At 39.3% G+C, this 144,179-nt stretch overlaps 2 protein-coding genes across 2 annotated transcripts; both read right to left on the bottom strand.

Moving 5' to 3' along the window:
• Nucleotides 1–10,676: 10,676 nt before the first annotated feature.
• Nucleotides 10,677–61,214, bottom strand: LOC145772605 (neuronal membrane glycoprotein M6-b-like). Its single transcript, XM_082584465.1, has 8 exons — nucleotides 60,976–61,214; nucleotides 27,301–27,490; nucleotides 26,174–26,333; nucleotides 24,825–24,917; nucleotides 23,937–24,099; nucleotides 17,680–17,765; nucleotides 16,622–16,687; nucleotides 10,677–10,832 (listed from the first exon to the last, which is right to left on the bottom strand). Exons 1-8 carry the CDS (start codon nucleotides 60,977–60,979, stop codon nucleotides 10,677–10,679), a joined length of 918 nt encoding a protein of 305 aa, XP_082440591.1. The 5' UTR covers nucleotides 60,980–61,214.
• Nucleotides 61,215–132,559: 71,345 nt separating this feature from the next.
• LOC145771707 (uncharacterized) lies at nucleotides 132,560–137,548 on the bottom strand. Its single transcript, XM_082583434.1, has 3 exons — nucleotides 137,415–137,548; nucleotides 133,451–133,579; nucleotides 132,560–132,934 (listed from the first exon to the last, which is right to left on the bottom strand). Exons 1-3 carry the CDS (start codon nucleotides 137,436–137,438, stop codon nucleotides 132,560–132,562), a joined length of 528 nt encoding a protein of 175 aa, XP_082439560.1. The 5' UTR covers nucleotides 137,439–137,548.
• Nucleotides 137,549–144,179: the final 6,631 nt, after the last annotated feature.

A 144,179-nucleotide genomic window follows, 5' to 3' on the forward strand; every position in this document is an offset into this window, starting at 1 on the left:
TTGTTCAACTCTATGGGCTAGGCTATCTCTTTTTTCTCCTTGTCAGTAACGTCTTCACAATCATTTGGGACTGATGAAAAACTTCAGGATACTAGGCGTATTCATACTGACTCAGTCTGACTGTGTACTGTGTCGTAATGGCCCGTTTCGGTGAGTCCGATCCCTTAACAGGGGATTTTTTCAATTTTTTTTTTAAATTGTCGGGTACCGTAGCCTAATTATCATTGCCGTTTTAGGGTTAGGGGTTAGAGGTTAGGAACTCACCGAATCGGACTCACCGAATAGTAGCAGACCCGTACTGTGTAGCCTACACTATACATGTCGTATACACAGCCTAGCTAGCTCTATTATTATGACCATAATAGGTTCGCATAGACTATAACTAACTTTTCTAAACCGGAAGGATACGACTAGCCTAAGCTTATTATACCCAACACTGCCAACAGTACGTCGAAGCTAAGTGAACTTTGTCATTGCTACTCAAGTTCAACCGTAAATCACGGATTACCTAATTTCAACTAAAAGAATTGAGAACTAACTGACTCACGTCCATTTCCCAAAATGGCGAGAATAGAAATCAAGCGACGGCAAGGCGAGAATGGGAAAGAGAGTGAGGGGGGTTCCGGATGGCGAGTGGCGACGGAAACCAGCTGATCATCGTTGTTCCAATCGTTTTTAGAACTTTTGAAGGGAAATATTAATAAAAGTTTCTTTACAATTGCTAAAAACAACAATTCCCTTTTTAAGATAAAATTTCCGAGTAAAATTGTTAAAAATCCTTAAAAAATCCTTCCGATCTTCATTTCCTTTTTTTATCCTTCAAAGCGTTGAAAAATTCCTATTTCGGGATAAAATCCTTCAAAGTGGAAGCATTGAGTACAACAACACATTCTAGGTAGCCACTTTAACAAGTCGAAATTCTACCACTGAAATTGATTAGAATGAAACCGCCAACCAATCACAAGCTACGGTTTAAGTGACGTAAAAAATGGCGAAAAGAAGATGATAGAAAGCAAATTAAGTGATGGATTTTTTGTCAACTGGTTGGCTTAGGGGTTAGGGTTAGGGCTGGAAAGCAGTCATTTCATTGACGCGGGTTCGATTCTCACTACTGCTATTGCTCTTTTTCTTCTGTATTTACCAAATAAAGTTTAAAACAAGCATTAACTCTCTGGATGAGTACGAGAAGGATCACAATTGGACGGTAGCCTCTTATAACATGTTCTGATTGGTTGGCGGTTGCATTTTAATCAATTTCAGTGGCAGAATTTCGACTTGTTAAAGTGGCTACCCACATTCTACAAGAACAATTCCAAATCTTCTTTTTCTACAGTGTTTCCATTCGAATCTTTGGCATTGGCATAAACATTGTCAGCTAAACACTGTCTAAAAAATCGTAATAACACTTTTTAGTCTCAATTTCCGAAAGACATTTATTTAAATAGCTAGTTTGATAGTATGTGCCAACTGCTTCCAAAAAGATCCAAATATTGAAAACAAAGGGCCAAGGGGCCAAACAATTTTTTTTGGGGCCAACTACCTCTAAAAAGGGCCAAATTTCACAAATTTGGCCCCAAAAGGGCCAATCTGGCAAGCCTGCCGCAGTGTTAACCTGTAATAACCGTAGCGATTATATTGTCATTGCGTAGCATTTAGATTGTGTTTCTCATTGTTAATAATTGTAACGTTCCACATTTTTTGGGTTAATTTAGAAATCATCGTGGCCGGATGTCCGCTGCACGAGACCTCTGCTTCGGCCGACCGTAAGAGCCGACCAGCCGCTCCTCAGGACAGAGGGACTGTTAGCGCTCGCGCCGTGCGGAGGGGATCCGACCCCGTTCTTGTTTTCAGTGCATACCGTGTTATCGATTTAATTTAGACATTACTTTGTTATATATATGCATACTGCGGCTTGTAGCCTACTTGCACGTTTCTTCCGCCTCACATTTTTGCTTCAGGCACCTTCATCAGAAGCCAAACGGTTTGCCCTGGTTGCCTTCTTGCGGGGGTGTCTGTGGCTCTCGAGAGGTATTTTCTCTGACGTAACGCACGTCACATCAATGACGTCAAGTCGGATTCTAGAACCTTCCTTTCCAATTAACAAATACCGCGTGCTCTCGGAATGCAGTCTTGTAATCAATTTTTGCAATATGCCTGAATCGCATTTCTACTGTACTTCATCGACACGTAGATCTACCGTTGTGTTGCGCTATATGGTCGCGTGTAGAGCTTACTATCCTCGTGGCTGTGCCTTTCCAATAAAAACTAGATTTCTTTTTAAGAAACTGAAACTATGATTCCTAATGTAACTTGTGAAATGTGACTTGTAGAATGTAACTATGAAACTAGGATTCCAGATGTAATATGTAAAATTCTATTCTTTGAAAGATGCAAGTGTAAATGAAAGTGAAAATGAAGTTCTTCCATTCCGAAGTTAAAGTTCTTTCCTTTGTAATTGGTCACAACGGTAAACCATAATCTCTTCGTGGGAAAATTGTAACATAAGATATTACCGGATCCGTTCGTCTGTATGCAATGACCGAAAGAAACACTCTTTTGAAAACGTCTATTCAAAAAGTGTATTTCTGTAAAAACAGCCCAAGGCTGTCGAAATTGGGGTGCAACGCGATACACCACAAAACTTGTCACTACAATGCAAATTACTTGGATAAAGACGGAAATTTCGTTCAGCTGGCAAGCACTAAGCAAAACAGTTAAATATGCGACCAACTTTTGAAGCAACAATTTTAAGAATGACGAGAATAGATTTCAATATTTCATACGCACGTAGGCAGCTACTGTGACGTAATAATAATAAGCAATGATAAGCTATTCAGACACCTGTTCAAGTTTGGCTTACACCTGTTCAAGTAATTAAAGATTTAACGATGATGTAATGTTTCAGCAGGTGTTCAAACGGTTGTGCAATTCAAGATTTAACGATGATGTAATCTTTGCTATTTTCTAGCAACAGTCCATGACGTAAGACGTCAGGTTTAGTAGACAACGGTTCTATGTGACGTTTGATATGAAAATTGTCCGTAACAGTAATCAAGCTAACAATGTAGTACGCCAGTATGCTGAACTAAGTTGTGGTAGTGGAGTTATTAGTCAATCGGTGTTTTCATTTGTGGTGTGTTTGGATTCTTTTCTTCGGAAGTTAGACTTCTGTTACTTCGAGTTAATAAATAACGCAGCCTTGAAGAACTCTACTTGTGATCAAGGATTATTCTGTTAAGTTCAGTCGATAAACAAGGCAGTAGAGAAGACGACTTCGTGTCCCGGTCATTTCTCGCCAGTTATGGCCAGGAATGTCGCCGTCCTCATTGACGGCTGCATATTGTTGACGGCGCGTGTTGACTGCCGCGTCCGCTACATAGATCATAATTACATATTATTTTTAATTTTAAAGTGGCATGATTAAAAGGGAAATTCACCCCTGGTAGCTGCTCTTCTGGTTATTCCCTTGATGACGTCGTTATTGCGTCATACTGTACTGGAATTATTGTTATTGCTGGCAATTGTAAAATTTTAAGCATTTACAAAACTTATAATTGATCTCTTTTTTCGGAATAAACTTACTTTTGGTTCCTGAATTTCAAGTTGTCTAGTCTCAATAATGACGTCATAAAAGATGCAATCATGACGAAACTACTTTTAGGAATTGTGAAATGGTTTTAGTAACCGGTACTCCAACTAAAACCAACAGCAAACGACCAAAATAGGTTAAAAAGCAAAATAAATGTGACGAGGTCATCAATCAAATTGTTTTGTGTTTATTTTGTCTCACTTATGTGTATGTGCTTTTTAAGTTAAAATGTGCAAAAATCAAATATGTAAGGGAACGTTCAAATATTACGTAACGCCTTCGAGGGGGTGGGGGGTTTATGCAAAGCGTTACGTTAGCGTCACATCGGGGGGAAGGGGGTTCAGGCAAAACGTTACGTAACGCTTTCGAGTACGGAATGGTAGTTTTTTGTGCTGAACTCGTAGTGAAAAAGCGTTACATGGGGGAGAGGGGTCAAAAATTCGGAAAAAAAGCGTTACGTAATATTTGAACGTTCCCTAATTGCACAAAAAATACCGTAAAAAGAGCTGAAATGTGATTTCTGGGGAAATCCCCGATTTAGGGGTGATCATGTGACCCAAAAAGTTGCGACACCCACTAAAATCAAAGTTGGGTTGACCAACTGCAAAAATATGCAAAAAAAACAACGTGTAACACGTTTAGCCTAAAGATTCCCCTAAGAGCCTGCACTAATACAGGTTATGGCAGAAAGATTCCCCTAAGGGCCTGCACTAATACAGGTTATGGCAGAAATCTTGAGATTTTGTAAAAAAAAAAACTATCCAATTTTGCTTATTGAAGTGTTGCCAGGGGCGTTGACAGGAGGGTCTAGGTGGTACTTTTAGACCCGGAATATTTAAGGGACCCGGATTTAAAAAATTCCCCGCGACTTTAAACATTATCAAGATCTTAATACTGTATGTTCAGATCTAAAGCAGTGTTGTACGCGTCATTGAAATAATTTGACGGCGTCATTGAAATAATTTGACGGCGTCAGCGCGAATTGCCTAAAAACTTTACGGCGTAAAGGACTGCGTAAGCTCTTAAAGAAATTGACGGCGTCAGCGTCAGCGCTAATTTCTAGCGCTATTTTTTGCCAGCGTCTCATAAAACAGAAATATTTCAACTTAGTTTAGGCTAACAATAGCTATAAATAAAGAGCAGGTATTATGTTTTGAGACTGTATTGTAATTAGCTGCTCAGCCTATTAGTTATTTCCTTGCAGAAAAACAAGCATTTAAAAAACGTTTGTCTGACAATCTGCTGCGTTTGGGACGCATATTCAGGGGCGCCGGAGCGATTTTTGACTGGATTGGCAGGAGTATGAAAAAAGGGCACTTTTGTTGCTGAAAGGCCAATCTTTTTGTAAGTTTTAAGATAAGATATAGCGATAATGCTCATCTATCAGCTCATTATCGAGTAATGATACAAGTGTCCGCTATACAAACAACAATGGCACGGAAGGGCATCATGCTATTTTATAATGATGTAATATAACTTACTGTGATGGAGAATTTTGTGTCGTGAATATTATTTTGAGGCAAAAATAGAACATTATAATTAGGCTAAAAGCAAATAGCATAAATTGTTATATTGCAAAGTGTGCAGTAGCTTACATGACCTTAAAAGGGCACCATTGCCCCCTCTTCCTTCCCCATCCACAGAAATTTGAGGGCAGGGGGCCTCTGCTCCCCCTGCTCCCCCCGCTTCCGGCGCCCCTGCGCATATTGTCCTTTCCAAGTGAAAACATGCGTTCCACAGCAGCGCTGGTTGGTATTGGTGTGTTGTAGGCCTATTTCAAAAACAAGTTGAAAACGTTTAGTCGGAAAGGTATCACTGTTCCAAGCGTGCTGTGATAGTTTAGCATGTATAAATCGTTTAACGAGGTCCACTGCACCAACATCGCTCTTTTCAGGGCATAGAGCTCTTGAAATAAAGTATATTCAACGTCCGCGATGCCATTCATGGATTTTTCGCTTTCTGTCTCTGATCCCTCGTTTTCAATACATGGGTGATCACCATTTAGCGAACTTCTTCCGCATGTATTCCAGGGAGCCATTCCAACCAACGCAAAAGCCGGTAATTCGGATGAGTCTCGCTGGCCCGAATACATTGTGAAACTCTTATTGTGAAACGAGATTTTCCATGAAAAAAAAAATGACGCTTAGCGCTTGACGCTTAAAATCGGCAAAATAGTTGACGGCGCTATCACTTCCGTCAACTGAAAAATAAATTGACGGCGCTAGCCTCAGCGTCAACAAAAAGTTGACGCCGTCAAATTGACGGCGTCAACGTACAACACTGATCTAAAGGAATTGCCATCAGAGGTTAAAACAGCCATTTCAGCCGTCAGATGGTAAAGTACCAGGCCCCCTTCTGGGTACCAGGCCCACTTCAGCTTTCTGGTGGTAAACTAGCCACTTCAGCCACCAAACAGTAAAATAAGAATTTAGTCTAGTAGGCTACAGTAGAACTTGAATAACTCGTCTTCGGAAAACTCGTCAGTTTGCCCAAGTCGTCAATGATTGCCAGGTCCCGGCAGAAAGCCTATCTTTTGTACACAATCAAGTTCGGTTTTGTGGTCATCGCATAATTCGTCAATTCGATTATGTCGTCACTGTTTTTCTTCCCCTGGGACGTAAACTTCGTTTAAGTTGTCATCCACCCAAATGCTGACGTGGCATTTACAGACTCTTTCGAGAAGAAATTACTGCGCTAAGACGTGTGCACGCACACACTCTATCGGGCCAGACGCACATGCGTGGAGTATGTTAGTCTGATCGATTGCGGGTGTGCGCGCACGTGCTCTGTTGCCGATAAGAGAAGCGCTTGGTCAAGAGGAAGAAGAGCCTGTGCCACCTCCATAGGAAGCTTTGCAGATGGTTGGAAAGCTCCAACACGTAATGCCAAGAAGACAGTGTTGAATTCGCAAGCTCACTATCAAAAATGCATGACTACTTGGTTGACACGACACTTGCAAGCAAAACGCAGTCAAAAACATCTGTGTTCTTCAGTTAAGCTGTTAAGGGAACGTTCAAATATTACGTAACGCTTTTTTTCCGAATTTTTGACCCCCCTCCCCCATGTAACGCCAACGTAACGCCTTTTTCAATCCCCCCCTCCCCCATGTAACGCTTTTTCACTACAAATTCAGCACAAAAAACTACCATTCCGTACTCGAAAGCGTTACGTAACGTTTTGCTTGAACCCCCTCCCCCCCGATGTAACGCTAACGTAACGCTTTGCATAAACCCCCCTCCCCCTCGAAGGCGTTACGTAATATTTGAACGTTCCCTAAGTGCGTTATTACTGTAGGCTACTGTACATTATTGTGTACCGTAATTAAATTCTTTTCTCGTTTTCCTCTTAGTCTCACTTTACCACTATCGCATTTAATTAGGTCGCGGAGCACCATGAAATTAATGCGACGCAAAACAATCGTAAAATTTAGCTGTAAGCATTGGTCGTCAGTTCGCGTAAGTCGTCACTTTTTCTGTTCCCCTGGGGTGACGAGTTATCCAAGTTCTACTGTATAGTGATTTCCCTAACCACGAATATTACCCGAAACACGAATTTCAAAATAAACAGGCTAATATTTGTTCAAACTCAAAAACTGAAATGGCACAGGTAAGAAAATTGCTATCCCTATTTCTGCACTAAAAATTAGTCCAAAACCGCTTTTCAGATTGCAGCAATTAGCAAATGTTTGACCTAGGCCTAAACAACTTTCCCAAATCAAATTGAAAACTTTCTGACTGTCTGCAGTGCTGTAAATTCTCTTCTGGTGAACCTAGAATGACTATTGAAACATCAATGGAATCGGGAAGTAATACTCTAGCGTCATGTGACAAATAAAAGTTTAAACAAGAAGCCGCTAGATAGAAATAGTAAGTTTTGAGGTTCAAGAAATGTTAAGACTGTGCAAGATTTGTTAAATGACCATGCTTAAACGACATCAATAAAAGTTTGTACCCAACCTTTATATTCATAACATTGTCGATGAAGGGGGCCTGAAAATAAATTGGTACCGGGCCCGAGAAATCCTGTCAACGGCCCTGAGTGTTGCCCTCTCTGTGAGCTGCGCTACGCAAAACTAATATAATAAGCTGGCTAAACGTTCGACATTCGAAATCGCAAAGCACAAATCGCGACTAAGCTAACTGACTGCAAATAAGACACTGTACTTATTCAATGGTGAAAATCATAGTCGAGTAACCTACACTAGTAAAAGTGTAAAACCATAGCCTAATAGGTGGTCTGCGATGTGGGGTAGGCTGAAACTGTAAGAAACAGGCGTGCCTAATAAAGACTGACAGTCTGCTCACAAAATACTAGAAATGTAATTATTGACAACTGAAATGTTGGGGGGGCCATGCCATTATGCATCAACTTGCTTTTGCAGGAAGGTAAGTTTATACACTAAGATGCCTTATTTTAACAGTAATTATTAAAAAAAATAAAAACTGTAAAAGCCGAAAATAGTGAATCAAATTTCATTTATAAAGCCATCAGTGATTTCTGTAGATTCTGCTTGTAATTGTGAAAACTTCTAAAACGTAATTTTCAGGATAAGGGGGGTGTTACCACCGCTGCTCGCCTACTTAATTTTAGTGGATAGTCTGGTAGATCAGTCGTCAACCTATACCTAATTATTCCTGACTTGACACACACACTGTCTAAAATACCACACTCAGTTAAATCACCAAAGAAGATGGGTAACACAGTATAATTGTGGCTCTTCAAGCCTATGATGTAAACACTTAAAGGAATAACAATGACCAACTTAATATACTCAATTTGAGTGATGAGGTTGATGAATAGATTACCAATTATTGAAACAACCACTGTCTAGTAATTAAGAGACAGCAAAATACGTCCTGACTCTAGCGATGTCAGTATCTAAAAGACAGTTCTAAAGCGACCGCGAGATGACGTCACGAGATTAATTGATTGACAATCGATAAAGAATTTAACGGTTGGAAAGAACGCTCAGATCTGAAGGGGATCCGTAACAGGGGGGGAGGTGTTGGATCAAAATTTCAATAAATTATTCCAGAGGTTTTAAAATATAGCCTACTGTTGTACCACAAATTCACGGCTAAAGTTAAAATTACTCCTCCCCTATTTAAAGGTTGACGCAACTGGATTGAAAACATAGCCAAACCATATGGGAGTAATAAGAAATATATTGAAAACAGTTCATAAAGCAATTGCGCAGCGAAAATACTACATCATGCAGATGACAAAGAGTAGGTTAATAATAGGTAGGGAGTTAGATTAGTGCAGCGGTTCTCAACCTTTTCGGTGCCGTGACCCCTTGATAACATTTGCCAAGTTGCGGTGACCCCAAAGATAAAATTAGTTGGATTGGTCCTTCTTCACTGCATTTTGGAGCCAACTAGTAGCCCACTAACTAGGCTAACTAATATATTAAATTTGACTTCTAAATAAACAAAGAAACTAAATACTTGAAAATTTATAGACACAATGCTATAGGCACAATGCTATATTATTTACAAATTTTCAATAATTGAATCATAATAATTTTACCAACACAATAATTTGTTATATTTAACTACAGTAGAACTCGCCTATAACGGCTTTGTTTATAACGTCAATTCGCCTATTACGTCACATTTCGCTCGGTCCCGGCAGAATTCCTATCTTTTACGTACATTGTAGTTCGGCTACAACAGCATCGCCTATAACGTCAATTCGCATGTAACAGCACCCTTTACTGGTCCCCAGACGTCTTTTGTTCGTTTATAACGTTACTTTAAGCCATCACCTTCACCACGAACGGTCAGTCTTTCAATCCAGTTAGCGCTGCTGCTTGCGAAATGTCTTCCCTTTATTTCGCTACGTCGTTCTCAGCAGGGACTTTAATTAACTGAATTAACTTTTTTCCCGCGTGAAAAACTATCACGTGTAAAAAGCAGCTCTACAGCTGTGTCAAAACCGAAACAGCTCAAGATCAATGCCTTTTTTGCTAATAAACAATGAACTTCTCCACTACTGTATGTAACGAGTTGCATTGCGCAAATTTCCTGTACCTTTCGCTGTAGGTTTTTTTTTTTTAAACAATTTCTTTGTTTACTGTATTTTCTGCGTTCCTTATGTCAGTTTGGTGGTAGGCTACACAGTAACCCTGATTTGATTAAAGAAAGAGGTGTATAATCCAAAGACAGTTGTGGAATAGTTTGCGGTAGTTCGTCTATAACATCAATTCGGCTATAACGTCAGTTTTTGCAAATCCCCTAGAGGTGCCGTTATAGGCGAATTCTAGTGTATAAAAAAGTTCGAATTGCGAAAACCAAAAAGCATCAGTGAAAAGGCTGTGCTTGCTTCTTTTTCGCTAGATTTGAGATCCTTGAAACCTCGTTGCAAAAGCACAACGAAGATCATCTTCTGTAACAAGTCTGCTCCTGTATTTACATTTAACAATCAATTTGAAAATCCTGTTTCACAAAGGTATGTTGTTGCAAAAGGAAAAATCGAGCGCAATGCAATCTCAGACTGAATAGGATATGACCGCAATCTCTTCATGCAAAATTTAGTAACTGACATTGAAGAAAAATCAGTTTTTGCTGCATCGCTGGTAGGCTAATGAGTTCAATGAACTCCTCCTGTGTATTCTCAGAAACATCTTCAACTCTGATGGTGAATGGGGCTTCTAGCAAGGGCAAATGGTGTGTCAGGTAATTAGAAAAATATCTTGAAATTTTTTTGTCAAAAACTTCAAAACGCAAATTTGTTTACCAAAATTGCAAGGTATTCTGGTTTGTTCAGCATGCGGTGACCCGGTGACATGCACAATGCACATGTTATGCATGCGGTGACATGCACATGTTATGCATGCGGTGACATGCACTGAAGTGCGCTGCCCATGTCTACGCTAGAATCGCGATCCGCTCTGTGGTGAGCCGCCCGTTGTTAAGAGTTAATATTCTAAACTAATAAAACTCCAAACTTTTCAGAAGACCTTAGGCGACCCCAGGCAAATTGTCAAACGACTCCAGTTGGGGTCGCGACCCACAGGTTGGGAACCGCTGGGTGAGTGATACCAACACTGCGGTTGAAAAATGAAACATAAGAAAATATTTCTTGACTAGTACTTGTAGGTGAAGTGTTCGTTTGACCGGGTGGTATTGATGATGTCATTCAGTTCCGCATCCTCACGGTACTTAGTGTCCTCATAGACAGCAAGTTTCTTACCCATCTTCAAGTATGCAAAGTTGGCCGCCAAGCACATTAAGTAGTGTTTCTACAACGTAAATTTATATTGATTACTGGTGAATCATGCAATGTCATGCACTTCTCAGTTTAGGCTGCAGTCAACTAGTAGGCTACACCGCTACAATGCACAATAGGGTGATTCATAAATTGATTTTTTTTTAATTCAATGGGGCACCCTCTTGTATCGTGTCAATACCTGAAAAAATAATCCTGTCAAATTTTTAGGGCAATCGAAAGCATTTTTAAGGTTGCTACCGACTTTGAAAGCTGCACATAATACACAAATGGGTCATTCCCTGTCAACTTAACAGGGTGTGCAAGCTCGACCCTCTTAGATTTTCTTGAAATTTACACTTAAGTTTCATATTGATGTATATTGATATTGACCATATATTGATGTATATTGATATAGAATCATATTGACCAAACAAATGTGAAATTATTGAAGTTTGGAGGGTGTAAAGATGGTTCGGGCTTCATCTTTGCACCCTCCAAACTTCAATAATTTTACATTTGTTTGGTGTCAGTCTCATGGGGGTTAATTATCAACTAGTATAGATTAATGATATGCAAAATGGTAGTTCTGTGATTATTGGTTTGGGAGATAGCGGACATCAAAAATTAATAACAAATTTTCAAATGTAAAAAATTTCAATTTTTGAAAAGTTCTATATCTAAAACTAATTGGAAATTAGCAATTTTGGTAGTAGATATGAAAACTAGGGCTGCTTCTCAATCAGAATACCAAATTTCAGCTTTGGAAATGCTTTAGATTAAAAGTTATGAAGACCCAAACATGGAGGAAAATGTACAATTGTACATGCGAACACATTTTGAGAGACCTTGGTGACTTTTGAAGGGCTGTAATTTCTAAACGTCTTGAGATAATGAGCTGAATTTTTTTTTGTGTTCATTATACATCAATATGAAACTTTAGTGTAAATTTCAAGAAAATCTAAGAGGGTCGAGCTTGCACACCCTGTTGAGTTGACAGGGAATGACCCATTTGTGTATTATGTGCAGCTTTCAAAGTCGGTAGCAACCTTAAAAATGCTTTCGATTGCCCTAAAAATTTGAGAGGATTATTTTTTCAGGTATTGACACGATACAAGAGGGTGCCCCATTGAATTAAAAAAAAAAAATCAATTTATGAATCACCCTAATGCACAACCCGTGTAACTCCAACAAGTTCATCACTGATTAGTCATGTATACAGCAAGTCCGCCGTCAGCTCAGTGGTTAAGCTCCAGACTCAAGCGGTGCTGGTTCAGCTCTCGGGGTGTGTGCTTGAGCAACGCATTTCAGGACTGCTCTCCATTCACCGTCACATTTACCGTCAATTATAGTGGATGGAATAATTCCGCGCCAACAACATGGAAAACTTCACTCTGTCAATAACCGGACTGAGTCAAGAGCCTCTACAAATATGCGAAACTACCAGGAATAACCTATCAAGGCTTTGTCAGTCCGAGGATAAAGATTCATTAACCAACCAACAAACTAAATGAATAAAATTCAATGCCATGTCCATTGTCCATATACAATTATACCGTACATCAGTAGTTCGTAGCCATTTTTTTGACATTCTTTCCTTTCGCAGTGTTTGGTGTTTACATGCTTTGTGGCCCCTCAATTTTGAACAAGTACAGTAAACTAAAATCAATTTTGCTTTTGTGTATTATTAATCACGTTCGTTTGTGAGATACCGTCACAGGCCTACTTGAAATTTTTTTGCAACAATTAGATTTTTAATGCGAGGCTTATTACCAAATTAACCGAAACTGTCGTTCAAGAACTTTGTATGCGGATGACTGTGCCCTGAATGCCTGCTCTCAAAGTGAAATTTCAACAATAAATGACTAAGAGTTCTCCTCTGCTTACTACAATTTTGGACAAACAATTGGCAATAAAAATTCAACATTTCAACAAATTTTTTTAATATTTTGATGTTTATTTTGAACTTTTTAATGCCGCACTAAAGTTTACCAGATTTGGTTGAAAACATGCCAGTTAGTTTTATCGTAGCTGAGATTTTGAGTAACATGAGCAGCTGCTACTCTGATGAATCTAAGCCTGGTCAGGTTGTTGTAATGACAGCAGAGGGGACATGCCTAGCAGCAGAGAGGAGAGGACATGCCTAGCATAACCAATGACCAAGACTCTGAGATGGACATAGATGAGGAGAGCTCTTGTAATGACATCGATAAAATGTTCGCCATGTCTGCTGATGACAAAGACCGTGAAAAGATGATGATCGTCGTGGTGACGGAGAAATGAATGAAGTCCATTTACAGCACCCAGATGTATCAAGGCCAATGTAAGTAGAGCAAAACTGCAATTATGAAGTCCGTAGTAGATTGATCACTTTGATTACGAAGTTATTTTGCCAAAAATGCGATTGTAACTTATAGAAACAGGTTAGACAAAATATTTTCAGCATATAGGTTTTGTATTAGAGTATGTGAACTTTCAAGACTTAAGTATCGCCCTGAGGGGAAGGGTCAACAATTGTGAAAAAAAGCGTTACGTTGGATTGTAGGCTAATATTTGAAGTTTGTGAACGTTCCTATATGAATGCTCAACTGCTCTTTTATTTTTTATGCCAGGAAAAGACGCCACCGAATCGAAGATCAGCATATAACAAACACAAGTACCCACTCATCATTGGGTGTAAGGAAACATGCAGAAAAAGGTGCCAGACTAAGTTTTCAAATAAACAGAGAACCCGTAGCCTATCAACGAAAATTTGCAATTCTAGCTCGCGCAAGACCTGAATGACACCATCCATAGGCCGCAAGACCTGAATGACACCATCCACAGACCGTAAGACACGAATGACGCAAGACCTGAATGACACCATCCATAGACCGCAAGACACGAATGACGCAAGACCTGAATGACACCATCGCTAGGCCGTAAGACACGAATGACGCAAGACCTGAATGACACCATCCACAGACCGTAAGACACGAATGACGCAAGACCTGAATGACACCATCCATAGGCCGCAAGACACGAATGACGCAAGACCTGAATGACACCATCGCTAGGCCGCAAGACACGAATGACGCAAGACCTGAATGACACCATCGCTAGGCCGCAAGACACGAATGACGCAAGACCTGAATGACACCATCGCTAGGCCGCAAGACACGAATGACGCAAGACCTGAATGACACCATCCATAGGCCGTAAGACACGAATGACGCAAGACCTGAATGACACCATCCACAGACCGTAAGACACGAATGACGCAAGACCTGAATGACACTATCCATAGGCCGCAAGACACGAATGACGCAAGACCTGAATGACACCATCGCTAGGCCGTAAGACACGAATGACGCAAGACCTGAATGACACCATCCATAGACCGCAAGACACGAATGACGCAAGACCTGAATGACACCATCGCTAGGCCACAAGACACGAATGACGCAAGACCTGAATGACACCATCCATAGGCCGCAAGACACGAATGACGCAAGACCTGAATGACACCATCCCTAGACCGCAAAACACGAATGACGCAAGACCTGAATGACACCATCCATAGACCGCAAAACACGAATGACGCAAGACCTGAATGACACCATCGCTAGGCCGTAAGACACGAATGACTCAAGACCTGAATGACACCATCCATAGGCCGCAAGACACGAATGACGCAAGACCTGAATGACACCATCCATAGGCCGCAAGACACAAATGACGCAAGACCTGAATGACACCATCGCTAGGCCGTAAGACACGAATGACGCAAGACCTGAATGACACCATCCAGAGACCGTAAGAAACGAATGACGCAAGACCTGAATGACACCATGCATAGACCGCAAGACACGAATGACGCAAGACCTGAATGACACCATCGCTAGGCCGCAAGACACGAATGACGCAAGACCTGAATGACACCATCCATAGGCCGCAAGACCCGAATGACGCAAGACCTGAATGACACCATCCCTAGACCGCAAAACACGAATGACGCAAGACCTGAATGACACCATCCCTAGACCGCAAAACACGAATGATGCAAGACCTGAATGACACCATCCATAGACCGCAAAACACGAATGACGCAAGACCTGAATGACACCATCCATAGACCGCAAGACACGAATGACGCAAGACCTGAATGACACCATCCATAGGCCGCAAGACACGAATGACGCAAGACCTGAATGACACCATCCCTAGACCGCAAAACACAAATGAGGCGAGACCTGAATGACACCATCCATAGACCGCAGAACACGAATGACGCAAGACCTGAATGACACCATCCATAGACCGCAAGACACGAATGACGCAAGACCTGAATGACACCATCCATAGGCCGCAAGACACGAATGACGCAAGACCTGAATGACACCATCCCTAGACCGCAAAACACGAATGACGCAAGACCTGAATGACACCATCCATAGGCCGCAAGACACGAATGACGCAAGACCTGAATGACACCATCCTTAACCCGCAAAGCACGAATAACGCAAGGTCCGAATGCCACGTTACATAAATGATGCGAGACTGGGTTACTTCTTACCAAATTTAATTGCTTTCTTTAGTATGGTAGCAAATTCCATTTTCATTTGTGATACACAAAAAAATTTAAAAATTGATTTTTGCACTTTGCACAGTTTCAAATTAGAGATAAAGGTGCCACTAATTCATTTGTTGCTGCATCTTAATGGATTTGTCTGCAGAAAAATTTTACTAATCAGTAATGTCTGGCAAACTCAAAGTGTAAGTCTGGTTTCCTGCAGTTAATCTCGTTCTTCCCTGCTTCAAGAACAACAACAGGTCAGCGAAACTCTTCATGTTATGTTATGTATTAAAAACTGGCCATTTTCACTCTGTGCTCAAAATGAAAAAACTCATAGCAGACAAAATTAAAACAAATGCACAATTTGTCCAGGGACTCTTGATTTTCCAGAATTCAGCAAAAGGGTTTTAAAAAGCTAATTATTGAAAGTAGACTGCAGTTCCTGTAGTATAGTCAAAAAAATGAAATACTGTGCAGTGTGCATTTAACTCGCCAGTAGCCAATCTAATTTTGCTTTTATTGCACAGCCTCACTATTCTAATAAACATAAAGTAGAATTTGAAGCCTGTTGTCCATGATAGTTGTAAACGTTGCCATGTGATTGAGTGGTACTTGGTTGGTGCAAACCTCAAGGCAATCTACTAGGCTTGTATTGATACTGTAGTCTCAAAGCAGTCATTCGCAGATTGAATTTTGAGCATTTGCCATTTAAAAAAAACAATTAACTTTAGTAAGAACTAAGAAGTAAGCAGGTCTCGCATAATTTGTGTATTGCAGCATTCCGGTCTCGCGTCATTCGTGCCTTACGACCAAAGGATGGCGTCATTCGTATTTGCATCCTTCGGACTGTGGCATAAAGTCGTGTATCCACCCCCTTTCCCTGAACGTTACTAGTATGATCTACCACTTAAGCCACAAGATAACAGCCAATTCATGTGTCCTGCAATGAATTATCGCAGACCCTTTAAAAAACGAATGCTTTCAACCATACCAGTGGTGACGTCGTGTCAAACCAACAAAATCTTAGCAATACATAAAAAGACTGTTCACCACGGTATTTGATTAAAAATGACTTGCTTTCTGGTAGCTGTGCTAGGCTACCACCTGGTGTTAAGAAAACATACTCAGCTTTTATTTACGACGTTTTGTCAGTCAGCACGACTGACTTCATCAAGGGGGTTGAAACAGGTAAACACAACCTGTTCAGTAACAATTGGCACAACACAAAAACATACTGTATCGACAAAATAAAAAATCTTGGTACCTACCATACTCAGAACGACAAGCGCAGCTCCAACCAAAGCGATTATAAAAAGTTGGTAAGCAACATTCAACTGTAAAAACATTATGTAAATAATAAGTATATGTACATTTGTACAACAATAAAAGAAAACCATGCAATACCACATCACTCACTTACAGAAATAAATCAACAAACGAGCGTTTAACTACTCCCTTGAAATTTACTTTTTGCATAAAATTACCTTACATTAAAACGGTTATCAAAACAACTTTAACAACAAAATGTCTAACCATTTATATGCAAAATCAATGATAAACCTATTGAGAAATGTGTTGCTGTTACGTTGTCAGTAGGATGTGGTGCATCAAAGAAGTTTCTGAAATACAGAGCTCTGCTGGCAACCAGCCGATTTCTTTGCTTCTTTTATTAGTTAGAAATGAAAAAGATTTCTTGCATGCGTAGCTGGTAGAAATAAGTTGAGAAAAAAATGGCACAAAAATAGCCTAATTGCACAGAAAAAATTGCCACAGGAAAATATGGCACAATGGCATTTTCTTGCTGAATTTGGAGTTCAAGAAGACGCCTCATTATTTTGTGGCTTCAATCATAAAAAGAAAAGGAATTTATCAGAAAGCAAAAAAAAAATCCAATAAAAAAAACTGCTCAACTTTATGACAAAATTTAGCACAAAACATGATTGATGATACATTGATACAACATCATGATGATGCAACAACATGATGATGCACAAAATTTAGGTCATCAGAATGTTTCCTTTAATAATTATATATATCAAACAATTTTTCTGCAATAATATAGGCTAGATAGGTCAGTTTTACAGTTGTGAATCAATCAAGCGTTGAATGAGCTTTACAGCATGGTGGCAACTTTGCAATGCTTATGATTCCATATTAAAATTAGCTAGGCAGAAAGTGAGATCTTTTGCAGACCAGTAAAAGTTTTATGCGGGCTGGCGATTGGGAACTACTGGTCCAAAGCACTTCATTTTGCTCGGCGCCGACTGCTTCTCATACTCAAATAAGATAAAAAAGCAACCACACAACTTAAGTATGACAGACTTACATTGGGTGATCTACAAAATGCCTTTAGTTCACTTCCGCATATTCTCCCATATCCAGCCTTGTCGGTTTGCGGGGGTGGCATCAAACCTAGATCAGAGCATTAACTGTTCAATAGTGTTCAAGCTGAATGATCGAGCTACGCTTGCTGGTAGCAGTATGATATGACAAGTCAAGACTATGGTATAAAGCAGGGCAGTCCTTAAACACTTTTTTTAATTTTGTTTGTGCTGGGTTAGTGTTCCATTTGGTAAAAAAATATCGCATGCAAAATAATTTTAAAAAACGTTCATGCTTGGAGGCAGGCGCGGATTTATGGGGGGGGCCCGGGCCCCCCCCCGAAATTTTGTGAAAAATTGTATGTTTCCGCATCAAATGGTTTGATATGCTTCTAAACAGCTGATATTAGTCTCTCGGCATCACAATTGATGAAAATGGTTGTTTTAATGTCTATTTTCTAGCATATCGTATACGAGGTGTGGCTAAAAAGAAACGAGACTGACGCCACAGATTGCGTAATACAAAAATCTCACTCGAATCAATGCTTTCACAGAGTTTCATAACATCTGTTGAGTGTTCGGCAGATGTGTTGTCACAATGACATTGTTGCGTTTGTTTTTAGGGAGAGTTAAGTGAAGGTGGTAAAGTATCTGTTAACAATTTCTTTAAACTTTTTTATTGAATAAAGTGATTTTGTCTTCAATTTTGCAAAATGACAACTGAACAAACAATCAACATCAAATTTTGTGTTAAACTTGGAAAAACAACAACAGAGACTTTGAAAATGCTGCGTGAGGCTTATGGTGATTCTTGCATGTCGAGAGCAAGAGTCTTTGAATGGCACAAGCGATTTGTGGAGGACAGGGAGGATGTGGATGATGATCCCAAATCAGGAAAGCCTTAACGCTTAGACCACTATGAGTTTGTACCACAAGGACAAACGGTTAATCAGCACTTTTATAAAGAAATTCTAACTCGCCTTATCAATAAAATTCGTCTGAAGCGAAGAGCCTTGTGGGCAAGCAAAACCTGGATTTTGCACCATGGCAATGCACCTGCTCACACATCCCTCATGGTGAAGCAATTTTTGGTCAAGCAAATCACTACATTGCACCATCCACCTTACTCTCCAGACCTTACTCCTTGTGATTTTTTTCTGTTTCCAAAATTGAAGGGGATAATCAAGGGAACACGCTTTTGAAGGGGTTGATGATATCAAAACTAACGTGATGGCACACATCAAATCCATAGAAAAAAGGGAATTTGAAGAATGCTTCAGGGCATGGTCAAGAAGAATGACAAAGTGCGTGGAAGCCGATGGCGAATATTTTGAAGGTGACCATTAGAGGTCACATTAGAGTTGTACTTCGTATTCAAAGTGAACTTCACTTGCTATGGGTTTTAATAAACTTTAAAATTCACCAGTCTCGTTTCTTTTTAGCCGGACCTCGTATGTCGTAGTATCATTGTTCATATCTGTTTAGCTTTTTCTTTCTTTTTAATTGATTTTCAAATTTTCTGCCCCCCCCCGAAAAAAACTCTTAGATTCGCGCCTGCTTAGAGGTAGCTCAAGCCCCTTTATTTTTCAGCAGAGGGCCAAATGGTGCCAACGTCCATTATCTCGTCTACAAATGCTAAATACTTTATTTGAGCACCAGAAGATGCAGAATGTGTGGCTTCTTATCCAACTTTAAAGCATCATGTAGCTTTAGCTAATCTAAATTTTAAGTTATTTGAAAAAACAAACTGCATTTGAAGCAAAATACTCATATTTGCGATACAATATTATTATTATTGATGTCAACATAAATTCATTGCACTAAGGCAGTGGTTTCCACCTATTTATCCTAACGGCTTCCTACCAAAGAGAGAAATATTTTGTGGCACCCCAAAGTAAAGTTTACATATTTTGAAGTCAGTATGAAACTTTAATAAACAGATAATTGATAGCAACTTGATAGGATTGAATTGCATAATTCAAAAACAATACATAAAATAAAAGATAACTACATAAATTCGAACGTTTTCGACAAAACTTTTTGCCCTCGTTAGGAAAATAACTTAGAAAAAAATTTAGATGAATTAAATTATTTTCCTGATGAGGGCAGAAAGTTTTGCCGAAAACGTTCGGATTAATGAAATTATGATATCTTATGTATTGTTTTTGAATTATGCAATTCAATCAAACAAGTTGCTATCAATTATCTGTCTTTGGTATTCAAAAATTATTTCTCCAGCAAAGCTATACAAAACTTTAATAAAGGCCTAATGGTCTTCCCTTGGAATACAAAATGAGCAAAAACCTTTCCATGCACATTGCACAGCATTTACCAACTGAACTATCGACCATCAGCAGAACTTGCACAAATATTGGCTGGGACATCACAAAGCTGCAATAGAAGGGTGCCACACTAAGTTTTTGTGACCACAAAACATCATATAGGCCTAATGGTATGACAAAAACTGACCTCCCAATGATGCAACAAAAACAATCGTGCATGAAAATTTTATTAGCAACAACGATCCTCGCTAATCATTTGAAGAAGATGATAAATGAATATGAAAAAATACCTTGCAGCACCCCAGAGTATTGTAAATGGCACCCCAAGGTGCCGTGATACCCCAATTGGGTACCACTGCACTAAGGTAGCTGAGGGAAGGGTCAATATTAGAGTGGCCAGTTTGATTTGGCTTTGTTTGAAAATTTACAAACTCTTTAAGATTTTGAGAAAATGTAGGCTAATGGTAAAGCAACCAAAACTAACAAACAGTGGTTTTAACTAGTTTTAAACATATGCAAGTTTTGAAAATCAAGCTTGTTTTGCGAAAATGTTTCTATAACAACGTCGTATTGCGTCCGGCAATATTTTGAATGAACTACCAAAATTCAGCTATTTCTCAGCCCGCAAATCAGTTCTTGTTTGCACTGATTCAGTCTCTGCAGGATTAATTTGTTGGTCATGTTGCTTCTCAGTTAAAATTTTATAAACAAATTTTCGAATAGACATTGGGAAAACAATGTTAAGTAAATGATTGAACATGAAGACATAATGTAACCCAAATTGTATATGGCAGTACTTCGGAACGAAGAGAGCAGTTTAAAATCACGTCATTTGCAAGCCTTAAAGTCCAATGTCCAATTTGTGACTGGCAGACATGACCGCAACGACAACATATATAAAGCCTGTCACCGGTGATGACGGAAAATTTTGACGGTTTTGTCTATTGTGACGCTTTTCCTCTTGGTTGGTGATACGCGTTTCTTCATACTTCGAGACGATCTCATGCACAGTGAGCCTCCAATCATCTCTCTCTTCTGCAAGGTTAATCCACTGTCAAGTGTCTAAGTTGCATAATTTCAGTGATTTTTTTAGGGTGTGTTTAAAGTACTTCCTGGGGGCACCAACATTGCAGTGGCCTGTGGAAAGCTCTCCAAATAAGGTGATCTTGGGGAGTCTGTGATTGTCCATCCTGGAAACATGGCCGACCCAACGTAGTTGTCTTTTTTACAGACATGATTCAATGGTGAAGATAGATGCCTGTTGAAGGACCTCATTGTTGTCTGGGACATGTTTGCTCCAGTGAATGTTCAGAATAATTGTTCTGAACATGTAGACTATGAAGCCTTCCGAAGGCAGAGTTTGTTTTGGCCAGTCTGCACTCTATTGATCTGGCCAGCTCAATACAAAATTTGAAAATAAAACTTTATAAATGAACTTTTCAATCTTTTGAATTTATCAATGATCCAAATGGATGCGTGTTGCGATCAATAGCCTACTAATCAAACAAGCAAAGAGCAGGCAACCGCATTAAATTGATAAATTCAAATGTATTGTGAAGCCTTCGCCACACAAATGTAGCTTTGTCAGTGACTAGATATCTATCACATCAAAGAAGGTTCAAAGTTACACATTAGTAAGAATGAATGATATGTGTAGTGTAGGCCAGCTGTTCTCAACCTGTGGTCCGCGGACCACTAGTGGTCCGCGGACATTTGCTTGGTGGTCCGCGTGCAAAGTCTGAAATCATTGTTTTTTAACCCTTGAAATCTATTTTTGATCAGGTCATCAAAGTTGTTAATTTTATCAAGGCTCATCCACTAAATTGTCGTTTCTTTGGTTTATTATGTTCAAATATGGATCTTAATCATGAACAGCAATACTGATGCATACTCAAGTTCAAAAGTGTTTAGCAGACTGTTTGAGTTACGTGATGCTGTGAGAGAGTTTCTTAGAGAAAAAAATCCAAGCTTGTTTCTCAATTCAACGATAGCTTTTGGGTTGCTGTTCTGGCTAATACTTGGCTGACATTTTTAAACAACTGAATAAACTTAATTCATCGCTGCAAGGAAAGCAAACAAATTTAATTGCCCTCAGTGATAAAGTGTCTGCTTTTACGAAAAAACTTGATCTTTGAAAGACAAGATTAAATTGCAAGGTAACTTGGACATGTTTGATCAATTGAATTTGTACGAATTCACTGAGAAACCAGAAAATGCTGAAATCAATAAACAACTGTCGATGAATTTTATTTCTGACCATAGTCAGTCAGTGCAGGATCAATTTACTTTGGTGATTTGAACGTTCAGAGTTTTTCGTGAGTTTCCGGTCCGTTTCCTGCACACATTGATTCATTAAAGTTACCAACATTGGAATTGAACCAATTCATTAAAATGACCTGTGACACTACTTTGAATATGTTGCATCCGAAAGTGAGCTTGATGAAATTACGGATACAAGCTTCACATGAGCATCCGCAACTGTCTCAGAAAGCTATGGAAATAATTTGACTTTTTGCGACATCTTATCTTTGTGAATGTGGATTTTCTGCACTGGTTACAATAAAAACAAAGTATTGTTCACGACTTAAAGTCGAAGATGAACTCCGATTGAGTCTTTACGTATTACACCTCGTTTGGATACGCTGTGCTCAAATGTGCATTGTGCAAGCTCAAGGCTAGCTCTAAATGTAGCATTCTTTCTAATACTAGCTACTGTTTATGACTTAGCAAGCAATAAGTGACATTTGTTCGTTACAAGGGGAGGAGGAAGGGGAGGGGAGTAGTGGTCTGTGACTGAGACACAATTTTTTTTAGTGGTCCTTGAATCTCAAAAGGTTGAGAACTTCTGGTGTAGGCTACTTAATCAAGGTGTATCATAATTCAAAAGCTCTAAATTACAATTGGATCAATTTAATGTGGTAGCCTATTCTCTATTTCTTCAATAGGCCTACAGAATGTATATATTTCCAGTAGGCTAGATGCTTTTGCACACGTGGTCATGCACATTGCACACACATTGAAATGACCATTTTCCTGTATTTTACAATGATCCAAGACCAGAAAAACTGTTTGCGGCTGTCTTGCAGCATTATTAACGTGTTTTGGTACAGTACCAAATACTATTTGAACTTTAAATATCATAAACAAAAAATGACGTCAGTCAATGCAATACAAGGTAATTTTACGTGAAAAGTAATTTTCAGGGTAGGGAGTGGTTTTGGACGCAAATTTAAAAAAAAATGTTGGAGGTTTTAGAATGTACTGTTGTATCCTAAAATCTGGGCTAAAGTTGAAATTAAAATTAACTTTCCCCCTATACGGATCATACAAGAAAAATAAGACAAGAAAAAACATTCTTTCAACATCATGAGACGTTGAAGTGATATGAAATAAAGCGAGAAGTTTTTATAAGAGAAAGTGGGAGAAAAAATTTTGTTCTTTTTTGGAGAAAATTTCTTTTTTTTGCTCAAATTCTCTCGATTTTGTGTCTATCCACCTATAATTTACAAATTTGCAAACAGTAAACTTCTCTAGAGAGAAATTACTTCGGCCTTTCTTAAGGTTATGGCCTGCTGAATTGAAGATAATCAGCTTTTCTTTAAAACACATACACTCTATAAAATCAATTTGATTTTCCATAATAAGAAAGCAGACTTAAAGGCTAAATTTATATCAGATGTGCTTTCAGCAGAATCAGGTCACTAGCATCACTGATGCTGCATCAGTCATCCATACTGGTAGGCGGTAGCGTTTTTCAAACAAGTTTCATAAAGTTTAAGTGGAAGTACAAAAAAAAAACGTTTGAATATGCCAGTGGCATAGGAGACAGAAAGCTGATTTATTGTATTTTAGGCTATTTTACCAAAAAAAAATTAAAAGTTTTAAACCATGGACAAATTTTGTGTTACACAACAGTGTAAGTAGAAGTCTTCGTTGGACCACAAGACATCTTTAAAAATACAAAAAATGTATATATGCACCCATTTGTACAAAGTCTATACAAACAGCTTCTGGTGCATTCGCCTGGTCACTCCTGAGGAAAGCACATTGCGAAAATCCAATGCTGTAGAAGTAGACAGGAATAGTAGCCATCCCTGTGAGAATGATCCACCCAATGCCAATCATGTAAGACAGTGCTGACAGCTGTAACGTAAAGTGGATATCAGTGATTTATATCCGAAACATCTCTTGTGTACAGATTTTTATCGCTCTCAACACCAACTTTTCCAACTGCCCATGGATCAAACTACTGACAATCTTTATTTGCAGGCTTTATTGCAATTGTTAACCACCTTGAAACCTTTGCTTTCTAATGCATTTTACCATCCAAGATATTTATTTACCTTTTCCAACTGTCTACTATATTCACATCAGTTCAATATACCTAAGCCCTCAATAGGTGTTTCTCTCTAGAGCAGCATACTGTTCATAATAATGAGATAAATCAAGGGCTATAGTCAAAGGGGAGCAACTCCGCAATTAACAGCAATTGACAATTGAGCAACTAACAATTGCTCAACATTAAGCAATTAACAATTGACTTAACAAGGGGAGCAACTCCGCAACTGACAGCATGACTTTACGGGTTTTAACAATAACAAAACCACAAGCTCTTGAGCGGTGTTGAACCAGTAATCTCACCACTCGGCTATGCACTGCAGCCAGCCACATCACCATACCAAAATTCTTTCATTGCCTTTTTCACATTTGATAAGATGATTTGGACAATGTAATGCGCCAACTTGGCGTGAGATATTTATGGTAGCTGATCTTATGCAGCAGGCCTAGCCAACCCGTGGCTTTTTTCCAGATTTTAAGCAGCTCCTATGCTCAGCATAAGGTGCTTCCGTCAACTTTCTTTAAGTTACCAAGTCAAGTGATGATGATGGCGTATGAGCGATCATCATCACTTGACTTGGTAACTTATCATCATCCAAGTCAAGTGAAAAACTAACATGAGCCTGTCACATGTGATAGATTTTTAAGGGTTTTTTGAACTAACTGATGCTAGCAAGTCTGAGCAGTAGCCCGTTTCCACAAAAAACATATCCAGAAGATAATCAATAAAGATGGCTCAGGTTTTCTGTTTGGGCTCGTAACTTCGTAACCTGTTTTTTAATGTGAGTAGTTACTGTCAATACTGGTTTGGTTGTGTTATGATATGGTTGAAAGCTGGCTTGTTTTGGGGGTATCAATTCTTTGAGCAGGCAACTCATTGCATCATGCAAGCCACACTGTAGATAGCTGATTTGCTACAATTTTGGTAGAGAAGTGATTTTCTTTAACCATAGACAGATAAAACCAAGCAACCACACGGCATTTAACATCATATATTAGAGTGAACATAAAACTATAAACTACAAACGTTTTCGGCCATACTCAAGTTAGCCCTTCTCAAGTAACGAAAATAACTGATTTTGCAGCTACATTTAAAATAAACAACTGATCTATACAATGAATTGAAACACGAAATGCACAAGAATGAAACTGCAAAGCAGAGGAGAAAGGCATTCATTCTTGTGCATTTCGTTTTTCAATTCATTGTATAGATCAGTTATTTTCAATGTAGATGTTATTGTAAAATCAGTTATTTTCGTTGCTTGAGAAAAGCTAACTTGAGTATGGCCCAAAACGTTTGTAGTTTATAGTTTTATGTTCACTCTAATATATGATGTTAAATGCCGTGTGGTTGCTTGGTTTTATCTGTCTATGATTTGCTACATCCAACAAAATACCTATAAGAAGGGTTGCCATATCATCTTTATTTCCATTGGTCGTTGTTTTGAAGTCTTAGAAAAGTTCATTGCATTTAATTCTAAAAAAGTGATTATTTTTTATGTATATTGTATATACATCCTTATTTTTTCTCTAGAGCCATGGTCAGTTCAGTTTGATTTTATTTCTGACCATCACAACGAAAAAACAATTATGACAAACATAGCAGAGGTCTAGAAAAAGGTAGAAGCGACAAAACACAGACATTATAATGTGCATGATACCAAAGCAGGACAATCAGTTTAAAATATGGCACGGTTGCAACACCTTAAATGGTGTAAAGCCTGACAGAAATAGCAATTGACAGAACAAACCTGTGACTATGGTTGACATGACCTGGATAATTTGACAAAAAGAGTCCCTGTAATGAGACTGAAGGACCGACAAAAAATGGTCAGTGACAAAAACAATATCGCAAAAGTTTCAACTGATGAAAACTCACCAAAATGCTTGCAACCACACCAAAAGTTGAAGTCTTGCAGCCTTCATCAAAATCTGTTTTCACAGCTCTGGTTGCCAAAACTCCGTCAACAAATATTAGAATAGAAATAAGAAACATGCCTGTGGCAAGCCCATATATTGCAGATTTGAATGAAACAAATCTATAATTTAAACATATGTCTTTGATTGAACTATTTTTAGTCAAATATGCCACAGAAACGAGTTTATGTGATTACAACATAGACCAAGGGTCTCAAATTCAACTTGCTATGAAGGTCAAGTAAACACTTATCCCGAGGCCAGTAATACACAGTAAGAAGTCAATAAACAAAACAACACAGTTAAAACGCAATAAAAAAGTAAGAATACAGTATGTAGATTGTAGAATGCACTAAAACATAAGTAAAAGTAGTAAGAAGAGATGAAAAAACGCTATACAATTGCAAAAAATGCAAACAAAAAAGTAAAAAACGCCAACGAAACGGCGGACCTGGAGAGTAAAAATCGTGCAATCAAATTTCAGAAAGCGCGGAAAAATCAGAAAATACCAAAGTTACTATTGCAATAACGATACAATTAGTGAATAGGAAATGAGATTGCAATGTAACAATACGAGTTCCTCGTATGCAATAAAATGTCGCACGCGACAATAGTGCTAAAAATCGTATGAAGTTTGGGCATTTTCAGATTTTTTGAGCAATTTTGGAGTGAATTTGACCATTCTAAATCTCGTGCGCGAACATTTTGCCGACAGGACTAATTGCCGAATTCTATAATTTCGCCAATTTGTCCAATCGGCATTTAGTCCTTTCGGCAATTAGTCTTTCGGCAAAATGAGTTTCGGAAAAATGTCTATTCGGCAAAATGTCCTTTTGGCAAAATGTCCGGGTACCCTAAATCTATAGAAAAAATTTGTACTGTAATTGTTAATTATTTTAAAGTGTGAAAATGCATCAAGGGCCACACCAAAACCTCTCGTTGGCCATATGCGGCCCACAAGTCATGTTTGAGACCCTTGATATAGACAAATGCAGTAAATAATTTGTAATATTTTGTTTGTAATTCAGCTAACGGACCAGATATTTCCAATAAGATTAATTTTAAACTATTCAATTGTCAAAAACTTACATTTCATCTATCTTAGTTTCAGGCCAGCTAAATCCAGTGATTCTTGCATTTCCCAAAATTTCATGAGTATTTGAGATGGCTTCATGACCTGTTCCACAGAAAAGTGCAACACCAGCACAGCACATTATGGCAGCAATCAATGACCCCCATGGCACCAATCCCAAACAATGCAAGCACTTGTTGAACGAACCTAACAATGATAAGATCATTTTCACTTGATAATTATGCTCCATTAACATGACAAACTTTTATTTCTCTATGATTTATAATCCCCAAGGCCAAACACATAACACTGATTGCTTGGATATAAATTTACACTTTTATTGCGTAACCTAGTGAATGACAATTAACTGCAAAGCCACTACACAAGTATGTCGTCTGTCCGAAAAGCTATTAACAAACTCATTCTTTGCAAAAATATTAGACACTTACTAACTATTTTGCAGCAACATCATTTTAGAAAAAGCTTAAAATACTAATTACTTAATCAGTGCTGTTACTGCCAAATTTCTTATTTAAGCCCTCTGCATTCATTTGTGACTCGTTTGTTTATATTTGGCCTTTTTCTCCTCTGCAAGTCTACTGTACTAAAAAAGCCACCTGTTTTTTATAATGTTTTGGCCTCTGTCGCATTTGTGTTTTGCACCTGAGTTTGCTCCTGTGGTTTGTTTTCGTTAAATCAATAACTTATTAGTCAACGATATAACGTCAGTTTTTCATTGAATTATACAACCATTATGACCTATTCGTTTTTCAATAATTGCCAATCCTTGAAAAAGGGAATTTGTAAACTGTACCGTACTGTAAATCGATTTGTTTCATTCTACAAATTGCTTTTCTCTAGACCAGTGGTTCCCAACCTGGGGTTCGCGGACCCCTTGGGGGTCCGTGAGAAAGCATTTGGGGGTCCGTGATTACCTTGATGAATTTTGGGAAAAAACTTTGTTCTATATGCACGGATGGAGCACCAGCTATGCTCGGGAACAAATCCGGATTTGCTGCTTTAGTAAAAAACTAAGCTCCTCGCGTGGTTGTTATCCATTGCTTCTTGCACAGGTACGCCTTAGCAGTAAAAACTTTACCAGCAAGTCTTAAAGAAATTCTGACAAATTGCGTGAAAGTCGTTAATTTCATCAAAAGCAGAGCTGTAAACCACCGTATTTAGCGCTCTGTCAAGAAGTAGGGTCAGATGACGGAGAACTTTTGTATCATTCTGAGGTACGTTGGTTATCTAGAGAAGTTTTAAAACGACTGCAGCAGCTAAAAAATGAGGTATCAACTCTTTTGAAAGCAAAAGGAAGTCCCCTTTCAAAATTATTCGAGAGTAAAAGTTTTCTATACGGCATGGCCTACTTAGCCGATATTTTCGGTCATATTAACAATGTTAATCGTGGCATTCAAGGACCAGGTGTGACAATAATTGATGCAGCTGAAAAACTGAAAGCGTTTTTAGCCAAGTTGCCGGTTAGAAACGCAGATTGGAAGCAGGTAATTACGCCAACTTTCCAATGTTAGAAGATCTTGATGGATGAAACTCAAAGAGAATGTACTCTTTTGATATCTATGAGAGAAAAATTTTGCGCACACTTGAAACCCTGCAAATCTCATTTCAATGTTATTTTAATTTAGAACACCTGCCGAACGAAGTTGAAACATGGATTCGAAATTCTTTTCTTTTTGACTTGAAGAACATTGGCGATGACGATCTCAGTAAAGATGACCTAATCGATTTGAGATCAAAAGAGTTATTACGCATTGAGTTTCATTCAAAAGCTGTGGAAGAATTTTGGTGCTCACAACTGCAAACCTACCCATTCTTGGCAAAGCAAGCGATTATTGTTTTGTTACCATTCATAACCACTTAACCTTTGCGAGGCAGGATTCTCAGATCTTGTTACAATAAAAACAACATCGAAATCGCCTGGCCAGTGGACGTTGAAGATGACATGCGTGTTGCATTGTCAAAAACTCAACCACAGTTCAGTTGTTTAGTTCAGGAAAGGCAACAACAACCATCTCATTAAATTTGCTTACGTGGAAAAAGTTTCGGCATGGCACTTTGGGTCACCTTAGTCCTTAATATTCAAATAGTGCTGACATTTCTTGAACAATCCATTCATTAGATTATTTGAGCAACTGTTTAAGCTGATGATTGCCGCAGGAGTCACAGCGGCAATGCAATATGACACCGTACAGTAGTTGAGTAGCATAATTATTACAATAGTCAATAGTACTGTGATTGAACTGACTCATGTGAAAATAAATTGCTTTGCAATAGTCAATTAGTAGGTTAATTGAGTTTCAGGCAAAATTTAGGTAGGGGTCCGCTAGGGTGCGTCGTGTGCCCCAATGTTCATATTTTTTGTATTATTTTTTTTAATGGTGAGGTTTCACTGAAACAACAATAATATGAAGTTTCAGCAAAAAATATTAATGTTTAGGTGCTCCACATTGCAGTTAAAAATACAGGAATTTCGACTCCCATACTCCATAAATACCTTGTTTTAACATAACACTGGTCTATACGATTTTTGCTCTATGAACTTTGAAAACTGATTTAGAGTAATTTTGGGGTGCTGAATCCGAATCTGCCCTCAGATTTATCCTATCACTTCAGGTATGTGAGATATGATGACAGCAAATTGTTACTTTTGTCAAAAGTGGAAAATTTGACGTTGCATTTATTGCACATACATATTTTGCTATATGCAGAAATCCAGGCCATGTCGTGCATAAGTAGCTGAAATACACCAAATATAATTTTGATACCAATTTGTTTTCTAAGCAACATTATTAACCATGCAGTAATAACAATCTAAAAGGGAGGCTAAAAGTATAACTGACCCCCCCCCCCCCCGTCAAAGGTTTGCATGAAACCACGAAGGATTAAGTAGGCCTGTGGCAATGCTTGTACAGTAACCTTACTTAGGCTGTTTTGGTCTGTCTAACACTAACCATTCGTTATAGCACTGCATATGTTGGTGGTGAACGCAATGCCAAATCTTCCACTTTTGACAAAAGTAACCATTTGTTGTTATCATATCTCACAAACCTGACGTGATCTGAGGTTAGATTCGAATTCAGCACCGCAAAATTACTCTAAATCAGTCTTCAAAGTTCATGGAGCAAAAAATAATTCTTTTTTTGTTTACCAGTGTAATATATGGATTATGCCTGCATTGTGCTTGGGCATGTTGAATGTTGATGAAGACTTGCAGTTTTTGTCAATCGGGAAATTATGTCATTCAAGGTGGCTTACACTTGCTTGTAGGCTACTTCGTAAATACACTCATGCAATCAACCCTTCCAAAAGTTTCATGAACTTGTCTGAGTACTGCATCAAGGTTTGCTTCCCACCTTGGTTTGAAATAAAACACCACAATTCATTATCTGATGGGTCAAAAAACTTCTTCAACATGTTGCAAAGAAACCTTCCCAAACCAAGAAGTAAAAGATTTCCAAGAAGGTTTTGGAATGCAATGCATTATTCGCTCACTCTGAAAATGTCATTGTTGGAATGCTAGGTGATGAAGACTGCCAAGTTAGAAGAGCAGCAGGCCAACAAATCTATTCCTTAGGTGCACAAGCACAGGAAAAGCAAAGCAAGAATCATGTTGGCTCCTCACAAAAAGCAGAAGATGAAAATCGAAAGCTGAGAAAGGAAATTTCACCAGCAGTGCCACCTGCAATATGCAGATTTCTTGTGCCACAGCTTAATACTAAAGCAAAATCATACCACCAACTTGTGAAGCTTGGCACAGTTCATAAGTCTGAGCCACCTATCATGAGATCGCTAGCAGATCAACAGCTTGACAATGTCATCGACGAACCTCTGCGGCTGGATTATCCTTGCCACAACCAAGCAGTGGAGTGTCACGTTAAGCTAGTGACTGTTAAAGCAAGCTTATATGCTGTAGGTTTTGAAAGAAGGGATGGACTGATTCGTCAGAAGGTGCAATCTCGTCAACTTATGAAAGAATTCAACAGCAAGAAGGAATTCCCACTAGATTGACATGTTCACCTTTCTGTGCTGGTTGCTAAAGTCTCAATGTAGTACAGGTAGTCTAGCACATGCAGCAGTATGGAGTATATCAATCTGTGTGCTGGTATTTCCTTGACAATGATTTCATGGCAGATCACAGTCTACCCATCACCAATTATGTCTACTAATTACAGTATTTGTTTCATGCACCTACACTTTGAACAGTCCAGTTAGTAACCTCCAGGTCGTGCAGTAAAGTTGTTACTTGCTACTGTGTGTGTACATGACACGAGCACTATATTGTATTTCCAGTCACACTACTGTACCGTTAGACCACTGCCTACATGCTCTCGATTAACCCTTGTATTCTCTACATCATGTGTAGTGTGTACCGTATATTATGCATACCATGCTGTATATTTATTGCAAATGCAATAAGCAAAAGTATCCAAGTCATCTGTGACCTGCATCAACATATGCAGTACAGCATGTGCATTTACCCATTACCTTGTGCCTGCGCTACCGTTTTGTCCAAAACATTGTCAAATATACGCTTTTTGTCGTAACTTTTTTTCTAGTGAAATTAAGGCAAAAAATCCTCATAGAGCAGATAGAAACATTATGATTCTGCATCAATTGATACCAAACTCATGTTCGTAGCACCAGCAGTTCCAAAGTTACATCCGATTTGAGAATTTTGGGGGTATTCCCCCATAAAATGGGGGGGGTAGAACGGCCAATATGTGGTACAACTCCCTGAAACCAGTTTTGTTATTGTTTTTAGCCAATTTGTCAGTGGTCTAGACCTCCTTTTTTTTAAATAAAAAAAATTTTTTTTTAATCCACCCTATTGTCAAGCCAACAAGGGGATACAGGCAATTGGGATGTGGAGCACCTAAACCTTGACCAAATTTTTTGAAATTTTGTAATTTTGCTTTTTTAGTCAAGCCTCAACCACAAAAAAAAATAATTTTGTTTTCAACCATTTTTTAAATTTTTGGGGGCACACGACACACCCTAGGGTCCGCAGAATTAATAATTTGTCTAAAGGGGTCTGTGACAACAAAAAGGTTGGGAACCACTGCTCTAGACGGTCACAAATGAAGAAATCTCAAATTTACCTGTGTTTAAAAGATTGTCTAAAAACGCACAATAAGAACACGTGAAACTCAATTAAAACTCATGTGTTGTGTTGTTGTTAGCAATCCAGACAGTTCAAATAGAGCAAAGGTCAACAACAGTAAACAAATACGTCACTGTAACGTCGCAATAAAATAGACAAAGCGGACGTTACATTCAGTTTTTAGACAATCAAATCAAGAAAGTCGTCGTTGTTGACAGTGAGCGAAGTTGAATGTCAAGAAAATGGCAACAAATTTTGTAAAAGAGTAAGACGTGGCAGATAAATCAAATGCCGAAGAATCAACAAATCCAGAACCCCAAACATCAAAGGTGACAACAAGATCACAATCAAAAATGCTCCACCAAGCAGAAAATGGCAGTCTGCACCCAAGCGACAGCACCAGCAAAGTTTCCATCAAAAGCCGCTCCTCTACAATGAGCGCTAAAGTTAAGAAGGCGGTAATATTAGCTCGATTGGAATCACAAAAAAGGATTTGCGAATTGGAACAAGAGCAAGCGAAAGCAAGGGCAGAATTTGAAACAATGGTCCTAAAACAAAGTCAGCTACGTGAAGAACAAGAAAGAAAATTCCTGCAACAAGTCCAGGAAGCTAAACTAAAGGCAGAGCTCCAAGAGACAATTGCCCAACTTTCGGAAGAATCGGAAGAAGAAGATGCTGGTGAGCGCTATAAAATGTCTAAAGACAATGTTGATATAAACGGACAATTTCAATCGAATTTAGCAACTAATGTAAACAATAATTCTGTGTTTCCTATGTTATCCCAATTAACGTTGAGTGGCGTAGAAGCCAGGTCTAACAATCACGAATCTATTGTCGTTTCAAACAAAATTAATCCTTCACAAACAGTAACAAATAAATCGTTTGTGAGACATGAGCCGAGTACGTCGTATGCCCAGGCCCCTGTACTAAATCAAATAAACAATAATCAATCAGTAAACTCGAAACAGATTCCAAATATTACAGTACTATCAACCCGTCCCCACTGTTGTCTGTAGAACCCCCAATCTTTGATGGAAATTCTGCTGAATACTGTGGTTTTATAGACGCATTTGATACGTTAATTGATTGTAATTTCACAGAGCCTAAACGTAAACTTTTTTATCTGTTGAAATACACCAAAGGCTCTGCGCACACTTTGGTAAAAGGGTGTCAATACATACTTCCCCACGAAGGTTACACAAAAGCAAGAGCTTTGCTACAACAAACCTTCGGTCAAAAATTTCAACTAGCTTGCGCATGTGTTGATTCCGTCATAAACAGACCATCTCTTCAAAATTCTAACAAAGATTTTCTGATCAAGTTCTCTTCGGAACTTACTTCCTGCATATGTACTTTGTCTGGCATGAATTTAGGGGTGTTACGGTAACTGCACAAAACAGGCTAATGACAACAAACAGAAACACATCAGGGCGTCTCTGGGATGGTAAAAGGATAAACCCTCGGCCCCAGAGTTCGAAGAAAGAAGCCAGAAGTCCCAACATCCTACAGCTTAACGTTGAAGGCCTTACGACTGCTAAAATCGACGTCGTACAAAGAATAGCTCAACGACAAAAGGCCCTTATCATCATCCTCCAGGAGACCCACTGCCACAGCGCAGATAGGCTAGTGATCCCAAATTACTCACTAGCTGGGTCAATCCTAAGCAGGACACACGGCTTAGCCACATTTGTCCACGAGAAGCTGAACTGGAGACTGGTTGAACAATCCCCTTCAGACTCAGAGATTGAATGGCTAAGTGTGGACGTCAACGGCTACAAAATCGTAAACATCTACAAGCCACCTTCCTCGCTATTCACTCCGACGGCTATCCCAGTGTACCCCCACCCCTGCCTCTATGCTGGCGATTTTAATTGCCAGCACGTCGACTGGGGATACCGCATCACCAGCCCTTCTGGTGCATGTCTGGCTAACTGGGCATCAAATAACAACTATGCCCCACTGTACAACCCCAAAGACGAAGCCAGCTTTACATCCGGGCGATGGGGCACTGGAACAAATCCAGACATGGCCTTTGCTAGCACTGGCAACGACAATCAGCTTCCGGACAGACGTGTGCTACAGAAGTTCCCTCGGTCCCAACACCGACCTTCTCTCATTACCGCAATACCGCTCAAGACACCAATTCCGAGTGAACCAGTCAAGCGGTGGAACTTCCGTAAAGCCGACTGGAATCGCTTTAGCCTCCTTACCAACAAGTTCACAAATGAGTTACCTCCACCTAACTGTCACAATGTGGACGAGGCCTACCAGGACTTTTGCAACACCATCTTAACATGCGCCAAACAAGCCATCCCTCGAGGTCGTAGAAGTAACTACACTCCATGCTGGGATGCAGAGTGCGAGCGCCTCTACCAATCTTTTGTTAGCTCTTCAGATGGTCAAACAACACCCTCAGCCGCCAAGGCTCTTCTGGAAAGACTCGATGCAAAAAGAAAAGAACGCTGGACAGAGACTATCCAATCTATCGATCTCTCGCACTCAAGCCGTACAGCGTGGAGCACACTCAATAACCTTACGGGACGATCAAGACAATCACCCCGACAATGTCCCATTCCTGCTAATAAAATCGCATCGCAGGTAATAAAAAATGGGATATATAAGCCGTGTGATCGTACCTCCGATCGGTTTGTTACCAAAGAAGTGAAAAAGCTATGGAAGATCAACACACCCGACCAGGAGAGCATTTCTAGCTCCTTCTCACGGAGCGAATGTAATGCTGCCCTCAAGCACCTAAAACCTGGTAAGGCCCCTGGTCCAGATAAGATATGTCCAGAGCTTATCATGCACGCTGGTTATGTTCTAAAGTCCTGGTTATGCGATTTCCTGTCGTCTTGCCTGCGCCGCCTCAAGATTCCTAAAGTATGGAGAAGATCTCTGGTCGTCGTGATCCCTAAGCCAAACAAACCACTAGACGATGCAAAAAGCTATCGCCCCATCTCCTTGCTCTGCATCCCTTTCAAGATCCTTGAGAGACTGATCTACGCTCGTGTTGAACCAATAATTGACCCACTGCTTCTCAAAGAACAAGCTGGATTCCGACACGGGAGGTCAACTGTAGACCAAGTCACACTACTAACTCAGGATATTGAGGAGAGTTTCTCGGCAAAAAAGAAAGCGGGGGCTGTCTTTATCGACCTAACAGCAGCCTATGACACTGTTTGGCATCGTGGTCTAGTCTACAAACTACTCCGCCTACTCCCTGACAGGCACATGGTCAAAATGATCATGGAACTCATCCACAACAGGAGTTTTACCCTTACCACCGGAAGCGGAAAACCAAGTAGACTGCGGTGACTCAAAAACGGTGTCCCACAGGGATCAGTCTTGGCTCCCCTCCTTTTCAATGTCTATATGCATGACCTACCATCAACAACATCTCACAAATATGCATATGTTGATGACTTGGCCATCTTGCACTCTGCGAAAGACTGGCAATCATTAGAAATGACGTTGAGCCAAGACATGACGACCATATCTGGATACCTTCACCAATGGAAACTGAAGCTCAGCGAAAGTAAAACTGTGACGGCAGCCTTCCATCTTGGTCACAGCGGTAAACCATAATCTCTTCGTGGGAAAATTGTAACATAAAGTTCCCGGATCCGTTTGTCTGCATGTAGTGACCGAAAAAGAAACACTCCTTGAAACGTCTATTCAAAAAGTGTATTCCTGTAAAATTAGCCTGCGGCTATCGAAAATTTGATGCAACGCCGTACACCACTAAAACTTGTCACTACAGAACAGATTACTTGGATAAAAGACGGAGAATTTCTCCAGCTAGCAAGCACCAAGCAAACAGTTAAACTTGCGACTGACTTCCAACAAACAATTTTACGAATGAATCAGAAAAATTTGTGATAACTCAAAGGCACGTCAGCAGTTTGTGTGACGCAATATTTCATGTTTAAACAGGTTTCAAACTGAAACAGGTTTAAACAGGTTTGACACAAGTCTTACGAACGATGGTGCAATTTTGGCTCATGTTTTAGGAATTTCCATGACGTAAGATTCAGTAGACTTGAACGGTTTTTATATGACGTTTGATTAGGTGAACAATTGTCTGGAACATAGCGGCCCCTAGTTATGACAGTCTGACATGGCATAACTAAAAAAGAATTGACGACAATTGTGAGCCAATGAATAAAAACACATGATACACAAATTCTTTGAATCACTCACGTTTAAGTTAATACGCAAATACAAAGGGCATGCAAAGAATGAACAGCAATAAGAATAAACACGACGATACATGAAATTGGTACCATAGGTAGTAGGTACACGCAAAAAATGACGCTATATACAATGGTTGCGATAATAACCGACTGTTCTGGGCTCAGACAAGTGTCGGCCACCGCAGACAAAACCAGGCTCAAACCCTAACACTTAGGTGTTCTTTACGGGGGCGAGGCACGAAATATCCCTCAACACATAGTCTACTTTCACTTTCCCCGTACTCTCATCATAGTTGCAGACGGCAACTTTAGCTCTACGAACCACAGGCTTCCCTTTCCTAATTTGTGGAACTACCTCATGCACCCTCCCAAGTTGATACTTCCCACGTTTACCAATGTCCTGGAGAGAACCTACCACTGCAAGTTGACCAGGCTCCAAATTCTCGGCCATTTTTAGCCATTTTTTCCGGCCCTGAAGACCTGGCAAGTAAAAATCGATCCATTTACTCCAAAACTGCTGAGAAAGTGACAAATTGAACCGATAATCCCTTCTTAATCGGTCACGATCATGTGGTTGCCCAACAGCACAGTATGGGTCTAAGTATGGGGTCAAAAGTGAGGCAGGGGTGATGACAGTAAAATCCCTAGGGTCGTCACTCAAAGGTACCAAAGGGCGTTCGTTCACGATCCGAACGGCACTGCCTGTGTACGTAAGCAGTTCAATAAATTTGGGCTTACGAATTGAAGAGTCCAAAATGTGAAAAAATGCAATTTTAAATTGTTTAACCATTGCCTCCCAGGCGCCACCTTGCGCCGGAGCATAAGGAGGTATAAATTCCCAGTTTATCTCTCTCTGTCTCAGGGCGTTGTGAAATTCAGCTGATTCTATCAACTCGGGTAACTTCTTAGATGCTGCCTGAAAGGTACTTCCATTGTCGGAATAGATAGCATTAACCTGCCCACGTAAATCTGTAAACCTTGTAAAGGCAAGTAAAAAATCACTCAGCGACAATGACGTAACCAGCTCAACATGAATAGCGCGAGATGCCATACATGTGAACAAGAGTCCCCAAGCTTTTTTGTGACTTCTACCTTCAACAAAGGTTAAAGGTCCAAGATAGTCTAAGCCGCAATCAAAAAAGGGTTTCCTATGCGCAGTTGTGCGAGACAAAGGTAAATCAGACATGAGCTGCCTTATAGGCCGTGCTTTCTCAATTGCACATACACCACAATCATTAAGATACCTCTTCACGGAGACATTACCATTAGCGATCCAAAACTTCTGTCGCGTAGACAACAAAGTGTGCTGTACTCCACAGTGCGCGTTTCCATTATGATGCGACAGTACAACAAGCCTAGTGAAGGGGTGCTTCGAAGGCAAAACAATCGGATGCTTTGCTTCAAGAGAGATCTCGGGAGAATTACTTAAGCGGCCTTCAATGCGGATTACACCAGCGTCATCTACACAAGGTCTGTACTTTTTAAGTGAACGTAATTCTTTCAAGCGTTCCTTCTCACGTTGCGAAGCGCCAACACTACCTCGCTTTATCACTTCCTCAAGGGCATCCGGCGATCGTTTGGTCATTAAATGTACCACATCGCCATACACGCTCTTCTGAACAAACTTCACAGCCAACTCTGAAGCACTGTTAAGATAAGATGCATCCAGTTTTGGCTTCACAAAGCTACGCTTTCTCGTTTTACAGCACAAAAATTCAACAAAAGCAACCAAATAAGCGATTCTCTTTTTCATAACATACAAAGAAGGTGCGGCCTCGATCAATCTGTGAAGACCACCCTGTCCAACGTCAAGCGACTCCTTTTCGTCACGAAGATATAGGCTATGGACAGGTACTGGAGTGGCATTTTCTACAGATGGAATTTCCTCACACTGGTAGAGAAGACTAGAACCATTTAACCACAACTCTCGAAATTCTTTCTTTGTAATAAGATTTGGCCTTGTGCCAACATCAGCTGGGTTCATATCGGTAGGGCAAAAACGCCAATCCTGGGCTCCAGACAACAATAAAATATGCTCGACTCGATGCGTAATAAACTTATTCAAACGTAAATCAGGGTTTTTAACCCACTGCAACACAGTACGAGAATCACACCAAAAATACTTAAGGCAGTCGGGCATCTTCAATGCCTCGTAGGCCTGCTTCACGAGTCTTGCTGTATTCAAAGCAGCAACAAGCTCTTTCCTAGCTATCGGCCAAGAAAACTGATTTTTTACAACAATGGTAGATTTACCCAGAACGAAAGACACACTCGGAACTCCGCTAACCAGTCTACGTAAGTAAACAACAGAAGAGAAAGCTTGATTCGAAGCATCACTAAACCCATGCAATTGATATGAAACAATATCATCCGGACTGCACACACCAGAGTTTGCAAAATACCATCTCGGTAACGAAAAATCCTTAAGCAGGTCCAAAGAGCGAAGCCACGACTCCCACTATTTAACAAAGCTATCAGGGACCTCGGTGTCCCAATCAAACTTGTCTATCGCCAATTGCTGAAGTATAAGGCGTGCTTTTAGAAAAAATGGCGCTCCAAAGCCTAGCGGATCAAAATTTTGTCCAAGCTGACTGAGCATACTTCGGCGCGTGTGTTTAGCTAAGGGCTTTATGGAACATGCGATACGCATCTCGTCAGACTCGGTTTGCCACACACAACCCAATGTCTTCGCTGATGGCAAAGTCATATTTTCAGTCTGAAAGTCAATGTCACGAATCAAAGGTGAAAGCATCTCATTATCCAAATTTGACAAGACAATCATAGCCTCCTTGTTAGCACTCCACTTCTGTTGAGCTTGTAAGCACTTTTTCATAACAAGTTTAAACAAGTTTAAACCCACGGCTATCAAACAAAGCGATTGATTCATGAGTGATTTGCTGAGCTTCCTCTAAGCTATCAGCCGAAAATATAAAATCATCCATGTACATATTATTTGCAATATTGCAGAGAGTCAATTCACCAGCACTGCTGGGATTCTGCTCGATCATTTTCTTTATAGCCAAGCAAGCGATATACGGGCTACTCTTTATTCCCCAAGGGTGTACACAAAAACGAAATGGTACCATCCTACCATTTTCAAGGTCATCATCTTCAAACCACAATATACGAAACAAATCCCTTTGCGACTCAGGTAACTTTATTTGAAAGAAGCATTTAGTCACATCAGCCATGAGACCAAATCTACCAAGCCGAAATCTAGCCAAGACATCTACCAGAGGGTTTAACAAGTCAGGACACAAAAACATTACATCATTAACACAAGTTCCTCGAAATTCAGACTTGCCATCGTAAACAATGCGCTTTTTTAATTGTGACGTAACAAAGTATGGTAAATACCATTCAAATCCCTTGACATTTCCTGCTTCACCCGCACGCTCAATATAGCCATTTGATTTAAGATCTTTCATGGTGTCAGTAAGGAAATCACGAAGTTCAGGTTGTTTTAAAGCCTTCTTCCTTAAAGCAGCAACTCTATCTGACGCCAACACAAAATTGTTAGGTAAATCAATATCTTCCTTCAACGGAACAGGTATCTCAAATCGACCATCTTTCAACTCAATATTCGGTTCAACAAGTTCTCTAGCCAAAATGTCATTGCGAGACAATTCACAGGTTTCATTTTGCAAGGTCAAATCCTGAATGACTTTATTCAGGTCTGCTTTTCCATATCACGAGACTCAATTTTACGCTGAAAGCCAGAGATGACATCCGACTCTGAAGACGTCTGCACTCTGCACACGTTAGCAACGCTTTCATCTAAGGGTGACTTACCACCACAAGCCAACCAGCCGAGAGGAGTGAGTAAAGCATGCGGTTCACTACGATTTTCACCAACACGTTCTTCTTTTGCACACATCAAATAATCGTTGTCGTTGCCAATCAGTACATCTACAGTACTACAATCATTCAAATGAAACATATTCACGTCATGAAAATGACGGAAACCATTTAAATCTTGTTTATGCGGTAAAGTTTTAACATCATCAGCCCAAGCTGGGTTAACCACCGAGGTTATATCACAAAACAGTTCATCAGTCTCTAACGACTGGATGTTGAGTTTGACAAGGTCAGCACAAGTAGCTTTCTGACCAGCCAGGGTATCCATTTTAAACGATGCTTTATCGTACGGTTTAAGATCAAGTTCACACACCAAATCACTCGAAACAAACGTCAACTGCGAACCAGGATCATGCTGAGTGCTTCATAGTGTTGTTAGGGCCACATTGACAGCAGTTGTTTGCATGAACGCAATCCCTAACCATATGCTGGCGCAAACAATTCAAGCATTTGCCAGCTTTCACAATGACATCTCTCCGATCTTTAGGTGTCAAGCGCAAAAATTCTTTACAATTAGACAAAAAATGATATTCAACTTGACCACGTGACGAACAACAAATACATGCCGGCAGGTCTTTACGTCTAGCCTCACCACCGCGCGGTGCGCCAACAACAGTCGAGTACTGCGAACTCCCTGACATCACATCATCATGGGGTTTTACCGACGTCTGCCTAACCGGACATGAAGGCAATTTTCCTTTGCCAAACTTTTTAAAATGCTGCGACTCACCAGAATCGCCCATTAGCATAATGCTAAAATCAGTCGACTTACGCGTTTCCTCTCGTACAACAAAATCGAAAAAACTCTGAAAAGTAGGCTCATCAGTGCCACCATACTGGTCACCTAAAAAGTCAAGATAATGCTGCTTAGCGTCAAACGGGAGTCGCTTAGCCAAATCCAAAACAAAACGTCCTTCTAATTTATCACGCTGACCATAAGCTTGCGCGTAAAGCAGACACTGCGACAATTCATCTTTAAACTCTTTCAGATCACTGGAAGAGGTCGAAGTCAATTTGCTACCATAGCGATACTTTCTAATTTCCGGTTCGGCGAAAAGACCTCCACGAACCTCAAAACGCTGGGACAAGCGAGCTAACGACATTTCTATCCTGTCTTCCTCTGACAAGCCAGGGGTGTCAGAAACCAAATTAGCAATCGTTTGCGCAGCTGTTCTAACACAAGCTGCTTGTAACAAAGTCAAACGAGTCCCCTTAAAGGGCGAAGCTGCCATTAAGGCCGTAACACAATTTTTAAAGAAGATAAATGGCATATTATTACCATCGTAACCAATCAAGGCCGCCTTATCGAAAAACGTCCTACTATTTTGGTATTCAAAAAAGCAATCCTGCTGTTGAGAACTCGATTTAGCAGAAGACAAGCTATATCCCTTGAGGGGCTGAGTGGGCTCAGTCACATGCACAGCCCGATCACGATCCTCACACCAAATTACGTGTAGCTGGGCGATCAAAACCTAGCGGCGCAGAAAACTGTGAAGGGGGCAAAGCATTACTACTAATGGCGGCCCCGTGACCTGTACGCTCTGGGGGAGGAGTTCGGTTGTAATTCGCAGACCTTGGCTCTACAGCATTCGGAAGACCCTTAGCCGCGGCCCCGAGACCTCCTGAAAGAGCTGGAAAACGTGTGGATTGCCCTGGTCCACTCACAGGTTGAACGGGCGTTTGGAAAAGGTTATGTAAATTAAACTGCGATTGATGTTTATTTCTGGAATGCCTAGAAGAGCCCTTCTTAGAGCTACGCCGAGAGCCCACCTCTGATCGATATTCAGCTAAAACTACCTCTTTACGTTGTTCAGCCCTCAACTGAGCGTCTTTGAGTGCGAACTCAGCAGCTCTCGCTTTGGCTCTCGCGGCGGCCTCCGCTGCTCTCGCTTCGGCCTCAGCTCTCGCGGCAGCCTCAGCTCGAATGGCCTCAGCAGCTCTCGCTTCGGCCTCAGCTCTCGCGGCAGCCTCAGCTCTCGCGGCAGCCTCAGCAGCTCTCGCTTCGGCCTCAGCTTGTATCTGGAGCTCCTCTCGTCTTAGCTGCAGGTTAATTTGTGCCACTATCCGAGACGAAGTCCTAGACATCCTAGTGCTTACATTTGAGGCGCTATCCTCAGGATGTATGTCAGCATCCAACATATCTGAGAACTCACTTTCTTTTTGTTCAAAGTTATTTTTTAACGAGTTAAATTCGGGATCTACCCTATCACGAAGTTCTGCCAAGATTGCAGAGTTAAAGATTTTAGTCAAAAGAGCATGGAAATGCCGTAATTCCTCTTTTAAAGTAGATAACTTAGATCTAAAAATTAACAGTTCCTGCTTATCACTCAAAGAACCTAGGGCTACAGAAAGTTTCCCAATTTGAGTCAAAACATCCCGTCTAAGATGCCGGGCCTCTCGAACTGACTTAGCCTCATCGTTACTGGGTCCCTCCCCAGAATGGCCTGCCCGACCGCAAAGAACATCATCAGGCTTAAAATCAGTCGAGTCTACGGCGGTCGAGTCCTTGTCGCCACCGAGTGTAGACATATTAAATGTTGGGGCTAAATTTAAAAAAAAAAAAAAAATTAAGTTACACAAACACACAAAATTATTAGGCTACAGTAGTTATAAAAAACTTAACTGCAAAGACCGTAAAAAATACAAAAAAGAATTTAAATGCACGATACCGTAGCTGTACGAGTATGAAGTCCTGAAGTCCACAAAACTTGCTTGGATTCTTCTACTTGAATCTACAAGCACAGATGGATTGTCTTTAATCTTCTTTCTTGCCAATGAATGTCAAAGTTATTTTTCTTCAGTACCAAACTGAGAAGAAATGTCTTTACTTTTCTTTGCTTCTGTAAGAGTGTAGACTACCAACCAACAAATCTTCTTTTATTATTTCTTGTACTTCTAAGTAGTTCTTCTGCACTAGCTGACAACAAACACGTCGTTTATTTTTTATGCCTTCAAGTGCTTCTTGGCCTACCAGCTAACAAAAATCGTCTTTTATTTTTTATGGTCACAGCGGTAAACCATAATCTCTTCGTGGGAAAATTGTAACGTAAAGTTCCCGAATCCGTTTGTCTGCATGTAGTGACCGAAAAAGAAACACTCCTCGAAACGTCTATTCAAAAAGTGTATTCCTGTAAAATTAGCCCGCGACTATCGAAAATTAGATGCAACGCCGTACACCACTAAAACTTGTCACTACAGAACAGATTACTTGGATAAAAGACGGAGAATTTCTCCAGCTAGCAAGCACCAAGCAAACAGTTAAACTTGCGACTGACTTCCAACAAACAATTTTACGAATGAATCAGAAAAATTTGTGATAACTCAAAGGCACGTCAGCAGTTCGTGTGACGCAATATTTCATGTTTAAACAGGTTTCAAACTGAAACAGGTTTAAACAGGTTTGACACAAGTCTTACGAACGATGGTGCAATTTTGGCTCATGTTTTAGGAATTTCCATGACGTAAGATTCAGTAGACTTGAACGGTTTTTACATGACGTTTGATTAGGTGAACAATTGTCTGGAACACATCTCAACAACAGGGAAGCAAAACGTGACCTGAAAGTGACCGTTAACGGCAAAATTTTGCCGCCCTGCCCAGAACCTACATACCTTGGGGTTACACTTGACAGGTCACTCACATACCGTCACCATTTACAGTCACTACGCAAAAAGCTGACATCTCGCGTCGCCCTGCTGAGACGTTTGGCAGGCACAACTTGGGGTGCAGGTGCTGACACCTTGCGCACTGCAACCCTGGCGTTGGTCCACTCCACTGCTGAATACTGCGCCCCTGCCTGGTGCCGCAGTGCCCACACCCGTCTCATCGACAGCTCAATCAACGACGCATTGCGAACTGTAACTGGATGCCTGCGCCCAACTCCAACAGAGTATTTACCAATCCTCGCAGGCATCCAACCTGCTGAGCTTCGCCGAAAGGGAGCCCTTATACACCTGGCTCGCCGGGCGGGGGATCCTAACCACTTGCTTCATGCAAAACTCAACATCCCACCTCAGGAATCTCCCCGGCAATTAAAGTCAAGACATCCCTTTGTGCCAGCTGCTGTTGAATTACTACATCCATTCAGCGATCATGCCATCAGCGCAGCACACTTCATGGAAGACAATTGGAATGCAGCGTGGTGTGCCACCGACACGAAACTACATCGTTTTATACCACACCCGGTGGCGCGCCCCCCTGGTATGGACCTGCCTCGGCCGACTTGGGTCAAGCTCAACAGAATCCGAACCGGAGTCGGTCGCTTCCATTCCAACATGCACAAGTGGGGTTTGGCTCCCTCACCGGCCTGCGAATGCGGCACGGAGGAACAAACTGCTGACCATGTCGTTCTCGAATGTCCGATCTATAAGGCACCAAATGGAACTCATGGTATAGCAACGCTGGACGAAGCTACACTTACCTGGCTCTCCATCACCTGCCCTGAAATTTGATTTGATCTAGTCTCAAACGAAAGAAGAAGAAAGGGTGTTCAATTTCGATTTTCGATTCGATGATATTCAAAATTCGTTTTTCGTATCAGACATAATCGAAATTATAGCCGCCCTTTCGGCTGAACGCGGTTGAAAGTAACGCAAGTGGCGCGAAATCTGTCTTGTCGCATTTTGCAAGCGAAAAAGACTTCGACGCATGCGCATCGTCGATCACGTGACTATCACACGCTTTCACGGGTCCAACGGCCAGTCCTTTACCAGGGATGCCAGGTTGCCATTTTTAATGCCAAATTTCTCTCAAGGATGAAGATAGCTAGGTTGTGCAATAACAGAAAGTGTAGGCTGAGCTTTGTCGCACTTTTATCCATTTTTGCCGAATCCATAGACGCCTAAGCCGTGGGGACAGGGCCGTAGCCAGACCGCAGAGCAGGAAGGGAGCAACTTTCTTTAGGGGGGGGGGGGGCGAAAAAATTTAAATGGGCAAAATCATTATAATTGTAGCTGTTGCTCGAGAATGTTGAGCTTTTAGCAAAGGGGGCGAAGTTTTTTCAGGGGGGCGAGGCCCCCCTGCTGGCTATGAGCTTGCGTGGAGACCAAGCCTCCACGCATATTTCTGTGTGGGGGCAACTTTTTATGCTGTATTGATACATAAAACAATAGATGAACTAGCGATCGGCAGCAGGAAAACACTTTTTGAATGCAAACCGCAACAGCTTCGCGATAAATAATCACTACAATGAGTTACGATGCTACAATCCAACACTAGACAACAAAATCTGTCATTTTTGCATTGATTTAATGTCTGCAGACGTTGAATCAATGTAAAAATGACTGATTTTGCTGCCTGGGACATAGCAGAAATCTACCATTTCATGTCATCAGATGTTGAATGCACCCAAAAACAACATAATTTGCTACGTAGACGGAGCGTGCGTTAGCTTTATGCGCTTGCAAACATACTCAATGTCGCTTTCGAGTTGAAACCTCTGCACTCTGCAGTGAAATGTCGCGGCAGTGAATCGCTCGCTGTGAAAATGAACTTGAAGTGTTTGAGATCGCAGCGACCTCGGCTCCAGCGGAGCAATCGTTTTCAAAAGCTGGCCTGACCGTCACGAAGCTGAGATCCCGACTGACGGGTGACCATATCGATCAGCTTGTATTCTTAAACACCAACATGGGCCTGGAGCTGTAGACGTTATTTTGTGTTCTTTTTTCGCAAATTTTTATGGCCTTTTTTCGCGTTTTCTAGCCAATTTTCATTTTGTTTCTTTCAATAAAATCACATTTTGCAGTTTGGTGACTGAATAGTTGTGATATTCGAAATCGAAATTCGGAAATCGAAAATAAACTGAATTTCAAATTTCGGATATTCAAATAATCGAAATTGAACACCCCTACATGAATTACTTACAGAAAATGGACAACATGGATAACATAACAAAAATAATAAGACTCTTGCCAAGTGGCTGGTATTTTGGCTGGTTACGCGAAATTGACGTAATTTTGCATGAAAGAAATCAAGAAATAAGCCTTTCAGATCTCTCACGATACGTCTCACGCAAAACGAGAGAAACGACCAACTTGGCATGCGATATTCTAAAATCTACTAAAAAACAATTCGATGATTCCAACTCCAAACGTAGGAGCAGCGTAACCTTTGCAACGCAAATAAAATCGTCGAACCATGAAAGGTCATGCCATCTGTGTAGAGATAAACATTTTCTCAATCAATGCAAACAATTTCGAATGATGAATATTGACCAAAGGCTTAAATTTGTAATCGACAACAAACTCTGCAAGTGCTGTTTAAATCGGAATGGCCCGTTTCGGTGAGTCCGATCCCTTAACGGGGGATTTTTTTAATTTTTTTTTTTAATTACCGGGTACCGTAGCCTAATTATCATTGCCGTTTTAGGATTAGGGGTTAGAGGTTAGGAACTCACCGAATCAGACTCACCGAATCGGACTCACCGAATAGTAGCAGACCCGTTTAAATGCTGGTCACTGGGCATATCAATGTAAAAGGAAGGACCCTTGCACAAAACCAGGATGCACTCAACGCCACACTACTCTCTTGCATCCCCCAGATGCAACACAAATCACCACAAATATCACACCTAAAGACACAACAACTCAAAAAATTAATATCAATCAACCTACACAAGCAATACGCAATGGGCTTGTCAACACACGAACAAATTCTCGCAGTCTGCTTCCCATAATCCCAGTAAACGTTCGCCTGCAAGGAAGTAATCAAACCATCACTACACAAGCGTTTTTGGACAGTGAAAGTACAACATCTTTCATAACAAATGATTTGATAGAAAAGTTACAAATTGCCGACTGTCAAGAAACTAATATTTGTACCATCACGCTAAACAACACTGGCAAACGTAACAAGGTAAAGGTAGTCACAAATATCGAAATGTCAGATTTTGACGAAAACAAATACATTTCTCTAAGCTCTCTTTACTCCACCTTTCAAATTCCTGTTTCAAATACAGATATTCCTACCCTAGAAGACACTAAACACTTTCCAGAATTTGCAAACATCTTTATTCCCGATGTTGACGCAGAGGTAGGACTCCTTATTGGCAATGACAATCCGTACGTTCTCCAACCACAAGAAGTAATACAAGCAAAAGGTGGCTACTATGCCATCAAAACGGCCGTTGGCTGGCTAGTGAATTGTCCTAACAGCAAACAGGATTAAAGTAAAACTAAAAATTTCTTTACCAAAACTTCTACCCATCCAATGTGCGACATGTGCTTTGACGCTGTTGACTCAATTGTTAACTGTAAACCCGAATTATCTGTTCAACAAGCTCAATTCATGAAATCTGTTAACTCTAGTATCAAACTTTTGGAAGACTCGCACTACCAAATCGACTTGCCCGTTCGAAATCCGGACCTAAAATTACCCTTTAACAAATCTCAAGCTCTCCAAAGAATTAATTGCTTGAAACAAAAGTTTGAAAGGGACGCTAATTTCTACATGGACTATAAAAGGTCTGTTGATGACATGATCATGAATCAATACGCCGAAAACGTTACCGATGTCCCTGGAATACATGGAAAAACTTGGTATATTCCACATCATGGTATATATTATCCAGAAAAACCTGAGAAACTCAGAGTAGTATTTGATTGCTCTGCCAAATACAAAGGTATCTGTCTCAATGATACTCTATTACAAGGCCCAGACATCACAAATAACATGGTCGGCGTTCTTCTTCGTTTCCGCCGTGAAACAATTGCTATTCAAGGAGACATACAGTTTATGTTTCATCAAGTAAAGGTTCCTCAACAAGATCGTGATCAATTCCGATTCTTATGGTGGAAAGATGGGAATCTAGAAGCGCCCCTACAAGAATACCGAATGAACGTGTATATATTTGGCACTGTCTGCTCCCCAAGTTGTGCAAACTTTGCTTTAACACGCACAGCTGAGGACAACTCATCTCTTTTCAGTGCAACTACTGTAGATACAGTAAAAGAGTCTTTCTGCGTAGACGATTGCTTGGCTTCAACAGCAAATGTTTCAGAAGCAGTTAAATTGGTAAGGGAACTTCGTGAGCTACTGGCCAAGGGTGGCTTTCGCATTTTAAAATGGATAAGCAGTGAACGAGAAATAAGAGAAGCCATCAAATCATGGAACAACAGTCAAATCGAAGATGCTTTAACACAGAAAAGCATCAAGTGGATCTTTAACTCTCCAAGTGCATCCCATCATGGAGGTGTGTGGGAAAGACAAATCAGATCCATTAGGAAAATCTTATCAGCTATCTGTAAAGGCCAAACTTTAACAGATGAAACGTTGACTACCTTCAGTCCTTCATGTGTGAAGTAGAAAACATTATTAACAGTCGCCCACTTACAAAATCGTCAGACGATCCTAATGACATGGAGGCTCTCACACCGAACCATTTGCTTCTTGTAAAACAGCAAATAAACCTTCCTCCAGGCTCATTCACAAACAAAAAAGAGCTTTACTCTCAAAAACGCTGGAGACAAGTCCAATACATGGCCGACGTCTTTTGGACACGGTGGGTAAAAGAGTACTTACCTTTGCTCCAGCAAAAACTAAGGTGGACCAAAAAATCTCTTTTGACTGTGGGAGACATAGTCTTAATCGCAGATAACACACCCCGAAACAATTGGCTCATGGGTCGCGTAATTCAAACGTTTCCCGACAAAAATGGCATTGTCCGTAGCGTTAGCGTTCAAACTAAACAGTCCTTGATTGTCAGACCAATTCAAAAGTTATGCTTGATCGTTCCTGCAAAACCAATGTAAATTTGTGCTGATTTTGTTTTCTCATGTTGTTTATACCTGTGTATTTGAACAAATGTACGAGGCCTTAAAGGGGAGGGAATGTTACTGCCAAATTTCTTATTTAAGCCCTCTGCATTCATTTGTGACTCGTTTGTTTATATTTGGCCTTTTTCTCCTCTGCAAGTCTACTGTACTAAAAAAGCCACCTGTTTTTTATAATGTTTTGGCCTCTGTCGCATTTGTGTTTTGCACCTGCGTTTGCTCCTGTGGTTTGTTTTCGTTAAATCAATAACTTATTAGTCAACGATATAACGTCAGTTTTTCATTGAATTATACAACCATTATGACCTATTCGTTTTTCAATAATTGTCAATCCTTGAAAAAGGGAATTCGTAAACTGTTATAGTCGTCATTTTATTTACGTTGAATATATGTAACTCGTGACCACTGACCAGCGTCACTACATAATCACAGTTCAGCGTTTTCTGGTACAGACGTTGGAATTGATTACCACCGCACTGCGCGTGTAATCAATTGAGCGTTCTGTACCACGTTCCTTAGTTGATTGTTTTGCGTTTCTTTCTTACTATATATTGCGTTGCTTTTATACACTGAATCAGTAAGTAACAAGAGGTAAATGGTTTTCTCACTTGGTTGGCTATCGCTACAATTATTATTGTTTATTTTATATTAAACGTCTGGAAATACAACAGACATTTAACTGGCGTCGCCGGCAGGATCTTTACAGAATTTCTACAGGATTTTAGAAACATGGAGAAACTGATCGAAGTCCTGCAACAACAAATTGCCAACCAAGAACGCCAGACGAAGGAGCAAATTGCCAGACAAGAACAACGTCACCAAGAACAAGAACAACGTCATCAAGATCAAATTGCCAACCAAGAAAAGCGCCACCTTGAACAACTGCGAGAAATAAGAGCCCAAACTTCAAGACCACAACCAACAACAATACAACAACAGGTATCTTCACCTAAGTTCGTAACGTTCGATGCCACCACTGAATTGTGGGCAGACTATTGGAAGAGGTTTAACACCTTTGTAGCAGCACATTCAGTCGCACAAGACAAAATGCCGCAGGTTTTTCTCACCAATCAATCACCTACAATCTACAAAATGTTAACAAATTTGGCTGCGCAGGAAACAAACCCAAAAGAAGTCAACGATCTCACCATGACGGAAATTACAAATTACATGGCTCAACAATTCGACCCAAAACGCTTCATCGTGAGGGAGCGATTCCGTTTCTGGAGCGAAATGAAGCGCAAGCCGGGGGAAACAGCTCAAGAACTAGCCATCCGCATACGCCAGGCAGCTGCCACCTGTGACTTCTCGTCCATTTCAAATCCATTGGACGAAGCTTTACGTACTCGTTTTATTTGTTCAATAGGTAACGAGGCTGTGCTTAAGGCGTTATTCAAAATCAGAGCTGATGAACTTACTTTCAAACGTGCGGTGAAGGTTGCATCAGAAACCGAAGAGGCAGCCAAAGTGGCCAAAGAAACTGTTTACGGCACTCCACCAGCACCAGTTGCGAAAGTAAGGACCATCAGCAAACCTCCAAAAACTAGGCAACTTACAGGTACTTTCTTTACTTCTAAAAATAAAGAATGCTATCGCTGTGGTAATTCCAACCACAACGCCAATGACTGTAGGTTTAAGAAAGCCACCTGCCATTTCTGCAATATTACGGGACACTTACAGAGTGTTTGTCGAAAGAAAGCTAGACAGTTCAAACCTTCTAAGGTAAATTGTATCGAGGAAATTAACATGCTTTCTAGTTCTTGCAGAAAACCTCGAAATTCAAAGTTGGAAGTACCGATCTCCATTAATTCGGTAACCACACACTTAGAACTGGACACTGCTACAAATGGAAATTTCCTTTCCAACGACGTCTGGACTCGGGTAGGCGCACCTCAATTGCAAGCACCAGTGTCGCAGTTCCAATCTGCTACCAAGCATCTAGTACCAATCACGGGTTCTTTCACGGCCCAGGTAACTTGTCCTTCCACGGGAAGGTCAGATAATATTCCTTTTGTAGTCACGACAGTCAAAGGACTGAACTTGCTAGGTCGTGATGCAATTTCGTCTTTAGGAATTTCTATCGATAAATTCCTTCTGTCTAACTATTCTACTTTACAGAGTATCCAGTCATGCGACAAGCCTGATAAGAGCATAGATATCTTATATATAGATATGCAACTCAGTGGTGCGTAAGATGTTTGAAGGCTAACAGCGTAGCTATGGCTGTATGCATTGACTTCAAACTTGGCACAGCAAAACAACTTTATTTTTAATATATTTTTTTGGTTTTTGTTTAAATAAAACTTTCTTCGTTTTCAAGTTGACGTATGGATTGCTTGTGATGACGTCACATTCTCGTTCCGCATGGACTGCTTTATGGAGATTCTGGCGATTGAAAACAAATCACAGTCACAGAGGGTACCTCTAAATACCCTTTGTCAGGCATTGTAGGCATTGTCGGGCATTGTCAGGCATTGTCGGGCATTGTCGGCTTTTTGGGGGGTTGTGGAGCATTTTCAGGAGTTGTCGAACATTTTCAGGGGTTTCAGGTATTGTAGAGTAGGCTAACTACTTTCAGGCATTGTTGGGAATTTCTAGGCATTGTGTAGGATTTCCAGGCATTGTCGATCATTATCAGTGGTTGACAGGCTTGTGAGGCATTGTCGAACATTTTCAGGCATTATCGAACATACTCAGGGGTTGTCGAGCATTTTCAGGGGTTGTCAGGCATTGTAGAGTAGCTATTTTCAGGCATTGTTGGGAATTTCCAGGCATTGTCTAGGATTTCCAGGCATTGTCGATCAATATCAGTGTTTGACAGGTTTGGTAGTCATTATGGAACATTTTCAGGCATTGTCGAGCATGTTCAGGAATTGTCGAGCATTTTCAGGGGTTGTCAGGCATTGTAGAGTAGCTACTTTCAGGCATTGTTGGGAATTTCTAGGCATTATCTAGGATTTGCAGGCATTGTCGATCAATATCAGTTTTTGACAGGTTTGGTAGTCATTATGGAACATTTTCAGGCATTGTCGAACATTTTCAGGGATTGTTGAGCATTTTCAGGGGTTGTCAGGCATTGCAGAGTAGCTACTTTCAGGCATTGTTGGGAATTTCCAGGCATTGTCTAGGATTTCCAGGCATTGTTGATCATTATTAGTGGTTGACGGGTTTGTCAGGCATTGTCGAACATTTTCAGGGGTTGTCTAGCATTTTCAGGGGTAGTCAGGCATTCTAGATTAAGCTACTTTCAGGCATTGTTGGGCATTTCCTAGCATTGTCTAAGATTTCCGGGCATTGTCGATCATTATTGGTTTTTGACACGTTTGTCAGGCATTGTCGAACATTTTCATGCATTTTTATTCCCAGCTTTGCATGCGCAGCAGAATGATCCCTTTCTATTTTGCGTAGGTTGTAAACGTATTTACAGTATACACAAACACAGCAGCGTTTAAATGACCTGGCTATCATAAGTATCGACAATGCCTGACAAACCTGTCAAAACCTGGTAATGATCGACAACCCAAGAAAACGTTCGACAACGCCTAACAAACCATCAACCACTGAATATGTTCGACATTGCCTGGAAATCCTAGACAATGCCTGAAGATGTCCGACAATCAGTGGCGTAGCTAGGGGGGGGGGGGGGGGAAGGAGGGGAGGACCGCCCCGGGCGGCACGTCTGGGGGCGGCAATTTCAGACTACGATTTTTGATTTTGATTATAATCTGATAAAAAACGCATTTCATTTTCACACAGGGCCGGATTTAGCTAATGGGGGGCCCGGGCACTTTTAGATCAGGGGCCCCCGTGCAAAAAAATTCGCCTACGGCGCGAAACACCCCCTCGACGTCTACAGTAGCATCAATCCAGCACTGCACAGCATTTTGCAGAAACCACAAAAGCTAATAGTAAAAAAATCACATTTTTTTCACGTAGGGGGGCCCTTTAAAAGTCGGGGGGTCCGGGGTACCTGCACCCTCTGCCCCCCCCCCTAAATCGGGCCTGTTTTCACATGCTTTTTCTTGAAGGGGCGGCAAAATCTGAATCCACACCGGGCGGCACATTCCCTAGCTACGCCACTGCCGACAATGCCTGCCAGAAAGAATCTAAAGTACTTTATAATGCCTGAGAGCCCCTGACACCTAAAAATATTCGACAATTCTTGAAAATTTCCGACAATGACTGATAATGGTTGACAAGCCTGTCAACCATTGATATTGATCGACAATGCCTGGAAATCCTAGACAATGCCTTGAAATTCCCAACAATGCCTGAAAGTAGCTACTCTACAATGCCTGACAACCCCTGAAAATTCTCGACAACCCCTGAAAATGTTTGACAATTCCTGAAAATGTTCGACAATGCCTGAAAATGTTCCATAATGACTACCAAACCCTGTCAACCACTGATATTGATCGACAATGCCTGGAAATTCCCAACAATGCCTGAAAGTAGCTACTCTACAATGCCTGACAACCCCTGAAAATTCTCGACAACCCCTGAAAATGTTTGACAATTATCGCTACCGTATATCTCACCCTAAAATCGTTCCGGTGCCTCTCTATCTCAGGTTTGTAAACTGCCTACAACAAGCTTTAATGAGTCACTGGAAATCAGCTTAAATGATAGTTCCAACGATCATGAAACAGAAGTTGCATAACCTACGTGAAGAAAGATTATTGTCTTGATTTTTCATAGTAGGCTATTCTGTGAAAACTTGAAATATATGATACGCCATCAAAAATATTCCAAAGGAGCTCAAAAGCTACCACTCGCCAAGCCCAAACCGTACAATAATAGCCTACCATAGATACGCTAGCCAAGCTGGCAACCTTGATTGTTGATTGTGTCCATAAAGTCAGTCGAGCGTGACGATAATTCCACGATTGCTGAGTTGCATATCTATATTTAAGATATCTATGATAAGAGTCTGGAGAAAGCATGCTCCCTCTTATGTGACGAGTTCAAAGATGTTTTTAAGCCTGAACTCGGGTGCTTACGAGATTATGAACTAGACATAGATTTTAAGTCTGATGCTAAACCTGTTTTTCTCAAACCTAGGCCTGTACCTTTCGCGCTAAAGGAGGACTTAGCACAAGCCTATGATTCGGGCATTGCACGTGGTGTATGGACACCAGTTCAGTTTTGTGATTGGGGCACACCGGTTGTTCCAGTCCGTAAGCCTTCAAACTCTTCAGAAGCGAAGGCCAAGTTACGCATATGTGGCGATTATTCAGTCACGGTGAACCCTTCCCTGGAGACCCATCGTAACCCGTTACCCTTACCAGAAGACTTAATGCAAAAGTTGGGTGGTGGGTACGGTTTCAGCAAGATAGACTTGGCTGATGCCTACAATCAGATTCGACTTGGTCCTGACAGTCGAAAACGACTCGCATTAAGCACTCACCGTGGCGTACTTTTACAAAATGTTTTACCTTTTGGCATATCTTCTGCTCCAGGTTATTTTCAGAAGATCATGGACGACCTTACAGCCGACCTTCCAGGGGTTGCAGTCTACCTAGACGACATTCTTGTCAGTGGCACTACTGCTGAGGAGCATCTCCAGAATCTTAGACGGCTTCTCGATCGACTTCACTCAAAAGGCCTGAGGTGTAGGAAAGACAAGTGTAAGTTTGCACAACCTCAGGTAGAGTATCTCGGACACATTTTGTCCAGGCAGGGCATCTCCAAAGGTCCCAAGGTAAACGCCGTACTGGAGATGTCTGCCCCCACTGACGTATCTTCTCTTCGTTCATTTTTAGGTTCCTTACAATTTTACTCGAAGTTTCTACCGTTGAACGCTTCTACTGTAGCAGAACCACTATACCATCTCACGAAAAAGGACATTCCTTGGAGATGGGGAAAACAAGAGGAAAACTCTTTTGTTCAGCTGAAGCATTATCTTTCTACTGATGAGGTTCTTACACATTTCAATGCGTCACTTCCGATAGGTATCGCATGTGATGCTTCTAGTGTGGGCATTGGTGCTACTTTGTTTCACCGTTACCCAGATGGCACAGAACGGCCAATAGCAAACGTTTCAAAAGTATTAACAGCCTCTCAGAGAAACTATAGTCAAATTCAGAAAGAGGCTTTGTCGATAATTTTTGCGCTAAAGAAATTCTATCAATATCTTTTTGGTAGATCATTCATTTTGGTCACAGATCATAAACCATTGCTTAGTCTTTTTGGCCCGACTAAATCGACACCTTCTTTGGCAGCAAATCGTTTGGCTCGTTGGGCACTCTTTTTGTCGCAATTTACATACACTATTGAGTACAGGAAGACAAAGGATCATCAAAACGCTGATGCTTTGAGTCGCTTACCAGCAGGAGGGGATAAAGTCTTCGATGAAGAGGAAAGTGCGGATGACATTGATATCGTCTGTGCTATCGATGCTTTGGATTTGCAGGTCCAGACCGCAAATGCCGCCTCACTGCGTAAAGAATCTTCTAAAGATCCTATCATTTCCACGGTAATGCGTTTCATTCATGAAGGATGGCCGGCCAAGTCTTCTCCACAAGACCCAGTCGAACCGTTCCGTAAGTACGCAGACTCTCTTTCTACTTGTTACGGATGTCTACTTTACGGTTCCAGAGTGGTCATCCCTTCCAAACTTCGTCCTTCCGCCCTTCAGTTGCTTCATGAAGGACATTTCGGCATTGAAAGAATGAAGCAGTTGGCAAGGACGTCCGTCTACTGGCCAAACATCGATCGAGACATCGCGGAACTTTGTCACAAGTGCAGTACCTGTGGCAAATATCAACCGCAATCTAAAACCCAGGTCCAATCATGGACGGTTCCAGAAGCACCGTGGAGTCGCTTACACATAGATCATGCGGTAGAATTCATGGGTTACCATTGGTTACTCAGCATTGATGCTTTTTCTAAATACCCTTGTATTCATGCTACTACTTCCTTATCTTCAACAGCTACTATCAACCTGCTAGAAGAAGATTTTGCTCATTTCGGCTATCCCCATACTGTAGTTACCGATAATGCTACTACTTTTAAATCCACAGAATTCCAAACTTTCTGTAAGGAGAGGGGTATGGTACACATCACGGGTGCCCCTTACCATCCGGAAACCAATGGAGCAGCGGAGCGCCTCGTACGTACGTTCAAGCAAGCACTTCGCAAATCTTCCCTGCCCCCCGAAACAAGCAGTCTTGGAATTCCTACAGCAGTATCGACGCACGCCCACTCCGAGGGGCTACTCTCCAAGCCAATTACTCAAACAATCGTCAGATTCAAACCAAGATCGACACGCTTCTCCCCACATCGTCCAAGTGGTACCCCGACAAAAACCTCACAACACGGACGCCTCCGAAGGTACAAAACGGCATTTCAAACCGGGAGATCCCTGTTACGCGCTATCATTCACTCCACGACAGAGCCAGGATCCTCGTTGGGTTCCAGCCGAGGTGATTAAGCGACAGGGTAGCCGAATCTTCCTGGTACGTCTGCTGCCACATGGTCCGACGTGGAGGCGCCATATGGACCAACTGCAACCTCGCTATGCATCATCGGAGGACCAGGAGCCGGGAGAAACTCCTGCACCAACAGTCGACTCCTCCCCTGTCTCCACCTCAGCTCGAACGAATTCGGACGACACACCGACTGTACCGGAATTCGGGCCACACAACCCACGAAGGTCGAGCCGTCGCCGCAGACCTCCGGCCCGTTTCGGACTTTGAGTTTTATTGTTTAATTCGGTGTCTTGTTCATATTTTTCTTTGTGTATAAAAATTATCGGGGAGGTGTTATAGTCGTCATTTTATTTACGTTGAATATATGTAACTCGTGACCAGCGTCACTACATAATCACAGTTCAGCGTTTTCTGGTACAGACGTTGGAATTGATTACCACCGCACTGCGCGTGTAATCAATTGAGCGTTCTGTACCACGTTCCTTAGTTGATTGTTTTGCGTTTCTTTCTTACTATATATTGCGTTGCTTTTATACACTGAATCAGTAAGTAACAAGAGGTAAATGGTTTTCTCACTTGGTTGGCTATCGCTACAATTATTATTGTTTATTTTATATTAAACGTCTGTACTGTAAATCGATTTGTTTCATTCTACAAATTGCTTTTCTCTAGAGTCTAGACGGTCACAAATGAAGAAATCTCAAATTTACCTGTGTTTAAAAGATTGTCTAAAAATGCACAATAAGAACACGTGAAACTCAATTAAAACTCATGTGTTGTGTTGTTAGCAATCCAGACAGTTCAAATAGAGCAAAGGTCAACAACAATAAACAAATACGTCACTGTAACGTCGCAATAAAATAGACAAAGCGGACGTTACAAGTGCTACTCAAACTATGGTATGCATACCAGTACCAGTTGGTACACGCACCCTTGCAGTTTCGTAAATTCATTTGTAGCACTGAAGATGAAGATAGTGTAGTTTTCGAAACGTTTGTTTGCTAAACATGAGTTTAGTATTTGCATTTTGGGCTCCTTATTTTTTGATTGCACAATGCACATGATAATAATTAATGTTTGAACAAGCTTCACTGAAGATAACATAGGAAATCGATTTGCCATCTATTGAATATTGAATTGATTTAAGTAAAACTAAATTTGTTTTTATTACACGACGTATAACCGAGTGGATTCATATCAACCATTGTTGTGGGCAGGGCTGCGATTTTTGCTTTTTTTCGGCGGCAATGCCACTCGACAAACAGGGTTGGAAAAAATCATGATTTTAAAAAAAAAATCAAACAAATCGAATTTTTTTGATTTAAATTGGATTTTTTGGATTTAAATCAGATTTGTTTGATTTTTTTTAGATAAAAAAGCATCGAGTCTACTTGGGGGAGAAGATCATTTTAGTAAGATAGCAGAATTATTTTTGACCCCTTGATTGATTGAAAGGCTTTGCTTTGCAAGTGTTTAATCATTTTTATTATCGTATTGTAGGCTAGCCTGTCTATTGCACATATTTTTAAGTAGGTGTGATATGTTGCTTTATACTAAATCATAATGTGCGTATCGAGATTGAGGTACGTCTCAGACTGTCATCTCACTACACCAAGATCTTTCCTTACGTTTGAGCGCACATCACTTTGCTTTTTTGCTCAACTGATGCACAGCAGTGCCCAATCGATTTCAAACTTCTGATTGAACCAGACTAAAAGTGGAAAAAACTCGCTCAACGTCAGGACTAGAAGCTTTTGCTGCCAAAACTTTCAGAGCCATCTTTAACATATCACTGCTGATTCTGTCAGACTGAGACTTCCACCATGCCAAGGGTGTTACTGATTTGAGCACATCTTCTTGAAACATGTATGGTTTGAAAGGCCCAGTTTTAGCACGATAATTGAGAACTTCTGACAAAATGATTGGGCTAATGTCACCAGAAAATTCCATTGCCTCGTCAATTTCTTCCAAAGATAGTCTGCTACCTCCATTTTGGGGGTCCAATATATTGGACAAAAAGTGAGTCGGAGTAAAAGCTTGCTTAATGCGATTTTTCAACTTAGCAGATACATTGAAGTGGCCAGCATTTTGTAGATCTCGTTCTAAATTTTTCCAGACATCTACGGCTTCACTTATGCAGCAGGTGTCTATTTGTACCACATCCAGTGCAACTGCGATAGGCTTCAGTAGAGACAAATAATCTTCAGCAAGCCTTTTTATCTGTAGGTTTTGCACTTCATTGTAAATGGTTCTTTCTGTGTCAGTACGATGATCTTCACATATCTGAAGCAAAATGGGCCAGTTTTGCAAGTACCTTTCAATGGAATCTGCTAAAGTGTTCCATCGTACATCTTGTGGCAAGACCAAATCATTAGATTTTTTTTATTAATTTTTTTGATTTTTATTGTTTGATTTAAATCGTGATTTAAATCAATGATTTAAATCAACCAACCCTGAACCCAAGCAAGTTCATAAGTTCTTCAGTATTCCTTTTGTCCATCAGCTTCACACCACACATTGCTCTCACCATCACTCTCTCAGTTCTTCTTAAAATTGCCAATTTGTTTTCCCATAAGCACCATGTCTCACTTCCGTACAGCATTGCAGATCTCACACAACTAGTATAAATTCTTCCTCTCATTTTCAACGGAAATCTTCTACCACATAACAACTCTGGACACTCTCTGAATTTCACCCAACTAAACCTTACTCTTGCAGTCACTGCCGCTTCACAACCACCACTGGCATTCAATCTATCTTCTAGATAGCAAAAGGCATTCACTGATTCAACTTCGTCATTCAGCTTTTCAACAGGACCAGCCATTTCTTCTTCAATCTTCTTGCATCTTTCACATTCAAAACCATCTCCGCATCTGCATGCCACTCTCTTCATCTTTGCACATCTTCCATGCACCCACTTCCTGCATTTCGTACACTTAACAGAATTTGCCATCACTCTTCTCCCACATACAACATATCGGTCAATTTTGCTCATTGTGATTTCCCCTTTCGTTCCACTTATTACAATCTTTGTCTTTTTGATGTTGACATGCTTACCTGTTGACACACTCAGATCTTTCATTGTGTCACTCAACAAAACAAATCATCTGCATATAGTATCTCCATCAATGAATCTTCTCTTACACATTCGGTCTTCTTCTTCTTCGTCGAAGCTCTCTTCTTCGTCGAAGAAAAAGAAGACACATTGGGTAATCACATCAGTCACAATGGCAAAAATTAGAGGAGAGAGGACAGAACCCTGGTGTACACCTACCTTTACCTAAAACTCGTCGGAGAGGGCAAGCCATCAAGCCTTATTCAAAAAATAAATTGTTTTCGGTTTTTAATATAATTCTGAATTATAAAAAAAATTTAACTTGACTCAGCTGAGTTGTTTTAGAATATGATCTATTGTCCAATAAATTGTGGAAGTAGTGACAGGACATTTTCATAATCCTTTTGGTTAAAAAATGTTGAAACAACATCTTACTAACTTTAATTTTAAACCGAAAGCTTCTTTCCACTGCCTTGTAAAGTTTCCAAAGACCATGCCAGGAATTTTTCACAGCAGCCTAACCTTGGCTGCTTGAGGAGCTAGTAATTTTTGCAACAAAACACATGTCTGGACAAAAACGGAACAAGCAGCGTGTATGTAAGAATTTGTTTCTGAGCGTGTGACAAAGGGTTGCAATTTGGTGAGCCAAAAAAGGCACAACCGGTATGAAGGCCTGAAGGGGTTAACCAACAAATGCCAAGAGGCGAAGAATAGATAAAATAAATTATTTTCTTTGATCACTTCGCCAATTTTCAATTATCAGAACAGATTGTTTTCATATCAGATGCACAAGAATCAAAGTAATTACGCTCATTATTGAATAAAAACTTCCATGTGGCTTCTCCAACTTCCCGCTGTCTGCTAAATCAACCAATGACAATCAGGGACAAAACCTTGTCCCATGTAATGTAGTAGAGGGAACTGCTTTTTGAGGTAAAATTCACTTGCAAAAATCTTGACCTATACTGATTACTCAAGTATACATGGTACCGTAGCACATTTTCAAACTTAATTTAAAACAATACTCAAAAAACTTTTAACCTTATTTGGCTAAATTAAGATATCGAGATATTATGAAACATTTTGCAATGAAAGAAACAAATTTAGAATTTTTATTTTGAAATATCAGTAACATTATCAGTAGGCCTAGCTTTACTAATTTTTGTCAATTGGACATTGTGGTCGAATATCATCAAAGCAGTGACAAATGGCTTTTTTATAAAAAAAAAGGTTGCCGACCATTGTCCTAGTTGTTCATGGACTTACCCATTTCATAATATGGAGTGACAACACCAAATTCTTCAATCTTGTTGGAATAGACCCACTTGCCATAAGATCAAAATGAAAACTTAACTTTTAGCTACTTTCTAAGAGTAAAAAATTGAACCGTAAAAAATAGTATGATAATCTGTAGTTTTATCCTACCCAGAGTGTAATTTCTTGACTTGTCACTTGATGGAAGGAATCTACCATCAGATGAGGTGATTGTTCAAAAACGACACTTTTTGTTCTATAAATTTTGAACTGCAACTGATAGAAATCCGAAATCTATCTTATCGCAATACTTGTACAGTAAGCTCACCTATCCAATCAGACATTGTTTATTTTTATGGAAACCACTTTTTAACATAAAAAACTTTGCCATATCATACCCTGGCCAGCCTGCTGCAGCTGGAGGGGGATCTCTACACGCGGTCAAAATAATAAAAGCCAATACAATAATCTCAAAATTGCTTCATGGGATGTCCGTACATTGCTCGACAACCGAAACTCCAACAGACCTGCTCTTGTGGCCAGAAAACCAGAGAGGAGCAGAAGCTGGATTTTCGGAGAAACTGGAGTCAGAGCGAAGCCAAACCGGGGCCTGAATTTTTGTTCTGCAACCGGAGTGGATTTGAAGACGAAGTTTAGTGTTAAATAAAAATCATTTCTTGACTAACGTAAACCACAACCTCCTCTTTAAGAAATGAATTCAATGAGGAGTGCCAATATGCCCTGTTTGTCTGATAGTCCATTGGTCCACCCATCCATCCGATGTATCAACTGACAAAGCAAGCAATTGCTGCATCCGAATCAGGCATTCAGGCAAGTCTTCCAAATTAGGTAGATAAAAAAATCTACCAACCACACACAATCTTCTTTGGCACTCAGAGGAAAAGAGCTTTACAGGCATAAAGAAAGTTCCACTATTCAGTTTCCAAATAACTCGTATTCAAAACTATGATTTCTTTGCAGATACTCGCCACTCGGTCAACTTCAGAATTTGTCTCACCGTTTTTAAACACGCAGTAAATATTTCATGTGTGAGACCTACATTTCATGATCGTACTAATTCTTCAAAAACAATTGACAACAACACTTCCATCAAATACTTTAGGCCAGAATGCCCTTTTTCAAGTAGCTGCTTGCATTGTACGTATCATGGGATCTTGTTTCAAGTCAACTGTAAAAGCAATAATAATTTATTTGAACACAATAAATTATTATTAACAGTTCATCGGGTAATAGAAAGTAATGCTACTCATTGGTATCGAACTTAATAAAAACTAATAACTTCAGCTTAGATACAAAGCTTCTGCTTGAAGCAACAGTTAGCTTTTAACTCAACAAAGGTAGGCTATTTGAAGTATGAATGGTTATTTATTGATTCATGAAAAACCTTTTGAGTGTAAACACAGGTCAATATACAAAACAGATCAATGGTAACTTCGCATATAAAAGTAATCAAAGACTTGCCTATAAAAGATGTTTCTACAAACATGATTTTCCGGGTCTGCTACTATTCGGTGAGTCCGATTCGGTGAGTTCTTAACCTCTAACCCTAACCCTAAAACGGCAATGATAATTAGGCTACGGTACCCGATAATATAAAAAAAAAATTGAAAAAATCACCGAATAGAGATCGGACTCACCGAATCAGACTCACCGAATCGGACTCACCGAAACGGGCCATTCCATGATTTTCCAAATGTTATATACACAAACTTTGCAAAGAGTGCAGTCTGAAGGAAAGCTGGGTATATATATATTGTTTTCCATAATATTCCAAGCCCCAAACAGTTGATTTACTAAAAATAGCAGATAATAGAAGATATTATTATAAATTGAGAAAATGTATGCTGCACCTGAAGTCTTTTCAGAGTTAGCACACTTATTTTGAACAAACAACCTTGCGATCAAAACTAAAGTATTTCAGAAGTTAAAACTGTCCACTTGTTTTTTTAGTGCGAGTAACCAAGTAACCAACTGTACAAAGCTTAATGACTTACTAAACTCAAGCTGTGGTAAATTCCGAGCAATGTTGCTGGGATTCCATGATTTATTTTTCTAGTCAAAAGCAATTTCAAGAGTTTTGTCTTCTTCCAAAGCATATAAACACACAATATGATCAAAGAACACAAGAATTTCCATTTACTAGAAGATGCTTTTCATTAATAAAGTGGAAGATATTCTTGAAATTAATTATAAAGTAGGCCATTGCGTTTTGAGGTCAATTTTTCAAAAATACAAGTAATAGGTTTGGCTAGGTGGGAAATCACATAAAACCACCCCAAAAAAGTTTGAGCAAAAAATATCAATGTTTAGGGGTCCCTCCGCCTCCCCGAAAATATCTGAGCCCCATTTTTCCTTAAAATTGCATAACTTCTAAACCGCTTGAGGTAGAAACTTCGTTTTTGGCTCTAAAGACTCAGAAGTCACATATTCCTTTCTGCTCTAAGAGGAATGTGTTCTTTAAAGTGGTGAGAAAAGCAGTTATGAGCCAAAAAATGATTTTCAGGGCATTCGAGATTTTGAAAAATTATAGTAGCCTACCGGTAACTGCCTAATCATGCTTATTTTAAAAACAAATGTTTAGTTGCAGAGTAACTTGTGTTGAAAGGTGTTGTGTATACTATAAGTAAACAAAGTAACTGTGGGAAAATATTATCAAAATAAATGTGAATATTCTAAATTATTCCAAATTGGGATCATTCTACCGGAAAACATCTTAAGCTCAGGAATGCATTTAAGTTAAAATACAAAAAAAATTCAGGTGTATGTTTATGTTGGCTCAGTTAACACATGAAATGCATGTGTTAGCTCAGTAACAAAATGAAAAGAACAACGTTAACTAGCAACATACAGTAGCCAAATCCAATTTAATTCCTAAACTGAGAGAGGAACCTGCTAAAGAATATTGAATGAACACAAACAAACACTGAAGGAATCGTAATGAACACTGTAAACAGCTAAAACTGCTAGTGAACACTGAATGCAACAAATTCACACCACAACTGTGATACCTTCAAGAAAACATAAAGATGCACTGCATCTAGAAATCAAGTAAGCTACATCGCGCAAAGTCATGAAGAGAAATAGGCAGTTACCAGACTAAGGAATATATGATTATAACGGTTGGGTATATTTCACACGAGCATAGCGAAGCGCAAGCTCGATAGATACACTATCCTGTGAATCAGACAAATGGCTTACAATAAATTCAGGTCTACAGTCAAGGACGTGACATAAAATCTTATGGAGTCGTCAATTTGCTTCATCATGCTGCTTGGCATTGCATCGTCACTGTCTTTAACTTTTCTGTTCTGAAGGCATTGCGTTACATTCCCGATTAACCGTTCATTAGGCATTTGATTGTTTTTGAATGATAGCCAGTCTCTTTTCTTGGGTCTGCTACTATTCGGTGAGTCCGATTCGGTGAGTCCGATTCGGTGAGTCCGATTCGGTGAGAGCCTTTTTCGGTGAGAGCCCTATTCGGTGATTTTTTTGAATTTTTTTTTGAAAATTATTGGGTACCGTAGCCTAATTAAAACCCCTAACCCCAAAACCCCTAACCTCAAACCCAAAAACCAAAACCCCAAACCCCCTAACCTCAAACCCAAAACCCCCTAACCCCAAACCCAAAAACCAAAACCCAAAAACCAAAACCCAAAAAAAAACCCAAACCCCCTCAAAAACGCCCAAAAACCCCTATAACGGCAATGATAATTAGGCTACGGTACCCAATAATTTAAAAAAAAAACTCACCGAATAGGGCTCTCACCGAAAAAGGCTCTCACCGAATAGGGAACTCACCGAATCGGGCCATTCCGCTTTTCTCACCATGTGTTAAGCATGGGGAGCACTGGCTTGTTGCATCAAGGAATGCAGCCAATGGCCAATTGCTCCATGCAAGCTTCTTGACACCAGTGTTAGCTAGCAGTTTTAGCTGTTTACAGTGTTCATTACGATTCCTTCAGTGTTTGTTTGTGTTCATTCATTATTCTTTAGCAGGTTCCTCTCTCAGTTTAGGAATTAAATTGGATTTGGCTACTGTATGTTGCTAGTTAACGTTGTTCTTTTCATTTTGTTACTGAGCTAACACATGCATTTCATAAACATACACCTGAATTTTTTTGTATTTTAACTTAAATGCATTCCTGAGCTTAAGATGTTTTCCGGTAGAATGACCCCAATTTGGAATAATTTAGAATATTCACATTTATTTTGATAATATTTTCCCACAGTTACTTTGTTTACTTCTAGTATACACGGGTCTGCTACTATTCGGTGAGTCCGATTCGGTGAGTCCGATTCGGTGAGAGCCTTTTTCGGTGAGAGCCCATTCGGTGATTTTTTTGAATTTTTTTTTGAAAATTATCGGGTACCCTAGCCTAATTAAAACCCCTAACCCCAAAACCCCAAACCTCCTAACCCCAAACCCAAAAACCCAAACCCCAAAAACCCAAACCCCCAAAAAAACCCAAAACTCCCAAAAAAAAAAAAAAAACCCCAAAACCCTCAAAAACCCAAACCCCCCAAAACCTACAAACCCCAAAAACCCTACCCCTATAACGGCAATGATAATTAGGCTACGGCGCGCAATAATTTAAAAAAAAAAATCACCAAATAGGGATCTCACCGAAAAAGGCTCTCACCGAATAGGGAACTCACCGAATCGGACTCACCGAATCGGGCCATTCCGAGTATACACAACACCTTTCAACACAACTTACTCTGCAACTAAACTTTTGTTTCTAAAATATGCATGATTAGGCAGTTACCGGTACTATAATTTTTCAAAGTCTCAAATGCCCTGAAAATCATTTTTTGGCTCATAACTGCTTTTCTCAACACTTTAAAGAACACATTCCTCTTAGAGCAGATAGGAACATGTGACTTCTGAGTCTTTAGAGTCAAAAACGAAGTTTCTACCTCAAGCGGTTTAGAAGTTATGCAATTTTAAGGAAAAATGGGGCTCGGACATTTTCGGGGAGGCAGAGGGACCTCTAAACATTGATATTTTTTGCTCAAATTTTTTTGGGGTGGTTTTATGTGATTTCCCACCTAGCCAAACCTATTACTTGTATTTTTGAAAAATTGACCTCAAAACGCAATGGCCTATTACAAAGTCACAAAAATGTTTCTCATGTTGTAAAGGATGTTTTATTGGCCTAATGCTTGACAAGTCTCGACAAGTACGCCTCGCTAGCTCAGTGGTTACGTGCCCGACTCAAGATCATGCGGCGCAAGTTCGACTCTCGGTCTCGGGGTGTGCGCTTGAGCAACGCATTTCAGGACCACTCTCCATTCAGCGGCACCTAGTGAATGGAATAATTCCCCGGCAACAACACTTCAACAATCGGAAAACTTCACTCTGCAAATCTCGGTAACCGACCCTGCGTCAAGAGCCTCTGGAAGTACTGTATGCGAAACTACCAGGTATAACCAATCAAGGCTTTGTCAGTCCGAGGATAAAGATTCAAAACCTTTTAAACCAACTCTCTTTTACACAGATCAGCAAATAGTTTTCTAGAAACAAAATAGATGTTAAGTTTATATTACAGCCTAGCTTCATTTTTAAAGTTGCATATAATACTGATTAGGTGGTGGCTATATTTCCCGTAATAGCATTGCAAGATCAGGAAATCTGCCCTAATTTGAGAAAAGTTTAAAGCTGTTAAAAACAAGAACTAGTATTTTGGAAAATTTTAAAGTCCTGGCAAAGATCAAACCCTAACCTTATCCTTAAATCTAATCCTTACCTTAACCCTTTCTAATTTGGGTCTGCTACTATTCGGTGAGTCCGATTCGATGAGTCTGATTCGGTAAGTTTCTAACCTCTAACCCTAAGGGAACGTTCAAATATTACGTAACGCTTTTTTTCCGAATTTTTGACCCCCCCTCTCCCCCATGTAACGTCAACGTAACGCTTTTTTCAATCCCCCCCCTCCCCCATGTAACGCTTTTTCACTACGAATTCAGCACAAAAAACTACCATTCTGTACTCGAAAGCGTTACGTAACGTTTTGCTTGAACCCCCTCCCCCCCCGATGTGACGCTAACGTAACGCTTTGCATAAACCCCCCCCTCCCCCTCGAAGGCGTTACGTAATATTTGAACGTTCCCTAACCCCAAACCCTAAAACGGCAATGATAATTAGGCTACGGTACCCGATAATTTAAAAAAAAAATTGAAAAAATCCCCGTTAAGGGATCGGACTCACTGAATCGGACTCACCGAAACGGACCATTCCGTTCTAATTTAATCCTAACTCTGGCGACATCTGTCACTGTAACAATGCTTTTTGATTGAAGTCATGGCAACAAGTGGGTAAAAATGGCCACTTTGTAGTAATTAATGTGCTAACAACAGTAAGTTAAAAATATTTAAATTAATTTTCATCATCAGAACCTGACAAACAACAATGTCGGCCTAATAACAAGTTCAATGCAAAAATAAAACCAACAATGCATAACATTTTTTAGCCAATAATTGATACTCTAAGTCTGGCTACATTTGGTTTTACAAATTATGTTTTGTAATCTACAAACTTAAGTTTTATAAATATAAACTGTTGAATGATTAATACAATAAAGCAAAAAATGTGCACATACATTTTTATAAAACTTACCGTACCTATTGCAACAGGATTGTCAGCAGAGACAGCTCCACCACCGACAGGAATTCATTAAGTGCAGGCATAACTCGTTGAAACCATGAATGAAGAAAAGAAGTATCTAGTTTATTGACAGGGATAAGACATACAACATCCTTGTACCGTACTCTCTATATAAGCTGTCCAGTGTACATAAATAACTGGCAAGCATGAAAAACTGCTAATGATTTTAAACGAGGTCTCTGCAGTTTTTGTTGGTTGCATGAGCAATTGAGCATTATAGCAATAAGATGTTTGATCAGTAGAATTTAATATGTACTGTAGTCAACTAATTGAAAATATAGAGCACATACTCTATGCGAGGATGTAGGGATTGTAGGCCTAACTGTTCAACTTTTCCTAACTATGTAACTTTCCAATGCAAATTTTTATATTTAACACCTTCTCTAAACAAAAATCAGTCGATTCGATATCTATTTCAAAATGCTAATCGCTAAATCAGACAAACTGAAGCACATTTTTAATTTATTCAAACATGAGATTGTTCAGACATGTCCAATGCTTTTCTAGTGTTTATAAATTGTCTCAATTTAAATGTTAATACCCTAAAGAAAACATTTTTATTTCACTTTTAAATGTAAATTTAAATGTTAATAGTGTACCCTAAACAAAACTTTTTATTTCATTTTTATTCCACTATAACACATGCAAACTTTTCAACAAGACCTTTTTAAATATGTCAAAGAGGTTCACAGCCTGTCTACAAGAAACCATAATAATGATTCTCTTAAACATTTCATACTTTTCAAAAACGCTTACCGTACTCAGCATTCAACAGAATTCACAGGTGCAAAAACATGGAACGAATTTCCTTAGAAAGACTGATACAAAGTCAATTTTTGTCCACAAACTAAAACAACATTTAAGCAAAATGGGGAGCTGGTATACAAGTCTCCCCCCCCCCCCCCCCTTGGTACCGTGGATGCAACCTAATTCGTACCATGAACAATTCGTACTGTCAGTTCGTACCTTGAAAAGATCGAGAGAAAAAATAAAAAAGCCAAAGTCGCTGACCGCAGTTTCCGTAAACATTTTAAACTTTTCCGCAAACAAAAACTCTTAGGATCATTACCAGAAATTTTAAAATGTTTGCGGAAACTCCGATCAACCCTAACTCTTTTAAAATGTTTGCAAAAACTGCGTTCAGCGACTTCGTCAAACCATAGATGACTTACCGTACTTAGTAAGTAATCTATGGTCAAACTCTTAGGATCATTACCGGAAATTTTAAAATGTTTGCGGAAACTGCAAAAAAACAAAAACTGCGATCAGCGATGTTCTATTTTTTCTCTCGATCTTTTCAATTTGTTTGTTTGCGGATACCGATACCTAACCGATACTCTAACACAATTTGGGTAGAGAGGTAACTCTTTTAAACCATAAACAGACATAACTAAGCAACAACACTACATTTAACATTATAAAAATGTGGCGATAGTGGCACAAAACAAAGTAGTGCGAAAAGCACAAGACGTGATAATTTAATCAAAAAACTGTTAAAAGGTAAGAAGCTCCGCAAGCAAATAATTGTCTGTTGAGCCCTGGGTTTAAAGATACTCTAACACTTTTAAAATGTTTGCAGAAACTGCGATCAGTAACTTCGGCTTTTCTTAAGTTTTTTCTCTCGATCTTTTCAAGATACGAACTGACGGTATGAATTGTTCATGGTACGTATAAGGTTGCACCCGGTACCGTAACTCATGACAAAGACAGGACTCAACCAAACATATAGGGTGAAACTACTTTACCTTTGCTCCCCTGCCTTTGCTTTACTGTTCACACACTTCAATCCACATGTTTTGGTCAATTCCTATTTGTCATGAGTTACCAAGTGGGGGGGGGGACTTGTATACCAGCTCCCAACATGGATACGCAATAGAAAGACCCCATAGAAAGGCTGTTTTGCATTCTTGTGACCAGGCTTTAGTTCATCATCATAATCCATTGTCGGTTTGTTCCCCACTAGTGGGGGTGGCCGATTGTTTCCGCGCAGCAATTGTTTTAATCCCTTTTCTCCATTTCACCCTGTCCCTTGCATCTTCCTTCTTCAGTCCGACTTTTTTAAATTCATCCTTCACTTGTTGTTTCCACGTTCTTCTTGGACGACCGCGTTTCCTCTTCCCATCCACCTTTAGATCTAGTGCCTTTCTAAGAAAACTTCCTTCCTCCCTCCATATCACATGTCCATACCATCTTACTCCATTTGCCCTTGCCAGTTGGTCTATGGTCTCTCTCATCTCTAGCATATCCAACAATTCTTCAGTCCTTTTTTCCCTTCTCGTTTTCACTCACCCCACACATTGCTCTCACCATTGACCTTTCCGTTCTTCTCAGGATTGCCAGTTCACTCTCTCTCAATATCCATGTCTCGCTACCATATAGCATTGCAGGCCGCACACAGCTCCGATATACTTTCCCTTTCATCCTTAGTGAGAATTTTCTGCCATACAACATTTCCCCACATTCCCTGAACTTTGCCCAGCCCAATCTTGCCCTTGTTGTCACCGCTGCTTCACATCCACCACTTCCATTTATCCGATCACCCAGATAACAGAAGTCTGTCACTGTTTCTATGCCATGGCAGAACTCATCATCATGGCCTTCCACTTCATTCCTTCCTTTACTGCATTTCCCACAAACAAAACGCTTCGCCAATCTTGTTGCGGCTCTCTTGACATTAGCACATCTTGCATGTACCCACTTTCCACATTCCTTGCATTGCATTGTTGAAATCGCATTGTTGAAATCTTGTTGCGTTGTTGAAATTAGTTGAAATCCAAAATAATTTACAAAAGATTAGATCTACCTAACAATAGTGTGGAGTGCTTGTGCTTTACTTTTATGTATGTAGATATTAACATCACCATCTTATCTATCAGCCAGCTCATCTATTCCACCACCCACCAGGACAAGAAACAATAACTTAAAACTGGATCTGGAACCTCAATCGTCGTGGGCTACTGTGTGATGTGCAGTCTGACCATAGAAAGAGCTCAATAGTTTGCTCTCCTGGGCCACATTAAAATGGGCTTTTGCCTGAGGATGGGTTTCTTTTTTGTCTGGTCTTCTTTCTCCATCCTATTATTACTATGATGACTGCTCATCCACATCAATATTGGCACTGGCAAATGCAATCCACAACACTTTTCATTAGGCTGTCATTCATTACTACATTTGTGCTTCTCTCTGTTTTTGTTTTATTTCTTGCTATTTGTTTTTTGGGTTTTGTGGCCGTGCTAACTACTGACATAGCCTATAGCCTACCACATGATTTACACACTGTCCTGTACAAAAAGTGCTTGTAACGTTGTAAGTTGTGACTTGTGATAGTCAATGCTGCCACAGCAAATTAGGAAAAAGCACAAGATTTAAGAAAAAAAAGCACAAGATTTGGATACAAAAGCACAAGATTGCAAAATTGAACCTTTGCCACCCGTTTTGTGCGAACTTGATGAATAACATGACTCTGAAATCAACAGTTTAGAGAAGATGCTTACTAATCATTATTCTCTTTCGATTTGTGGTCTTTAATTTAATACCGGGTATCACAAAAAGGCTACATACCGTATCGATCAGTTTTGTGTTCTTGTATCAAACTTTTAAAATCAGGATCATTCAACCATTGACGATTAAGGCTGTTCATACCACTTTTTCATTTTAAGACTTGGTAAATGATTGTCATTATTTGATGCTGATGAAGCCTACTCTTTTCGCTGCTCTTGTTATCTAGTATCGAGCAACACAACCTCTCAGTTTGATGACGAGCACATACCGTACTCTCTTCAGATCAACTTTTTAGCTAATCTTGTCAGGCTTGATAACTCAATGAGTAAAATTGGTCAATATGCCTGAGTACTGTACTAGAAACTTAGTTACTAAAACCTTTTAGTTCCAGTCCTTAATTCTCTACCAAACTCAAACCATGGTAGCAACGATTAATTTGACTTTGATCAAAAAACACAAGATTTAGCCAAAAATCGATCGGAAAGCACAAGAACACAAGATCAAAAGTAAAAACACAAGATCTTGTGCTAAACCACAAGTCATGGCACCACCAGGGTTGCCAGATTGATAAAACAAAAAAGGCCAAATGCATCCCCAAAAAAGGCCAAATTATAGAAAAAAAGACCAAACCTGAGGTTTTGTTCTCTTTGTTGATATCAGTGGTGTTTTTGCACTTACTTTCAACAACAAATTAGATAATACTTACCCAGTTTCTATTGTTCTACATGTTATCTGTTAAAGAAGAATCGCTTAGTAAAATTCCTGAAAAAATGCAATCCATAAAATACAAACAGATAGGTATGGAAACAATTACAATACAACTGAAATATGCATACAACATTAGGCTAAGCATCATCCTGTAGACTAAAAAGCAATTAACGTCCACAAGTGAGACCCAGGTGACTAGTGAGAAGGAGTTAATATTGGCATATCACTTAATGCAATATGAAATACGGTAGTATACATATACAATATTTATACCCAATACAATTACTTGTAGGCTACATTAAACACCCAACACTGCAAAATCAGAGAAATCAATTGCATTTATGTCCAACATCCTTCCACAATGAACACTCCTTATTCTAGGAAGGCTAGCGCCTTTGCCATTTTGTTACTGCTAGTTTCACCATAAACAATATCAGATGTGAAACGCCTTATCATTATGGCACTGGCATCAAAGTTTGTGCAACATTTTCCATTCAGCAGCATGTCCGTTTGTATTCGCAAAATCGTTTCCAAAAGCTCAGTCTGCATTTTGTTTCGATTTTTTTTTTCACTGCAGTAAGTAATGAAAAAAACTTCTCTACTACTGCATTACTGACAGGGATGCAGAGACATGTTAAAGCATAGCTAGCAAGGTCTTTGAAATGGGCATGATGTAAAACGCTACACCAAAACTTTTCACTGTTGCTAGTGATAACCAAAAGAACTATGAAAACCCAAAGAAAAAAAGGCCAAACAAATGCCAATCGGGGAACTAAAAAAGGCCAAAAAAAGGCCAAGCGGCCAAACAAAAATTGTCCTGCCAAACACTTTTCAAAAAGGCCAAATTTCTGACATTTGGCCGTAAAAAGGCCAATGTGGCAACCCTGGGCACAACTGGTGATAGTCTTCTGCGATCTGCAGTTGCAGAGTGACTCTGATCCTGCCACGGAAAACTCCGTAATTTTTTTCAATCTCTGTCCCATAGTTAAAGCACAGTCTCTATAATACTAGTCTGGAAACTCAATGGCGTTGCTAGGCAAGGCTGTGTCTTTGCATTTGAGACAGCGCCTCAAGTGTTGGTAGAGTACTTTTGCAAGTCGTAGCCAAAAGTCTAGGCACTAGGTAGGCTTAGCCGAGTAATGTCAACTGCAGGTTGTTTTAACTTTTAGTAGGCTAAATTCTTATTTGCAGATTACCGCTAAATAGGCCTAGGCTATTTTTTCTTATTACCAGATTATCCTTCTAAGTTAGTCTTAAGTTTTTAATATGGAGACTGTGGTCAAATTACATAATCTGCTTGGAAGGTAGGCTATGCAAATACAGGCATATTGCCAACTATCAACGGTGAAACTGCATGATATTGTGGTTGCAGACTGTTTTTAACTAATGTAGAATGTTTAGGATGTTAGTTACAGTTAATATCTAGCATGACTACAAGTAGTTAAAATATGATGTGAGTTTTCAAATTGCTAAGGAATTGATTACTTTATAGTTTGAAGTAGTGGTCTTTAAAGTTCATAAGTTTCAATGTACCAAGTATATACAGCAGCTTAATAATTGAAGGGTTTATAATTACTAAATATTTGTGGAAGCTTTAAGCTGAAGGAGGCTTAAAATTAGTACCGTAATTGGCAGATGCTACTTAGCCAGCATCATTTCCAAAAACATTGATTGATCAACTAATTCAGTTGACACTTACATAAGTGCATAAAGTTGTTTTATTTAGTGATAGGCCTACAACAAAAAGTTGATATGTTTCAATCTGTGGCACTCAAAATAGTCACTCCCAAAAATAATTTGTAAACAAAGAGCATTAGCAAGACAATTTTAAGTACGGTACTGGTAAGTATGCAGGTTCAGTAATTTAAAGCGACAAAGGTTAAAATTTCTGAGATTTAAGTTGTATTATATATATTATATAGCATATACCGGTATAGCAGCGTTTCTCAACCTGGGGGTTGCGACGGTCATTTGAATGTGAATTTCTCTTTCAATTGGCTTGATGATTTCTTTGTTGTAGTTAGCATAGATGATTTATCTGATGTTGAACTGTTGATGCTAATGTTACGTGCTTTGTTAGTGGACACATTGGACGTAGTGTATCTCACCGAAGAAAGTGCTCGGCTTGCAAAGAATTGCTTGTGCAAGATTATAAATGTACATAAAATCCAAGACTGTGTACCAGAGGAATATGCCCAGTTGTTTGAGTTAGCTGATCGTGGAGGTTTGTCTGCTCCTACAGATGGTTGACTGCACTACATGATTTTCTATATGTTTGTGTAGAGATCCTACCCCAATCAAGGAACTTCAAACATCCTCCGAAACCAGGCAACAATGAGCGACGTGGCAGCCGTGATACCCCCCTTTCAAGGGTTAATATGCTTGCCCATGGCAGCAGGGGACCTGGAGCCACCGGAAACACATAGGCCTAACAATGTTGGCGTTGCAGCGGTATTCATTATCTTTGTTTAATTTTCCAAAAAAATGAATATATACAATCTTATATTATTGGCGATTCCATGTAGTCTTATGATTTTAAATGTTATAGTGAAATGTTTATAATACTAAAGTTACGTTTTATTAGTGTTTGCATATTTTTCCTCACCATATACTCAACTGGAAGTGGCTATTTTTCCACACTTAACGCCGTGGTTACAAGCAGGTGTTGCCAGAGTTAGGATTAAAGTTAAGAAGGGTCAAGGTAAGGGTTAGAGTTAGGAATAAGATTAGCGTTTTCATCTTTGCCCAAGACTAAAAAAAATTACAAACTTCAGGCTTTTGTTTTCAACAGCTTTAAACTTTTCTCAAATTAGACCAGAATTCCTTATCTGGCAACACTATTCAGGTAATTATTACACTATATAGTGTAAATGTCGCCATAGCTTTTGTAGTGGCAAAAAATATGACTCCTCATACGTATACAGCACTTAAGTTTAGTTTTTTTTTATTTCTGACCATCACAGCGAAAACGAAAACAATACACGTCAACATAGTAAGGTTCTAGAAAAGTTCTTTAAAAGCGCCTTCGTAGAGGGTTTCTGTATGGATTGCTGTATACCTTGCACAGTCCAAGTCCGGCAATAAGCTTTCTTCACAATAGTCATGATATGCATTAGGCAGATTAAGGTTGTTAATTTCATTGCGCGCAATATGTCGGTGTAATGCCCCACTTTTCGAAGGGAATATCCCCGTCATATGCGAATTTCCTCCTTCCAAATCTTCATTCAACTGTAAAATACAAATAAATTCAGTAATGCATCATCTTCATGAAGTGCCATTAATCTCTCCGAACTTGGGTGACCATTTGATGCCATAGTTCTTTAGCATACCAGTAATGTAATGCATATGTTTTGTGTAAAATAAGTCACGTTCAATTGCTATATATAGTAGGCAAAATTGGCACCCAAAGAAGAACGTTCATTACCGGTACCTCAAAATGTAAATATAGCTACGGAATTATTGAATTAATGCACTTCTAAAGTAGCACTGTCATCATAATGGTGTATATTGCATATTATGCTTTTGAAAGCTAACTTTTTCAACCTGCAATTATGTATTTCATTGGCTATATTTCCAAATTTGATATTGATAATATTATTATTACTATTTATTTGCATCAGACCAATCAGTCCATATTAATTACCATACATGCAAAAAGACAAAAACAAAAAATACAAGAATAATCACAATAACCCGGTTAACAGATAATGCTGTTGCAGAGAATTGTTAACCAGTAAGCTGCAAAAATATTAAGTGTAGTTTAACATACCTTATCACAAAATATTGTACGATAAGTTCTTCTTCACTCATGTCTTGAAGAGCCTCCAAACATTGTGACAACATTTTAATGACTTTTTAAAACAATATAATAAAAAACCTTTCTGTACACTTATTGCTGTTTGTAATAAACATATACTGTATTTATGAACATTCTCTATTTGTATTAAGCATATAAATTGTTTTGTATATCATGAGTGGCCCACGAGTAACATGCTAAATGTGACATATCTGAAATATAGAAGTACTGTATTTCATTTTGTATGAAGCTAGCTGTTTGCAGTCAAAAGTAAGTATAATACCGTACCGGTAACCAATATTTTAGCCCACCGATGTTTAATTCAAACATAGTTATTTTGCTTACCGTATGTAAGTGCTTACGAGAATTACCACCAGCATATTTTTAGTGGAATTGGCTCAAAATCAACCATAGTTACGGTAGTGAATAAGAACCCCATAATATATACAGTAGGCTACAAATGTGTCATGTCAAATGCACTTCTTCATTTTGGTGCAAAATATCTTAAGAGGAACAAGAAAGGAGATAACATACGCAACTTTATATTTTTATCAGTAGGCTAGTAAACAAACAAGTTTTTTGCCAGTATATCTGCAGTCTGTAGTGTAAACTGACAAACAATAAATATTCAATGGCAAGTTAGAATAAACTTATTGGGCCTAACCTAGAAAACTAGCCACAAGAATGGGAAATTTTTTGACTGTAATTCACATATTCTTAATGAACAGCAAAATTGTTGATTGTGACAAGTATTGATTTGACCAGTGCATCATAATTTGCACATGTCTAGTATACCCTTATCTAGATTTACATAATGTAATTAATATCTTTTAAAAATTCTTCAGTATAAATAAGGCAGTGGCTATTTGACCGGCTCCGGTCTTTGAATCTGAAACACTATTTGACCGGTCATGACGTCACTACATAAGCACTTTTTCTCTTTCAAAGCAAAAGACGATAAGCGCGTTAAGTTTTAAATTCAACACGTTATCTTCAACTGAGTCCGTGGCGCATACGTAACGCCTCGGGCTGCCATTTTAGAGGGAATGAGTTCGATACTATCCGGAAGCGTTCTTTTTTTTTTTTTTTTTTTTTAACTACAAAAGGATACAAACTGATATGAATGAATCAACAAGTGAATAAAAAAGTTTCAAAACGAATTAAAAAAGTTTTTTCTAGTCTTTATTTTTAACAAATTCCTTTCATTTCTTAGCACAATTTCTCTGAAAAAATCACACCTTCTAATAGGCTGTAAGATTACGTTTCGCTGAAGTCCGAAGTTAAAAATTAAATCCAGTCTCATTGTCGCACAACAATCAGTCAAGTTTCAAATCATCATCTCAACCAACCCTTCAAGACAACTTTCCACTTTCAAAAATTTAGTTAAAAAAAAAAAAAAAAGAACGCTTCCGGATAGAACCGAACTCATTCCCTCTAAAATGGCAGCCCGAGACGTTACGTATGCGTCACGGATTCAGTTGAAGAAAACGTGTTGAATTTAAAACTTAAGGCGCTTATCGTCTTTTGCTTTGAAAAAGAAAAAAGTGCTTATGTAGTGACGTCATGACCGGTCAAATAGTGTTTCAGATTCAAAGACCGGAGCCGGTCAAATAGCCACTGTCTATAAATAACCTGTACAGTGTACATATATATTTATAGAGTTTGAATAGACAAAAGTAGCCTACTGTTTAATCTTCAGTCTAGGTCAATTTCCATTGGCAACAAGTGCCTTCCTTTAAACTAACCAGTGCCTAATATTCCTGGCAGAAAAGTTTATCAACTAACCAGCCTTTCAACAACCTATGTTTTGGTCTTCTGCTGAAGAAGCCAAAATTCAATTGCTTAATAATTTGAACTCACATCATCTTTTAACTACTTGTAGTCATGCTAACCTAAGCCTCAGAAAAGTAAACCAAACGAATTTTTCTAGATAAACACTGGAACTAACATCCTAAACATTCTACATTAGTTAAAAACAAGTCTGCAACCACAATCTCTTTCACAATTTCACCATTGATAGTAGACAATATGCCTGTATTTGCATACCTTTGGTGCTTTGCTTTCATAATATACTCTACCACCACTAGGAGCGCTGTTTCACGAGCGACGACAACTGCCTTTTTTGTTAGCCTTCCAGACTAGTAATATAGAGACTGTGGTTAAAGTCCCGAGTACAACTAGCTTACGGTACTGTAGGCTATTCTTTATCATTTAATTCAATTTATTTTTTTTTGTCGGAAAACAACAGCAATGATAAAGTTACTAATAGTTTACGGGAACAAACCAACAAAACGAAACGGCGGCAAAACCAAAGAAGTTTAAAACGTGCATGCGATGTAAATTGAAAGCATACGTCGATGAAAGTAAAGTTAAGCACGGCCACCAAACCTAACAGTTTAAAATAGACGAATTAGTTGAAAGAATCAGTTGGCTCCACATACCTAAAGCAACTGGAGGTGTGACAGTTGATGAAGCCATGTGGGGACGACCGATCCTCACAACCAATACAAAAAAAGAACAATCAAAAACACGAGCATTTAATAAACGTACGGTACGGTGAGCTTATTATACAAAAAACTGTATAGCCTACAGTGTTTCGTTTGTAAATAAAATGAATTGTTAGCAGCAACGATAGTGGTGTAGTTTTAAAACAGGAATCGATAACTGATGGGTTCAGGAATATACACTAATTATTATTGGAACATTATATTATAGTGATGATCAATGAAAATGGTCTTGATGACATGCAGGTGACTTCGGTATTGGAGAGGGATGGAGTTTCTTGGCGTTTTTCCAATGAATTTCCAACCAAACTGTTGAAGAGTGATGCAGCTTCATTGTTGTAGTACCGTATTCTTTACAAACAAATCTGTAGGCTACAATAAAGTAACGAGAGTCAAAAGGTTTTTTGAACAAGTACAATATACGTAGTTCGGCTAATTAAAGGGCTAAAGGCTATTTATCATAAATTTAATGTGCTCAGAATTAAACATATTATTAAATTGAAATGCTGCCACGGGCATTTGCTGGCTGCTTTGGTCATGTAAATGAAGTTCACCAGAATAGCACCCGTCAAAACAAAAACAATGATTTTTATTTGCCATCTATAAAATCAAACTTTGATCAAAAGCAAGATGCAATGTTTCAATAGCGTGATATACCAAAAGAACTAAAAGAAACATTTCACAGTACTTTTAAGTATAAATGTCTCTTAAAAAAATTATACAGTAGGCCTAATCACTGCTAAAACATGTCCTCTGCTCTCACACATCTGCTTGCACATCTGTCTCTAACTCATTGATGAACAAGCAGGTTTCCAACCTGGTAAATCCTGCAGAGGACAACTCTTAAATCTGCAAGGCCTATGGTGGGTTGCGCTTGAAATGGCTTTGCCCGTGGTAGGATTTCTTTGTGGGGTTTTCTTTGCCTGCCTTGCTCTTCTTTGCTATGAGCTAAACGCATCAAGATATGTTCCCCTCACGACCATCAGCACTCTTGATAACGCACCATGGCCGATCTTCATAGCAACTGTCCATACAAATCTTAAATATATCAGCTAAAGCTATGTGGGCTAATAAAGCTATAGGCTAGCCTAAATATATGTTGTTTTTGTTTTGTAACATTTTCTTTTTTTTTATTTTCCCTTTATATCTTAAATTTTTCTGAAGGTGTTGCGACCGTGCCAAATTTCTTTCAACTCAATAATTTATAAGTCTTAAGCACGTTTTAACGTTCGCGTTTTGTCGCTTCTACCCTTTTCTCGACCTTCGCTATGCTGACGTGTATTGTTTTGATATGATGGTCAGAAATAAAAACAACTGAACTAACACAGCACATAGAGAATGGGTTTGAAGAGGGTTCCGTCACTGGAGCTGTCTTTGTAGATCTATCTGCAGCATATGACACTGTCAACCATCGCCTCCTTATATTAAAGATCTTCAATATCACCGAGAACTTTCTATTCACTAAGCTGATACAATCATTGCTTAGCAATCACCGTCTCTATATTTATTTTTGTGACAAAAATAGCAGGTTGAGACAACAGCAACATGATCTGCCACAAGGGAGTGTTTTAGCCTCCATCTTGTACAACATTTATACCAACGGCCAACAAATCTATCCTGGTACAAGAAGCTTCCTACAGGCTGATGATTTGTGTATAACAACGCAACACAAACACTTCACTTCCACGAAGAGAGTAGTTTACTCAGCAGTGCACTGGATGGGCTGACAACATATTACACGGACAACCACCTGCGTGCCAACCCCCTCTCCCAAAAAAAAAAAAAAAAACTAGTCTGTGCATTCCACCTTAGATCCCGAGATGCATCACAGCATCACCCATGCCAACTAAGCATGTTACGGATTCCCTTCAAATTTGAGCGTTCTTTGCAATCATTAAATTCTTTATCGACTGTCGATCAATTAATCTCGTGACGTCATCTCTATATTAAGTTGGTCATTGTTATTCCTTTAAGTGTGTACATCATAGGCTTGAGCCACAATTTTAGGTGCAAGTATAGAATCCGCCACCCTTGTCAACATGACGTCACACAACGGACGCAACTACTACATAAGGGGTGAAAAAAAGGATGCTGAAAAGCGGCGGAATGAAGGTGATAAAGCGGAATGGATATGGATTTTTTGACAATTTTACTGTGTTTTTACAATAAAAACATTAAACCAAACCAAGTGTTGAATATAACTACCTAGAATGACATAAATCAATCAATCAATCAATGTTTTATTTGTCAGTAACAGGAACATAGGTACATGTTTGAAATATGCAATATACACAGTACAAAAGTTACACAAGTTCCCATACCGACAGGGAGACAACGAGACGACCATACGGTCTACTAGTCAATTGCCACCCTACGGAAATTACGATTTTGCCATTTAAAATAAGCTTACAAGAGAAAAATAATAATTGAAACGTTCCCGCGCTTCAACAACAGCATACGCACAAAAAAAACATATTGATGATAACGTAGGCCAAAACACAAAATTCCATGAAGCAAGCAGAGAATAATAAAGTTTCCGAAGCAACTGACAAGTTGGTTTCCATAACATATCACTTACGATGCACTGTAGCTTTGTAAAATTAACGTTTTGATCTCTTTTTTGAAACAATGAAATGATAAGTTTTTTTAGCCTACTTGGAACCTCTGACCAGAGCATTGGTCCCAATACCTGCATGGACTTCTTGCCAAATTCTGTGTTTGATCTGTTTATAAAATAATTGTTGCCTGTTTGATATCTTGTGTTATGCTGATGAATAGATGAAGCATTTGTAAATAAATCACAATACGTAGACGGATACTCATTCATATGAACTTTGTACATATGTTTTTTTATTTCAATGTCATGTATGTCTTTTAGTTTCAAGATGTTCATTTTGAAAAATAAAAAATTAGTGTGAGCATAGTAATTTTGTTTCGTAATTATTCTTATAACCTTTTTTTGTAATTTTATTAATGGATCCAGTGCACTGTCACAGGCCTTTCCCCAGCTTGAAATACAATATTGCAAATGACAGTAAATCAAAGCGTGATACACATCTTTTAAAGTGTCTGTGTTGACATAATTTCTGAGTTTAAGCAACGCCCATGAGCCTTTTGCTACTTTTCCGCAAATTTTATCTATGTGATATTTCCATGTTAATTTGTTATAACGCCAAGGTATTTTATTTGATCTTTTTGTTGAATGCTTGTGTTACCAATGTTAATGTTAAAATTTTTTATGTGTTTTTATTTGTTATTAGCATGTATTCAGTTTTTAAGAAATTTAATGATAATCTATTAAGCTTCAACCAGTTGTAAACTTTTTGCATTTCGGCATTCACATTGTTCTGCAAATTTATTTCACATTTGTCGCTCATCGTAAGATTGGTGTCGTCAGCAAATAGTTTAACATTCATGTTTGTTGAATTTGGTAAGTCATTTATATAGAGTAAGAAAAGAAGGGGTCCCAATGTCGATCCTTGGGGCACACCGCAGGTAACCTGTCTTGAGTTTGAAGAGATTCCATTGACGACCGTGTGCTGTAGACGATTGCTGATATAGCTTTTTAACAATTGTAATGGAAGGCCCCGAAAACCGTATGTTTGCAGTTTCTGTATGAGAATAGTGTGATCAACTGTGTCGAAGGCTTTAGCTAAATCAAGAAATACAGAGCAAGTTGTATCTTTATTATCTAGGTTAGTTAAGATGTTATCACAAACGTTTGACACAGCTAACGAAGTGGAATATTGTGGTCTAAATCCATACTGATGTGGTGTGATCAGGTCTTTTTTTGTTAGATAATTGTACATTTGTTCATACAGGCATTTTTCGAATATTTTGGTGAAGGGGGACAATAGTGATATGGGCCTATAGTTGGAACAATTTTTCCTGGAGCCACTTTTGAAGATTGGGGTAACTTGAGCGACCTTTAGTACATCAGGATATACACCTTTATCGATACACTCATTGAATAAGTTGGTGAGGAAAGGGGCGATTATTGGTGAGGATAGTTTGACAAATCTCATTGGTATTCCATCGTGTCCTGTACTTTTAGAGACAGAAAGATTATTAAGATGTTTTAATACTTCTTCTTGATTGACAGGTTTTAGGAAAAAGGAGAATGGGACACTTTGCAATTTCAATAATGAGCCAGGAGACGGTAGAGGGATTTTAGATGCCATGGAAGGACCAATTTCTGTGAAATAATCATTAAAACAGTTACTTATTTGTGCAGGGTCAGATATTTTTTCATTGTCAGTGCTAATTATTTCTTCTGGTATGTGAGCTGTGTGCTTATTTTTGTACTTGATGATGTCATTTATGGTTTTCCATATTTTTCCAGTGTTGTGCTTGCTTTGCGTAATAAGAAAACTGTAATGCATTTTTTTTGCTTGCTCTTTGGTATGAGTAAGTACATTTCTGTACTTTTTGTATGTTGCTTGTGCAGAAGTGTTTGTTGGGTCTTTTATTTTTAAGTGATATAGTCTGTTTTTAGTTTTGATGGAGTTCAAAATTCCTTTTGTTAGCCATGGTTTGGTCTTGAGTTTTCTTTCTCTTCGAGACAACAATCGTAAAGGTGCATGCTTGTTTAAAGTGTCATTAAAAGTGTCGATGAAATGATTAAATTTGCTATGAACTGAATCATTCCTTTCTGTGTATTGGTTGGTCAAGCTATTTTCCAGATCACAAACGAATTCATCAGCAACAAAGTTTTTCATGTTCAAGTTATTTTGGCAGCCGATTGTAGCATCGAATAGACAGCGATAGACACGTGTTTCGCCCATGAGGCTGGGCTCATCAGTATCGCACCGTATGTGTTAAACTGTTTTATTTGCATCAACAGCGCACGGGTACAAATAATTGACACGGCGAGAGAGCACAAACAAACATAGCCAGGTCGAAGACTTTCAGAAACCGGCCTGCCACACCCCGCGGCGGCGGGGAGCGGCGTGATTTATGGGGTGACGATGCACCCGGAGGGGTAAGTCCACCAGCTTAGGTCGCGAGGGCCAGGCTGGGGAGTCGAGGTACCTGTGGAGGGAGAGTGTGGATCGAAAAACTATATGGCCCGTCCGCAAATTTAGAATGGCGGAGCGGGCCAGGGAGACAGGCTCTTTCTGCATAGCCCAGAAAGAAGCCCTGCGACGAACCGGGCGACCCGTCGTGTGTGGACGCTGGAACCGGCAGTAATTGACCGCCGGGCAGCGCCCACGTCTCCTTCACGCGTCCTCGCGCAGGTACTTTGACTCTTATATCCGCTCTGCCTAGCCACTTGAGTAATCGACCGCCGCTTTACCAGTCAGTTTAACTCTTATTTTTGTGGAAAGAAAGAGCCAACAAAACCAGCAGGTGCCAGGGGTAGGTCAATGTGAAGAAAGGCGTTCTTCCCGGCTATCAGCACAAGGCTGATTACTCACTAGCACAGCGAGCTGCAGTGACGCTTCGCTAACCAGAACGGTGTAGCTTCCACGCCAGCCATTGAGACCTCCAAAGCCATTGAGATTGAGACCAGCCAAGAGCCAGCCATTGAGACCTCCGAAGCGTCACTGCAGCTCGCTGTGCTAGTGAGTAATCAGCCTTGTGCTGATAGCCGGGAAGAACGCCTTTCTTCACATTTTTCATGTTCCTTACTTTTTGTGTATATTTTTCTTGTTTTGGTTTTACAGAGTTTATCACAACTACAATAGGAAAGTGGTCAGAAACATCGTGAATAAGAACATGGCATTGAATTTTATTTGATTGGTCGTTGCTGTATACATGATCGATTAAAGTTGAACTTGTGGAAGTTACACGGGTTGGGGATTGTACTAATTGATTGCAGCCTAAAGAGAGAAACGCATCACAGTATTTTTTTACAGCAGAATTTTTTGTCTTTGCTAACATATCAATATTAAAATCACCACAAATGTAATATTGTTTTTTGAAATTATTTAACGAATCAATGCACTTACAGAATTTGGTTTGAAACTCAATTAACTTATTTTTGGGATGCCTGTATACTACACCAACTGTGCACTGTCTATTGTTTGATAAAGTAATATCCACCCAGAGATCTTCACATTCCTGTAAGTTTAGACTTAAATTATTAATTTGATTATACTTTATTGAACTGCTTACGTATAGCCCGACACCACCTGCTTGTATTTTAGCATCAGTTTGTTTGTTATTAAAGTGGACAAAATTATAGCCTTGCAAGCTAACAAAATGCAATCGATTTTCATTCAGCCAGGTTTCTGACACAGCAATAAGGTCCGGTGCTTCTTGCATTTCGACAAGCAGTGATTCTAATTTTTCAAAGTTGCCAACTAGGCTTCTCATGTTTACATGTAAAATCGATAGCTGGTTCCTATTAATATTGTTAGTTAAAGAGAAGGATTTTTTTGAATAAAAATTTTTACAATCCGCAGACATTGCCACAAACAAAGTATGACCAACAGATGAATGCAAAACCAATAACGCAGGACACGAAAGATTACAAAATGACTTTACAACAAAACAGATTAAAAGCAAAATCACCAACACCTGCATTTATAACTTGTAGTCAGGATAATCAAAGAATTCACTTATGTGTGACGAAATAGGACGGTGACCAACAAGCACCGAAAAAGAACAAATAACAATTTTACAATAAAAATTTACCAAATTGCATCAATTCAGCTAAAAATTTACCCAATTAAACTTTAAAAATAAAAATATGAAACGTTTGCAACTAAATATGTTGTAGCTATCTAATTTCAGCTCGCATTTTAATTTTTACAATAAAAGTACCAATCTAACGCAACTGCAAAGAGTATGTCTTGCTTTATGCACCTGGAAAGTTTCAGGTTTATATCTTATCTACAAAACGGGCAATCGTCGTTCAAACGTAGCCGCTCGGCGACACTTTTTTCCAATGCATTGTAAAGGCGAATCGATCCTTATTCAGTATAAGCCACCCCCTGTTTGCTGTGATCGGTAAATAGTGCTTCCACTAAACTTGCTGTAGTTTTCTCGTTTCCGCTCGGATTTTAACAATTTTGCCATCGTTGGAAAGCACGATCATACATCTACACGAATCAATTAAACAGTAGCACAAAATAGGTACTAGCTTTATCTTGTGATAACTTAAACTTCACCAGCTTGTAACGATTCTCAGCAATTTAATTTTTACAATAAAATCATTAATATTTTGCAAACTAAAAGAATATGTCTTGCTTTATGCACATGAAAACTTTCAGGTTTATATCTTATCCACAAAACTGGCAATCGTCGTTCAAACGTAGCCGCTCGGCGACACTTTTTTCCAATGCATTGTAAAGGCAAATCGATCCTTATTCAGTATACGCCACCCCCTGTTTGCAGTGATCGGTAAATAGTGCTTCCACTAAACTTGCTGTAGTTTTCTTGTTTCTGCTCGGATTTGAACAATTTTGCCATCGTTGGAAAGCACAATCATACATCTACACGAATCAATTGGCTACAAATCTAAAACAAGTACTATCTTTATCTTGTAATAACTTAAACTTCACCAACTTGTACCGATTCTCAGCAATTTAATTTTTACAATAAAATCATTAATATTTTGCAAATGGAAAGAGTATGTCTTGCTTTATGCACCTGAAACGTTTCAGGTTCATATCTCATCTACCAAACGAGCAATCGTTGTTCAAACTTAACCGCCCAGCGAAGCTTTTTTTCAATGCATTGTAAAGGCGAATCGATCCTTATTCAGTATACGCCACCCCGTTTGCTGTGATCGGTAAATAGTGCTTCCACTAAACTTGCTGTAGTTTTCTCATTTCTGCTCGGATTTTAACAATTTTGCCATCGTTGGAAAGTACAATTATATATCTACCCGAATCAATTAAACACAAGCACAAAGTACGTACTAATTTTATCTTGTGATAACTTAAACTTCACCAACTTGTACCGATTCTCAGCAATTTAATTTTTACAATAAAATCATTAATATTTTGCAAATGGAAAGAGTATGTCTTGCTTTATGCACCTGAAACGTTTCAGATTTATATCTCATCTACCAAACGAGCAATCGTCGTTCAAACTTAACCGCCCAGCGAAGCTTTTTTTCAATGCATTGTAAAGGCGAATCGATCCTTATTCAGTATAAGCCACCCCCTGTTTGCAGTGATCGGTAAATAGTGCTTCCAATAAACTTGCTGTAGTTTTCTCGTTTCTGCTTGGATTTTAACAATTTTGCCATCGTTGGAAAGCACGATCATACATCTACACGAATCAATTGGCTACAAATCCAGAACAAGTACCATCTTTTTCTTGTGATAACTTAAACTTCACCAACTTGTACCGATTCTCAGCAATTTACTTTATACAATAAAATTATTAAACTTTTGCAAATGGAAAGAGTATGTCTTACTTTATTCACATGAAAAGTTTCAGATTGATATCTCATCTACCAAACGAGCAATCGTCGTTCAAACTTAACCGCCCAGCGAAGCTTTTTTAATGCATTGTAAAAGCGAATCGATCCTTATTCAGTATACGCCACCCCCTGTTTGCAGTGATCGGTAAATAGTGCTTCCACTGAACGTGCGGTAGTTTTCTCGTTTCTGCTCGGATTTTAACAATTTTGCCATCGTTGGAAAGCAAGAGCATACATCTACACCAACGGTGTTCAACCTGCGGCCGTCGATAAATAATTATGCGGCCGTTAACACGTAATTTAATAAGCATGTGTTGGCGGCCGTGCCCTGTTTTTAAAATAAAAAAATTATTTCATTAATAAAAATGAAATGTATTTTAAATATTATACAGGGATATCTAGAACCACTGGATACCCTTGTAGCTTGTAATTATATATAATATTTCAAATTTTAAAACTTGAAAAACATTCTCATCATAAGTTTTTGTAGGCTAGGCTATATTGTTAAAATCGTTTTGAGACAAAACTTTTTCCTCAACCTAATTTCATTGTAACGGTAGCCTACATTCAGTGCCGGTCTTTGGGGTGTGCAAATCGTGCGATCGCACAGTGCCCGAAAATTAGGGGGCCCCGCAATTTAGGCTACTCAAAAAATGCAGTAATTTTTGTCATTTCCAATGGAAAAAAATTCAATTCGATTCACAAGCAAGTACCGGTAGCCCATTCCTTGAAGTCATAGTTGCGGCTTTAGGGTGAGGCAAGTGCTGAGGGTGAGGGTGAGGCAAGAACCATTTTACAGTAATATTCATACCCAAATTTTTGTTGACCATGTTCTCAGAATGCACCAAATTCAAAGTAATTTTTCAAAAATTTCTGAGGCATTCCAGTCCAGACGCTGGGTGTCGCCTTCGGCGAACACGCCGTCAAAACCCCCTCCCCTTTCAAATACCTAGCTACGCTACTGAATTGGATCATTGTCATTAGGGCCCGCAAAGCATATTCCGCACAGGGCCCGAAATACCCTAAGACCGGCACTGCCTACATTGCATTATGTCCTTAAAAAGAAAAAGAACACTAGCAGAGGAGAAAAGGGTATTCAATTCCAAATGGGAGTTGGGTTATTTCATGATGGAAACGGCAGCGCATACTATGATGTGTCTAATATGCAGTCAAGTGGTTAAAACTGTTAAAGGAAATAATGCAAAACAGCATTTTTGTCGTCATATGTCACACCATTATGCAAAATTGGAAGGCGAGTCGAGGAAAATCTGTGTCGAAAATTTGAAGAAAAGTGTGAGTCTGCCTTTTCACGAATGAAGTACCTACAAAAACGAGTACCGAACAAATCAGGCTAACTGAGACTGGTGTCTTAACCGGTGCTCGTATGCAAAATCAAGGGAGTTGCAATGTCGCAGACTTTTATTGAATAAATTCATTTCAAAATGTTTGATATTTCATGGTACTATTAGATATAGCCTAAGTATGATAAGTTTAGTAAATATTAACGAATAAATTCTTCTCTTAGATAACGCAAATTGAAAAAAAAAATCATTAAAACTCACTGGCGGCCGTGCTTTATAGAATTAATCGGAATGCGGCCGGCAATAGCAAAAAGGTTGGGCACCCTTGATGTACACGAATCAATTGGCTACAAATCCAAAACAAGTACCATCTTTTTCTTGTGATAACTTAAACTTCACCAACTTGTACCGATTCTCAGCAATTTACTTTATACAACAAAATTATTAAACTTTTGCAAATTGAAAGAGTATGTCTTACTTTATTCACATGAAAAGTTTCAAGTTTATATCTTATCTACAAAACTGGCAATCGTCGTTCAAACGTAACATTTTTTGGTAATAGAGCTAAGTCGCTATGTTTTCTTGTTGCGTATTCCTGGTTGAGATATTTGAATGTTTGGTATTGGCAAAACTCGCTCTTTTAATGCAGTTTCGTTTAAAATTAGGCAAACTTTGCTTTAGAGACGTAAAGACTGAAAGCGTGTGACGTGTGACGTGTGACGTGTGACGTGATCATTTTCAATATCGTGACGTCACACGCGTGCTAAAGGGGGGTTGTAACCCCCAACCCCCCCACCCCTTGGCTACAGAACTGGTAGGAAGGCTATGAGCTACCCTCCAAACAATCCCAATTCAAAGGGTTTAAATTGTGTTGCGTGTTCTTTGAACTGGACGAATGACAAAAACGGCTAGCATCTTGCTCTTTTCCTAGATGTGAGATGTATCAGTGTTGTCCAAATACGAAGGACGATTGCTCGCTTTATAGATAAGACATAAACCTGAACTTTTCAGTTGCATGAAGCAAGACATACCCTTTCAATTTGCTAAGGTTTAATGATTTTATTGTAAAAATTAAATTGCTGAGAATCGTTACAAATTGGTGAAGTTTAAGTTATTACAAGATAAAGTTAGTACTTGTTCTGCATTCGTAGCCAATTGATTCGTTTAGATGTATGATCTTCCTTTCCAACGATGGCAAAATTGTTAAAATCCGAGCAGAAACGAGAAAACTACCGCAAGTTTAGTGGAAGCACTATTTACCGATCACAGCAAACAGGGGGTGGCGTATATTGAATAAGGATTGATTCGCCTTTACAATGCATTGAAAAAAAGCTTCGCTGGGCGGTTAAGTTTGAACGACGATTGCTCGTTTGGTAGATGAGATATAAATCTGAAACTTTCCAGGTGCATAAAGCAAGACATACTCTTTCCATTTGCAAAATATTAATGATTTTATTGTAAAAATTAAATTGCTGAGAATTGGTACAAGTTGGTGAAGTTTAAGTTATTACAAGATAAATATAGTATTTGTTCTGGATTTGTAGCCAGTTGATTCGTGTAGATGTATGATCGTGCTTTCCAACGATGGCAAAATTGTTAAAATCCGAGCAGAAACGAGAAAACTACAGCAAGTTTATTGGAAGCACTATTTACCGATCACAGCAAACAGGGGGTGGCGTATACTGAATAAGGATCGATTCGCCTTTACAATGCATTGAAAAAAAGCTTCGCTGGGCGGTTAAGTTTGAACGACGATTGCTCGTTTGGTAGATGAGATATAAACCTGAAACTTTTCAGGTAAATAAAGCAAGACATACTCTTTCCATTTGCAGAATATTAATGATTTTATTGTAAAAATTAAATTGCTGAGAATTGGTGCAAGTTGGTAAAGTTTAAGTTAATACAATGTAAAGATAGTACTTGTTCTGGATTTGTAGCCAATTGATTCGTGTAGATGTATGATCGTGCTTTCCAACGATGGCAAAATTGTTAAAATCTGAGCAGAAACGAGAAAACTACAGCAAGTTTAGTGGAAGTAGGGGAAGGTGAGGTAAGTTGTGCCAGTGGGTAAGTTGAGCCAACCCCTGTAACTCGAAAAATAAAAATCGCATCAACTTTCTACTGCCATCTACCTGACCGTTTATCTTATATGGAGCTGTTCTGTAAATATTATAGGCCTTTGTCTTGTAGAAAGACAGAAAAACTGTTTTTAGTGATTTTGGGAAGTTTTTTGAACTTTTTGAAAAAAAAGATTTTTTGAGTTGTACAAAATGTCTGTGGCATTCACCTGTATTGATATGTCTAACAGTAATCACTAATGTTAGCTTATTCAGAAACTATTAAAGTGAGGTTGCTAGCTCATATATGACTGGAGAAATTCCCGTTTAACTTTTAATGGCGGCCTTGAGGTAAGTTGAGCCAGTGATGTACAGGTAAGTTGAGCCGGTGGCTCAACTTACCTCACTTCAGCTGCCAGTGCACAGACCAATAGAGTACGCGGACGAGAAAGCTTTTTCTATCGTAAGAGAGAAGTGACATTAGTAGTCTCGTTCCATCGCTCGTCTTTATCTAGCGCGCAATCGCAAGAAAAGCAAGTCTTTCGCAATTCGCAAGGTTCTTTGCGCAGCGTTAGCTATGTTTTTGCTTTGGAATGAATATTGATTGGTTTTTGTCATTAGTTGACCTGTTTGATTTAGACAGGCTTAAGGCTTGGAAAGTGAGTTTTAAATAAGTCTTCAAAAGGCCTTTGTTTTAAATCGCTAAACAAGTAGGATAGGCTACGGTATTTTGCAACGTAAAAGTTTAGATAACATTGTGAAATAAAGACAGGCAAGACACAACAATACAGCAGGGTTGAGCATTATTGCAATATATTTTACATATTTACAAATAGTTTTAACAATCAAACTGTAAAATATATTGTTATAATATAGTGATAATGCTCAACCCTGTTGTATTGTTGTGTCTTGCCTGTCTTTGGTAGGCTACAAGAACGCAAACTCTCTCCCGAAACTGTATTGTGCCATAACGTGAACAAAAGACATTCAATTCAGTTGGTTTTGCTATAGAAGCATGGCAGCTAGCATGGTCTTCGGATAGGTTTTCTGTGTCTTAATTTTTTACCTGGAGTAGCCTGGTCAGGCAGTATTTATTGTATAAAGAGTTTCAGTTATTCTTAAGGTTGACTTGTTTCAGGAGGTGCAGCAGGTGCATTCTGGTGAATTTTTTGGCTAATACGATGGTAACAATGTGATTTGAAGTAGCTCTCCTGTCTACTGAACGGAAAGTTTGACTGTGGGCCTGGCCTATAGCTAGGGTAGGCATGCCCGAGTTATATGCCAGGAAAAATGTCACATGTTGAAGTAAAGAATTACTTTGAAACTTTTTTTTAAATATGCAGAGATTTTTATTAACCACTGCGCGTCGGCGTTTTCGCTAACCTACGCAGCGGCGTTTTTTTTTGCGAAAATCTTTGCCGGCTTTTGGGCTGTACCAAGGTCTTGTAAACCGATATAAAACTACTTCAAATGGCAGATATTGTTCTTCAAACAGTAAATCAGCCTCTTTTACATAGATTCAACGTATTTAGGCCTTCAATCAATGTAAAATGACTTGTTTAAAACCAGTTGTGAACAAACAAGCTTTCTTCAATTTTGAGACTCCTCAAAAGCATGTGAACTCATGTGAAACGATTTCCGCTGGGTAATCTAGCCGGCGTGGAGTAATCAGCATTTTTTACATGGATTCAACGTGTCCAGGCCTTGAATCAATGTGAAAAGGCTCATTGAATGTGAATAGCCAGTTTGAACAGACTTTTCTCGAAACTGCTTGTAAGCAGACCTGCTTTTCGCTGAGAAAACAGAATCATAAGGATGATTTATTGAAGCCAAACTATTTCTGATATAGATAACAGAAGCTTCAGGGAATTCACCAAATCATACAAGCTGTATACGACCAATAACGCTGTTCCAACGTTAAGCAACAAAAAGTTGCGTCGTGCTTACCGTACTGAAAACGCGCCGCGTCGATCAGCGCTTGCGGGGGCAAAGTGGTTGATATAAGCATTGAAATGAAAGAGAAATAAATTGCCAGCGATAATGCTACGATACACATAGAAGCATACAAACTGGTATGGTAACCTAGTGGCAAGGGCGGACTGGAACTTCAAATTGGCCCTGCACTTAAAAGAAAAACCGGGTTAAATAATTTTATCGGCCAACATTGCGAAAGCAACGGCCACAATTGTGATTAAGCGGCACATTTTGGCCAATAAGCATCCATTTCAGCATTTTACTAATTGGATGTCATTTTACTCATTGGTGGCATCCAGTTTAGATTAGGTGCTCCGACACAACTGATAGGATTAAGTTTTTCTATGTGACTTTCAGGGTCTGAAAGACACATATGAACAATTTTACATATAATAATTAGTAGTATGTACATTTTATTTCTTTCAGGCTAATACTTTACTGCAAGTAAAATTTCATATTCTACTTTGAAAACAATACCTCCCTTCTGAGACTATGGGGTTTAAATGTTGTGTGCCTGGTTGCAAGGCTGGTTAGTTCTCTACTATGAAAGTTGATATCACTAAAACAACATTATTTGGATTTACCAAAGATGCAGCATTACGAGAAAGTTGAGTTAAAGCTATTCCTCGTAAGGATTGGATTGTGTCAGATACACATAAAGTGTGTGCAAAACATTTCACGAAGAGGATTTTATACAGGTGTCTTCAGATATTCGCAAGAATAGACGTCTTGCCAGAGACACGCAAGAGTTAAAGCGCTTACGCATAAAATCCACTGCTGTTCCAAAAGTATTTCCAGAATTGCCAGGATACCTTTCGAAACCATCTTCTTCAGCCCGTGCTACTTTTGCTAGTACTGCGCCAGCAAGGCGATATGTGGAAAATGAAAGAATCCAGCAGCAAAATCAGCGCTTGCTTCAGCAAGACGTTTTTGATAACTTTGCATCACTTACAGCCAAACTGAAAGATGTGCAATTGTGCATCTTCATCTACCTTCTGGATTTGTAACTGTCCACAGTTGTCTTTCATTATGTAAAATATGCTGAGGATTTTGCAAGTGCCCCCAGCTGCTTGGATCTGTTATAGTGACTGAGAGCTTGAAAGTTACTGCATTTGTTTCTTTGGCTGTAGTGCCACCACATTTGTATAAGCATTTGCTGCAGTCTCAATCATTGAAAACCACCTCTAAATTGGCGAATATTCTAGCTTTCTGCAAATCTATTATGGATGAACAAGATTCTAAAAATACCAGCAATCGTATAAATTTTGTCAGCATTGCTGTATATGCATTACAAAACTATCTATCAGCGGAGACACTGCCTGACTGCGGAGATGATGGCCATTCAGATGCATCACTAATTCTGTTTATATGTGAACAGCTTAACCTGCTTCTAGTTGCAAAACAAGGACGCCGTTACTCCAGCAACTTAATAGCTGTGTCTTACTTGTGGCAGATGACGAGCACATCTTTGTACAAGATATTAAAGAAGTTTTTTATTTTGCTTTCTATAAGACGACTTCAACAGCTTTCTGTTTCAAACACTGTGAATGGTGGACAAATTGATGTGCAGTACATAAAGCAACGCCCTGCTTCCCTACGGAACGAAGAGCGAATTGTCACTTTGATGATAGATGAGGTTTATACAGCGCAAAGAATAGAATACAGTAATGGAGCCTTTGTTGGACTTACGGAAGATAGGACTTCTGCAAAGACGGTTCTCACATTTATGGTGCAGTCAACATGTGGAAAATATAAGGATGTCATCTGCTTGATACCTGTCAACAAATTGGACACTAAGTTGCAGCGCTTCTGGTTCAACAAGATAATGGTGGCACTGCATGACATTTTGGTCGTGATAGCTGTATCTGTTGACAATCATGTTTGTAATAGGTATGTAAATTAATTAGGCCTACTGTATATATATAATAGTTAATTATATAATAGGTAGCCTACATTAACTTTGTTGGTGGAACTACAATGCATGTGAATTAAGTAGACTAGACCAGTGGACAACATTAAAATATTATCAAATATCCTTTATGGTATGAACTTTTGAACGGGTAATTCCATCGTTGATTTAGATTTTTTTTTAATTTGACATTAAATATGTGCCATAATTGTTTGATTTTTTGAACAAGAAAAAAAAATTAAGATTTCTATTGTATGATTTTTGCGGATGCTAAATTGTTGCGGCAGTTTTATTTTTTCTACAACTTTCTCAATTGTTATGTACCGTATGGTAGCCTATGGTACCAATATAGCCGTAATAGTTGTGCTTTGCTGCTATTCTATATTATTTGCTTGAACAATCTGTCATGGGTTGTATTAGACTGTCACAATTTACTAGTGCTGTTGATAAAGTACCGTTACTAAATGTAAAATGGTAGGAGGGTGCACATTTTAAAGATACATGTAATGTAACATGTAACCATCAATGGTTGGATGCATCCGTCGTCGCATGGTGTATACCTTGACTGGTAAGAAACTGTGGTTGTGGAGCACTAATTGCAATTCATTTGTTTTAGGAAGATGTTCATGGACTTGTGTGGAGGCAAACTTTCACACAGTATTGTCCACCCAACAAAGCCGGACGAACGCCTCTTTCTACTTTTTGATTTTACCCACAATTTCAAAAACATATTCAACAATTTTGTCAACAAAAATCGCATGCATATTCCTACTGCTGGTCATGAGAACATTCTTGGAGAAATCTGCACACCACTGTATCTGCACACCACTGTTTGATCACGTGAAAAGATTGTATTCTATAGAAGAGCACAAAACATTAAAGATTGCTCACACACTGAAAAAAGCATCTTCAAATCTAAGCAATCTTGCAAAGATGCGCCTGCCACACTGTCAAGTAACCGTAAAATTCGCAAATTGACAGGAAAAGGTTCTGTTAGAAAAGAATCTTTGTAATGCCTTTTGTTGTTTTCTGTTTTATTTTTGTATGTTGGAAGAATTTTGTCTGTAGCGCCTGTTTTGAAAGTAATAAGCTTTCGATTTCTTGCAGTAAGTTGTCTACTGCTGGTCTACTTATGCTGTTTATTGACAAGAGGTTCAACCTCTGATGTTTCTACATACTTTGCTTTTGTCGTGTCTTACTCCTACCCGGTATTTTTTGAACATTTTTTTGTCTAAATGTTCCCCGATAAACTTCAAAAAAAGTCAGAAGATATCAGCTTCTTGCATGAACCGTTTTTACGTGGTAAAACATTTATCGCAAAAGGAGGGCCAGTATGCGCGCCGGGTAGGTATGTATTAACCTCCGATGAACCTTTTATGTTTTACCAATTTACAACGTCCAGGTTGCTATTAGCCTATTATGCGTTTAATATACTTTTGTGTTGCTTTGTGAAGCACCATAGAGCTACCATAAATGCTGTGTTTTCACTGTGTAGATCTGGTTGCAATACTGCATGACATCATTGACTTAGGATCTATGCTATGATATCCATTTGTTTAGTCACAGTTATTGTCCTGTACTATGCTTTGTGCTGGCATGATTTACCTATACCAGTATCAAGTTATTCATGCTTTTTGTTTTTGGTGTATAAAACGTCTTAGTTTTTTGTTTACCATATTGTCACTTGTCAGGCTTGGTAGTTTATCAAGCATGAATCTTGCTTTGTTGGGTTTAATGTTGTTAAGAAACTGATCTTTTTAAGATCTTCTTACGTTGATTTAACGTTTAGTGACATTGAATTGATGGGAAATATGACGATTAGCTGTTAGGTTTGTATAGCGTACACTTCTGAAACATAGATCAAGCTTTACTGCAAGCTATACTGTACATGGATTTCATTGTACATATTAAATTTTATGTTGAAATTACGAAAATAAACGTTTAATTAACGTTGATATAAGTCTAATTTGTATTCACCTGGTGACCATTATGCTCAAAACCAGGTGTAGAAGAAAGAATTGCTTTGGTTTTACTCAAATACTATTTTGACTAAGTAGGACTACTAATGACAGGGCAAAAAAAGCTTTCGCGTCCGCATACTCTATTGGTCTGTGTGCCAGTGTTAAGTGATGATATATGTAGTCATTAAATAGATAACAGAGTGTATTTTACTTTTTAATAGTCTAAATCTCTGGAAAAATAATTTGTCCATTAGTCTATTGAAGTTTGAACTTATTTGTAGCCTGAAGCCTACTAGCAACATGCAAGGGAAAACCCGACCTGTGCATTACATTGGTAAATTGAATGCTTCAACGAAGATTGAGAAATTGAGGCCAACTTTTTAAGAAAAGTGCCTGGAGAGTCCGAGGAAAAGTTGTCCTTTGTCTTTACAGCAGACGATGAGTGTGCTTTTCTTAAAGAGGATGTTGTTAAAGCTTCCTCACACGACCACTTGGAGAAACTTTCTGCCGTCAGCAGAAATTCCGGTTTCCATGCTCTCTTGATCAGTGGCATATGGAATAAGTTTAGATCTGACAGACAACGGAAATTGATTTAGAAAATTCACATTTTTAGGTTTATTTAATCAGGATTGTGTATTAATTCATCGTTTTATTTTCTGTTCTGCAGCTCAGTTAACACAATCTGCTAGTACTACATTGATTCAACGTCTGTTGACGTTTGTTGACGACAGCTGGGAAGTGCGCAATTTCCAGTCGAACTGTCACAACAAAATAAATTTATCCTTTCACATGTTGTTCTTTCTTCCTGGTAGCAGCTAAGTGAACTGCTACCCAACCTGTCTTCTTTCTTACTTTCGACTCAAGCTCCACATGTGTTGAGTGAAGATTACATATTGTCAACAAGCGACTGGATCAATTGTGAAGTGGAATAGTCACTGCACACTCTAATACGTCCGTCTGATAGATTTATCACATCGTACTTAAGAGCGCAGAAGAACTTGGTTTAAGTGCGGCACACTGGACGAACCACATGTGGAACACGGAGTGGCAAAATCACACCTCCACGCTTCGTGACTTCATACCCGACGCCGATCCCCGTCCACCAGGGATGTCCCTCGCAAGGCTTGCGTGGGTCAGGCTTAACCTCCTGCGAACTGGTGTCGGCCGCTTTCGTTCGGACATGCACAAGTGGGGCCTGGCTCCTTTATCAGAATGCGAGTGTGGTGCAACGGAACAGACCGCAGACCATGTCATCCACCACTGCCTAACCCACCGGCCTCCACACGGTGCGCATGGTCTGAGGGTCCTGGACAACGAGACTGCTGAGTGGCTGAAGATTTCCTGACCTCCAATCTAGCCTGGAAAGATCGCTCATACGCCATCATCATCATCACATCGTAAAAGGCCGAACCACGTTTCGCCAAGCAGCGAAAGCACGAGTTAGTGAATAGAGAAAAAACAAGCTAATGAGAGGTTGTCGCTCAAGCATGACAGTGCATCGCAATGATGACGTCACCATTGCGTCACAGTCCATGTTACAATTCGGGACAAATAGTTGGGCAGTAATTTCGTGAACATACGAATTGCATAGCATTTTATATGTAGGCTACCATCGCTACAGCTTTTGTTATTGAACTTAAATGAGTGGCTCAACTTTCCTCACACCGCAGCTCAACTTACCACGTGGGGTAGGTAAGTTGAGCCAAAATGACATAATATTTAAAACATGTCTTTTTTCAATATTCTTATGAGTTATGAAAACAATTTTTTTGTTAAATTAAAGCCAAAGCATCAACCATTATGCTGCCACTTTCACTTTTATTGTAAACCAAGCGGTTTTCTTAGTAGAAGCGTTTAAGTAAAAAGTGGCTCAACTTACCTCATCTTCCCCTACTATTTACCGATCACTGCAAACAGGGGGTGGCGTATACTGAATAAGGATCGATTCGCCTTTACAATGCATTGGAAAAAAGCTTCGCTGGGCGGTTAAGTTTGAACGACGATTGCTCGTTTGGTAGATGAGATATCAATCTGAAACTTTTCAGGTAAATAAAGCAAGACATACTCTTTCAATTTGCAAAATATTAATGATTTTATTGTAAAAATTAAATTGCTGAGAATCGGTACAAGTTGGTGAAGTTTAAGTTATTACAAGATAAAGTTAGTACTTACTTTGTGCTTGTGTTTAATTGATTCGGGTAGATATATAATTGTACTTTCCAACGGTGGTAAAATTGTTAAAATTCGAGCAGAAACGAGAAAACTACAGCAAGTTTAGTGGAAGCACTATTTACCGATCACTGCAAACAGGGGGTGGCGTATATTGAATAAGGATCGATTCGCCTTTACAATGCATTGAAAAAAAGCTTTGCTGGGCGGTTAAGTTTGAACGACGATTGCTCGTTTGGTAGATGAGATATAAACCTGAAACGTTTCAGGTGCATAAAGCAAGACATACTCTTTCAATTTGTAAAATATTAATGATTTTATTGTAAAAATTAAATTGCTGAGAATCGGTACAAGTTGGTGAAGTTTAAGTTATTACAAGATAAAGATAGTACTTGTTTTAGATTTGTAGCCAATTGATTCGGGTAGATGTATGATTGTGCTTTCCAACGATGGCAAAATTGTTCAAATCTGAGCAGAAACAAGAAAACTACAGCAAGTTTAGTGGAAGCACTATTTACCGATCACAGCAAACAGGGGGTGGCGTATGCTGAATAAGGATCGATTTGCCTTTACAATGCATTGGAAAAAAGTGTCGCCGAGCGGCTACGTTTGAACAACGATTGCCAGTTTTGTGGATAAGATATAAACCTGAAAGTTTTCATGTGCATAAAGCAAGACATATTCTTTTAGTTTGCAAAGATTTAATGATTTTATTGCAAAAATTAAATTGCTGAGAATCGTTACAAGTTGGTGAAGTTTAAATTATCACAATATAAAGCTAGTACCTATTTTGTGCTACTGTTTAATTGATTCGTGTAGATATATGATCGTGCTTTCCAACGATGGCAAAATTGTTAAAATCCGAGCGGAAACGAGAAAACTACAGCAAGTTTAGTGGAAGCACTATTTACCGATCACAGCAAACAGGGGGTGGCTTATACTGAATAAGGATCGATTCGCCTTTACAATGCATTGGAAAAAAGTGTCGCCGAGCGGCTACGTTTGAACAACGATTGCCCGTTTTGTAGATAAGATATAAACCTGAAAGTTTCCAGGTGCATAAAGCAAGACATACTCTTTGCAGTTGCGTTAGATTGGTACTTTTATTGTAAAAATTAAAATGCGAGCTGAAATTAGATAGCTACAACACATTTAGTTGCAAACGTTTCATATTTTTATTTTTAAAGTTTAATTGGGTAAATTTTTAGCTGAATTGATGCAATTTGGTAAATTTTATGTCATTCTAGGTAGTTATATTCAACACTCGACGTTGGTTTAATGTTTTTATTGTAAAAACACAGTAAAATTGTCAAAAAATCCATATCCATTCCGCTTTATCACCTTCATTCCGCCGCTTTTCAGCATCCTTTTTTTCACCCCTTATGTAGTAGTTGCGTCCGTTTTGTGACGTCATGTTGACTAGGGTGGCGGATTCTATACTTGCACCCAATTTTACTGTGTTACCCATCTTCTTTGGTGATTTAACTGAGTTTGGTATTTTAGACAGTGTGGGTGTCAAGTCAGGAATAATTAGGTACAGGTTGACGACTGATCTACCAGACTATCCACTAAAATTAAGTAGGCGAGCAGCGGCGGTAACAAAGCATTTCCTGAAATGGAACCAAACCAAACACCGTATTTGGATTTGGTTCAACGATAGAGCAAGATCTTGCGTGATACTTTGGGCTACGACCGTGTGACACACGATGAAGAAGAAGATCTGTCTCCTTGCACATAATCTGTAGGCCAATGATGCTTTATTTTTGTTGTTTCACTGTATTAGCCTACGTTCCCTAATTTTTGTGTTTTGCCCTGGAGACTTATGTGGTTTCACTTGGCGGAGGGCGGTGGCAAATTCATCTGGAGCAAAATCTACAGGGATTGTTTCCTCTCGCCACAAGGCAGATACTTCCTTGGCAACAAGATGGTATGCCTTGCGGTCCTTTGTCTTGTAAACCTCGTTCTGCATTAGCTGGGAAGCGAGTGTAACGGGTCACTGACGAGAGGAGTTTGCTGAGCGCCTAGTGAGGTTTTGTTTTGTTTGTTTGTTTGTTTATCTTTATCCTGCATTGCGGGAAAGCGGACTTGAGCGCTATGCATCGGCGTACGCCTTCCGACGTACACCTGACCCACGCTGCAGCCGACGGCAATGTCTGTTTCCGATTGTCTACTCTACTTATGACTTAAATTTGGTACTACCCATTACTCGAAATCGATCACTAGGTAGAGGCAATTATCGTTAAGTTTCTTGCCCAGAGAAACCACAGCAAGTGCGGGTGGCTGGAGTCGAACATGCAGGCTCTCGACTGCGAGCCCAACGCGCTAACCACTCGGCCATGCTGCTGTTGATGATGCTCCATGCTTTGCGGCTTGAGTGTGAGAAGTCGGTGGTTTGGATTGAGCTTCGTTCCATCGCTCAAGTTTCTTTGTGTCTAGCCCAGGGATACCTAGACAAGGCGCTCAAGTAGTCTGGTGGCGGCGGTGTTAGAAGCAGCACCAGGTGTGGCGCCTAGGTAGAAGCGATAGAGCGATATAGAGAGTATAGGGTTGATGATGCTGTTGAGAGGTGTCGCTTGTAGCTACAGCTTTAATGTAAAATTGCCAAATTTATTTATTTTTCTTAGATGTAGACTATAATTATTCCTGATGAGGACACTATGTGTTGTCAAAAACGTTGGATTTAGTAGTTTATTTTTGTTTTTTTTGTGTGTTAATAAAAAATGTTAAATCCGTTAACGTAACTTATAGGCCTATGTATCTGGTACAACATGTCAAGCTCTCTACCAAGGCTCAAACATAACATCTTCTTAAAATATAATCAAATTAATCATCTGACCAATAACCTTTCTTCATTTACTTTTGCGTTCACCACATGCCTACCAGAGGTGAACGAAGTCACTTTTTTTACTCCGGCTGAGCTCCTGCTCCGAAATACATTTTGAAGGGAAATTAGGGTGAAACTACTTTTTTTCTAAGAGTGTTTAAAAAACACAAAAAAGCCCAAAAATACTAGGGCTTTTTTTAAAAAAAACCTAGCGGGTTGGGCTTTTTTTTTTTTTTAAAACGAGTTTTTCTTAACCCTACTTTTGCTACACTATGCCCCACCCGGACCCGGACGCACGTTTTTTCCCACAAACTTTTTGTCTCATTTGCATATTTCTGTAAGTGTAGCCATTCCTGGTTACCGCGCGGCGCGTGTAACTGTTTTTACCGATTTTCGCCCTCCAGATCCAAATCTCAACATTGAACTTGAAAAAACGTAGCCTGGAGACACACCTGGTCTAGTCAAGTTTAACCCTTATCAGCACATGCGTTGACATTTTGTCAACATCGACGTTTTTGTGTGAGATTGCTCTCGCCCCTTATGCACTAGCTCAACAACATTCAGTGACGAAGGAGAACTTCTGAGTAGCTTACTGTTGTAGCGATTTCAAAACGTTAAATTGTTTCCACAATGAGTTATTTGCGTTTTAACTTAATTGGCACATCTGTTGACACCTGTTGGCATCTGTTGACTTAATCGGCACATAGGGGTTTGGAATTTAAAACCACTATGCAGTAGCTAGCTATTATCACAAAGTGATAACCAGCGACTTACAGGAAAGTTGCACGTGTATTTAGTGAATCGCTGTCTGGCTAGGTCCTAGTCACTAGGAGGAGTTAGACTGCCAATTAATATAACTCAGAAGAAAAATACTGTATAAGCAGTTGTGTTCGAAACGTTTGCCTTAGCTCTAACTAGCTCTTACAAGATCTTACATGTGTACTAGCTCTTACATGAAATACTAACTATTTGAAATTCAAAGGTTGTTTCGGTTAATCACAGAAAAGTGCAAATTTACTGATGGACAGACAGAAAAGATTTTCATTTCAAGAGGCCCTAAGACAACTGCAAATAACTTCTGATGATGTTGATAGCGACTCTAATGCTGAGTAGGGTGTGCCACTTCGTAACTTTTTTTTCATAACCAAGGTCTCAACCCATTTTGGGGTTGCTTTTAGGATCAAAAACTATCCCAAAAATTTTTTGGGAAAGATATTCGAATTTAGTGGTGCCACAGAGCACTTCGGGCAAATTCGGAGCAAATTTGGCCAAAATCGCTATATCTGACTGACAAAAAAGTGACTGACAAAAAAGAATCTGACTGACAAAAAAGTTATTGCCAAAAAACTGATTTTTGCTGTATTTTTGGGAATTTTTACTGTATTACATATTGCCTTACACTTTGTATAGGTTTTAGCAGATTTTTTTATTGGTAGTTTGGTGTTATACATTACATGTTAATAAGTGAGTTTATTCTTATCAATGTATAGTAATTTTGTTCTCTTCTCATGATCATATTGCCCTTGCTAAACTAAGGTTTGTCAACGAATGGTAGGCTACTATGTAAATAAAAAAAGTGCATGTTTTTTTTACTAATTAAAACAAAACAAGAAAGGATAATACAGCACAGACGATAAAGAAATTTACAGCAGAGTCACAATATCTTAAATTACAGTCCAGATGAAGTGGAAGCAAGATCAGCATTTAGTAAAGTTTCTTTCTTTTGGTTCGGAACCAATCTTCTTACTTCTTGGACTGTTTGAAAAAGTGCAGATTTCTGCGCCTTGTTCTGGGTTAATTTGTTATGATATGTCTTTGCTAATAAAATTGCCCTTTCTGCAGCGTCATTGACTACATGCATATGCTCAAGTGAATGTCTAGCAGCTATATACATAGGAATCCTTTTTGCTCCATGTTCTAGCATGTTTTTCAATGAAAGCGCAATCTAACTTGCTCCTGTGTGGAATGAGCCAAGAATCTGGTTCAAACAATTCAATTTATTTTTCTTTGCTGGCGCGAACATGTAGAGAACGATAAAGTAATCACACGAATTTTACACCAACAAAAGGAGAAGATGACAAAACCAAAAGGTTTAAAATATGCATCAATAAAACTGTTTGAAAAACATAATCTTAAAAATGCACAGCCACCAAACCTAGAAAAGAAAGCGAAAAAAGAAAACTTTTATTTCGTCGATAATAAGATAGACCTACAACACTTGCTAGAGTAGCAAGGGCAATTTAACACAAAAGAAATTCAAAAAGTGACAAGTTTCCCGAAGTTTTTACTTTGAGAGTCTCGCATTCAAAACTTGGTTGTGATGTCATAAAAGACTCAAAAAAATAAAAATTGCAGGAAACCGGCTCAGTGTGACCATGCGGATTCAGAAAAAAGTAAATAAAAATAGAGATATAATTAAGCATAATAAAATAAAGGCATACTACTTTCTGTTCAAATAAACTTTGTTCAATCAATTTCACTTTCCAAAAGTTACAAGTGAAATAATTTATGGCGATTTAAAATTTAAATCATAAATGCAATTATCAGCGGCGCAACTAGAAAAAATCAAAGGGGGTCGGCAACGAGAGAGAAAACTAACAATTATTTGTAGAAGTGGATATATCACAGTTAGATTGTTAGAATATTAGCCTAGTGTAATTTGACAGCGCAATGATCCAATTCTGTGACGTGCGAAGCGACCGTTTTCGCTCTGTCCGCGCTTGCTACTCTCTCAAAAAAGTTTCCCGCGCTTTCGAAAGTAGGCAGCAAATTGTTTGCTCTCCAAGCCCACATTTTAAAAAGTAGTCCACGCAAGCTTAGGGCCTGGATACACGTCAAGATTGTAAAGAAAATTTAATTGCCGTCTTTTTGATACCAAAATTATAAAATTGGTTTAAGAATGTGTGAAGTTGGGACCATACGAAGATTACAAATCAGACTAGCCTAAAGCCAGCTGCAGTTTCTTTTTGTGGGTTAATAAGGTTGCATCCTAAGTAGGGATGCCCAAAGTAGAATTTCAAATCCTTAAGATTCGAATCCATCCAGAATCGAATCTAAAAACCGCTTTTATCGGGTAATTGGATTCGGAAATAATACGGAAAGGAAAAAATTTAAAAAAAAAAATTTAAAAATTGCTCCGCCGTCCGCAAAACGCCTGCAAGTCACGTGCACGTATCCGTTTCTGCATGTGATTAACAGAGGTCCCTTACGCGTGTGTGCGCGCGTGTGTTGTTTTGAGAGAACAAAGGCAAGAAGAAGAAAACGATTGAACCTGAGAATTAGAACTTGTTAAAATGATGGCTTTGCAAAGCTTCTTTTTCATGCCGTTGTAAGCGAAAAGCTGAGCCGGTTTCCCAAGCCATTTTGTTTTTATGACATCATATTGCGTAAATAAATGACGGTCTCTTAATATTTTGTATTGCGGTTTATGCGACTTGAGCGTGAAACAAGTTTGGTATGCATAGGACGTAGCTTGAACGAACACACGTTAAGTAGTACGTAAGTCTCAGTCTAGTTAGTCGTCCCTCTTCTTGAAGTTGCAAATCTTAAAGGGGGCTGTCATGCCGACTAGACAGCCCCCCTAGTTGCGCCCCTGGCAATTATATTTCCACCAAAAAGGTAGTGATAAAAATGCAACAACAAAAAAATTGTAGTCAAAAGCAAATTAACGAGAGTTATTGATGTTAACAAGTTATTCATGTTGGTTGACATTGTTATTTCTGGGGCTATCATGTCATGGGGATATGATGCAAGCAATAGTTAGACTGTTAGACTAGTAATAGGTCAGAATCATATTGGTCAGAAATTGTTGATATTTATGAGAGAGTGGTGGGTGATATTGCTGAAACTGTTCTTGGTAAATCAAGCTCTCCTGAGCAGAGTAAATCATTCTATTTGAATAAGGTGAATGGATGTCTAGGTAGCTTGCGTTTATAAACCGGAAAATTTAAGTAGTTTTAATCTTGCCTAATACTTCTTGCTGCTTCAATTACCTTGCAAAGAAAAATGGATGAAGTTAAAAGCATGCTGAAGCAATTGTCTGAAGAAATCAAGGAAATTCAAAAGGAGCAAAGGACAATAAAAGGCAAGTACCAGACTAAAATTCCTAAACCAAAAGCTGACTCTAATGGTACATCCTGTTTTGCAGATTTACAAAAAAAAACATGATGTGGAACGACTTGACAAAAGAATTGACCATCTGGTCAATAAATTCAACATGATGTCTTCTGCCATGAAGAAAGTTGAAAACAAAATGGATGCCCAAGAACAGTATACCAGACGCGAATGCTTGATTCTTCATGGATGCTCAGCTATGCCTAAGGAATCAATCGGTCGCTCTCCTCCTTCTTTTTTTACTAATTTTGTAATTCAAACCATAAATGAGAAGTTAGATTTAAACATCACAGATTGGGACATAAGTACTTGCCACCCTTTATCTAACAGAACTGAAAATGTACCGATAATTGTGAAATTTACTCGGAGGTCAACCCGAGATCAGATCTTCAACTCAAAACGCAAACTTAAAGGAAGCGGGATGGCCATAACCGAGTCCCTCACCAAAAGAAGGCTAGCATTGCTGAATCAGGCCAAGGAGAAATTGGGAAAAAGTAATGTGTTCTCATTCAATGGAAAAATTTATGCGTATGTCCACGACAAAAAGCATTGGATTCAGACTGAAGATGAAATAACAAAGTTAAGCAATTAATATTAATTATTTAAATGATTTCTTCCATACATTAAGCTCCATAACTGTTGAGACTCGAAATGTTAAAACCTATTTTAGATGCAGTACTGTAAAGTACTGCTTTTTGATATAGCATTTATTAAAGTCAGCTTGCAGTATGCTGACATAACTTTAAAACCTCCAGTCAACCTCAACTTTATTATATTACCTTAATTACCTTGTTAAACTACTGTAAACTATTGATAATATACTTTTGACTATTGTTCAATTTTTAGCATATTTTTCTGCTTATTTGTATACTCAGCAGTAGGCTGTATTTAAATATCATGTTCGGTTGATTTCTTCACAGCCACACAGGTAAGTCCATATTATCTATGCCTACATGTAACATCTGTGAGAAAGTTGTTCGCAGCAACCAGAAGTCCATCTCCTGCAGTGTATGTAATTTGTCTAATCATTTTAAATGTACAAACTTAACTCAGACTGATAGATCTTATTTCTGTACAAACTGTTTACATAACTCTTTACCGTTTTTCAACTGTAGTGATATTATATTTACCCAACTTTTTTCAATCAAAACAGCACAACTTCTCAACCAAGAGCCTACATTGCTTAATGAACTTTTTTCATCTTCACTTGAAAATGAAGTTGTAAATACTGAAGAACTTGAACCTTGTTTTCAAGCTAATGATGTGTATATGTATTCTAACAAAGTACATTTTTTGGTAACAAATATGCAAATAAACAAATCCCTAATAACTATGCACCTTAACATAAGATCTTTATCAAACCCAAAGAATTTCTCAAAATTGCAGGCACTTGTAACATCAATGACAGTTAAACCACATATTATATCTATTAATGAAACATGGCTTAAAGTAAACCAAACTGGTGAATTTACCTCCCTAGAAGGGTATGTTTTTCTCGCAAATAGTAGATGTAAACAAAGGGGTGGAGGAGTGGCTCTGTACATAAAAGATAGCATTATGTTCTCTGTAAGAAATGACCTGACTATTATGAAAGAAAAAAAATTTGAATCTCTTTTTGTTGATTTATTTGTAAACAAGAAAAAGTTAACTTGTGGTACTATATATAGATCTCCTCAATCACTTTCTGCTGCCAACTCTGAGTTTCTACAAACACTCCTTCCTACAATAAAATCAATATCAAAATCAAATGCACAATGTTTCATAATGGGAGATTTTAATTACAATCTATTGGACCATAATAATTGTCACACCAGCAACTATGCTGATGCTATGTTTGAACACAGCTTCCATCCATTGATAACTAAACCAACTAAAATTACTTCATCCAGTACCACATGTATTGATCACATATGGACAAATGTCTATAATGCCAAAACAAATGCTGGTATAATAGTTGACTGCATCGCTGACCATCTGCCTGTAATACAATGCTCTCAATTAGGTTCAATAGAAGAACTTTCATTAAACAAAGAGAAAAGATGCTACAGCAACATAAACATGTGTCATTTTGTAGAAAAATTATCTAAGCTCAACATTAATAACATCATGAATGAAACCAACACTGATGTAGCTTATAACATGCTTTTCAATAATTACGTTGAAGTATTTAAAAGCAGTTTTCCAGTGAAATCTGTAAGAAATGTAACAACAAAATGCTGGTATGATCATGAACTCAGTGATCTTCACAGAATGAAACAACTGGGATACAAAAAATATCTTAGAAAATCTTCTGAAAAAAACAAATCTAACTACAATGCTCTAAGAAACTTTTATACCAGGTCGCTAAAGCTGAAAAAACAAAACTATTTTAAAACTTTACTGTTAAAGCACAAAAATAACCTGAAAAAAACCTGGAACATTTTAAATTAATTATTAGGTAAAACCAGATGCAATGAACAGTCCCATCTTGTTAAAGGTGATGAAGTACTTATACAGAATATTGATAAGGCTAACTACTTCAATGAATATTTCTCTTCAATAGCATCAAATCTGGTGGATAAAATTCCTAATACAAGTACCAAATTTTCAGATTATCTTTCAAATCCTATCAGTCAATCCATTTTTTACGCCCCACTTCTGCTGATGAAGTCAAACAAATTCTTTCTTCTTTTCAATCCAAACTTAGTTGTGGAATAGATGAAATACCAACAAAGATATTAAAAGTTGTACCACAAAACATAATCATAGCACTTACCCACATCTTCAATTTATCCTTAACTAACGATGAATTTATAACGGCATTTAAAACATCTAAAATAATACCCATATTCAAAAAAGGCAAAACTGAAGACTGTAGTAATTACCGCCCCATCAGTCTATTATCTTCCTTTTCTAAAATACTTGAAAAAATAATGTATAACAGAGTGTATAATTTTCTTGAAAACCATAACTTTTTCTACCCCCAACAATTTGGGTTTAGACAAAATCATTCAACTAACCTCGCAGTTTTGCATCTTGTTAGTAAAATTTCAAATGCATTTGAAAAAAAAGAAACCACCCTTGGTATATTTTTAGACCTGTCTAAAGCATTTGACACAATTGATCACAAAATTTTGTTAAACAAGCTTTACTATTATGGTATCAAGGGGGCAGCCCATGACTGGCTCAGTAGTTACCTACTAAACCGATTTCAAGTAGTAGAAATATCTCAATCAATGTCCACTAAACGCAAAATATGTTTCGGGGTCCCCCAGGGTTCAATTCTAGGACCTTTACTGTTTTTGATATATATAAATGATTTCTGTAACAGCTTACAACACTCTGAATCTGTAATGTTTGCTGATGACTCCAATTTGTTTTTATGTGGTAACAGTATCACCAAGCTTTATGAACTGGCCAATATGGAAATGTTAAATGTAACAGACTGGCTGGCAGCAAATAGGCTGTCGTTAAATGTAAATAAAACTAAGCACATTTTATTTAACAATAATAATAATACAAAGTGTTTTAACTGCACCCATACATTATCTGTGTACAATCAACCCATTGAACGTCTTAACACTGTTAGTTTCGTAGGCATTTTACTGAATGAAAATGTGTCATAGAAATCTCATATGATTCACTTGCTACAAAAACTGCGACGAAATTTCGGAATAATCTGCAAGATTAAACCTTACTTAAACACTGCGAATTTGATTTCTCTCTATCATTCTCTCATTGAAAGCAATCTAAGATATTGCATTAGTGCTTGGAAGCATGGTCATGTTACCATTGTAAACAAACTGCAAAAAAATTGTAACAAATTCTTAAAAATGATCACTAAGCATGAACCACAATGCAATGTTGACAGTTTTTTCACAATTGATAACCTTTATACCATCGAAACTGGCAAATTCATGTTTAAACTAAAACATAATCAACTGCCTAAAAACTTTAACTCACTATTTCAACTTAACAGCAACTTGCATCACATATCAACTAGAAGTAGCAATCGATTTTTTCTCCCCTATTACTCGAAAAAGTTAACCCAACAATCCATCCAATTTAGTGGAGTTAAAGTCTGGAACGATCTCCCTAAACACATTACTGAAATCGAAACCTTTTCATTATTCAGCAGCAAGCTGAAAACCCATCTGCAAACAAAAAATCAAACCGATTAGCATACGTCCATTGTGTAATAGATACTACTTTTGTACATTTAATCTTTCAAGTACTACTGTTTGACACCTAGTATCTGCTTAGCTTATTACAGCTGTCACTGTCGTACATCTGCCATCACCACCTAAAACTGTTCAATTTCAATAGGCTGCTATTAGATGCTAATATGTTACCAATGCAATACGCCTTTAATTAGCCGAACTACGTATAATCAACTTGTTCACAGAACCTTATAACTCTCTGTTACTTTGTTGTGTAGATTTGTTTGACAAGAGTACTTCAACAATGAAGCTGTATGACTCTCCAGAAGTTTGGTTGGAAATTCATTTCAAAAAACTCCAAAGAAACTCCATCCCGCTCCGATACCGAAGTCACCCGCATGCCATCTAGACCATTTTTATATCATCTTCACTACATTTTTCATCATTCATGATCATCAGTTTAATATCATGCTCAAATAATAAGTTAATTAATCTAAATTCCTGTACTGCCATCTAGACCATTTTCATATCATCTTCACTACATTTTTCATCATTCATGATCATCAGTTTAATATCATGCTCAAATAATAAGTTAATTAATCTAAATTCCTGTACCCATCAATTATCAATTCCTATTCAACATCACTCCACTGTCGTTGCTGCGAACACTCCATTTCACTTAAAACGATGCACTGTACATAGTATTTTGTATGTGTAATGTGTTTAATATGTAAATAATATGTAATATGTTTAATATGTAATAATAAGCTGTATGTTCATTGTTTATTCTTAAATGCTCGTGTTGTTGATTTTTCTTTTTTATATTGGTTGTAAGGTTCAGTCGTCCCCGCATGGTTTCATCAACTGGCACACCTCCAGTTGCTTTAGGTATGTGGAGCCAACTGGTTCTTCCAACTAATTCATCTACTTTAAACTGTTAGGTTTGGTGGCCGTGCTTAATTTACTTTCGTGTACGTAACCTTTAAATTTGCATCGCATGCACGTTTTAAACTTTTGTAGTTTTGCCACCTTTTCCTTTTGTTGGTTTTGTTCCCGTTCACTATTTGTAACTTTATCATTACTGTTGTTTTCCGACAAAGAAAAATAAATTGAATTGAATTAAATGACCAGTTTCCATTTCTAACATTTAGCAGAAGCCTTGACTCATATGTTAAACATTTTGTTGAATTTGCAACAAATGCATTAAAAAACCTCTCACTAAAGGATAACTATCAAGAGGTTCTTGAGCTTTCTTTGCTATTGCTTGCATCATATCCCCATGACATGATAGCCCCTGTGATCAAAAGCATTGGTCCAGTGAGCCATGCACGATGGATGGCCAAATTACTGTGTGAGTTAAAGCTTGCTCTGTACATAGCCTATTCTCTTCAGTTTGTTCAACTCAATATAATTACCGAGAAAGAATCTCCATCCATCTATAATGATCTCCATCTGCTTAAAACTCTTCTTCAACTTAAGAAAAAGAATGATCTTCCAGAATCTTTTTCAAAGTCCATTGCAGCAATGATAAACCGTCTTATGCAACATCTGTGGTATCTTGGTGAACCATTTGTATTTTTGGTATTGTTTTCTGCATTATCGTCTGTGCAAGAAAAGGAAAAATGTCGTAAAGCATTGCTAAAATATAAACCGGCTTCTGAATCATCGTTGAAAAACTTGGGAAAATTAGTCACACATGCAGAAATAACAATGTCAACCAACATGAATAACTTGCTTGGACCAGATTCTTGGCTCACTCCACACAGGAGCAAGTTAGATTGTGCTTTCATTGAAAAACATGCTAGAGCATAGAGCAAAAAGGATTCCTATATATATAGCTGCTAGACATTCACTTGAGCATATGCATGTAGTCAATGGCGCTGCAGAAAGGGCAATTTTATTAGCAAAGACATATAACAAATTAACCCAGAACAAGGCGCAGAAATCTGCACTTTTTCAAACAGTCCAAGAAGTAAGAAGATTGGTTCCGAACCAAAAGAAAGAAACTTTGCTAAATGCTGATCTTGCTTCCACTTCATCTAGACTGTAATTTAAGATATTGTGACTCTGCTGTAAATTTCTTTATTGTCTGTGCTGTATTATCCTTTCTTGTTTTGTTTTAATTAGTAAAAAAAACATGCACTTTTTTTATTTACATAGTAGCCTACCATTCGTTGACAAGCCTTAGCTTAGCAAGGGCAATATGATCTTGAAAAGAAAACGAAATTACTATACGTTGATAAAAATAAACATACTTATAAACATGTAATGTATAACACCAAACTACTAATAAAAAAATCTGCTAAAACCTATACAAAGTGTAAGGCAATATGTAATACAGTAAAAATGCCCTAAAATATAGCGAAAATCAGTTTTTTGGCAATAACTTAATTTCTGTTTGTTTTAGAGAAAAATGTTTTTTTAAAGCATATAGAAACATGATGATTACCTTTCAATAGAGCCTAAAATCAACTCTCTATCCTTACCGGTCAGTCAGATATAGCGATTTTGGTCAAATTTGCCCGAAGTGCTCTGTGGCACCACTAAAATCAAATATTTTTCCCAAAAAATTTTTGGGATAGTTTTTGGTCCTAAAAGGAACCCCAAAATGGGTTGAGACCGGACAGGAGAATAACCAACTTTTATGATTTAATTAAAGAAAATGAATGGGTGTACCAGCAATAAAAAAAAAAGTGTAAGTTAATAAAAAAGAGTCAAAAGGCATGTAAATTTCACTTTGTGTGGAGCTACATGTAGGCTACTTGAGAGGTTAACTGTTATTTTTTTTATTCATTTTATGATTTAGTTTAGGGTGATATTTTTGCACATAAAGCATTAAATCACCACTTTATTGGGCCCATAATTTGCGCACAATGCTTTCAATTAATTTTTTTTTACTCTTTTTCTGCATTACGGGCCCCCCCGGGGCTAAAGAATTACAACTTTATGCTTGAATTTAGTCGTTTAGGATGACTTTAACCAAACATTTTTGCGCGTAAACTATAAAATCACAATTTTGGGCCCCCCAACAATCACAGTCTTGGGCCCTCAAGGGTACGCCATACCCTCCCTACCCCCCTCTCATAGGCCTTAGGTGTATAGCTGGTTCGATGGCCTTTGCCGCAGTTATTATGGCATTGCAGAAATCCTGGTATGCCTCGTCTGCGTTGCTTGTTTCAGTCGATGGTAACTTTGCAGCAGACTCATTGGTCAGGAAGCTGTATTGATTCCAATCGGCTTTTTGAAGTTCCATCGCTTCACCGGTAAACTCGGGACAGGAGCTACAAGTTTTGGGGCGATGATGAGGTACGGCCAGTGTTGGGACCGCGGGAACTTCTCTAGCACACGTCTGTCTGGAAGAGAGCTGTCGACACTCGTGAAGGCCAAGTCAATCAATCATTTTATTTTTCGTCATTAACGCGTCCGGGACGAAAAAGATAGGGGAGACCGGGGCAAGTTGTGCAAGTCCCCGTTTGAAAGGAAATAAAGATCGTAATGAATCTTTAACGCCATTATTATATTTTACCTATAATGCCTTTGAAGCACGTGAATTGCAGTTATCAGTTTTTTGGGCAGGTTAGGCTTGATCATCGATATAAGGTGTTTAGGTTTTAGGATCTAAATTCGGATGCAAAAAAAATTTTGATTTTTTGGTTGCACAGTAGAACTAGTCAAACTTTAGCAGTAGGAGTCAGTAGACATATGATGTAGTTGTATTTTTGCAGGTAAATTTTTTTGTACATTTGTTAGTTTTCTTGAAAATTTTTGTTCTTTAAAAAAAGTGTGAATGGGGCAAGTTGTGCAATTGATGACGGGGCAAGTTGTGCAACTATAATATGATCGTAATATGTTGCTCAACTTGCCCCTGGCACTAGTGTTGCTCAACTTACCCCATGGTGCTACACAGCTTGCCCATCATGGTGTTGCACAACTTTCCCGGGAAAAATAATCCGGGGCAAGTTGCGCAATTGTTACTTAATCTTGAATACAGTGCAAAATAATAAATAAAACCAACCAGTTTTTATCTTAAAACTTGGCTTATTAGCATGTTTTTCAAATGCAATACTTGAGTCTTCGAAAAAGTTAGTAAAATAAAAAAAGTTAGATTTAAAAAAACCCTGCTAAACCTGCCCCGGTCTTCCCCTACTAACTACTTGAAAGGTTTAAAACGTGCCTGAATAAAAAATTATGTAGTAGGCTATATATCAGTAGTTAGCACGGCCACAAAACCCAAAAAACAAATAGCAAAAAATAAAACAAAAACAGAGAGAAGCACACATGTAGTAATGAATGACAGCCTAATGAAAAGTGTTGTGGATTAAATTTGCCAGTTCCAATATTGATGTGGATGAGCAGTCATAATAATAGGATGGAGAAAGAAAACCAGACATAAAAGAAACCCATCCTCAGGCAAAAGCCCGTTTCGATGTGGCCCAGAAGAGCAGGTGTTGAGCTCTTTCTATGGTTAGACTGTGTTGTGTTAGTCTCGAAATGACCACAAAAACCTCAGTCATCGCTCACGTAGCAGTCCTTGCGTCGCCCAACGGCAGGTACGCGCACAATGCTGCGTAATTACCATTGCGCGGCGTCTCAGGGCATATAGCATGTATTATGCCTTTACACTACATCTCCGCCCAAGCATCGAGGTACTGTAAAGACACCACACAGAAACAGGTGTATAACCACACATTGCAAATACAGTACAATAAACAGAATAAGTTTTCACACGGTTCATGGGAAGATAATAGGGTACGGTATTAAATAAGATCAGTTAAGCTTCTGTGAGCAAGTCTCATGTATACAAGTTAAACAATCATGAAACTTCGCGGAACGTTGTCAACTTTCCTATCGTGAGACACTTTCAAGGAAATATGGTAAATTAAAACAATATGCACTAGTAAAACACAACTAAAGTCCTACATTATCTCCCCCCAAAAAAACACAAGACGTACAGAACAAGACGTAAGCAGTTAATATGACAAGCGTTCAGGTGGTTTTGAGATCCTGCCGGATCTTGTTCTTGTGGATTGGACGTCGCTGGTCTCCGTATTTGCTTCGTTGTTAACTAAGTGATTGTCAATAGAATGGAAGATTTCACGCTAGGCCTACTACTTATATCAAATTCACCAGCCTGTGGTATTTTTACCAATGCGTTGCGATTTCTACGAACTGATGTTCCTTGATTGGTGTCTATGATGTATGACCGTTTGGCGTCATACTCGTTTCTCACGACCCCCTTCTGCGTGGCACAGCTGTCTCTAGCAAACACCTCATCACCTGGATGGAGGGTGGGTAGCGGTCTCGCTCTATGGTGACGGTCAAAGTCTTTTTTTTGTTTGATTTGATCCTCAAGGTCAAGCTTACGGACAAGTGCAAAATCTGGCCAATTTGGCAGCAAGTTGTCGGGAAAACATGGAAGTTTTGTCCGGAGCTTGCGGCCCATCATCAACTCTGATGGAGAAAATCCATTCCTCAATGGCGTCGAACGATAAGCCAACATTGCTAAGTACGGATCTTTACATTTGTCGAGAAATGTCTTCATGGTTCTGACGGCTCTTTCGGCTTCGCCATTAGATTGTGGATATCTAGGACTAGACGTAACATGAGTTATGCTAAAATTTTCTACAAAGTTTGAAAAGTTTCGGCTCTTATACTGCGAGCCGTTGTCAGAGACTAGTATCTCGGGAATGCCATAACGAGAAAACATAGACTTCATGTGATTAATGATGGAAGGAGATGTTGTACTCCATAACAAGGTTGGTTAGCGCGTTGGGCTCGCAGTCGAGAGCCTGCATGTTCGACTCCAGCCACCCACACTTGCTGTTGTTTCTCTGGGCAAGAAACTTAACGATAATTGCCTCTACCTAGTGATCGATTTCGAGTAATGGGTAGTACCAAATTTAAGTCATAAGTATAGTAGACAACCGGAAACAGACATTGCAGTCGGCTGCAGCGTGGGTCAGGTGTATGTCGGAAGGCGTACACCGATGCATAGCGCTCAAGTCCGCTTTCCCGCAATGCAGGATAAAGATAAACAAACAAACAAATAATTTGATCCATCTCGAAAAATAGTCTACCAGTAAAAGATACTTCTTACTTTTGAACTCAAATAGATCACTCGCTATTTTTTGCCATGGTCTGCTCGGTCTTTCCACGGGCAGCATTGGTTCACACCGATTGCGGGAATGTTCCGCGCAACAAACACAACTCCTCACCATTTCCTCGACTTGTTTACTCAATCCTGGCCACCAAATTGCATCGCGAGCTCGTTGGCGACACTTGACGATTCCCATGTGGCCTTCGTGAATTTTCTCCAGGATATCCAATCGTAATGAAACGGGAATCAGTTGTCTTGTTCCTCGAAGTAGCAATCCATCGTGTACGGACAATTCGCTTCTAAAGGGATAAAATGCTTTTAGTTTTGGGCCTAACTTACTTAAGGTCGGCCATTGGTTTGTGCAATAATGCATAATCTCACAGCACACTGAGTCTTCAGCCAGACGTTCTTTGATTTGTTGTAGACGACTCTCCGTAGCTGGCAGCGATTCAACAAGAGAACAGACGAAAGCGTGGACCTGCTGACAGTCCTCTTCGTCTGTTTTGGAAGGTGGCTCTACCGAAGCTCTAGAGAGTGCGTCTGCAAGGATTAGGTCTTTTCCTGGAATGTGCAAAACAGAATAAAAAAAACGCATTAGGCGAATCCGAAACCGTTGCAGTCGTGGCGTCAATTCTGCTGACGACTTTGCTCCTAAGATTGCAACTAATGGCTTGTGATCAGTTTGGACAACAAACTTCAGTCCTATGACGTAATCAGAAAACCTCTCACATGCCCAAGTGACACCTAGGGCCTCCTTTTTAATTTGAGCATAGTTCTGTTCTGTGGTACTCAAAGAACGCGAAGCAAAGCATACAGGGCGCCAATCACCATTCTGTTGTTGCTGAAGCAAAACTGCCCCTGTTTCTCTTGTTGGATCGTAAAAACACAATACTTTTGTGGAACAACATAACTGCTTCACTTTAACAAAGGACTTCTCTTGCTCCTCTTTCCAAGCCCACACAGAATTCTTGGTGAGTAATTCTCTCCGCGGCTTAGCTGCTTCTGAAATTTCTGAGGAAAACTTCCCTAATTGATTGACCATACCGAGGAATCTTCGAACTTCGCTTACGTTCTTTGGAGCAACCATATCGCGTATGGCTTTCACCTTGTCTGGATCGGCACGGATTCCTTCGCTGTCGATGACATGACCTAGAAACTTTATCGACGTTTTACAAAACTCGCATTTTTCGTTTAATGTTAATCCACACTTTTGTATTCTACTCATTATTTTTACCAGCCTGTCGTCATGTTCGTTCTTGGCAGGAGCGGATCTACCGGGTGGGCCTGATTGGTACAGGCCCACTCAGATTGACAGTGGGCCCACCCAGAATCAGATTCTTGAAGAAAAAAAACATATCAATGTTTAACACTAGAAAAATCAAGTGGCACTGAATTGTCTGTGGCATCATTATTTCACAGCATTTCCAAAAGAAAACACTAAGTTTTTGTATGCTGGTCCGCCGTGGCATAATTGGTGAAGGCCCACCAAGATATTTTCTAGGCCCACCCATAAATTACGTTCTGAATCCACCACTAGTTCTTGGTGGTTCCAAAAACTAAAATATCGTCCATTTCACAAACCACTCCCTCAATACCTCCAACAATTCGGGACATTCGTTGCTGGAAATACTCTGGGGCACTTGATATCCCGAATGGCAAACGATTAAAGCAGAATCGTCCGAACGGTGTAATAAACGTTGTCAACAGTTTTGAGTGCGTTGATAGTTTGATTTGCCAGAAACCCGATTTTGCACCTAACTTAGAAAAATATTTTGCATTGCCAGTTGGCCTAAAACTTCATCTACACAGGGTAACGGGTGTTTTTCACATTTGTTGAGTTGAGTGTAGTCGACACATATGCGTAGTTTGCCGTTTTTCTTTGGGACGACGACCATCCCTGTGGTCACAGCGGTAAACCATAATCTCTTCGTGGGAAAATTGTAACATAAGATTCCCGGATCTGTTCGTCTGTATGTAATGACCGAAAGAAACACTCTTTTCGTAATGAATCTTTAACGCCATTATTATATTTTACCTATAATGCCTTTGAAGCACGTGAATTGCAGTTATCAGTTTTTTGGGCAGGTTAGGCTTGATCATCGATATAAGGTGTTTAGGTTTTAGGATCTAAATTCGGATGCAAAAAAAATTTTGATTTTTTGGTTGCACAGTAGAACTAGTCAAACTTTAGCAGTAGGAGTCAGTAGACATATGATGTAGTTGTATTTTTGCAGGTAAATTTTTTTGTACATTTGTTAGTTTTCTTGAAAATTTTTGTTCTTTAAAAAAAGTGTGAATGGGGCAAGTTGTGCAATTGATGACGGGGCAAGTTGTGCAACTATAATATGATCGTAATATGTTGCTCAACTTGCCCCTGGCACTAGTGTTGCTCAACTTACCCCATGGTGCTACACAGCTTGCCCATCATGGTGTTGCACAACTTTCCCGGGAAAAATAATCCGGGGCAAGTTGCGCAATTGTTACTTAATCTTGAATACAGTGCAAAATAATAAATAAAACCAACCAGTTTTTATCTTAAAACTTGGCTTATTAGCATGTTTTTCAAATGCAATACTTGAGTCTTCGAAAAAGTTAGTAAAATAAAAAAAGTTAGATTTAAAAAAACCCTGCTAAACCTGCCCCGGTCTTCCCCTACTAACTACTTGAAAGGTTTAAAACGTGCCTGAATAAAAAATTATGTAGTAGGCTATATATCAGTAGTTAGCACGGCCACAAAACCCAAAAAACAAATAGCAAAAAATAAAACAAAAACAGAGAGAAGCACACATGTAGTAATGAATGACAGCCTAATGAAAAGTGTTGTGGATTAAATTTGCCAGTTCCAATATTGATGTGGATGAGCAGTCATAATAATAGGATGGAGAAAGAAAACCAGACATAAAAGAAACCCATCCTCAGGCAAAAGCCCGTTTCGATGTGGCCCAGAAGAGCAGGTGTTGAGCTCTTTCTATGGTTAGACTGTGTTGTGTTAGTCTCGAAATGACCACAAAAACCTCAGTCATCGCTCACGTAGCAGTCCTTGCGTCGCCCAACGGCAGGTACGCGCACAATGCTGCGTAATTACCATTGCGCGGCGTCTCAGGGCATATAGCATGTATTATGCCTTTACACTACATCTCCGCCCAAGCATCGAGGTACTGTAAAGACACCACACAGAAACAGGTGTATAACCACACATTGCAAATACAGTACAATAAACAGAATAAGTTTTCACACGGTTCATGGGAAGATAATAGGGTACGGTATTAAATAAGATCAGTTAAGCTTCTGTGAGCAAGTCTCATGTATACAAGTTAAACAATCATGAAACTTCGCGGAACGTTGTCAACTTTCCTATCGTGAGACACTTTCAAGGAAATATGGTAAATTAAAACAATATGCACTAGTAAAACACAACTAAAGTCCTACATTATCTCCCCCCAAAAAAACACAAGACGTACAGAACAAGACGTAAGCAGTTAATATGACAAGCGTTCAGGTGGTTTTGAGATCCTGCCGGATCTTGTTCTTGTGGATTGGACGTCGCTGGTCTCCGTATTTGCTTCGTTGTTAACTAAGTGATTGTCAATAGAATGGAAGATTTCACGCTAGGCCTACTACTTATATCAAATTCACCAGCCTGTGGTATTTTTACCAATGCGTTGCGATTTCTACGAACTGATGTTCCTTGATTGGTGTCTATGATGTATGACCGTTTGGCGTCATACTCGTTTCTCACGACCCCCTTCTGCGTGGCACAGCTGTCTCTAGCAAACACCTCATCACCTGGATGGAGGGTGGGTAGCGGTCTCGCTCTATGGTGACGGTCAAAGTCTTTTTTTTGTTTGATTTGATCCTCAAGGTCAAGCTTACGGACAAGTGCAAAATCTGGCCAATTTGGCAGCAAGTTGTCGGGAAAACATGGAAGTTTTGTCCGGAGCTTGCGGCCCATCATCAACTCTGATGGAGAAAATCCATTCCTCAATGGCGTCGAACGATAAGCCAACATTGCTAAGTACGGATCTTTACATTTGTCGAGAAATGTCTTCATGGTTCTGACGGCTCTTTCGGCTTCGCCATTAGATTGTGGATATCTAGGACTAGACGTAACATGAGTTATGCTAAAATTTTCTACAAAGTTTGAAAAGTTTCGGCTCTTATACTGCGAGCCGTTGTCAGAGACTAGTATCTCGGGAATGCCATAACGAGAAAACATAGACTTCATGTGATTAATGATGGAAGGAGATGTTGTACTCCATAACAAGGTTGGTTAGCGCGTTGGGCTCGCAGTCGAGAGCCTGCATGTTCGACTCCAGCCACCCACACTTGCTGTTGTTTCTCTGGGCAAGAAACTTAACGATAATTGCCTCTACCTAGTGATCGATTTCGAGTAATGGGTAGTACCAAATTTAAGTCATAAGTATAGTAGACAACCGGAAACAGACATTGCAGTCGGCTGCAGCGTGGGTCAGGTGTATGTCGGAAGGCGTACACCGATGCATAGCGCTCAAGTCCGCTTTCCCGCAATGCAGGATAAAGATAAACAAACAAACAAATAATTTGATCCATCTCGAAAAATAGTCTACCAGTAAAAGATACTTCTTACTTTTGAACTCAAATAGATCACTCGCTATTTTTTGCCATGGTCTGCTCGGTCTTTCCACGGGCAGCATTGGTTCACACCGATTGCGGGAATGTTCCGCGCAACAAACACAACTCCTCACCATTTCCTCGACTTGTTTACTCAATCCTGGCCACCAAATTGCATCGCGAGCTCGTTGGCGACACTTGACGATTCCCATGTGGCCTTCGTGAATTTTCTCCAGGATATCCAATCGTAATGAAACGGGAATCAGTTGTCTTGTTCCTCGAAGTAGCAATCCATCGTGTACGGACAATTCGCTTCTAAAGGGATAAAATGCTTTTAGTTTTGGGCCTAACTTACTTAAGGTCGGCCATTGGTTTGTGCAATAATGCATAATCTCACAGCACACTGAGTCTTCAGCCAGACGTTCTTTGATTTGTTGTAGACGACTCTCCGTAGCTGGCAGCGATTCAACAAGAGAACAGACGAAAGCGTGGACCTGCTGACAGTCCTCTTCGTCTGTTTTGGAAGGTGGCTCTACCGAAGCTCTAGAGAGTGCGTCTGCAAGGATTAGGTCTTTTCCTGGAATGTGCAAAACAGAATAAAAAAAACGCATTAGGCGAATCCGAAACCGTTGCAGTCGTGGCGTCAATTCTGCTGACGACTTTGCTCCTAAGATTGCAACTAATGGCTTGTGATCAGTTTGGACAACAAACTTCAGTCCTATGACGTAATCAGAAAACCTCTCACATGCCCAAGTGACACCTAGGGCCTCCTTTTTAATTTGAGCATAGTTCTGTTCTGTGGTACTCAAAGAACGCGAAGCAAAGCATACAGGGCGCCAATCACCATTCTGTTGTTGCTGAAGCAAAACTGCCCCTGTTTCTCTTGTTGGATCGTAAAAACACAATACTTTTGTGGAACAACATAACTGCTTCACTTTAACAAAGGACTTCTCTTGCTCCTCTTTCCAAGCCCACACAGAATTCTTGGTGAGTAATTCTCTCCGCGGCTTAGCTGCTTCTGAAATTTCTGAGGAAAACTTCCCTAATTGATTGACCATACCGAGGAATCTTCGAACTTCGCTTACGTTCTTTGGAGCAACCATATCGCGTATGGCTTTCACCTTGTCTGGATCGGCACGGATTCCTTCGCTGTCGATGACATGACCTAGAAACTTTATCGACGTTTTACAAAACTCGCATTTTTCGTTTAATGTTAATCCACACTTTTGTATTCTACTCATTATTTTTACCAGCCTGTCGTCATGTTCGTTCTTGGCAGGAGCGGATCTACCGGGTGGGCCTGATTGGTACAGGCCCACTCAGATTGACAGTGGGCCCACCCAGAATCAGATTCTTGAAGAAAAAAAACATATCAATGTTTAACACTAGAAAAATCAAGTGGCACTGAATTGTCTGTGGCATCATTATTTCACAGCATTTCCAAAAGAAAACACTAAGTTTTTGTATGCTGGTCCGCCGTGGCATAATTGGTGAAGGCCCACCAAGATATTTTCTAGGCCCACCCATAAATTACGTTCTGAATCCACCACTAGTTCTTGGTGGTTCCAAAAACTAAAATATCGTCCATTTCACAAACCACTCCCTCAATACCTCCAACAATTCGGGACATTCGTTGCTGGAAATACTCTGGGGCACTTGATATCCCGAATGGCAAACGATTAAAGCAGAATCGTCCGAACGGTGTAATAAACGTTGTCAACAGTTTTGAGTGCGTTGATAGTTTGATTTGCCAGAAACCCGATTTTGCACCTAACTTAGAAAAATATTTTGCATTGCCAGTTGGCCTAAAACTTCATCTACACAGGGTAACGGGTGTTTTTCACATTTGTTGAGTTGAGTGTAGTCGACACATATGCGTAGTTTGCCGTTTTTCTTTGGGACGACGACCATCCCTGTGGTCACAGCGGTAAACCATAATCTCTTCGTGGGAAAATTGTAACATAAGATTCCCGGATCTGTTCGTCTGTATGTAATGACCGAAAGAAACACTCTTTTGAAACCGTCTATTCAAAATTGTATTTCTGTAAAATTAGCCACCTTGCTGTCGAAATTGGGATGCAACACCGTACACCACTAAAAACTTGTCACTACGATACAAACTACTTAGATAAAGATGGAACTTTCGTCCAGCTGGCAAGCACTAAGCAAACAGCTAAATATGCGACTAACTTTCAAGCAACCATTTTACGAATGACTAGAATACATTGCTATATCTCAAACTCACGTACGCAGTTACTGTGACGTCATAGTGAAACATTGTGAAGCAATTCTCAACAGGTGTGATACAAGTCTTACGAACGATGGTGCAACCTTGGCTCATTTTTTAGGAAAAATTCCATGACGTAATACGCTAAGATTCAGTAGACCTGAACGGTTTTATATGACGTTTGATTTGGTGAACCATTGTCGGGAACACCCTGAACACCAATCCGTTGGTTCATTAACTTCCAATATGACACCATCTTTTACCATTTGATCAATTTCACCTTTAAATTTTGGAAGTAGAGGGATAGCGACTCTTCTCGCTACGGACACTTGGTAAGGTTCGGCATTGTCACAAACTTTTATGTTGTACTCCCCCTCGAGATATCCCAATTTTCCGAACAAGTATGGGAATGCTTTTTTGTATTTATCTGACTCTAGGTCGAGACGATCCACAAATGAAACTACATTTAATTCCTCTATGGCAGGTTTTCCGAGCAAGGCTCTGCTACCTGAATATGTAACATAATTTTTTTTTCCATGCCGCACGTTTTTTGTAGGATACGTAGTAGTCGAAGTATCCGACAATGTTCAATGTTTGTCCATCGGATCCTTCTAACCTTTGGTCAGGTTTTACCAATTGAAGCTTTTGGAAATCTTTAATTAATGTTTTTGGTATAAATGTAACATCCGCTCCTGTATCTACTTTAAAATCAATGACGTCGTTGTAAATTTTAATAGGCACGGTCCAATTACTCGTTGAAAATTCATTTATTTCATCTAAGTAAGACGTCTTTTCCTCTTCGTAACTAGTTAGGACTTTATCAGCTGATATCGACGAGACTTCTTGGTATTTATTGCTGCGGCAATGTCTTGCAAAGTGGCCTATTTTTGAACATTTAAAACAAGTAATGAATTCAGCTGGACATTTTTCGTTTTCGTAATGTTTATTTCTACCACATCGTTGGCAGCATTCTCGCTTCTGGAAGAACTTATTGCGACGTTTTCTTTCAACCCCGTCCACGTAGTCGAAATTTTTCTCCGCTCTTCCTTGAAGCTCACCTTGTTGCTCTGCAATGCTTTCTGCGTGTCATGCGGCGTCGATAGCTTTTTGTAAAGTTAACTCTGGGTCCATTTGCACCATAGTTGTTTGCATGCGTTCGGACAGCGACTTATTTGTAATTCCTACGACGAGTCTGTCTCGCAGTAGCTGATCAGACATAGCGCCATACTGACACTTTTCTATCATGCCATACAGAGAAGTAACATAGTCACTAAAGCGCTCGCATGGCAGTTGATCTCGGCAGTTGAATACCGCTCTTTCGAAAATTACGGTATTGCGCAGTTTGAAATGGTTGTTGAAGCGTTCCTTGACTACGTCGTAGTTGATCGAATCGGCCTCTAATACCTTAAATGAAGAAAACACATCCTCGCCTTTGCTTCCTAGCAAATAGACTAGAGAGTTGACTTGCACTTTTTCAGGTTTCGACGCTAATTGGGATGCTTGCCTATATCGTTCGAATCTTTTAATCCACTGGCCCCACTCGTTATGTTGCCAGTTAAACGCATCTAATGCGACATTTTATCTCACTTCTGACACCATGTTGTGTTAGTCTCGAAATGACCACAAAAACCTCAGTCATCGCTCACGTAGCAGTCCTTGCGTCGCCCAACGGCAGGTACGCGCACAGTGCTGCGTAATTACCATTGCGCGGCGTCTCAGGGCATAGGCTATAACATGTATTATGCCTTTACACTACAGACTGCACATCACACAGTAGCCTACGACGATTGAAGTTTGATATCCAGTTTAAGTTACTGTTTCTTGTCCTGGTGGGTGATGGAATGGATGAGCTGGTAGATGATGATGTCCTGATGGTGTTGATGAAGCTCTCATCCTCTTTTGCGACGTGTCGTAGGGTTTGTCCCTGTTCCCCAGCGGCAAGAGTGGAAACTGGCTGGTTCCTTTGGATTGAATAGGAGGGCAAGATGGTTTGTAGAGGCCCAGTCAGCCAGCAATTCTCCGTCGCTGCTTGTGTTGTTGTAGCCCCAGTCGATGTGCTGGCAGTTGAAAACGCCAGCGTAAAGACTGGGGAACGTTGGAAGGGATGGTGGCAACATTCGTGAAGGTAGGAGCTTGTAGATGTTGTAGTCTGAGATGCAAATGCACACCCACTTAATCTCAGCATCAGTATATCATCAGAAAATCCGCAGCAAACGCCTTTTTACATGTTTAGTAACGGCCAAATTTTAACGATACTCAAAAAATGGTCGATCAGGATTTGTTTCTCGTTTGCATCAGGATTTGTTTCGAAGTATCAGGATTTGTTTCTCGTTTGCATACTTCATTCATTTAATTGTACCTATAAGCGAAGAGAGTGAGAGTGTATTGTAGCTATAAGCGAAGAAGTGTCTGCAGTGGCGCGGGAACTATTTTTCTCTAGGGGATGCTGAAGCTGCAGTAGTGTTGTGAGCTTCTGGGGGGTTTCGCCCTCCAGACCCCCCTTATGCGGAAGAGTATTTAAAACTGGTAGTAAGTATTATAGGTCCCCTTCTGTGTGAAAAACGACGCCAAAACACACGTTGTAACTTGTAATGTAAGTTGTAAGAAACAAAGAACGGCAACAACAAAGCAGCTGTTCAGGAAATTAAAATGAAAACAAACAAATTAGAAAGTGATATGAAAACAGTTTGTGGAAATAAGTTCTCACACGCTTCCGAAGACTACTTTTCGCTCAGGTTTTTCCCTATGAACTGGGTCATGAGTTTTTTGACATCGACAATGTTCAAAATGTTTTGGTGGACATGCATCAACGCAAGATAAGTAAGTCTTTTTGTGTCATTGAGCTTCTCAACCACGTTTTCAGGCGTCTTAGAGCAGAAAAAGAACGTTCTAATGATGCAGCTAAAACCGGGAGGAAAAGCTTCACGAATTTTCACGTTTCTTTGAAAAGTTCTAGTGTTCGAGGGTTTAATTGCGATAGTATCTCAGCAATCTTTTGAACGAAGTTTGTGGTTTTTCCATTTACAACATCGCTAAGCAAGGTAAGTTCCGTTCTTAGGCGATCTTTTCTGATGGCATCGGGTAAGCTGATCTCAGTATCAGATCCTTCCTCACCGTTTGCACAGCTCAGAAGGGCCTTTTCTCTGTTGGATGCTGTAAGCATCATAACCACCTGGTCGAATCTTCGATCAAGCTCAGCTTGAACCAAATCAAGGGCTTCGATGTATTGCCGTTTCCACGCTCCTTCTCCCGCAGACGAAAAAGCATCTGATTCCTCTGTGTTTCGAAATCTTGCTGGAGTTTTGCTCACTTGGCGTCTTTAGGTTATTGGCAGACGCAAAGACGTTCGCTGCTTCCACAAGCATGGAAACGGATTCATCTTTTCTGAGATTTTTGATCCGTTTGCGGAAAATGGTGATGGATCCAAAGCTGAAGAAGCAGAAATCTTCTTGTTTTGGAGCTGTCTTGCAACGGCTTCTGCAGGCTGAAAAACTTCACTGTTGCAGGTAGTCGCAAAATAAAGCCGCATTGTGCGTGCTTATTTTACCAAGCTGAATATTTTTGCACGTGCGTCTCCTTTCATTGCACTATCTTCTAACATGTCGGTCAGACATTGCAACAGAGTAGGGTAGCACTTAACAATACGAGCGAGGCAGAAGCACGAACGCACCAACGAGTAGGACACAAACCCAACAAATTGCAGGCAACTTCATCGGAGCCAAAAAGCGACATGAATAAAGATTGACGTTTAGATGATCGATTCACGAATTACAACTGCAACACCTTGAACGAAGTTTAAGGTATCGGCAATAAGCCTCACTTCCTTTAGAACGTCTTGCAAAATCAAATCGAGAGCATGATTACTGCAGTGAATGTGTAACGATCCAGGGCATAATGCTTTAAGTTTGGCCGCTCACTCTGTTATAACAACCAGATCTCTTGCTGTTCTATGCTGTAAAGTGAATATTGCAGAATGATGTCCAATTGTTATGTATTTTAGTTTATTTGCATTGAAACGATGTACTTTGTTTTCGTTTCCCTCAGGTCTTCTCTTTTGCTTAGTATTCATCCGCCTGCTTTTGTTAATTGGCACTTCGCGTTTTGGGCTTACTTTGCAGGTTTCACACTATATCTTGGTTGTGCAATTTTATAATAAAACAGAATTCCAGTATGACTCTGATTGAATGAGCTAAGAACACAACAGAGTTATTTGGCGACGAGGATGGGATGCTGAACGTCTGAACGAGAAACTTACAGTGGTACGCAGAAGTGTTCAGTTTTAGTCCCTACGAGTTTTACTTTCTACAAGTTTTAGTTTTTTTTAAATTATTTACAATATGGAAAAAGTCGTGGAATTAATGCAGTCGCAGCTGGAACACATGCGACAACAGATGCAACAGCAAGAAGAACAGGCGCGACAACAAAGGCAGCAGCAAGAAGAACAGACGCGACAACAAAGGCAACAGCAAGAAGAACAGGCACGACAACAAATGCAACAGCAAGAAGAACAGGCACGACAACAAATGCAACAGCAAGAACGTCATCATGAAGAACAACTGAAGGAGTTGATTTCAGCCCTCAAAATTCCATGCGAATCAGAAAACCAAAATCGATTATCTCAAGCCATTCCTAAATTTTGTGAGTTTGATTCAGCTTTAGAACTTTGGACTGATTATTGGTCACGTTTTTGCACATTTGTAAAAGCACAGTCCGTTCCTGATGATAAGAAGGCTCAAGTTTTCCTCACTAACCAGTCAGCCAGCATCTACAAGATGATCCTCAATCTGGCCGCACAAGAGTCTACAGCAAAGCCAATCAATGAACTTACAATGGAGGAAATTTCGAATTACATGAAGGCACAGTTCGACCCTAAGCGCTTCGTTATTCGTGAACGATTTCGCTTCTGGAGCAACTTGAAGCGGAAACCAGGTGAGACTGTTCCAGAATTGGGTGCACGAATAAGGCAAGCCGCTGCCACGTGCGACTTTTCTTCTATTACTAATCCTTTAGATGAAGCTTTGCGTACTTGTTTTATGTGCTCGGTAGGAAACGAAGCAGTTCTTAAAGCTCTCTTTAAAATTAAACCTGATGATCTTACTTTTTCACGTGCTCTTGAAATAGCCATAGAAACTGAAGACGCTGCCAAAGTGGCTAAGGAGACTGTGTTTGGCACTGAACCGTCGGTGGTACATAAAGTTAAAGGCACCGATAGACGATATTCTTTCAAGAAAGCTACAGTGGCCAGTGCTAATGCGAACAAGCAAAGTAAGTGCTATCGATGTGGTAACTCTAATCACCTTGCTAACAACTGCAGATTTAAAAATGCGGTCTGTCATTTCTGTAAACTTACAGGGCATGTACAATCCGCATGTCGTAAAAAGGCCGCACAAGTTCATTCTTCTAAGGTCAACTGCATACAGGAGGTAAATACTGTTCATAATTCGTCGAGTAAAGTTCCTAAACTCGAGGTTCGAATTTTTATTAAGTCTTTTTCCGTCTTAATGGAACTTGATACAGCTACAGGGGGAAATTTCATCTCTTTTGAAGTTTGGTCGCAGCTAGGCAAACCTATCCTGCAGACTCCGCAGCTACATTTTCAGTCGGCAAGTAAGCACTCGATGCCTATTATTGGATCTTTCACTGCCGAGGTGAGCTGCAACAAATCGGGAAAGACGACCACAGTTCAATTTATGGTATGTGAAATCCCTAATCTTAACTTATTAGGGCGTGATGCTATTCAAGCACTAGATATTTCGGTAGATAAGTTCTTTTCTTCATCTTTACATGCTATTCATCGTCACAACGACATAGATTTTAACTTGCAAAAATCATGTTCCGAGTTATGTGATCAATACGAAGACTTATTTAAACCTGAATTAGGTTGTCTTCAGGATTACGAATTAGAGATTGAGTTTAACTCTGATTGTAAACCAGTGTTTTCAAAGCCCAGACCAGTGCCTTTCGCCATTCAAGAAGACTTAGCTCTTGCCTATGACGTCGGCATAGAAAAAGGTATCTGGACACCTGTACAATTTTGCGACTGGGGAACTCCTGTAGTACCAGTTCGCAAGGCTTCTACCGAAGGTAAGAAATCCAAATTAAGAGTTTGTGGTGACTATTCCTCGACGGTTAATCCACAACTTAAAACTCACAGGCACCCTTTGCCTCTTCCAGAGGATTTAATGCGTAAACTAGGGGGTGGCCACGGATTCACTAAGATTGACCTGGCAGATGCTTATAACCAGATTAGGTTAGGTCCAAAGAGTCGAAAAATATTGGCATTAAGTACCCATAGAGGGGTTTTACTGCAAAATGTTATGCCATTTGGCATCTCTTCTGCCCCAGGCCATTTCCAAAAGATAATGGATGATCTAACTAGTGACCTTCCAGGTGTAGCAGTCTACCTGGATGACATTTTGATAAGTGGAGCTACAGCGGAAGAGCATTTCCAGAACCTTAAACGACTACTCGATCGTTTATCTTCGAAAGGTCTTAGATGTAGGAAGGAAAAATGTAGATTTGCCCAGGAAAATGTCGAGTACTTAGGTCATGTTCTTTCTAAACAGGGGATTTCAAAGGGTCCTAAAGTCGATGCTGTACTGAACATGCCTGCTCCTTCCAACGTTGGAACATTACGTTCTTTTCTGGGGTCGGTTCAATTTTATTCTAAGTTTATGCCCACAGAATTTTCTACGGTAGCGCAACCGTTATATCATTTAACCAAGAGTGGTGTTCCTTGGAGCTGGGAACACAAAGAAAAATGCGCTTTTGCAAAATTAAAAACGTTTCTTTCCGCAGAAGATGTTCTCGTACACTTTTACCCGTTGCTTCCTTTAGGAATTGCATGCGACGCATCAAGCGTGGGCATTGGCGCCACACTGTTTCACCGCTCCCCGGACGGAAGCGAGAGGCCAATAGCCAATGTGTCGAAAATCTTGACAAAGGCTCAAAGAAACTACAGCCAAATCCAAAAGGAGGCTTTGTCCATCATCTTCGCTTTGAAGAAATTTTATCAATACCTCTACGGTAGGAATTTTATTTTGGTAACGGATCATAAGCCTTTACTTTCACTTTTTGGTCCAGATAAACCTACCCCTTCGCTGGCGGCTAACCGGTTAGCACGCTGGGCGTTGTTTTTGAGTCAATTTAGTTATACTATAGAGTATCGCAAAACAACGCATCACCAAAATGCTGACGCCTTGAGCCGTCTTCCGTCCAACGATGACACAATGTTTGATGGGGAGGAAAGTGCAGATGATGTTGATATTGTCTGTGCAATTGATACGTTGGATTCGCAGGTTAGTCATTCCGATTCTTCTACTTTGCGCAAGGAAACTTCCAAGGATCCAGTCTTGTCTAAAATCATTCGCTTTACACAAGAAGGATGGCCTGCGAAATCAAACTCTAACGATCCAATCGAACAGTTTAGAAGAGTTGCTGATTCTCTAACAACATGTTATGGTTGTTTATTATATGGTTCTAGAGTAGTTATTCCTTTTAAACTCCGCAATGATATTCTTTCTCTTTTACACGAAGGTCATTTCGGCATGCAGCGAATGAAACAACTGGCCAGGACAGCAGTCTACTGGCCCAATATCGATGCGGACATTGTCGACCTCTGCCGAACATGTACTACATGTGGTGAGCATCAAGCTGCACCAAGCAAGGCTCCTATCCACCCATGGATAGCTCCAGAGAAGCCTTGGAGTCGAATTCATGTCGATCACGCTATTAATTTTTTAGGTCATAATTGGCTTATTGTTACCGATGCTTATAGTAAGTATCCTTCTATTCACCCAACTTCTTCCGTATCGACGTCTGTTACTATTGATCTTTTAGAGCAGGATTTTGCCCATTTTGGATGCCCCACTCCATTGTCTCAGACAATGCGACTACGTTTTCTTCAGAAGACTTCAAGAATTATTGTAAAGCTAGGGGTATAGTCCACATCACTGGAGCACCATACCATCCAGCTACGAATGGTGCTGCCGAGCGTTTGGTGCGCACTTTCAAACAGGCGTTGAGAAAATCGTCGTTACCGCCTAAAAGTGCGACCACTCAATTCTTAATGCAGTTTCGCCGTACGCCTAATGCCAGTGGTTACTCTCCCAGTGAGTTATTAAACCACCGACAACTACGTACTAAATTAGATATTTTACTTCCTTCCTCAGCTCAGATCACGAAACCATCGACGAGTCCTTCGCCTCGGAAACAAAACCGGAAAACAATTAACTTCGATGTTGGTGATCCTTGTTATGCTTTATACTTTGGTTCCAGGCAAAGCCGAAGCCCTCGGTGGGTTCCTGCCGTCGTGGTGAAGCGACACGGGAGTCGTAGTTTGCAGGTTCGAGTGGACCCTCGAGGTCCAATATGGAGACGCCACATCGACCAGCTACGTCCGCGTTACCTCTCACCGGAAGACGAGGACCCAGGAGAGACTACTTTCACGTCGTCATCGACAGCTGACGAGTTTCCAGTTCCATCGACGCCGATTGCGACCGAGGATTCATCGACGCCGACAGCGACCGAGGATTCATCGACGCCGACAGCGACCGAGGATTCATCGACGCCGATTGCGACCGAGGATTCATCGACGCCGATAGCGACCGACGATCCATCATCGTCATCGCATCAAGAACAAACATTAAGGCGATCAAAGAGAAGACGCCAACCACCTCTTCGTTATGGGTGGTCATAAATTTTATTGGGGAGGTGTTATGTATTTTAGTTTATTTGCATTGAAACGATGTACTTTGTTTTCGTTTCCCTCAGGTCTTCTCTTTTGCTTAGTATTCATCCGCCTGCTTTTGTTAATTGGCACTTCTCGTTTTGGGCTTACTTTGCAGGTTTCACACTATATCTTGGTTGTGCAATTTTATAATAAAACAGAATTCCAGTATGACTCTGATTGAATGAGCTAAGAACACAACACCAATGAACGATGAACCGCCCTGTTAGTAAGGAGGGTGGCTGGTACCACTACTGCAAGGTATAGCTCCATGTTATTGACGACTCTTTATTGCGAATGCTGAGCGCGATCACATGTAACAGGAACTCGATTCATCGTAGCAATTATTGCTCCAATAATTTTCTGAAAATATGTTGGTAAGTACCCGTACCTTAAATTATCAGAATTTTTTAGGGGGTGCTGAAGCAATTATCGAAAATTTCAGGGAGGGTGAATTAGCTCTAGAGGGAGTGAAACCCCCGTGAATTCCCGCGCCCCTGAGTGTCTGTAATCCCAGGCCATAATCTTATGTGCTAGAAATCGCACTGCAAACAACCAATTTTCGCGCAGCTGGGTTTCATTAAAACAGAAGAGCAGACAAAAGGAACAATCACACTTCCCAATAAAGAAGTTTAAATGCTTTTGATGTCATCCGTCGGCAACTGGCCTTCCAAGGAATGGACGCAAACAAATTATTTTGGCTTGAGAGGGAAGTGTTGGAAAGCATGTCCAAAAGTTTAAATTAGAAATACTTTAGAGAATTTTTTTTTAAATTGCTGAATAAAAATAGCCTAGTGTTGTGAAATGTAGTGTGTAATTTAATTTGTGCAGTTTCGTTCAATTGAAGAACATCGTAAATTAATTATTTTCGCAAAGACTTGAGAAAAAAACTTTGCAATTTCAAAACAAACAGTAAGTGTGAGCAGTGTTTTTCTACCATATCTTTATTTTCGTAGGCCACGTTCCATGCTCAAAACTACACAGCAGGTACGCTACGCAGCTAAAAATTGCACGCTTGATTCAAAAACTTCAACTTTCAAAGTTCGCGTTGTGAGATCACAAAGATTGGTGAGATGAAAAGAAAAAGGCGATACCGGTAGGCCTACATCAACGTAAAAAGGACCAGCTTTTTTGATACAGCATAGTGTTTTGTAACAAAGAACTAGTAAAGTCTTGAAAGTTTAATCAGCATTGTAAACAGTTGATTGGTTGATAGAATCTTTATCCTCGGACTGGGAAAGCTTCTTGCAGAGCTTAATCTGGCAGTTTTGCATACTTGTAGACAGGGGCGGATCTACCCGGTGGGCCTGATTGGTACAGGCCCACCCAGAATCAGATTCATGAAAAAAAACATTAATGTTTAACACTGAAACAAGCAAGTAGCACTGAATTGTCTGTGGCATCCCAGCAAACATTGTACTTCGGCCCAACGTAGTGTGACAGTTGGTAAAATAATGCTCCTCCGTTGGCACTACGTTGTGGCCGAAGTTGACCCAACGTATCTTGCACCATTCGTCGCAGTTGGGACAACTTCTTTAAAATGTTTGGGCCAACGTTATCCCAACTCTGCACCCAACGTAGTTCATCGTTGGTACCCTACGATGGCCCAACGTATTTTGCACCATTCATCGCAGTTGGGACAACTTCTTTAAAATGTTTGGGCCAACGTTATCCCAACTCTGCACCCAACGTAGTTCATCGTTGGTACCCTACGATGGCCCAACGTATTTTGCACCATTCATCGCAGTTGGGCCGACTTATTTTAAAATCTTTGGGCCAACGTTATCCCAACTCTACACCCAACGTAGTTCATCGTCGGTACCCTACGATGGCCCAACGTATTTTGCACCATTCGTCGCAGTTGAGCCGACTTATTTTAAAATCTTTGGGCCTACGTAATCCCAACTCTACTGCCAACGTAGTTCATCGTTGGTACCTACGCTGGCCAAACGCACTTTGCACTTTTCGTCGCAGTTGGCCATACATATTTTGCACTAATCGTTGTAGATGAGCAACGTTGGTTAAACTTAACCTGCAATTTCAAGTTGACACTGTCCTGATGATCCATATGCCAATACGATGACCACCTTCTTGTACTGAGCAAATTTAAGTCAATGATGTAAACAAACGTAAAGTTGTTGAAAAATACATTTATTCGAATGGTAAAATGCACCACCCATGCACAATTCACAGCTACGACAAGACATGCATAAAAGTCTAAAAACACAGTGGACTGAGGTACTTCATGCCTCATCAGAAGACTGCGCCTGGATGTAACAACGTGATCTGTGGCGGCCTCAAACGCAAGTACCTATAAAACAATATGCAACATTTGTAAAGAAAACAGGGATGAAAGAAAATATACTGTACACTGTACAGTGCAAATTAGGTCGTGTTTACAGCACCGTGAAAGAACAGACTCTAATTGCTACATATCCCATGGATATGTGTATGCAACACCCGGTTATGTTACAATAACAAGCATTTTTTTAATACATCCTAACATTCCTCAGTATGTTTTAATTCTGTAATTCGTAGCCTATACGATGGGATGGGGAATGGGTATACCGTTATGTTCTATCAACCTCTAACATTAATGGCCATTCGTTAATCGTGTTAATGCGGTTTGCCTTCTCTAACCAGTGCAAATTATTATTGTTATCGTTTGATAGATCTTCGAAGTCAAGTCTTAAAATGTGTGTATATTTCTTGAAGTTCTGCTCCAGCAATAAACTAATCGCTGGTTAAGTAAATAAAAATGCTTTTATTGCCCTTATTGAGAGAATAGTAACGATTTGTCAGTGACGGAGAGAACAAATGAACATACCCGCAGTACTTTTTGTAGCAAGACGTTTAAGCCGGCCCCCATCGCGGTCTTCCTACGTCTTAAACCAGTCGCCCAGTTTGTGGTCGATTTCTTGTAGAGTGCATGATTTCGTATTGCTCTGGACAACATCTATAAGTAAAGCAGTTTTGTAAACAAGTAATGTTACATCGATTTTTATTTTTACACAATCATCTACAGCAGTGGCCAGCGGCTCTTAACCTGTGGGTAATTACTCAATCTGGGGAAGTTTGAGGTCTTCCAGAGGGCAATGAGCAGGACAGTGCAAATTATTACCAATTTTTAATCAAACTTAAATCATTGTTGGGTTTGGCTTTGGCTATTCCATTCAATTGATTGCCAAAGACTAATAAAATTGGTACGAATGGAATTCATTTTATGCTGCTGTTTGGAAGTCTTCACGAGAAGATGCAGAACAACGTGTTCTTGTCGAAGGTTGCTTATTTGTGCGACTTTTTCTCTGACATAAACGCCTTGAACTGCTTGCAGGGCAAATGGACAAGGTTATGGGATTTAATAGACAAATAATAGATTTAAGATGCCCAACATGCTTAATTGCTTAAAGTGGGGTAACGGGTCAGAAAAGGTTAAGAACGTTGCTCTACAGAGTCTACAGTCTGTTTCACGTGCGTGGCACGATCATCAGGAGAGCTGTAATGAAAATAAAAGCGAGGACATCACCATAAGCATAGCCGCCGAACCCAGGAAGGTCGGCCTTCCCGACCTTTTCGAAGAGAAGGCCACCCTTCCCTGCGAAATCGGCCAGATCAACTTTTTAATCTCATCTTTTTTATTGCACACGAGTAAACAGCAGGTGTTTTTCAACTAGATCTAGACTGAGGCATTAATCAGGGATAGTAAACAGCAAATTGACAAAAAAGATTACGAAAAAGGTAAACTTCAGATGCTGCAAAACTTATGATATATCCAAGGTTGTTATTTCATTGAAAATTAATCATGAACAGTAAGTATTCTTTCTGGAGACGATATCATACCAACAAAAGGTGAATTCAAAACTTAAACAAACTACTTACCTACGACCATGTTCTTTAAGTTTTGCATGGAATCAAAAGAAAACTTTTTCTCTCCACTTAATTTATTTTCCCCTTCCCGGTCCGTGAGACGTAATTTGCGACTTCGTTTAACATCACCTGAGGCATCAATCGATTAACCGTGTCGTATATATAGGCTTTTTCCTCTTATACGACACAGTTGTTTGAACTGCAATAGAACAGATGGATGTTGAAATGCATAAGCCGAGATCGTTAAAACAGCATAGAAAGCAGTCCCGGTGCGTACCAGGCTACCAGCGTACATAGGCGTCGAAATAGGGTGGGCCGGGTGGGCTTTATTTTAACAAAATATGTTTTGCCCACCCTGTTTTCATGACACCTATGAAGTGTTCGTTGCAATTATTTCCGTTTTTGTTTTTAGCTGAATTATCCAACCAACTGCAGTGCAACCTCCGATGACTTGCAATAAACAAGATCACAGATATGCGTAAATCAAACGCACAATACCACATTCCAATTGACAACTTTGAAGGTGGGTATGTAAATGAACCCAAACCTCCAAACAGCAACATTGATACCAACATCAGATTGTTCCAAATTCCAGTTATTAACATCAAGGCTAAATATTTTCACCAAGTTGTCAACTTAAACCTCAAAGATATCAAGCATCTGCTCATGTATTTGGATTAAAACGTAGAGATGGCCTCATCACTATCAGACAAAAACTAAAGTCCCGAAAGCTGACGAAATTCTTCAATACCAAACATGATTTTAATGTTTGTGCAGACTAATACTGTGTGATGCTGAAACCAGCTTTGAAATTTTTGTGTTTTCAATATGGAGTTGTGTGATACAAACCATACAACAGCATGTCTGTAAGAATGTGAAGGACTGATTCACACTAAGCGTTTTGACTCCAATATGACATTTGAAATACAAATTAAATATGCACACAATGAATTCAGTTTATTTAAGAATTTCTAAAACAAAACTATATTCTGCCTCATTGAAGCCAAACTGTGACAGTGTGAATCAGCCATAAAAATAGTGGGTTACTCGAAGTCCAGTTTGAAATTAGACTGTTTTATTGATTCTTTGATTGCTAAGATCAAGTGTATTTATACTAGAAGAGGACTTCATTTGTTTGAGTAAGTTTTTAAAAGTAGTTCTACTTGATGGGGTATGTTTCACAGTCATAAGATCAATCATTATACACTTTTGACATCGCACCCACTGCATCAGTGCTTGATTTTACTTTAAAAAATCAGTAATTTGCTTGTAACTTTTTTTCTGTACATTTTTAAGAGAAAGTTCTTTGGAAATTAGAAACATGTTACTTCTGCAGCATTTAAGCCAAAAACTAACTTTCTAGTACATATAAGCGGTTATCAAGATATGGCAAAATTAGCTATTTTCAGCTTGTTTGGTGAAATTACACGGCCACTAGAGGGTGCAAGAACCCAAAATTATGATAGAAGTATTTCATTTGATATTTGGGGCCATATATCAAGACCACTTTTTGAAATTCAATTTTTTTTATTTTTCACTCCACCCTAATGAACAATTCGTACCGTCAGTTACCTTGAAAAGATCAAGAGAAAAAATTAAAAAAGCTGTAGTCGCTGATCGTAGTTTCCACAAACATTTTAAAAGGATTAGATATCGATTAGCTAGGCATCGGTATCCGCAAACAAACAAACTGAAAAGATCGAGAGAAAAAAATAGAACATTGCTGATCGCAGTTTCCGTTTTTCCGCAAACATTTTAAAATTTCCGGTAATGCAAACATTTTTAAATTTCCGGTAATGTAAACATTTTAAAGTTTCCGGTAATGATTCTAAGAGTTTGCCGAAGTCGCTGAACGCAGTTTCCGCAAACATTTTAAAAGGGTTAAGGTTTAGGGTGTTTCCGCAAACAAACAAACTGAAAAGATCGAGTGAAAAAAAATAGAACAAAGCCGAAGTTGCTGATCGCAGTTTCCATTTTTCCGCAAACATTTTAAAATTTCTGGTAATGATCCTAAGAGTTTGCTGAAGTCGCCGATCGCACTCGCAGTTTCCGCAAACATTTAAAAAGGGGTACCTCTAAATACCCATTGTCATGCATTGTTGGGCATTAGACAAATCCTAGACAATGCCTTGAAATTACCGACAATGCCTGAAAGTAGCTACTCTACAATGCCTGACAACCCCTGAAAATGCTATAATGCCTAACAAACCCGTCAACCACTGATAATGATCGACAATGCCTGGAAATTCCCAACAATGCCTGAAAGTAGTTAGCCTACTCCACAATACCTGACAACCCCTGAAAATGCTCCACAAACCTCCAAAAAGCCTACTATGCCTGACAATACCCGACAATGCCTGACAATGGGTATTTAGAGGTACCGTTTTAAAAGGGTTAGGCTTGATTAGAGTATCCGCAAACATTTTAAAAGGGTTCGGGATTAGGGTTGATCAAAGTTTCCGCAAACATTTAAAAATTTCTTTAATAGATCCTAAGAGTTTTTGTTTGTTTGCGGAAAAATTTTAAAATGTTTGCAGAAACTGTGATCAGCGACTTCGGCTTTTTTTAATTTTTTTCTCGATCTTTTCAAGGTACGAACTGACAGTACGAATTGTTCATGGTACTAATTAGGTTGCATCCGATGCTGCGCAATCTACTTCATAAAACAATCTGCAAAAAACTTGTGGTATATACATAATGCGGTGATAGTAGCAACACTTGAATCCTGATAAAAGCACTTTTCGTTGACATAATAGTCATTTTTATGCCACTTGAAAGTGAAGATACCACTTTTTGAAAAAATCGAGTAGGCTACTTCTAAAAATGTTACTTCAAAACCAATAAACAGGTCACGTAATTGCCGTAAAAAGTATTAAATAGTTTACCCTGAAGAATAGATATGAGTCAACTGAAATAAACCTTACCTGAGTTTCATGATGATCATTCATTTGGGCAGTGCTCTCATAAATGAAAACCTGAAAGTCCCCAAAGCTACGTCTAAAAATTCCTAGATTACATCAAAGTTCCCTACTGTAAATCATTATTACATTCGAACAGTTTCACGTTCTGAAACAAAAAGCAAGAGTTAAGCGGTTTAAACAACAACACTAGCAAAAACCATTCTACATAACTTTGTTGTATTAGTGGGCAAAGTCTCACAGCAAAAAGCAGTATGGTATGTTAAATTACAGTGATGTTTAACATTACAGGGATACAGTGAAGATTTCCCAATGCTTATCACATGCTAAAAATGACATAAACTGTGCACGACTATCGACTTATTCATGAGAGCTAATTCGACTAGTAATTAGTTGATTAGTTCATGTGCTTCAGCATCTGTAGCTGAACTCTTCATGAGCCCTTGCCAACTGCAACAATTTAGCTCGATCCCTTAATCCCAGTTTGTCAGCTGACTTCATACCTTGGGTGTGTAGCAAACCAACTAAACTTTCTCACTTTAAACTGTTCCTGTAGTCAGTTTTAATGTTCTTCAAGCTATCCGTACTAAAAAGTCATTCAACTGGGGCATTTAAACATGGTAGGGACATTAGGCAAGTGACTACTTTGCTATGAACTCAAATACGGAAGAAAACTTGACAAATAAACTTCCATTCATTCTGCAAGCGAACAAGACAAAACTGCAAATGCAAATGTTGTCCAACTCCATTTGGGTTTTCGCGCGTTTTTTACGATTCACGTCACAGACAATTGTAGTTTCTGACTGCGCATGCGCATCGTCATCTCTTTTTAGCGAATTTTGAAAAAGCACGTTCAGATGTCCGCCATTTTTTACAATGTACCAATTACTCGCGTTTGTCAATGCTTTAGATATGGCGTGCTGTGCATATGGATGTAGAAAACGAAGAAAATACAATTCAGATGATAAAAAGAGTAAATATTATTCCAAGATATTTACTAATCTCTCGGATCATGTGTTTGAATGCACCAATAATCATATTTTTACACTAGTCAAAACTGTGTCCAAATGTTATTTAAAAATTAGGTTTTACCGCATTGGTAAGAAAACCTGCAAGCAAATACAAGCTAAATTGGTTCGTAAAACGCTTAACAAAAATTCTGTCTTAACAAACGTCTGTAGACGTTGAATCAGTGTAAAAATGACAGATTTTGTTGTATGGCTTGGCTGTAACAGCGCAGCTTTCACGCAAATTTGAGACAGTAACAATAGCGAATGCCTTTTTTTAATTTCTTCAATCGAGATGCGCTGTCTAGTTGTTATAAGATGTTTGTGGTTTTTTTAAAGTGCTTGCCTGAAACACATGGTACGGGAAACTGTGGTCCAATTATTCAGTTCAGTGTTGTCATAATTTTTTTCGAAAATAAAATGAAAACTTCGAAAACAAAAATGAACGGAGCACGTAAAAATTGCGAGATGAAACTACAGCCCTGATCAATTTTAAGAAGGCAGAGTATAGTTATATAGAGCCATAGTAGAACACTAAAAAAACTAGCTGCTGCTAACAAACTTGAAAAACTGCAGCTAAATTTGCAAATTAGTGGTTTTTTTTCAGAATTAGTGATCCTCATAGTGATGCATGATTTAGAAAAACATTTCAAATTTTTTTTTTACTTATAGCAATAACGTAAAAAAATTGAGGGGTTACCGTAGTTCGCCCGCAAATAATGACGTTGGTCCAACGTTCTGTACAACTGCACACCAACATTGGAAAAACCGACTTCCTAATTCTAAGTTTTTTTGCATTTTCATTGTTCCATTACAATTGTAAAAGGAATACGATGAAGCAAACTTAAACAATTCTTCGAAGGTATCTTCAATTAAAATATTTCAAAAGTTGGCAAAACTACACTACTCTCAGCCAACCCGAACAACCGTCAGCCAACGTTGGGCCAAGGAAAAATGTTTACTGGGATCACTACTTCACAGCATGATACCACTTTAACAGCCCATAAACAATTTACACAAAGTGATGTTTCCCAGGAAAAAGTTAGCCTTTCGCTACTGTCGTTTTTGATGGTTTACACTTCACAGACGATCTTGTCCCGCTGTTTGAGATGAGCATAAAGACTTGGCTAAACGTGAGCTGGTTGCCGAGTGTGTGCGATTCCTTCACGGAGGTGTCATCAAAGAGCGGGCAGTGGGCTTTGTTGCGACAGCAGACTTGTCCGCAAAAGGAATATCAGAGAAAATCCTGGAGGTGCTTCAACCACTAGAATTGGATCCTGCTCTGTGTGTTGGGTTCTGTTTCGATGAAGCATCGGTCATGTCGGGGCACACGGGGGGGGGGGGGGTTCAGGTTATTTTGAAAGAAACATTTCCAAAAGCCATCTATGTACACTGCAACTCGCATCGGCTTAACTTTAGTGCTTTGCACCGCTGCTAAAGAGTCCGGACATGTGAGCACATTTTTTGACATTGTTAATCAAATACACAGCTTTTTTACCGGGGCCCACCGGCACTCTCGCTTGATGGAGATACACAAGGAAATGCATCCCGACCGGCAGACTATGGGGCTGGAGCGCTCATATGACACCAGGTGGAGTTCAAAATCAGGGTCAATGCATAAGATATTGCAGTTGCTTGATGTATTACTGGAGGCTCTGGCTGGCTTTGCCGAAACCAGTGGACAAAAGAAAATATAAGCAGAGCAGCTCCTGCAGCAGATGCAAACGAAAAAATTTGTTTTGTGATGTTTTAGTGTTATTAGCAGGACCTGTTATTAGCAAACTGTTTGAAAACAGCGATTTTGCCACCAAGGGCCTGTAGAGCTCAACACTTTGTGTGACAGGCTGTATATCACTGATTGAAACACTGAAAGCTACATATGCAACTTTCCACGAGGATTCGAAGGGTGACTTTGGTGACGTGCTAAAACTGACAAAAGAACTGATGGTAAAGCATGAGATAACTAACTGGGACGTGGTTGCTTCTCGTGAACTCAAACTGCCTTCGAAGTTTCACAAGTCTGTTGTCACCACAACGCTAGGAAAAACGTCGGCTGTCAAGAGCAATTAGGATTTAAGGGCGCTGTGGAACTGTATTTTTGACAGGCAGATAACGGAGTTAAACTGCCGCTTTATGGACGACACGTAGCTATGGATTAATGAGAGCAGCGGCCTCTTTCGCTGCACTTTTGGCGAAATAAACATTCTAAATGGTCCGTGTGCACAGTATGGCATTGAGATCGCAGATGCTGAACATGCTGTATTCATTCAACACATCAGACGAAAAATGGATCGTGAAAACTTTCCTGCATTAATGGTAGTGATAAAAGCTTTGGTAGAGAGTTTGCTTTGTTGAACCATAGAGAAATAAAACAAAGTAACTTTAGCGGGTTTAACATGATGTATTGTATACACAAATATAACATTTTTAATTGTATTATATTTGTGTATGTAATACATCATGTTAAACCCGCTAAAGTTACTTTATTTTATTTCTCTATGGAAGTACTGGACAGCTGCCCTGCCGATATTTTCACGAACATGAACAGTGTTTTAAGGACCATCATACCACTGCCTGTCACGTCCTGCAGCGTTGAGAGACTTTTCTCCGCAACAAACAGGATCCAAACGCGCTCAAGACAACTCATTGACAGTTCGGATTATGATGACATAATCAACTTTTTTAACTCGAAACCTAGGAGACTCCGCCTTGTGTAGAAGCTCCGGTAACACTAAGGTTTTGTATGCTGGCCCGTCGTGGTATTATTGGTGAAGGCCTATCAAGATATTTCCTAGGCCCACCCATAAATTACTTTCTGAATCCGCCACTGCTTGTAGACAAGAGCGTCCGCAGGTTTTCGGTTGGGGGGGGGGGGGGTGAAGGTGGGTTCACTCTGCCTTTTCGGCCGGATGCAAATTTTTTTTGTAAATTTGATCATTACACCATCCAGACAATTTATCATTTTTATCAGTGTTTACATTTCTACGGATTTTTATTAAAATTGGCCAGAGCAAAAATTATCAGAGTCATATAATCGTTTTATTGCATACTATTATCGTGCTCAAGTGAACCTTGCGTAAGGTGTAATAGGGGAAAGGTATGTATTTTGAACCCCTTAAAGAAAAATAAGCACAACTCAGCCAACTTCCGGTCAATGTGTATTATTTTTCACCCCGATACAGTCTAGGTACTTGCAAACCAGTGTAGAAAATATAAATCACATACAATAAAAAAATGCAGAATAATTAAGTAGCTAACTGCTCTTGGCTGATGCTGAGCTGCGTCGGAGTCTGCCTCGCTTTCTGACCTAGTCTTATTCTGAAACGATCCCTGTTCCATATCTAGAAAGCTAAAACCTCAATTGCTAAGGTAACAGGAATCAGTTGTCAGTAGATGTTACAGAAAATATATTTCGCACTTATTCAGTGCATCGTCAGTTCTGATAAAGGGCAGTTAAAACCTACAAGTAATGTTTTAAACAACATTACAGTGACGCAATAATGCCAAAACATGAGCGTAAAAAATTGAAAAAGCATAAGCGTAAATATTGAAAAAATGCTGAATGAAAACTAAACCAAGCCGGCAGTAAAGTAAATTACGTATCAAATATAAATTATAAACTAGAAATGATGAAAGAGCGATGAGCAAAGCCTGCAAATGTAGCGTTGTGACAAATTACGGCAAAGAAAATAAATAAAGTATATGCGGAACACGGCAGTCAAAGGCAGTGATAAACAAACTAAGTACAGCGAAAATAATTAAATGGAGCGTCTTGGAAAACACAAAATGTAGCGTTGTGGAAAAAAGAGTAGGCAAAGAAGGCAGTGAATAATAAGGCAGTAAAATAATTAAGCAATAAAAAATGTTCAAAAATGGTCCAAATTACACATATGGTGTGTATTTTGGACCATTGGGGTGTGTATTTTGAACCATTGGAGTATGTAATTTCAACTGAAGTTGCTCGAGGTCTTCGAAATGAAATTTCTGGATGACGGTTCAAGAATCCCTTAAGCCAATCTTTTTCAGCCAGACCCTTTTCACTGTTGAAGCGGGTATTGATATTATTGGCAGACGCAATGTCATATGCAAGCTTTCTTAAATCTTTGGCCCCTAAACCATAAAATCTTCACTCCATTTCCAAAACATGTTTGACCAGTTGATCTTCAATATTTTCGGGAAGATCAAGTTGTCAACCAATGGTTTTTGACACTTGTGTAGCATATTTATTGGTAGCCTGTTATGGACATGTTTTAACACTACAGTTTTGGGAATTTTGAACTGACGCGATGCTGCATAGGTGAGATGACTGGTCCAAATTACACACCGTCATGCACTGTTAAAAATTACCAACTATGACTTCCACACTTCAATCAATCAATCAATCAATGTTTTATTTGTCAGTAACAGGAACATAGGTACATGTTTGAAATATGCAATATACACAGTACAAAAGTTACACAAGTTCCCATACCGACAGGGAGACAACGAGACGACCATACGGTCTACTAGTCAATTGCCACCCTACGGAAATTACGATTTTGCCATTTAAAATAAGCTTACAAGAGAAAAATAATAATTGAAACGTTCCCGCGCTTCAACAACAGCATACGCACAAAAAAAACATATTGATGATAACGTAGGCCAAAACACAAAATTCCATGAAGCAAGCAGAGAATAATAAAGTTTCCGAAGCAACTGACAAGTTGGTTTCCATAACATATCACTTACGATGCACTGTAGCTTTGTAAAATTAACGTTTTGATCTCTTTTTTGAAACAATGAAATGATAAGTTTTTTTAGCCTACTTGGAACCTCTGACCAGAGCATTGGTCCCAATACCTGCATGGACTTCTTGCCAAATTCTGTGTTTGATCTGTTTATAAAATAATTGTTGCCTGTTTGATATCTTGTGTTATGCTGATGAATAGATGAAGCATTTGTAAATAAATCACAATACGTAGACGGATACTCATTCATATGAACTTTGTACATATGTTTTTTTATTTCAATGTCATGTATGTCTTTTAGTTTCAAGATGTTCATTTTGAAAAATAAAAAATTAGTGTGAGCATAGTAATTTTGTTTCGTAATTATTCTTATAACCTTTTTTTGTAATTTTATTAATGGATCCAGTGCACTGTCACAGGCCTTTCCCCAGCTTGAAATACAATATTGCAAATGACAGTAAATCAAAGCGTGATACACATCTTTTAAAGTGTCTGTGTTGACATAATTTCTGAGTTTAAGCAACGCCCATGAGCCTTTTGCTACTTTTCCGCAAATTTTATCTATGTGATATTTCCATGTTAATTTGTTATAACGCCAAGGTATTTTATTTGATCTTTTTGTTGAATGCTTGTGTTACCAATGTTAATGTTAAAATTTTTTATGTGTTTTTATTTGTTATTAGCATGTATTCAGTTTTTAAGAAATTTAATGATAATCTATTAAGCTTCAACCAGTTGTAAACTTTTTGCATTTCGGCATTCACATTGTTCTGCAAATTTATTTCACATTTGTCGCTCATCGTAAGATTGGTGTCGTCAGCAAATAGTTTAACATTCATGTTTGTTGAATTTGGTAAGTCATTTATATAGAGTAAGAAAAGAAGGGGTCCCAATGTCGATCCTTGGGGCACACCGCAGGTAACCTGTCTTGAGTTTGAAGAGATTCCATTGACGACCGTGTGCTGTAGACGATTGCTGATATAGCTTTTTAACAATTGTAATGGAAGGCCCCGAAAACCGTATGTTTGCAGTTTCTG

This window comes from Aplidium turbinatum, chromosome 6 (assembly GCF_918807975.1).
Source record: "Aplidium turbinatum chromosome 6, kaAplTurb1.1, whole genome shotgun sequence".
NCBI classification, from domain to species: domain Eukaryota; kingdom Metazoa; phylum Chordata; class Ascidiacea; order Aplousobranchia; family Polyclinidae; genus Aplidium; species Aplidium turbinatum.

Coding starts and splice junctions, on each gene's coding strand:
- LOC145772605 (XM_082584465.1), bottom strand. Junction 16,688..17,679: donor CATTTTGTAGATCACCCAAT/GTAAGTCTGTCA, acceptor ATGTTTTTACAG/TTGAATGTTGCTTACCAACT. Junction 10,833..16,621: donor CGCTTGTCGTTCTGAGTATG/GTAGGTACCAAG, acceptor TTTACGTTGTAG/AAACACTACTTAATGTGCTT.
- LOC145771707 (XM_082583434.1), bottom strand. CDS start 137,438: ATGAATGATCATCATGAAACTCAG. Junction 133,580..137,414: donor ATGATCATCATGAAACTCAG/GTAAGGTTTATT, acceptor CTTTACTTATAG/ATGTTGTCCAGAGCAATACG. Junction 132,935..133,450: donor TGCTACAAAAAGTACTGCGG/GTATGTTCATTT, acceptor ATTGTTTTATAG/GTACTTGCGTTTGAGGCCGC.